At 38.1% G+C, this 144,179-nt stretch overlaps 8 protein-coding genes, 1 non-coding gene and 1 pseudogene across 9 annotated transcripts; 4 read left to right on the top strand and 6 right to left on the bottom strand.

Annotated features, from left to right (window-relative positions):
- Positions 1-11,336: 11,336 nt before the first annotated feature.
- LOC148297729 (uncharacterized) lies at positions 11,337-14,043 on the top strand. The gene is made up of 4 exons (XM_088247951.1): positions 11,337-11,353; positions 11,437-12,401; positions 12,750-12,755; positions 12,795-14,043. Exons 1-4 carry the CDS (start codon positions 11,337-11,339, stop codon positions 13,661-13,663), a joined length of 1,857 nt encoding a protein of 618 aa, XP_088104077.1. The 3' UTR covers positions 13,664-14,043.
- Positions 14,044-14,260: 217 nt separating this feature from the next.
- Positions 14,261-14,965, top strand: LOC110754203 (uncharacterized). Its single transcript, XM_021955244.1, has one exon. It carries the CDS (start codon positions 14,261-14,263, stop codon positions 14,963-14,965), a length of 705 nt encoding a protein of 234 aa, XP_021810936.1.
- Positions 14,966-21,353: 6,388 nt separating this feature from the next.
- LOC148297728 (uncharacterized) lies at positions 21,354-21,856 on the top strand. The gene is made up of 2 exons (XM_088247948.1): positions 21,354-21,655; positions 21,715-21,856. The coding sequence occupies exons 1-2, from the start codon at positions 21,354-21,356 to the stop codon at positions 21,854-21,856; spliced, it is 444 nt and encodes a 147-aa protein (XP_088104074.1).
- Positions 21,857-51,679: 29,823 nt separating this feature from the next.
- Positions 51,680-59,099, top strand: LOC110754200 (serine racemase-like; the record flags this gene model as incomplete). The annotated part of the gene is made up of 7 exons (XM_088247240.1): positions 51,680-51,701; positions 53,716-53,757; positions 55,526-55,742; positions 57,373-57,459; positions 57,546-57,776; positions 58,330-58,406; positions 58,535-59,099. Coding segments are annotated over 7 exons (840 nt in total), but the record flags the coding sequence as incomplete, so codon positions are not given.
- On the bottom strand, positions 54,248-54,352 carry LOC148297727 (small nucleolar RNA R71). Its single transcript, XR_015833259.1, has one exon. It is a non-coding gene; the product is annotated as a small nucleolar RNA R71 (small nucleolar RNA).
- An 8,334-nt stretch (positions 59,100-67,433) lies between the features above and the next one.
- LOC148297726 (uncharacterized) lies at positions 67,434-67,997 on the bottom strand. Its single transcript, XM_088247944.1, has one exon. The coding sequence runs from the start codon at positions 67,995-67,997 to the stop codon at positions 67,434-67,436; it is 564 nt and encodes a 187-aa protein (XP_088104070.1).
- A 9,180-nt stretch (positions 67,998-77,177) lies between these two features.
- On the bottom strand, positions 77,178-89,547 carry LOC110754204 (uncharacterized). Its single transcript, XM_088247939.1, has 9 exons — positions 89,416-89,547; positions 89,219-89,325; positions 86,196-87,129; positions 84,903-86,035; positions 84,080-84,144; positions 83,833-83,920; positions 83,635-83,722; positions 83,489-83,556; positions 77,178-77,229 (listed from the first exon to the last, which is right to left on the bottom strand). Exons 1-9 carry the CDS (start codon positions 89,545-89,547, stop codon positions 77,178-77,180), a joined length of 2,667 nt encoding a protein of 888 aa, XP_088104065.1.
- Positions 89,548-112,442: 22,895 nt separating this feature from the next.
- Positions 112,443-112,838, bottom strand: LOC110754205 (uncharacterized). The gene has a single exon (XM_021955246.2). The coding sequence runs from the start codon at positions 112,836-112,838 to the stop codon at positions 112,443-112,445; it is 396 nt and encodes a 131-aa protein (XP_021810938.2).
- A 5,753-nt stretch (positions 112,839-118,591) lies between these two features.
- LOC148297725 (secreted RxLR effector protein 161 pseudogene) lies at positions 118,592-119,320 on the bottom strand (annotated as a pseudogene).
- A 5,759-nt stretch (positions 119,321-125,079) lies between these two features.
- On the bottom strand, positions 125,080-128,967 carry LOC148297724 (uncharacterized). Its single transcript, XM_088247930.1, has 3 exons — positions 128,721-128,967; positions 125,261-125,847; positions 125,080-125,103 (listed from the first exon to the last, which is right to left on the bottom strand). The coding sequence occupies exons 1-3, from the start codon at positions 128,965-128,967 to the stop codon at positions 125,080-125,082; spliced, it is 858 nt and encodes a 285-aa protein (XP_088104056.1).
- Positions 128,968-144,179: the final 15,212 nt, after the last annotated feature.

Below are 144,179 nucleotides of genomic sequence, written 5' to 3'. Positions count from 1 at the left end.
CCTGAAGCAAATGATTTAAAATATGATGGCTTGTAATGATCATTGTGTGGATTAAAGTATTGTGGAAGAATATGGTATAATCGTCTCAATGAATATCTATTACAAAAAGGATATATAAATAATTTGGAAATGAGTTTACCATCATTGAAGTATATATATGAAGAATTTTGTTAGAACTCTTGAAGAGTTTACAAAGGCTTCTCCTGATTTGATAAAGGAATTTGAGATGGAAAATCTAAAAAGATTATGAAGTTAAGCATATCGCCAGAAGCGATCTTTTGAAGAATACATAGGAATAAATTCTGAGAGATGTAAAATGTCATACATTATATAAATTATTGAAAGAAAATCTCTAAGAAGTTAAGGAGCCTGAAGCTCAATGTCTATACTCAATTTTCATGAAATGAAAGTGATCTAATTGCCTCAGTGAGTACTTTGATTGAATTATGAGTTCAAGATGAAGTTCAATATCGTTGCAACGTATTCAGATTTTTAAAGAAGTTATCATAATATTTAGGTCTCTTGAAGAGCCTATGACATGCTAGCAAAGTATACAAAAATTTATATGAATAGCTTATTACATCAGGCAATTTTATACTCTTGTCCTCGTAACAGTAACATATGAGTTTGCTTATATTACTATGATATTATAGAATATGATGTTATTTTAAGAATTATTAATGTGAAAGGATTTGTGAAAATAGTCTAAATATTTTTGGTATTACTCTAACCTCAACAGGGATTCAAAGGAATGACACACATACATCCTCCAGTGATGATATTGAAGAAGTTTTTATACAAAGCATTACCAAAGCTTGCTTTGTCGGAGGAAAATGAGATATCAATATCATTTGTGTTGTCTCTTCAAATAATTCAAGTTTGTCATCATCAGGGGGAGTAATTCATTAGGGGGAGGATTCAACAATTTTCTACATATAAGACATATGTGCGCTGTACTCTTTTCCCTTGGACTAGGTTTTGTCCCACTGGGTTTTTCCTATCAAGGTTTTCATGAGGCAGCATAAGCACGTCCAACACCATATCAATGATCTAGAAGAATGTTGCACTCTTTTTCCCTTTGCTTAGGTTTTGTCCCACTGGGTTTTCCTAGTAAGGTTTTTGATGAGGCAACTATGTCAATTGTATGGTGGACATCCAAGGGGGAGTGTTGTAAATGCATGAGTTGGTGGATGACCACCATACCTCTTAGGATTCACCCTTTCTAATTCTATGTAACCTATACACTAAATACCATAATTATGGGCTTGTAACTTATGAGTTGTTAATGTCTTCTTACCATTGTAAGCCTATAAATAAGAGGTCTTATCAAGATGAGAAATACAAGTTGATTGAACAATTTCTATTGTCTTCCTCTACTTTCCAATTCTCTCTACAATTTTCCCTTAGTTATATAACACAAAGCAAACTATAATTCAAATTATTGGAAACAGACTCTGTTTTGTCAGTAATTAACCAGAATCAATCTCAAAAAACATGATTAGAATTATCAACGCAAAAAGGTATGAACGCCACCCCAACTTTCTCAAGCTTTCTCAATAACCAAACAGGTATCAACGCAAAAACCCAAATCCCATTTGAAACCAACCAGAATCAATCTCAAAAACATTAACAATCACAAAAACCCTAAAGCAGAAACCTAAACCCAAACTGTTACCAAAGCAGAAACCCAAATCCCATTCTAAATTTTAGAATCTGATACCAAAGCAGAACCAAATCCCATTCAAATTAACAATCACAAAAACCCTAAACAAAACATAACAATCACCAAAAATTTCAAAACAAATGTCCAATATTACCAGAGAGGGCTAAATTTTAGAATCTATAATTTCTGTATAGTTGAAATTTAATTCAATTGGGGCTAGAGTTGGGAATTTTACCAGAGGGGGTTTCGAGGGAGACCCGGAGAGAACGAGACCAGCACGCAGGTGCGAAGCTCAAGGGCCATAGTCTCCGGTGATGGCAAGAGAGAGAGACAGAGGGGCCGTCGTTTGGGGGAGGGATGAGAAGGGCCAGGGGAGAGGGTCTGAGGTGGCTGGATGTGGTGGTTATGGAAGGAGGGAGTATCGGGAGGGGGAGGGTTCGAAGGAGAGAGAGGAAGAGGCAGGGTCTGTAAGTCGCGTGTTTTTTTTAGAAAAATTTTGCGAACTTGCGCGACGACGAAAGTAAACCGTCGCGCAAGGTCAGATTGCGCGATGTAAAACCTCATTAACTTGCGCGATGACAAAAGTAAACCGTCGCTCAATGTCATATTGCGAGACGTAAAACCTCATTACCGTCGCGCAAGGTAATAATTTAGCCAAAATTTTGGCAAAATGCCGCCATAATTTTCGCCAACTTGCGCGACGTAATCTCTCTATTCGCGTCGTACAAACCCTAAACCCTCGAAAATTATAACATTGAGCGACGAAGGCTACCTTGCGCGACGAATTATTCATCTCGCAAGATCTTTGTGTGACGCAGGAGCCCTTGGCGTCGCACAAAGATATTTTTTATTTTAAGGAATAATTATAAAAATTACTGATGAATCATATTTAAAAATCTGCAAGTATTGTGAAATAATAGAAATAATTTATGATGAAATTTAGTTATAAAAAGGCAACAATATAAAACATGGAAAACCAAATGAATATTCCATAAATTTCATTTCTGAGTTGGACCCTTGTAAGTTAATGTTGTTTTGTGCTTTACCACTTGAACTTAGTCTATTTAGTTAAACCATGACATATTATGTAATTTCATATTTAAAGTAAAGATTATAAGATTAGATATGATTTTTTTTTTCTTTTATTTTGCTAGGGGAATGTTAAGGTTTGTTTCTCATTTTCATTTTTTGAAAATGTTCTCTAAAACCAATTTTCAAAAATATTTCCTTAGTTTCAAGAATTCGCTCAACCATCCTTACTGAGAAGTTCAATGTAGTCCTTAAGAGAGAAATAAAATCAAGGAGTGTAGCTGTAAAAAAATTTAAATTGAAGATCAAATTCAATCATTGTATTCATATAGGATCAAGGAGTGTAGCTGTAAAAAAATCATCAAAATCGGAGTTAAAATAACCGTTAAATCGTGATTTTTCATTTATAACCGTCGAAAAGTTTTGTCCCGTTACTAGATCTCTGAATGTTTGTTTTTTGCGATTTTTGGGGTATAGGATGTCGAAGTATAAACAAACAAGTTTGACGGTTGGATCGTTGAAACTATATATTCACTAACAATTAAGAAATACTAACACTTTATATAATATATAAATACTAACACTTTACACGACGAACCAGACATTGTGTCGCTCAATGGCTTCTTGTGCGACGAAACCATATTTGTCGCGCAAGATATCATCGACGAATTAAAACTTTATGCGACGAGAACAGAAGTCGTCGCGCAAGTATTTGGCGCCAAATGAAATAACCCACGTTTTTCTTGCGCGACGAGAATGTGCATTGTCGCGCAACTTGTTCTTTTGCGACAACGTATTTCGTCGCGCAAGTGTATGGATGAGGTTTTTTTAACTTTATTATTTTATTGTTTTTTTTAATGGATATTTCTTACATTTTTCTCCCTTTCTGTTGCACTTAGTCTATTTTGTTAAATCATGATATATTATGTAATTTTATTTAAACTAAAGATTATAAGATGACATATGAATTTTTTTTTCTTTTCTTTTCGCAAGGGAATGTTAAGGTTTGTTTCTCATTTTCATTTTTTGAAAATGTTCTCTAAAAACAATTTTCAAAAATATTACCAAAAAGGTCATGGCTTTAGGATTTAAATGAAGGTACATGGTATTGTAACAAGACACTTGTGACAAGCATGTCTAGTCAAATACAACATCTTGTCTTTTATTTTCCTCAGTTTCAAGAATTCTCTCAGTCATCCTTACTGAGAAGTTCAATGTAGTCCTTAAGAGAGCAATAAAATCAAGTAAGCCTATGCCTATTCATATTTTCACATTCTAATTTCCATTTATTCCTATGCCTTAATTTGAATTTTATTTTATAAATCATAAGCTTTTCAATGATTTTAGTTAAGCTCATTCATTTTTAAATCATGTTAAATCTTGAAAAGCTTATGATTTATAAAATAAAATTCAATTAAGGCATAGGAATAAATGGAAATTAGAATGTGAAAATATGAATAGGCATAGGCTTACTTGAAATTAGTTGACTGGATTTTATTGCTCTCTTAAGGACTACTGTAATAACCCAAACGTTAATTAATATTTAATTAATAATTTATTAGAGGAAAAGACAATTTTACCCATAGAATATTTTATTTGGTTTTAAGTTAACTTTTTGACCAGGAAGGAATTTAGGAATTCCGCTTATACCGTTGCGTAGGGTGCGACGAAACAAGTCTGTAGACACATAGTGGGTTCGAATCGGGGTTATAACGAAGGAAATACGAGCAAAATCCGTTGAGGGGCAAAATAGTAAATTGCCAAGTCAGATTTTTTATTATAAAGAACCTATCTCCCTTTCTTTCTCCTCACTCTCCCTTCTTCCTCGTGCGAAACCCCCTGCTCTTTTTCTCGTCCCGCAGGATCCGATCGGCGTCAACCTCCCAGCCTAGCCCTGCCCTTCTCCCCGCCAACCGCTGGCATGAACTGTCCGAAAAAGCCCAGTTTCGGGCCCCTTTTTTTGTCAATTTTCCACCGCCGGTTTCTCTCTCCTCCGGCCACCAATCTTAACGAGTGAGGTATGGATTTCTAGCAATTTTCCATGCTCTAGCTGATGGTTGGGTAGGATTTGAGAAATTTCTAGCCTAGGTGGGTTGATTTTCGAGTTAAAGTTCTGCCGATTTTGGGATCGCGTTTTCAGCCACTTTCGGCCACTTTTTGGCCCTAGTCCAAGAACAAAAGTGGTTCCAAATTAGGTGTTTTACCCCAGACTTTGGAGTTGTTGACCCAGGCCCTATCCAGGACTGGGCAATCCAGAGATCCTTCTCTGAGCTATGTAGATCAGGTTAAGAGGATAGGAGCCACCGATTTTGACGGTGATGGTGACCCAGCTGTAGCCGAGGAGTGGATAGTGAGGATGGAGTGGATTATGGAGGTGATGGCTATCCCATAGGATCGCAGAGTGACCTTGGCGACTTTCTTTCTGGCCAGGAATGCTAGACATTGGTGGGAGTCGTTCATGAGACAATATCAGGATCCGTCGACCATCACATGGCCGGTTTTCAGAGCAGAGTTTGATGTGCAGTTCTATCCATTCCCATCACATGGCTCCCGTAATATTTTATTAGTATAAACGTTGACTTTTTGATCGGGAAGGAATTTGGAAATTTCAATTCACACGTAGTGGGCTCGAATCCAAGTTGTATTGAGAAAGATACGATAAAAAATTTGTAGGGGCACAATTGTAATTTTTCAAAATCGATTTTTTAAAATCAGATTTTCTTTTCTTTTTTCTCTCTCTCTCTCTCTCTCTCTCTCTCTCTCTCTCTCTTTGTCTCTTTGTCTCTCCGGCGACAAGAACGTTCCCGTTCGAACCGGCTCGACCTCGCCATCAAGCCCCACCAGTTTTCCCGGTTGAAAAACTCGAATCCAGCAAGCGGTGACGACTGGTTTTTCTCAGGCTTCGCCATGGCGTTTCCGGCGAGCTTCTCCGTCGAACCAGGTGTGTTTTCAAACCCTCTATGCATGCTCTAACTATCTGTAGGGTGCTTAGCCTTCGATTTATACCCTAGGACACTTGATCTAAAACTCAGATTTTGGCCGACTTTTGAGTTGAAATTCCGGCCAGTTGTCGGCCGGTTCTTGGCCGGCTCGTGGGCGTTTTGAACTCCCCTCAATGTGCTGATTGGAATGGTTTAAGGATTGTGGCTTGATTCGATGGGTTTCCGGTGGATGGGAATTGATTAAGCCACCCACGCGCTACCGGCGCGTGGGTACTGTAGCAGTGTCGTTTTTCTGTTCCGTTGTGATCCTTGTGTTGTCTTGAACACGTACGTGTGCTCGGATTTCGATTCAGACGTCGTTTGAACCTCGAACGGATTTACACCTATTATGTGTTATCTAGGTTCGATATGTTCGGACTGTGGAATTGACTTCATTTCAATAAATGTTGATCTAGGCATTTCTAGGATCGTATAGGAATTCGCGGATCGTGAATCGGAGTCTCGGATACTCCGATTCAATGACTTAAAGTTTGCGTTTATGATATGGTGGGAGGACTAATGTGGTAAGGTTTTATTGAAATCCAACCACTGAAACTATGAATCAAGGTCTAAAATATCGATGGTATCAAAAATATCGGTAGTCTAATAACACAGAAATTTCGATGGAAATATCGGGATATTATCGATATCGATAATAATTGAATAAAAACCACGGAAATTGTAAAAAAAAACTTGGAAATTTTTATTGAAACTTTGGAGGATGTTTATTTAGTCAATTATCTATTAGTTTATCACAAAAAATTGGAAGGAAATGCATTGCATAATGGGTTTATGATAAGTCCATAAAATTACATATTTATGTACTCTTGATACTTAGTTTTTGTAGGAGAATTTGGTTTAAAAAGGACTTATTACTTTATTTTCTCAATTTTCAGCTTTCCAGAGCAAGTAATTTGTTTTCAACGGAAATACGACTTTTTGGTGGAGTTTTAGCACAAGACCAATTGGAGATGAAAACTAAGATCTTGAAGATGATTGTGGAATTTTTCTAGAATTTTCGGAGTAGCCAATGAGAGCAGTCTTTGAAGTTAAGTCAGCATAAGATGCAATCCCGTCAAAACTGTGCTGCTGTGGAAGAATGACCATTTGAAGACTTTCCTGATTTTTCCTCAAGGTGCGCGATATATGGATGGAAAGATAAGACAAAAATCTACAATTTACATATTTTTCCCGATTTTTCTTGGAGGAGGAACAACCCCAAACGTGCAAGCAAAGTAACTGACATGTTATCCCAGTCCAAGTAGGAAGAGGAGTCAAGTACTTACCCATTTTGGATTTATGTTTTAATTAGGTTTTTCTTTATTGTTGGGCTACTGTAAAAGCCCAGCTAGGGTAGGAATAGACGTGGGGTGTCCTATTTAAGCATGAGAAACAACTCCTTAGAGAGGACGGAAAAGACTAGGAGAAATTGGAGACGCCGGAAGAGTACCGCAATTGGCTAGGTTTTATTGTTTCTTCCTTATGTTTTTGTTTATGTCGAATTCTAAGATTATGTGTAACTAATTTCCTTTTGCTAGGGCATGATGTAGCCCTAGTATGATAATCAAGTTTTCTTATTTTACCTATCTATTGATTGCCGTTTGATGTTGGATTCTTAATCACTGTGCTTAATAACTTGGTTGATTATCTTGATGCTTGATCACCATCTAGACTTTTAATTGAGTAATCGGATGCAAATTAGAGTAAATACCATACTTAATTTGAGGCTTGCTTCATGTGATTAGGATTTGTAATTCGTCTAGGGTAAATACCATACTCCTAGGGTTTACATGCTTGTTCGAGGTTTTCATTGATCTTAATGAGTTTCTATGTGTTGATATTTGACCTAAATACCATAGGCGAATTGCATGTAGGAATATACGAGTTAGCCTAAATACCATAGGTAATTCATGAAAAAGGAAAACTAAGCGGCGACATCAAATGGTTAGTAAATAGGTAGGTGAGTAAGAGGCTAGATCGGATTACTAGTGGTGAATTCATTGTCCTAGTGCTTTTATCAATTTGAATTTCTCATCCTTGTGTTTCGTTACTTTCTACTTATTTTGTCTTTTAATTTCGTTGTTAATTAAATCATTCTTTCAAAAACCCATTTTGTGTTTACGTGAGTATGCTACGTGTTTAATTTCTTGTTTATATAATTAGAGTAGTTAAAGTATTTTGTGAAGGAAATTAAGTTAGACTAATTGGAAGTTGAACTCAATCCTCGTGGGAATGACCTCGTATTTGCCATGCTATATTATGATTGACCTTGTGCACTTGCGAGTATAATTTGTGTTTAGACTAATCTTTATAATCTCAATTTTTCAGGTTGTCTAAAATTCACAATAGTTTAACTGATTTAAGTTGATTATACAACGAGCTGACAAGCACTGTGAGTGTCGCAAATATGTAGTAATTAATGAAAGATAATTAAACACACCATGATCATTTATATATAATGATTTACTATAATATTTTACACTTTATACATAGCATGGTAAGGTACATTAGTTACTTAGTACCACATAGAGTTTCTATGAGGTTCAAAATTTTAACTATCTTCATCATCTCTATGTGCAGAGTAAGTGTATTGTGAGGAGTAATCATCAAAGGATAAATCCCCAAAATAGTTTTGCATGTAATTGTTAACATGCCACCCATATGGATCCGAGATTGGTTGACGTTGTGTTTGGGACTAAATTTTGCATGCCTAGCCCAAAACTGTTGGCCTACAAAGATAAACAATTTCAGGCTCCATATTTAAAGAGATTAATTATCAGCCAAAAATTAAAGAAGCCCATGCCATTTTTTTTATAGCCACACCTTGTGTTTGGGCCAAAACTCTGCACACCAGCCCAATTGAAAACTGGCCCAGAACAGAAAAGCAGAAGTATGGGCCTTATCTCCAGAAATCAGCCCAATTAACTTTAGAAGCCCATACTTCTTGTAAAGACAGGTGGCAGAGGTTTAAAAATACAAATTAAAGATTGCCATTTAATGGTAACTTAAGGCCAAGCAGGTCGAAAAACCTCTAAAAATTGGATTAGACCCAGCTTTTGAAAAGTTCTCATCACTTGACCTCAACCCCAAGAGCAAGTCAGCAGATCTTTCTTACTAAAAAAAAGGTTTTTTCAAAGAGCTAAACGTGACTTCCTGACTTTAAAAAGTCAAAATTCTCAACTAAGACAGAGGAAGTGATAGGGAGTTAATGAAGTCAGGTCTTACCGAAGAACTTCTCCATTTTTTGCCAAAGAAAGAAGATCAAATCCCCTCTCCATATGCAGAAAAGCTCTGCACCGAAGCAGGTTATATTTCCAAGAGATAAGCAGGCTACATGTTCAAGAGATAAGTAGGGAGTAAGGGAGTTGTTCATTAGGAAAAGCAAACTGACCATCATGGCAGACTGTGTTTTTCATAAGGAATAAACAGAGAACGAAGAAGAGTTGGTTTTCTTTCAGGAAGAGCTGGGAAAAGACCACCATAGGAACTGATTGTTGATGGCTTTTTCTCTGCCAGAATAGATAACTTCCCCCTTTTTTGTGGCATTTAAAATAAAAGATCTTATTTGTGAAAAATCTACCACCCATTATTGAAGGATTAGAAACCCCACTCCAGCATTGAAGGTGTTGATGGTCCAATCTAGCACAAACACACCCAGTCCAGTCCGGATCAGAAGCAGCTACCTAGGCAGAAATTGAAGTCTAACGCTCTTTTGTCTTTTCTGGAGTTGGTTTTTCTCTTTCTGAGCTTTGTAATAGGCAGTTTTGCCTAAATCGTTTACTTTCTTATCATTTATTCTGGCCAGAGCTACCAGTTTTTGTACTTTAAAAAATTGTGAAAGTCCTCACCAGCCTGAGGCAGGAAAAGAACTTACTTGGGAGATATTCCTTACCCAAATTCACAATCGCTTGTTCAGAATCAGTAACATGCTCATACACAAAAGAGAGTTGGCTTGTTGACCAGTCAATGGTTTTCAAGTCAATAGGGAACTTCACCCTACCTTCACAGTATCATATCAAAAACGGGTGAACAATTTGGCACGCCGGGTGGGACCACTTAGTACACATAATCCTAGAAAAATCTTCTAGTATATGAAAATTGGAAGTTCTAGCCAGAATCCACGCTTTGCCATGGAAAGAGATTAGGCAGCTCTCCAGGAAGGACTTTAGTCAGAAGAAAGTGATGCTAGGCACTCAGCCGATGGCAGTACTAGGAATGGACGTTCCAAGTTTGGTTCCAGAAGGTTAAATAAGATACAGAAGCCAGGATACTCTAAACAACATAACAGCCATGATGCAATGGCAAGTCAACAGTCAGTTCAGGAAGGATCGTGAGGCTGCAATCGCAAGAATTGCAAACCCAGATGTTGTGGTTCAACAACTAGAACTCTCTTTTGGACCCCCACCAGGGCTAGCATGGCCATACCAAGAGAATCCTCTCATCGCACAGATAGCTGGAATGCCAAGACATGGAGAAATCCAAGCTGGACAGAGGGGAGGAGCCTTTCCCGTCCAAGAACGAGAAGCTCCAGTTCTTCCAGAAGGCCTTGCACAAGTTCAGGCCCCCCCAGAACCAGGCCCGGCCCTGGGCAGGGGCAAACAGTGCGATCGCCCTGGGCCCAATATTCAGAGGGGCCCAATTTTTTTTTTTTTTAGTAAGTATTATATTAGATTATTATAACTATTAACTAATTTAATATTTTGAAAAGAAAAAAAAAGACCAACGATGGTCTGTTTCACTCTTCAAGAAGAAGAATATTTGGATCTATTCCATTCCACTGCTCAAGAAAAAGAACATTTGCATCTGTTCCATTCCACTGCTCAAGAAGAACATCTGTTCCACTCCTCAAGAAGAAGAACGTTGCATCTGTTCTACTCCTCCAGTTCGTCGCTTTTGCTGGTGCTTCTTATTCTTCTTCTTATTCTTCCTCTTCCTCTACAGAATTTTGAATCCCCTTCATTTCATCTCATCTAAGCCTCTCTCTCTCCTACAAGTTACAAAGTTGTGAATCCCCTTCATCTCATCTCATCTAAGCCTCTCTCCTACAAGTTACAAAGTTGTGAATCCCTAAATTAATTTTTCTGTTGGTAGATTGGGGAGATTCCAAAATCCAAAGTGTGGGCTTTTATCAATTGAAGGTAATTTTTTTATGATTTGATATATCAAATGAAAAGGGAAATATGATTTTTTTTTTTTGTTTGTTTGTAGATTTGTGAACTCATGAAATTACATATTCTCTTTGCAGGGATTCTTTTAAGCTCTAATTGATTGCAAATTTGTTTATGTGGAGAGCGATTTCTCAAAGGGGGTTTCTCAAATTCCAGGTTATGTTGTTTTTTATTTATTCTTTGAAGTATTAAAATTGCATTGGCTTTCCTTGTATTGTTTCTGTTTTCGGTGTAACAATGTTCCCTAAGAAACACCCATCTGGAAGTCAGAAAAGAAAAAAAAAAGACAGAGAGAAGAATTAACTCAATCTCAAAAGGGTGCTTTGGATAAATTTTTTCAAAACAAAACAAATAGTTCACTTGATAACTCAACTGAAGATTTAGTCAATGAATCTGAGCAGCAAAATCATGTTGAAGAAATTGTAGGAATTGATAATGATTTAGTCAATGAATCTGAACAACAAAATCATGTGGAAGAATTGGTAGGAACTGAGAATGATTTTAATGCACAGGTAGGTGACTTAGGTGAAGATCAACATGTTGAGAATGAAGATTTTGACAATCTTTGTAATAATGAAGACACTGAACCTGAGAGTGTAGAACCAAGTTTTCCTTTAAACATTTTTGATCCTCGAATTTGGGATAATCTAGATGAAAAAATGAGAGCTTTACTTGTGGAAAAAGGTCCTGCAAGAGATAATAATATCAAATATCCTAGGGATGAAAACTTCAGACATTTTTCCTCAACTTATTACATGAGAAAGTTACCAAATGGAGAGACTCATGATAGAAAATGGCTAGTATACTCAAAGGAATTGGATAAGGTATTTTGTTTTTGCTGTAAGTTGTTTAAGACAATGTGTTGTAGAAGCCAATTAGCAAACGAAGGACTTAGAGATTGGAAACATCTTAGTGAGAGGCTTAAACAACATGAAAACAGCATTGAACACATAACTAACATGAGTTCTTGGATTGAATTACATAACAGATTGAAAAAAAATGAAACAATTGATAAAGGCATACAAGAACAAATTAGGAGAGAGAAGGAACACTGGAAACATGTTTTGGTAAGAATAATTTCTGTTGTCAAATGTCTTGCTAAAAATAATATTGCATTCCGTGGAACAAAAGAGAGAGTTTATGATGAAAATAATGGTAATTTTTTAGGTATATTGGAAATGGTTGCAGAATTTGATCCAATAATGCGAGAACATTTTCGACGAATTCAAAATGATGAGATTCACTATCATTATCTAAGCCATAAGATTCAAAATGAGCTTATAGCTTTGCTGGCTTCAAAAGTCAGAAGTGCAATCATTGAGAAAATCAAACAAGCAAAATATTTTTCAGTGATACTTGATTGCACTCCTGATTCAAGTCACAAGGAACAAATGACTTTGATAATACGGTGTGTGGATGTGTTAAGGAGTCCAGTGAAAATAGAAGAGTACTTTTTAGAGTTTTTAATTGTGAAAGATACATCAGGGTTAGGACTTTTTAATGAATTGCAATCTGTCCTAGAGTCCCTTGGTCTTAAAATTGATGATGTTAGAGGACAGGGTTATGATAATGGCTCTAATATGAAAGGAAAACATCAAGGTGTACAAAGAAGATTACTTGAAATAAATCCTAGAGCTTTGTTCATGCCATGTGGTTGTCATTCTCTTAATTTAACACTATGTGATATGGCAAACTGTTGTGTGAAAGCGAAATCTTTTTTTGGGGTGGTTCAACGCATTTATTGTGTTTTTGCTAATTCTACAAAGCGTTGGAAGATTTTACAAGATCATGTAGATGGTTTAACTCTCAAAACATTGTCAACTACACGTTGGGAAAGTCGTGTAGAGAGTGTTAAAGCAATTAGATACCAAGCTGCTCAAATAAAAGAAGCTTTATTTAAAGTAGCAGAAACTAGTGAAGATGCTAAAGCAAAAAGTGAAGCTGAAAGTTTAGCAACACATGAACTGGAAAATTTTGAGTTTTTATTAGGCATGGTTATTTGGCATGATATTTTGTTGAAAATTAACTTAGTCAGCAAAAAGTTACAATCTAAAGATATGTGCATTGATGTTGCTTTAAAATATTTGGAGGGGCTCATTTCTTTTTTTGAGAATTATAGAGAAAATGGATTTGCATCTGCTATGATTGAAGCTAAAACTATTGCTTGTGATATGGGGATTGAACCCGAATTTCCTAAAAAACGTCAAAGTCATAGAAAGAAACAATTTGATGAGAATGCCAATGATGAGACAATACAATCAGTTGAAGAATCATTTAGAGTCAATTATTTCATATGTGTAGTGGATATGGCTCTTTCTTCATTAAGGAGTAGATTTGAACAAATGCAAACATATGATGGTATTTTTGGGTTCTTGTTTAATTCAAAGAAGTTAACTTCATTGGGTGATGAGGAATTGAAAAATTGTTGTCTGAAGCTTGAAACTACTTTAAGAAATGGTGAGTCTTCTGATGTTGATGCAAGTGATTTGTTTTCAGAGTTACAGGTGCTGCAATATCTTTTACCATCAGCAGTAAACACAACACTTGAAATTGTAGAGTTTGTAAAAGATATGGATTGTTTTCCAAATGTTTTGATTGCCTATAGAATACTATTGACTGTACCTGTGACTGTAGCATCTGCAGAAAGAAGCTTTTCTAAATTAAAATTATTGAAATCTTACTTGAGGTCTACCATGTCACAAGAAAGGCTAAATGGGCTAGCAATCTTATCCATTGAAAAGGAGATGTTAGAAAAGCTTGAATTTGAAAGCATCATTGAGGATTTTGCTTCTCAAAATGCAAGAAGAAAATCATTTACATAATACCTTTTCAGTTGTGATTTTGTTGTTTTTCACCTTATCTTGCAGGTGGTGATGTTGATATTTTGCTGGTTGCTGAGGATGCAAAGAGATTCAAGTAGGCTGCTGCACTTTGCTTTGGCTATTGAGAATGTAAAGACATTTTTGTTTTGCTGGTTGCTAAGGATGCAAAAGGGTTTCATATAGATTGATGTTATTTTGCTTAGGCTATTCAGCATGTAGAGAATTTTTTTCTTTTGGTTGGTTGCTTGTTGGTGGATGAAAAAGAACTTATTTTGCTGGATGAAAAAGAACTTATTGAATTGTTATAAGTATTTATCTTGTTTATACATTGTAGCCTTTTATTCTAAATTTTAATATATTGAAGTTTGAATCGATGGACAGATTAGATCTTGGTTGAAAAATAAGAGAGTTATCACTAAGTTTAAATATATATAGGGCCTAATTTTTACTTTTGCCCTGGGCCCTGAAAAATTCAGGACCGGCACTGCCCAGAACCAGCCAAAACCTCCACCTATCACACGACCAGTGGTCCCACGCGATCAACCCTTAGCACATCTGCCTGAGCAACCAGCTGTGTTGCCCTACAAACCTAGAAGGATGGACCCGAATCCATTCCCTCCACTAGCAAGAGGCAGGAGAGGCAGAGGGGGAATAAACCCTTTTGCCAACAATGATAGGAACAGGCCGGGGGCAAATTGGAGGAATCATCCAAATTTCGAAGAGGAGGAAGAGCATAGGGAGGAAGTTCTGCCCAGACCATACAAAGTGGAACAAAGGATTGAACACAACCAGCCAGAACAGGGGCGGAATCCGCATCCTGTCAACGCCTTGAATGACATGGGAGCACTACAGAGGATGATTAAGGAGATGATGGAACCTGAGGCCAGAAGAGGAGAAATGCCCACCTACAGAAAGCCATATCCAGCATATATTGATCAAATACCTCTATCCCCAGGCTTTAAGGTACCAAACTTCACCTTGTTCAATGGAAAGGACACCCATGCTTCATCAGTTGAGCATATAGGTAGATTCTCTGTCCAATGCATAGCCATAGAAGATAACCCTTTATTAAAACTAAGGCATTTTGGAAATTCTCTCTTTGGGCAAGCCTTCACCTGGTATACTAACTTACCAGCCAATTTTGTTCAAACTTGGGAACATATGGAAAATGTCTTCCATGACTACTACTTTAGAATTCAGCCAGAGGTCACCATCAGTGATCTAGCAGCCCTCAAACAAAGTAGGGATGAGCCCGCACAAGACTTCATAACCAGGTTCATGAAGCTTAAGATGAAATGCTAGATACCTATGGAAGAGAGACACTTCATTCAAATGGCTCAAACGGCCCTCAAGATCTCTCTAAGGAAGAGATTCGATGGGATGTTGTTTGGAGACCTAGCAGAACTAGCAGACAAAGCATCTAAATACGAGGAGCTGCTTAGGGAAGAACAACAGAAAAGGAACTCCTCCAAAGGCACATATTACAAGACCCCATCCTCTTCAGTGCATCTGGTTGAAGTGGAGTTAGAAGAAGGCACAGAGAGCTCAGAGGAAAGAGAAGTTGCAGCGGCGGAAATGGCAAAATTAAAACATCCTATCAGTTGCAAGGCTCTGACAAAGCCACCAGAGGATCAGAAGCCGCCGCCAATTACAGGAGGGTTTGTTCCAGACATACCAGCACAGAACAAAGTTTATTCCTTCGATTTAACCAAGGTTGATGCTCTGTTTGATGATAAGCTACTGCAAAAAGCAATAGAGACACCTCACAGGTTGCCCAAACCAAAGGAGCTCAAGGGCAGACAGTATTGCAGATGACACAACTCTTGGAACCACTCCACCAATAGTTGTGTTGTTTTCAGAGACGTCATACAAGAAGGGATAATAGCAGGAAGGTTAAAACTGGCTGAGAAACCTCCCTCAGTGACAACAGACCCTTTTCCCCAACCTCAAGTCAACATGGTCAACTTAAATTGGCCAGAACAGAAGAGAGGCAAACTAACAGCAGAAGTTGGCCCCAACATAGGCAGAAGAGTCACAAGAGAGGCAAATCAGAGACCAAAGGCAACCATTTTAGCTGGGGTAGTTCTGTGCAATAAGTGCAAATGCAAAAGTGAGTTGGAGGTAACTTTGGATGGGCAAAGCCAGCCCACACCTAGTGTTTTTGACAGGATTGGAACATCATACCAACAGGGCCCGGTTCTTGCCCCACCCAGAGACATAGCCAGGCAGAAGGCCTATTAAAGGCCTACCCAACGCATCGGAAAAATGACCGAGCAGCCAAAGAAGGAGATACCAGTTAAAATGCCTGGAAATGATATGCCTTTGGCAACTATCATAGAAGGTAGATGGTACTCTGTTGGAAAGAGCGGCAGGCCAACTTTGGAGCTAACCAGAACACAGAAGAGGAGAGTCCAGAGGCAATACTGCACCTTCCTCAAGAACAAGGATAACACACAGGTACTTCCAGAGGTCAGTTCTGCTAGAAAAGGGAAAAATCCAGAAGCAGATTCTCAGGCAGAACAGACAACATATCAACAAGAAGAGTTGACAAAGGCAGAATTTCCAGGCAAGCCTTCTATCCATCCAACCTCAACCTCAATCAATCAGTTGGAACCTTAACAATCACAAGGTCAATCTGGACCTATTCCAGTAGAAGGAAAAGAAGGTTGGATTGAAGAATATGAAGAGGAACAGTTGGATTACTAACCATCTGCAGACAACCAGACTGGACTCCTCGAAACAGGTGAGCAAGAAGAATGGACAGAAGAATATGGAGAAGAACAGATGGAGTACGATGGAGAACTAGATGAAGAAACTGAGGCTTTCGGTGCAGAATTAGAAAGCCTGTTACAAGGTGCAGAAGGACAAGATAACACTTTGGAAGGAGATGTACTCTCACAAGAAACTTTCGAGCGCAGTGTTCGTACCACTTTGCAAAACCCAAGGGAAGGTATCGTATAGTAGTAGCTCGGAAGTCCGAGTGTGGTATCCACAGAGAGCGGTGTAAAGAAAATAACAGAGATGAAAAAGAACAAGTGTGATTGAGAGGTAGATTTATGCAAGATTTGATTTAGAGAAAATTTAATTGAACCCATGAAATAGATTATCAAACATTCATCAATTAATTAAAAAGAAAACTACAAATTCCATTTGAACAAAAACTAAAAATTCACATTAAAGCAAGTTTGGATCAAACTAACAAAGATTACACACTCATATTAAAAGCTTGCTCCCTAGCCTTAGCTAGGGAGTTAGTTTCCCATAAAATAAAACTAAAACAAATTAAAACTAGAAGAATTGGAGGAAGGAGAGAGAGCTCAAGAGAAGATTGTGAGCTTGGTGTGTGTTTTGAAGCTTGAAGACTTCTGTATTTATAGGGCTAAGAGGGAGGAACATCATGATGAATTCCAACACCACCATTCCTATTTCAATACAATCCATAACTCCCACTTCATCTTGTCTATGTTGGTGAGGTTGCCATAATTCCATTGTTGAATTCTTTTCTATTCTTTTCCCTTTTCTTGTGGCTTTCATCCTCTTTTTAGATAATGTGCATTGAATTTGAGCTTCTTTGGAGTGGATGACACCTTACAAGCATGTGATTTCAATTTTCTTTTGTTTGCTTCCATCTCATACTTCTTTTGCTTTCTTCTTTTGGCATGGGTGTGGCACTTCATGCATTCTTTTCAATTCTTTTCTTCTTGTGCTAGTTGCACTTTTTTCTTCATCATCATTGCTTCATGGATATGTTGAAGTTCTTTAATTGGCCACTAGCATATTATCTTTGGGTGACACACTTCTTGGCATGCAAATTGAGTTGGTTTTCACAACACACAAACCTACATAGGAAGTCATTGATCAAAGTTAATAAAATGACATTATACCAATTTGACCAAGTAAAAATATACTTGCACAATATTATTTAATTACCCCTTATATTTGTTTTGAAATTAAATGTTAAGGGCAATAAATATGTGTTATTGTCTTATTATCATGTAGGTTGGCAGAAGTGGAAGAGGCACCAGAACAGCAAATATCTGCTGACAAAATAGGCAGAACTGCCATGAAATTGGCCACAGAACAGCTGTGCTTTTCCAAATGTACTAAGGAAATGGCCAATTATCTCAGACCTTTGTTCATAACTGCAAACTTTGGGCGTGTTCCTATCCCCAAAGTAATGATAGATGGGGGTGCAGCCATTAATCTTCTACCTCACAGATTGTTGGTTAAAATAGGCAGAACAGAGAAGGATCTAATTCCATGGAATACTAGACGTGGATGTCATAGTAGGAACCAAGAAGCTGAAGATTGCCTTTTTTGTGGTAGACACCGCTTCTACCACTTACAATGCACTGCTTGGCAGAGATTGGATCCACCAGAGTCTATGTGTTCCTTCCACTCTACACCAACAGTTGGCCCTCTGGCATGAAGGGGGTTTTATGGAAATAGTGGAGGCCGACCCATTGGCATTCCTGCCATCTGCATTATGCTTTGAGGCCAGGTACTATCATGATGACCTTGGTCCATTTACTTTCTTCGGAGTCAACCAGAACGGCCGCCCCCATGGTGTCACGGCCCAGAAACTCATTGAAGAAGGCTTGGCTGGTTCTTTATAGGACTGGAACAGGCCTTTCATCCTAAACCTCCAAAATTCTGATGTATAGTTCAAACCAGCAAGAAAGGGATTGAGCTGCAACAATTTGATTCATTACAAATAGATTGTTGGCATATTGGGAAGAAAGGAAGCTTTCCATATGTAGTCCAGCCATTAACATGGCAAAATTTATGCATGAGAGCATAGAAGAACATGAAGGAAATTTGCAAGAGGAAGAATTGGAATTTGCACCAGCAGCAATGGATGACTCTCTGCCAGAAGTAGAGGATCCTTTGCAAGAAATAAACTTGGGGACAGAGGAGAATCCCAGACCTACTTTCATTAGCATGTTGCTGGACGAATCGTTGAAGGATGAAATCATTGCACTTATGCATGATTTCAAAGACTGTTTCGCAATGGCATTATCATGAAATGCCTAGACTGGATAGAAGATTGGTGGAACACAACTTGCCAATAAAAGAAGGATACCTACCAGTCAAGCAGGCCAGAAGAAGAATGTCCATGGAGACAGAACTGAAAGTTAAAGAAGAAGTAGAGAGGCTGATTAAAGCAGGTTTTATCAGGCCATCCATTTATGCTGATTGGCTATCCAATATTGTACCAGTTCTTAAGAGGAAAACAGGGGCAGTCAGAATATGGCAAACATGCTTGTAGACAGAGCTGCTCACAATCAAATGCTATCATTCATGGATGGCAATGCAGGGTACAATCAAATAATGGTGGCAGAAGAAGACATCCACAAGGCAGCCTTCATGTGTCCAGGGCATATAGGTGCTTTTGAATACACTGTAATGCCTTTTGGCTTGAGAAATGCGGGAGCCACTTATCAAAGAGCAATGAATTCTGTTTTCCATGATGTGATAGGTTATTCTCTAGAGGTTTATATAGATGATGTGGTGATCAAGTCTCCAGAAAAAGGAGACCATGTATCCAATTTAAAGAAAGCATTTCTAAGAATGAGACAACACAAGTTGAAAATGAATCCCAAGAAATGCGTTTTTGGAGTTCAAGCTGGCAATTTCTTAGGTTTCCTGGTCCATCAAAGAGGAATAGAAATTGACAAGAACAAAGCAAAGTCTATCATGGAAGCTTTGCCACCTCGGAACAAGAAAGAATTACAAAGCGTCTTAAGAAAGATTAACTTTCTCAGAAGATTCATATCCAATTCTACAGGAAAAATTCAACCTTTCTCCTCCTTGTTAAGATTAAAGCAAGAACATACATTCAAATGGGAGGAAATCAAGCACTCCCTCTCAAATCCGCCAGTTCTGTCCCCACCAAAGAAAGGCAGACCACTCAAATTATATGTCTTTGCATAAGAAGTATCCATTGGGAGTCTTTTAGTTCAAGATAACAATGAAGGGAAGGAACATGCAGTCTACTACCTAAGCAGAACTCTGACAGAGGTAGAGAGGAAATATTCTGCGATTGAAAGGCTTTGTTTGGCTTTATACTTTACTGTTGTGAAGCTCAGACATTACATGCTACCCTTTACCATCTACATCGTTACGAAAACAGATCTAATCAAATACATGCTGATAAGACCAATGTTGAGAGGGAGAATTGGTAAATGGACTCTGGCCCTATCAGAATTTGCTTTCAGATATGTTCCTCAAAAGTCCATTAAGGGACAGGCTGTTGCAGATTTCTTGGCAGATCATCCAGGGGAAGAAATTGAGAATATGGATTCCATGGATATAGCCAATACAGACCTTCTAACCGGAGCTCACACTTGTCTTAATAATCCCATTTATTCAGTCCATCTCACCCCCTGGAAGCTATACTTTGACGGGTCTAAAACCGACTTAGCCTCTGGGGCAGGGATTGTTTTAGAAGATTCACTAGGAATCAAACATTGTTAATCATTCCAGCTACATTTCCAGTGCACCAATAACAAAGCAGAATACGAAGCTTTAATCATAGGACTCGAAATGCTAGTGGAACTAGGAATCTAATCTATCGAAATTCTGGGAGATTCCATGCATGTACTAAAACAAATTGCTGGAGAATATAAATGTTTGAGTACCTTTTTAGCTGTCTATCTAGTAGCAGCCAGAAATCTCTTGGCAGAATTCAGGGAAGCCACTTGGGAACATATTCCAAGAGAAGAAAACTTTGCAGCTAATGAGATGGCCTAGATAGCAACATGAGTGCAGATACCCGAAGATTGTGTATAGAGAATCATCAAGGTAGGAAAGAAAAGCCTACCATCTGTTCTAACCAGAGGAATGGAGATTGATGTCAATGCTGCCATAATGACGGAAGAAGATTGGAGATTGCCTATAATCAATTATCTGTAGTATCCAACCCTTCCTTCTGAAAAAAAGATTAGAATCATGGCCTTAAACTACCTCATGTGGAATGGAGATTTGGTCCAAAAAAAGCAAAGATGAGCTACTTTTGAGATGCTTAGGAAAGGAAGAATACATGAAGGTCATGGGAGAAGTCCATGAAGGAATTTGTGGAGCACATCAAGGTGGAAGAAAAATGTGTTGGTTGATTAGAAGGTATGGTTACTCCTGGCCTACCATGATGAAGGACTGCATTGAATATTCCAAAGGATGCGAGGCTTACGAAAGACATGGTCAAATCCAGCAGGCTCCCTCAATTCCCATGAATCCAGTCGTCAAGCCATGGCCATTCAGAGGATGGGCAATGGACCTTATTGGCAAAACCTATCCAACCAGTAGCAAACAACACTGTTTTATCATAGTGGCTACTGATTATTTCACCAAATGGGTGGTAGCCAAGTCAGTCAAATCCACCACATCTCAAGAGATCATTACCTTCATAGAAGAGCAGATTGTGCACAGGTTTGGCATACCAAAATCAATCACCACTAATAGAGGAACTTCCTTCACATCCAGAGAGATGCTAGATATGGCAGAAGGGCTCAAAATCAATTTTCTCCAATCCACTCCCTACTATGCCCAGGCAAATAGACAGGCAGAATCAAGCAACAAAATAATTATCAATATCATCAGGAAAATGCTTGAAGAAAATCCAAGATAGTGGCATGAAAAGTTGTCACACACCTTATGGGCTTACAAGACTTCAAAAAGAGAAGCAACTGGTATGACTCCATATGCTTTAACTTATGGACATGATGCAATTCTGCCCATGGAAATCGCTGTTCAGTCCATCAGAATTGCCCAGCAAAACAATTTGGTTGGGGAAGACTATTCACAGGCAATGCTGCTAGAATTAGAAGGGTTGGATACCAGTAGAATTGATACCCTCAACAAACTTTTAGCAGGGAAGAAGTCTGTGGCAAGGGCCTATAACAAGAGAGTTAGAAACAAGAGTTTTGAAGAAGGGGAAATCGTCTGGAAAGTAGTTCTTCCCCTTGGAACAGACGTGGCTGGTTATGGAAAATGGTCACCCACATGGGAAGTCCTTTCATAATTAAGCAAGTCCTTGGATTGGGGGCATACAGGTTACAAGACCAAGATGGGGACATCCACGCTGCACCAATCAATGGAAAATGGTTGAAGAAATTGTATCCAACTATGTGGGATTCACAGGTAGTACAAATAGATCCTGGGATTAAGGAAGAAAAGGATGAAACTGTTGATTGATGGATTTAACCAGTTCTTATATTTATCTCTTGCTTTAAATTTTGCTTTGTTTTTGTTCAATTAGAAGAAAAGTGAAAACACAGAGCTTCTAAAAAATAAATAAGATTTTCATTAAACATAGTCATTTACTATGACCAAGTTTTATTACAGACAGGATTGAGTTTACAGTCCTAATTTTCTAAGAGTCTCCTGCAATCCAGTCTTCTTAATAAAGATCACTTTCTGGAGAAGCACCCCCTGGTGGATAGAGGCCTCTGCAATCTCTAAAGCCAGCCTCGAAGCTGAAACCATGCTTTGCACAAGGAAGTTAGCTTTAGTCTTCACTCCCAGCCCAACACCAAGCTGTTGGATATTTGGCTCACATTTAGTATACAAGTGAAGGAGTGAGCGACCGGTCGCAAGGTTTGGGCGACCGGTCGTTTTTACACAGATTCGAAAACTGGAGAAATCGCAGGAAGCGATCGGTCGCAATGTATCCATAAGGTATCCGCGACCGGTCGCCAGTTTGCTGTGCTATCTGGTTTCCTATGCGTTTTCAAGTCCTCCTTTGTGTGCTACCACTTTCCACCGAATTGCAAGGATTTTATGGATCACTTCTGAGTGAATAGAAGGTGGCAATCAGCTGGAAAGTTTGGGAGAGCACTTTGGCTATTTGTTGACTTGTTTCAATGAGTTCTCACTCCTTGGTTCAAGAGAAAGATGGCTGCAAGCAGCCATTGTTTACTTGCTTTGTGGGTTGCCTAACTTGTTGTCTAAAGTTGGATAACTAAAGTAAGAACGTGCAGAACATAATGATGCCTTATCTTGGAGTCCAAAGGCTTGTGTATAAAAGGGAAGAGGAAGCAAGACAACAAAGTAGTGGTGTAGTGCATAAGTTGTGCAAAGTAGAGAGAGTGGTGAAGTAGCTGGAAACTAGAGAGTCCAGAAAATACCAAGGGGAGAGCAAGAGAGTTCTCTAAGTATATCAAGGTGTTGAGCAAGGGTGAGAGAGAAACAGATTGTGAGGGTAGTGTTCTAAGGGGGTTTTCTTTTGTAAACCAAAGTTGTAACCTATCTTCATTAGTGAAAGTTCTCAAGGGGATCACCAAAGAGGAAGTAGGCAAATTGCTGAACCTCTATAAACACTTGTGTCATTTGTGTTTGGTTAAATTTCTGTGTGTGTGTGTAAGACTCATCCATCATAGAGTTTGTCACATAGTCCATCAACAACAAGGTCTTAAGGGGAAGTGAGTTAGTATTAATTCACAACACAAGCTTGCTCTGCCTTTCCCTTAACCCAGCCAGTTGCTTCTGGAGTTCTTCAATATGTTTCTCTAGCTTATCAGCAATAGACTTGGTCTCCTTGTAATCAGCAACCAGCATATCCAGTTCTGCTTTCTGTTTTTGGTAGTCTGCCAGATTAACTTCATGAGTAGTCATACAGAACTCAGAAGCATGGAAGGAGGGCTTGAGATCTTCATAGAGGTTATGGAGATTAAGCACATCTCTTGCCAAACCTAAGCTGATCTCAAGAATAGGCCTGGGAGCCATGTTCTCCCTATGCAGCAGATCCAGGTCCTTCATCAACTGATCAACAGCCTCCTTGTTCTTATCCAAATCCAGCTCAGTTGACTACCAGACCTTCACCCTTTCCACTGCCTCATCCACTACTTTAGACTTGGCTTTCCTTGGAGTAGCTCCAAGTTTCTCCAATTGCTGTAGCTGAGCATCCAAGTCCATGGCTTCAAAGTCCATGGTAGATGAACTAGGAATAGAATGAATGGGCATTTGCAGGAAAGAACTTTAATTAGCTCCATGCAAGAACTAGAAAAAGAAAAAAGAACTGAAGCAGGATAGCACTTACGGCCACAATAGGAGGCTTGAGAGGACTGGTCACCACAGCTAAAGTCCCAGCAGTTTTGTCCTCCTCCACCTAGAAAGTCAAGAACCACCAATTAGAAAGATAGAGATAGACAGGACTATGGAAACCAGGCAAAATTGAGAAAGAATATAAGCTACCTCAGGTTTTGGGATAGCAGCAGAATATTCTGCCTCCACATCATCTAAAAGAGCCAACTCTGAAGTAGTAGGCTTTGTTCTTTGAGCTTCTTGCTGTTTTTTAGCTAGCTCAATGCTCTCTGCTATTACCTCAGCAAGAATTTCTTCCTGCAAAAGGACAGAATTCAAGTCAGAAAGATTAAAATAAATCAGTTCTACGGCAAAGGAAGCAAGGAGCCTTTCTACAAGGAATCTCACCTCTTCTTCTCCTTCTTTTGTTTTTTCTTTGTCTCCTTTAGAGACCTCCTCCTCCTGTTCTACGACTTCAAAAGCCTCTCGCAGCTCTTCATTAGTCTCTGTGGTTTCGGTGGGAACAGCTGCAGCCTCTTCCATCTCCTCATATTCCAGTACAGCTCTCTTTCTAAGCCTTTTCACTTTGGTTGGGGGAGGGGGAGAACTTTCAACTGCAAAAATACAAATGGAAGAAGTCAGAAATCAACTCAGAACTGATCAAAGAATGGTGACAGAGCTAAGATACCAGAATTCTACCCGGGGGATCAGGCTGGACAGCACTATCCTGACCTTGAGTGGCTTCCTTTCTTTTGTTCTTTCTGGCAGAAGGAGTTGCCTCAGCACTTGGTTTTGCCAGAGTCTCACAATCATCCTCGACATCAACAAAAGGGAGCTCTAGGTCTCTAGCAGCAATGACAGAAGTAACTACATAGAACAAGAAAGGGTTTGCAGATAATCCAGCAAGAAACAAGCCTAAGGGCAGAATTCAGAAACTTACCAATCACTTCTCCAGCCTGAACAACTTGTCCCCCAAGGTTTTTTTTTTGTCATAGAAGGATCTGATACAAACAGATAGAACATAGTTTTAAACATCAGCACCAGAGCAGAATAAGATAATCACTGACAGAATGGAATGAAAGGGGCAAAATTGAGAGTTTACCTTCAATCACTTGGACATTGATTTCTTTGATCGTCTGCACCCTAAATTTCTTGGCCTTTGCCCCTGCATGAACAGTCCAGGAATCCCAGCCAGCAAAGAGCACCTTTGTGGCAGAACTGGAATCTGGCATACCAGTGAACCTAGCCTTCCACCAAGCATCAAAATCCGCAGAACTGTAGGAATTGGGCTCCCAGGATGGATAGAGGGCATCTGCACTGTTGTTTATCTTGTTTACTGCACATCTGCAATCCTTGTGCAAGTCCACATCATCTGCATCTTTCCAAGAGGTACCTCGTGTTAGAAATGTGCCCTAAGAGCCAATACATTTGATGTAATCTCCTTAGAATACATTTCGTATATGATATATAAAGGGCAAACTTATTTTGTTATCTTTTACATCGTGTAAAGAAACAAATGTCCAGGGTATGCTAAATAAGAGATAAAGTAATCTAAAGAAGATTAGATTCATGAGACCTTTAATCTCTAACGGTAGTATCCCAAAATGTTCCTAATCATAGGTTATCAAATGGACATTGATAAACCGTCAAGATTAGCACATATTATGTATGCTCAATTGGGAGGATGGTTAGTCTCAAACCATTTGTGTAGTTGACACTAATACAAGTATGTGGGTGCTCATTAGTGAATGAGTACACTGAACGCGATCAACCGTAGTTCTCGTATGGAGTATTTATCTATATGTCAAACGAGAACTCATAGTTGCAATAATGCAAATTAGTCCTTAGACCTGAGGCATCATGGTTGTCTTGTGATGCGTTATTGATCTTTGATAGCTCTTAAAGGCAAGCCGTAAAAGATTTGTCTTAAGTGTTGTTGGGATCTCTTAATTCATCATAGGGGCATGTGAATGTACAATAAGGAATCTCTACTTTCGATAAAGAAGGAGAATGTTTCAAGATGTGATTCAGTAAATCTTTGGCCAAAGTATTTTGAGCTTGATTTAGAAAGTTGTTCTTAATCACGTTCTTTTGAATCACATGAGGTTATAAATCATATTAGGGGTTTGACATAATCAATCCGTACCCTAATAATATGATTTGAAACATTGTATAAGAGAAGGACCGTATTGCATTGCAATTCCAACTGAATAGGTTCTTCATCTATTCTGGTTAGCTTGGGTAGCCTTGATATATTGCTAGATGTCACTCTTGGCTTGTGGAAGTCCTAGGATTGATTGTGATCGATCCAAATAAAGGAAGAATTAAAAAGGGGTTTTAATTCCAGTTGGTTAGAAAGAGTTCTAATATTTTCCCACTGCCTTGCTAATTAGAACCTAATGGATCGCACACCTTAAATGGTTAACTTTGAGTAATACAAATGAGAATGAGGAAATCAATTTGATTGATTTGATGTGGATGATTTACTACGTGTAAAAACGTATTTGGGCTAAGTAATAGTTAACGGAAAGCCCAAATGGTTGGGTATCAAGCCCAAGGGCTTAAGACACCTAAATTATGGTTTAAGTGTCATAAGGCCCAATTTTGGAAGCCCAATGGGGTTTGGCCGAAAATGCTTAAGTGAATGTGTATGGGAATTGTTTCCATAAGCTCATTAACACAAAAAACACAATCCAACATCAACCAAATGGGTTTGGGAGATCAAAGAGAGATAAAAGAGAGTTTTCAAGAGTGAAACACTTTCATCTTTCAAAGTGGTTTAGATTGAAACCAATCTTGAGAATCTTGCACTAGCATCCAAGTATTCTCAAGATACTTATTCTCATCTCAAGGTTCCATTGGTGTGGAGACTTAGAGGCCATATACTTTTGTGGCTCACATGGAGGAGAAAGATCAAGGAGCAAAGATCAAAGATCAAAGAGGAGATCAACAAAGAGGAGATCATCAAGAGAAGACCAAACACAAATTGGTTCATATAATTGCTTCAAGGGTAATTAGATCTTATCCTTTCTCTTGAATTTTCATTTATGAAAAACATATCAATGTTCATGGCTTAAGATACTTGGAAGAAAGTTTTGTTTTTGAATTTAAACAACCACCTTTGACTTCCGCTGCGATTAATTTGATTAAATGCATGTTTAATATTCAAATGAACTTTGGAAAAATATTTTGAAATTCCTACAATTGGTATCAGAGCCATAGGTCATGAACTTGATATGTTTTTGGGTTTAGAGATGCATATATGGGTTGTGAATTCATTTAAAAGTATAATAGTTATACTTGATTTATTTTGATATGATTGAATAAAAATCAAATGGAGTGAAAGGGGTTGTTTGGGATTTTGAATTTCCGGATTTGTGTTTTGATGATTGATGCTCTCTTTGTGTTCATATATGTATATGAATATTAGAGCATAGTTGCATTAAAACTCACATGATTTTAACTTCATGAAATATATGATATTAAGAGCATGAGATAGTTAAAATGGAATATGATTTTTTCCGGAAATAGCATGAACATTCATATTAGTTCATATGCATGTTCTTGGTGTTCTTGATGTTCTTGTTATGGGATCCTTTTGATCCATAAGTTAGGTGGCTAATTTTGATGATTGTGTTTAGTGGAATTTTCCACCAAAATAGGTCAAAAGATGATGATGGTGTTTTATTATTAAATTAAAAGTTTTTCAAAATGTTTCCACTCAATAAACATTTACCCACCACACTAAAATTAATAAGATTACTTTGGTGAGTGTGTGGGGACTATCTAGATGTAAATGTTGGTGATTTGATATAAAATGCAAAAGTTGATCAAATTATTCCTATCACTAATTATTTATCTACCACACTAAAATTAATTTTGATTACTTTGGTGAGTGTGGTTGGCCTACCTAGTCACATTCATGATTATTCACTTGTTGGAAAAATCATGATCACCACTTTGTATTTTACAAATGCATGCTTTAACCCCACACCCTAGTGGATCAACTTTGGATCCATTATTAATTGTTGAATAGTTTTAGACCTAGTTGCAATATATGATAAATGTAACTATGCCTAAAAGGTTTCCACAATTACATTTACTATTGTAGTAAAATGTTTTCACTCCATGGTAAATTTATTTTATTTGAATATGGTTACCACTTGAATTAAACCCATATATATGTATGCAACCCAAGAGCATGTTTTTACATTGCTAGTTTAATTGTTTAAAGCGTTTAAATAATTAAAGGATGGTTATGGACTTAGACCAAACAATTGAGCTATGTGATTGGCCGCTTATTGGATATGTATTCGATTTTGATTGGCTATGTAATAATGAAATGGCTTTCATGCCTAATTTATTTTTATGCGCGCGTAATTAAAATGAATCACCATCCAAGACCATGATCCAACATGGTGGCTCGTGTTGGATCAACAAGAAAGTCCATAATCATCCTACAAGCCCAATGCAATTGGAATGTTCGGTAATGATGATAATTAATCAATTAGTAGTATCATGTATTTCCACTATTTCAAGCAAATGGTTTCTAAAACATTTAGTGGGAGTATTATGTGCTACTAATATATTGCACTGGGAACCATTTAATGAGATTAGATAGGTAATTTTAACAGGATTAAAATTGGATTAAAATGAGACCAATTTAACTACCCTCAAAGCAATATTAAGTTGATAAGCGAAATGGCACTTTGAATGCTATTTTGTGGCCTTCCACCGTGGTAGTCTCTTATTGGGTGGCACATTTACACCTTGTTGTACCTCAGTGAGGCAACATCCAGTACTTGTAACCATCCAAGGGAAGCCTATTACACATACTTGATGTAGTGCGGATAGATAACGAGTGTGGCCAACAAACTGTTAGGTTGAGGTCATACTTGAAACCCTATACCCACAAGCATGGTGGGAATAACTTAACTAAGACGAACGAAACCAACAAACTGTTAGGTTGAGGTCTAGTTCTCTAGAGGCCATAGTGATGGGTATTCACATTAATGATGTGATTGGATAAGAGTATCCTCTCATTAGTATCATAGCAATCCAACAAACTGTTAGGTTGAGGAAAACTATGTGAAAGTGAGACTCCCATCCCCACTAAGAGTTTCAACGGAAACTCTCGGATTTCAGGAGGGATATGAAATTTGCCAAAAATAGTGGGAGCTACCATCATGACTTAAAGACCCTAAGTCCTTGGTAGAAGATTAATCTAAATTAAAATCTATTTACGTTTTTGCAGAATTTCAAATTAACCATCACAAACCCAATCTCGAAGATACTTGACTCAAACGTCCAAGATGACACGAACTATCCGGTTTGATGCACAAACACCAACTTGTCCTATAATTGGATGAGATTAGTTGTGTATAAGAAAAACCCCACCACATACCCCTCTTGGTCCATATGCCATTGAGGAGGAGACAAAGGCTTATAAGAAGCATGTGTCAGATGACAACCGAGGTAAAAGTTGCATGTTGGCATCCATGAAAAGGTGAAGCTACTCCTAGCTTATATTACCATATGTGAACTTGTTATGACAAGAATGGTAAGTGGGTTCCCGGTTAATCAACATGATCTCAATGTAATATCGTTACATAAGATATTGGAAAATATGGATTTTTCTTTGATGTTGAAGTTCAACAAGATTCTTTCTTTCATCTCTATCATTAGTTAATCCCAATATGTTATGAACTATAATATGGGAAAGATGAATGATACCCTATATGAGCTACTCAATATAGCTATAGTAGCTTAAATGAATATCTCGAAAGATAAAGGGTTAAAGAGGATAGTTGCAAATTTTAGAAGGGTTCTTCTTTTTCCAAATCCAAACAAAAGGTAAGGATAAAGGAAATAAGAAGAAAGATTTTCTAAAAACCCAAGGAAGAAAGAATACAAAAAAAAAAAGACAAGTAACTGAAAGGTGCTTGTTTTCACTGTGGCAAGGATGGACATTGGAAGAGGAATTGCAAGAGATGTCTTGCAAGCCTCAAGAGAAAAACCTTCAGAAGGTCATTCTCTTGTTCTAAAATTAGTAATTACAGTTAAAGCTTCTAAACTGAATAGTTGATTCAGGAGCTAGTCAACATATATGCAATTGTGTGCATGGACTAGTGGGAGTAGAAGACTTGGAAAATGAGAAATGGTGCTAACCGTGGGAAATAGCACTAATGTAGTTGCCAATGCAATAGGCACCTAACATCTCAAACTACCATCCGAAGAGGACCTGAATTTGAAATAATTGGTATTTCATTTCTGGATGTGTAAAGAACTTAATATCCGTCTCTATATTTTAAGAGATGGATTTGATGTTTTGTTTGACAAAATGCTTTGTTCTATTTCACATATCAATCAAATCGTTGCTTATGCAATTTTGATTGATGGTCTCTTTTCATTTTAGAAATGAATGGTAGCATTAACTGTATATGGATAAAGATGCAACTAGACCTGAGAGGCCTAGAGATGTGGATACTGCAACTAAATTGTGACACCTTAAACTTGGAGGCATTAGCCAAGATCGAATTCACCGGATGGCAAAAGATGGAACCTTTTGGATCATTTGATCATGTTCCTATGCCTACTTGTGAATCTTGTCTACATGGCAAAATGACCAAGTCTCCTTTCACTGGTAAAGGAGAAAGAGTTACAAAACTGTTGGAATTTATCTACTTAGATGTTTGTGGACCTTTGTCTACAAACACAGAGGGCGGTTATTCGTACTTCATTACCTTTATCGATGATTATTCACGGTTCGGGTATTTATACTTAATGAAGCATAAATCTGAATTTTGAAAAAGTTTCAGGAATTCAGAAATGAAGTTGAAAACCAAATAGGCAAGAGTATTAAAATCCTTAGATTCGATCGAGGATGTGAATACTTAAGCATAGAGTTTCTTGATTACCTTAAGGAACGTGGCATCTTATCACGATGGACTCCACCAGGAATTCCAAAACATAATGGAGTTTCTAAAATGAGTTCTATGAGCTGTACTAATTTACCTATATCCTTTTAGGGATATGCACTTGAAACTGCAATTCATTTGCTAAATAGAGTGCCTTCCAAATCCATTCCACAAACTCCATTTGAAATGTGATTTGGGAAGAAACCAAGTCTTGATTAGATCAAGATTTGGGGTTGTCCAGCATATGTAAAGGCAAGATGTGGATAAACTAAATGCAAGGTTAGTGAAGTGTAGATTTATAGGGTATCTCAAGGAAACTATGTGATATTACTTCTATCACATCAACAAGCAAAAGTTGTTTGTCGCAAGGTCAGCTACCTTCCTAAAAGGAGAATACACTCTTGATGGGAAAAGGGGGACATGAGATAGAACTCAAGGAATTGTCCAATGAGCTAGAAATCAACACTGAACTAAGTGCAATCCCAGATCCACAAACCTGTTGTAACACAGACTCCACGTAGTTCAAGAAGGGTTAACTGAATGCCTAAAAGGTATTGTGGTTTCCTTCACGACAACTAAGGAGAGTTAAATCTCCTAAGTGATTGTAAGGATATCGAAGGACCTTACGAACTACAATGAGGCAATGTCAGACATTGACTCATAGAAATGGCTTGGAGCCATGAAATCCGAAATGGATTCTACGTATACCAACAAAGTCTGGACTTTAGTGATCCTCCTCCTGGTATTGTACCAATAGGGAATAAATGGATCTTTAAGAGGAAGATAAGCTCAGATGGGATAGTAGAAACCTACAAAGCAAGGCTAGTAGCAAAGTGCTACAAGCAAAGAGAAGGGATTGACTATGAAGAAACCTTCTCTCCTGTCACTACGACAAAGTCTATTCGGATTTGGCTTGCAATAGCTGCATACCATGATTATGGGATTTGTCAAAATGGATGTGAATGAGGCTTTTCTGAATGGCCACCTTCAGGAAGAACTATATATAGATTGACCTGAAGGCTTCATTTCTAAAGTTGATAAGCATAAGGTATGCAAGCTACATAGATCCATTTATGGGTTGATGCAAGGTTCTTGGAGTTGAAACATCCTATTTGATGAAGTTGTCAAATCGTTTGACTTCATACAAAACATGGATGACCAATGAGTGTACAAAAAGGTCAGTGGGAGTTTGGTAGTATTCCTAATAATGTATGTATATGATATACTACTTGTCGGAAACGATATAGGAATGATATCTTCAGTGAAGCTGTGACTCATTAAATCATTCTTAACGAAAGATTTTAAAGAAGCATCTTACATACTTGAGATAAAGATTTATCTTGATAGATCTAAGAGAATGATTGGATTATCTCAATCCTTGTATGCTGATAAGATGCTAAGGAGATTTCATATGGAACAGTCTAAGAAAAGTTTACTTCCAGTACGACATGGACTTCACTTTTCTAAGAGCATGTGTCCAAAAAATCATTATGAGATACAACAGTTGAGTAAAATCTCTTATGCATATGCAATAGGGATTCTCATATATGTCATATCATGTACAAGACATGATATTGGTTATACGAGTATAACTAGAAGATATAAATCAAGCCCATGATTGGATCAATTGGGAGCAGTCAAGTATGTTCTTAAATACTTAAGAAGGACTAAGGACATGTTCCTCATCTGGGAGGAACATCAGAGTAGCAAGTGGAAGCATTTATTGTTTTATGATTGAAAATCCACCTAAGGGTACGTTTTCATTTTGAATGGACATGTAGTTAGTTGGAGAACAACTGAAGTTAATTACATTGTCGCTTTCGAAGCTACAATAAAATCTATTTGGATAAAAGGTTCATTACCGAACTAAATGTGGTTCTAACCATAATTTCACAAGTACCTTTACTGTGTGATGACAATGGGGCGATAGCTCAAGCCAAGGAACCCAGGTCTCATCAGAGATCCAAACACATAGAAAAATGTTACCATTAGATGGGGCATCTGCAAACAACGTAACAGATCCACGCACTATGCCTATGTCACAGTCACAACTGGATAGACATACAGAGATAATGGGTATGAGATACATGGCTATGTGGCTCTAGTGCAAGTGGGAGATTGTTAGAAATGTGCCCTAAGAGCCAATACATTTGATGTAATCTCCTTAGAATACATTTCGTATATGATATATAAAGGGCAAACTTATTTTGTTATCTTTTACATCGTGTAAAGAAACAAATGTCCAGGGTATGCTAAATAAGAGATAAAGTAATCTAAAGAAGATTAGATTCATGAGACCTTTAATCTCTAACGGTAGTATCCCAAAATGTTCCTAATCATAGGTTATCAAATGGACATTGATAAACCGTCAAGATTAGCACATATTATGTATGCTCAATTGGGAGGATGGTTAGTCTCAAACCATTTGTGTAGTTGACACTAATACAAGTATGTGGGTGCTCATTAGTGAATGAGTACACTGAACGCGATCAACCGTAGTTCTCGTATGGAGTATTTATCTATATGTCAAACGAGAACTCATAGTTGCAATAATGCAAATTAGTCCTTAGACCTGAGGCATCATGGTTGTCTTGTGATGCGTTATTGATCTTTGATAGCTCTTAAAGGCAAGCCGTAAAAGATTTGTCTTAAGTGTTGTTGGGATCTCTTAATTCATCATAGGGGCATGTGAATGTACAATAAGGAATCTCTACTTTCGATAAAGAAGGAGAATGTTTCAAGATGTGATTCAGTAAATCTTTGGCCAAAGTATTTTGAGCTTGATTTAGAAAGTTGTTCTTAATCACGTTCTTTTGAATCACATGAGGTTATAAATCATATTAGGGGTTTGACATAATCAATCCGTACCCTAATAATATGATTTGAAACATTGTATAAGAGAAGGACCGTATTGCATTGCAATTCCAACTGAATAGGTTCTTCATCTATTCTGGTTAGCTTGGGTAGCCTTGATATATTGCTAGATGTCACTCTTGGCTTGTGGAAGTCCTAGGATTGATTGTGATCGATCCAAATAAAGGAAGAATTAAAAAGGGGTTTTAATTCCAGTTGGTTAGAAAGAGTTCTAATATTTTCCCACTGCCTTGCTAATTAGAACCTAATGGATCGCACACCTTAAATGGTTAACTTTGAGTAATACAAATGAGAATGAGGAAATCAATTTGATTGATTTGATGTGGATGATTTACTACGTGTAAAAACGTATTTGGGCTAAGTAATAGTTAACGGAAAGCCCAAATGGTTGGGTATCAAGCCCAAGGGCTTAAGACACCTAAATTATGGTTTAAGTGTCATAAGGCCCAATTTTGGAAGCCCAATGGGGTTTGGCCGAAAATGCTTAAGTGAATGTGTATGGGAATTGTTTCCATAAGCTCATTAACACAAAAAACACAATCCAACATCAACCAAATGGGTTTGGGAGATCAAAGAGAGATAAAAGAGAGTTTTCAAGAGTGAAACACTTTCATCTTTCAAAGTGGTTTAGATTGAAACCAATCTTGAGAATCTTGCACTAGCATCCAAGTATTCTCAAGATACTTATTCTCATCTCAAGGTTCCATTGGTGTGGAGACTTAGAGGCCATATACTTTTGTGGCTCACATGGAGGAGAAAGATCAAGGAGCAAAGATCAAAGATCAAAGAGGAGATCAACAAAGAGGAGATCATCAAGAGAAGACCAAACACAAATTGGTTCATATAATTGCTTCAAGGGTAATTAGATCTTATCCTTTCTCTTGAATTTTCATTTATGAAAAACATATCAATGTTCATGGCTTAAGATACTTGGAAGAAAGTTTTGTTTTTGAATTTAAACAACCACCTTTGACTTCCGCTGCGATTAATTTGATTAAATGCATGTTTAATATTCAAATGAACTTTGGAAAAATATTTTGAAATTCCTACACCTCGATTGCAGCTTCTATAGGACTTCAACGGAATAAGGTGGGGACAGCTAAGCTTCCTAGCACAGAAGTTGGGGTGATAAACCTCTCCGCCTAGATGACAATTATGAGGCTTACCACCTCCAAAAGGCAGGTCTTGGAACAGCATTACACTCAGGAACTTCTTCCTGAAGTCAGTTCTGGCCTCTTCATCCTCAGGCTCCTTCTCAAACAATCTGTACCATGGCTGGAACCAAGGATACGTTCTTCTAAGTACCACCTGCCACTGAGCAGCAGACCTCTTAGTACAATTCCTAAAAAACATCATATACTCTTCAATGGAGCGCTTGGGCACTTCTGCAGACATCAAAGGAAGCGCCATGACTTGGTCTTCATGTTTGGGCCAAAATTCTGCATGCCCAAGCCCAACACTATTGACAGATCAAATTCAGGCTCCAAGCAGCTTGGGCTTGATGTTAAAACTGAAGAGCAGCCCAAATCCGAGAAGGTCCAGACCTATTCCTCAAAGACTAAGCGAGCCCAGCCCAAAGTCTATTTGCCCCATGATATTTGAGCTTTGAAAGTTAAAGAAAAGGATCAGCCCAAAATTAATGCCCAAGTCAAGTTTAAAAGGATGCCAAAAAAATTCATATTAAAAAGAAATGTCAAATGTACATAACCGACGTTGCATCCTTTTACAATGTCGTGAAATAACACATAACGTCATCCTAGATTATATTAGACGTTGAAAAGAAAACACCAACATGGTTATAGGTCACCACGTCAGTTTGTTATTTATAACTGACGTGGATTAAATATACAACATCTTTTATAAAGTAGTTATCGTTGTGGTTTATCTATACAACGTCAAACATTATACTCTAATCGACGTTGTTTGTTTTTAAGATGTCGAAATGTCTGTACAAACAGACATATTATATCTGTATATAAACCGTCGTGTTTCTTCATTTTACATGGTGTTTTTATGAATTGATGTCGATGTTTTATTTCCCGCTATAGAAAGACGGCGATTGTTTATACATGTGGGACGCGTAAATGTGAATGAGACGTCGATTTTTGGAAAGTAGATTTATTTTTCATGATTTACTCTCGTTGTAATTCATTTTAAGACATAAATATCCTAAACCAAAAAAAGTTAAATTTTTTTTTTAATTTTCTTTGATGATTGCTCAATTGATGAAAAAAATTTATTTACATTGTTATTAAATTAAAATATACCTAAACATTGTTATAATAAATTACATCACTTATCATTCGGTAATTGTTTGTTTACAAATTCTGCCCATTCCAACCTGACTTTGCCAATATCATTTTGTGTATACTCTACTAGTACTTTTTCCTTTTCAAACTACAAAATAAACGAAAAACCCAATGTGTTACAAGGATAAAAGCGACGAATTTTAAAGAAAAAGTCGTTGTAGTATAATAAAGAAATTATATCTTAAATTTTTTCCTTTACCTTCTTCTCAAATGCTAGGGCTAGATCATGAATTATATCTCTCATGAAACGCATCACGTAATAGCCACACTCTACACTTGTTGGTTGTTGAGGAGTGCCTTGTAGATTTTTCCATATGGTTCCTGCTTTACGTGAGTGTTTGCCTACATGAGAGTTATACGCTCTGATTGAACTGATTCAAAAAAACAAAAAGTGTTAATGACAAAACGAAAAATCTAAATAAAAAAACATTAACCGTCGTGGTAAATCAGTGAAGACGACAGGGATTTACAAAAAGTGACGTAGTAGTTTATTTCATACGGCGGTATGAAACTACCGTGGTTATGTAACATTCTAACGTCGGTAACGAGGAAAAACGTCGTATAACCAAAAGTTGTTTGTAAATGAAAGTTGAATAGAAAAAATTAAAACGTTCTTAAATGAAAAACACAAACAACGTGGTATTTCAATTAAGAAGACGGCTTAGAGAAAATACTGACGTAGTAAATTTTTCAAACGTTGGTAATAAATTACCGCTGTTGTATTTTCATTATAACGTCGGTATTAAAAAAACAGTCGTATAATTCAAATGCCACTACTACAAAAAAACGAAATAGACGACGGGAATCCACCGTCGTGTATCATGTTTTACAACTAACGGGAAATAACCGACGTGGTTAATATATTACACGTCATAAAAAAAAAAACTAAAACCGACGTCTATTTCATACATAAAAGCATAAAAAGACAACTTTCGACTATATTAGACGACGGTTTTAGTAAAACACAGACGTTTAAATAATGTTAAATGTAAAAAACAACTACAAACCCGACGTAAATATTTTTATCAACGTCTCTAATTAAAACAAAACCGACGTGTAAAACGTAGAAACCGTCGTGGTTAATAAATACTACGTTCACTAAATAAAAAAACTGACGTCTAAAACATATAACATGGTAAATTAGACATCACTTTTGTCAAAAAAAGTGACGTCTTAAATATTTAACATGGCATATATTTATTTGGACTGACGTAAAAAAAAAATAACCACGACCCTTTAGGTCACAACAGACGTTGAAAATTATTTTGATGGCTTGAACACATAAACAAACGATGTGTATTTAATATTACACGTCGGTTAATTAAAACACCTGTCATGTTTAATCCATTTACTATGGCCTAGGAGTCACATTTTAGGACGTTGTTAGTATTTTACAACGTCGGTGGTTGTAGACTTTGACGTGGTTGACATTTTAAAAGTCTCTTTTGTGAGCCACTTAGACGTGTGTAATCTCTGAGACGTCATTGCTTTTATTTTAACCGTCGTTAATAAGTAACGAAACGCCTTGAGTTATGGATTTGACGTCGGTTATTGTAAAATAAAGGTCGTGGTTATACTTTACTATGTCCCAAGAATTCAATTATTCGACGTTGTTATATCCTTACTACGTCGGTTATTTATTTATTCCATGACGTGGCTAGTCTTTGTTAAGTCTCTTTTATAACCTTTTTTGACGTGTGTATTCTCCGAGAAGTTAATTGTTTAATTATAACTGACGTGCAACAATGTTTTTATGACATTAATCATCAATTGATTATATCCGTAAATTCGTCAGTTTGAGCTCTGCCGTCGTGTTATACTTTATTGTTCGTCGTTGATTATTTTATTTACCGTCGTTGTTTTAAATATTTTTTAACCGTTTTGAAATGAATTTTAATTAACCGACGTGTTTTCTTTTTCAAATGGCGGTTTTTATTTCATTTTTGCGTTGTCTTTCCACGTCGGTTGTGAAACCCCGAAGTTGGTTGTTTTGTAGACGTCTCTTTTTGCGATTTTTGTAACTTGACCGTCGTATTTTCAGCTTTAACCGATTATTTTTAATTTTTGATTTGTCGTGCCCAAAGCCTGGAGAATGAAAATGTGATCGGAATTAAAATGATATACAGAGCTATAAATTAATGTCATACAATTAACTGCATAACTAATGTCATACATTATAACAATCAATCAATCCATATATCTTCACACCCATCTTTAATATTCTCACTCCCAAACTCACCCACTAGGTCATCAAATGTGTCAACATTTGGTATCCCTCTAGTAAATGGCTCACACTCAATTCTAATATCACCTAGCACATCATCACCAATAACATCATTATATTCTCTATTAGGCATTGATGACACTACCGACCAACCACGATGCATTGGGTCGTCAACATAAAATACTTGTTTGACTTGAGAAGCCATAACAAATTGGTCATTCCTATGTCCAATTTTACTCAGATCTACAAGGGTAAATCCAAGTTCGTCGACTACAAGGCCCGAAGTGTTATCTATCCAATCACACCTCAAGACTGGGATTCTAAACTTTTGGTAGTCAAGATCCCAAATTTCTTGAATAACCCCATAAAAACCCATATTGGAGACAATAGGGTTTTTATCCTTGGCACTAGCAACTTGCATAGTATGTGCGAGTAAATAAACTCCACTATTTTGGACAGTTCGCACATCATCTTGTGCCTTGGTGTTAAATTTGACACCATTAATAAGATAGCTCCTATATGATGGCACTGCCATGCTTGGACCAGCTACTAACCACCTCAAATTTTCTGATATGCCATTATTGTCTTCCCCATTAAATTCACTTTGAACCTGCAAATTAAACATATATCTTAATTCAATCTAACATATATATAGAAAGAAAGAAAATTAAAATAAGTTCAATATGTCATTCAATAACATATATACCTTAAAGCGTAGCCATTGAATGAAAGTGCTATTGTGCTTATCTTGTAGCCACTTTGTTCTCTTTCTAAATTTTGGATAAGTGGTCTTGATGTGGATCATATGTTCCCTACAATTGACACGAAAAAAACACGCATTACGGTCCCTTGTATATAAGATAAACATAAGGAGTAATAATATTTAAAATGGCTACATATGAAAAATTAAACTCATACGTACTCGATATAAGGTAGGACTTCCTCCATATTCTCCAAGACATATAGATGTGCCTGGTTCAACAAGCCCATATCAACTAAGCTGACTGTGCAACCTGATAATGGCTTTGAAACTCCCATATTCTGGCTTGAAGGCACTCCAACTGTACTAACATTAGATAAATGCTCGGTACAAAACTCTACAGCTTCTTCAACTATATACCGCTAAGCAATGCAACCTTCGGGACGAGTACGATTCTGAACATACCCCTTTAGCACTTTCATATATCTTTCAAACGGATACATGCATCTAAAATATACTGGCCCACATAGACGAACTTCTCTGACAAGATGTACTACTAGATGAACCATGATATCAAAGAATGAAGGGGGAAAGTACTTCTCAAGCAAACACAAAGTAACTACTACATCTTCTTCCAACTTATCTAGCTTGGAAACATCTACCGTCTTTGCACATATAGCATTGAAGAAGAAGCACAATCGAGTTAATTCATACCTTGCAGGCTTCTCCAAAACAAAACGAATTGCCACAGGGAGCAATTGTTGCATCAAGGTATGACAATCATGAGATTTAAGGCCAAGAAGTCTTGAATCTTTTAAAGAGACAAGATTTTTTATATTTGAATAATAACCTTTAGGAACCTTCATACCATAAAAAGAATTGCAAACCGCTCTCTTCTCTGCTCTTGACAAATTCCAAGGCCCTGGAGGCAAGTGAGTACATCTTTCTCCATACTCGGGTTGCAAATCAATTTTTATCCCCATGTTCAATAAGTCTAACCGAGCAGCAATCCCATCTTTATTTTTTCCAGGGATCTCTAGCAATGTACCAATGATACTGTCGCAAACATTCTTCTCAATGTGCATAACATCTAGGGCATGCCTCACAGGGAGGTATTTCCAATACTCGAGATCAAAGAATTTTGATTTCTTCTTCCAACAAACTCTGTCACCATCATTCTCACCAACACTTCCCCCATTTTTCGAGCCCCATATGTAATTAATATCTTCAACCATATGCAGCACTTCTTCTCCGGTTAATGGCTCGGGAGGCATGCCATATTCAAGTTTCCCATTAAAAGCTGCACGTTGCCTCCTATATGGATGATTGATTGGTAACCACTTTCTATGCCCAATGTAACAAATTTTGTGGCCATTTGTCAACCTGTGACTAGGTGTATCATCGCCGCATATTGGACAAGCTTTATATCCTTTAATGACACAACCAGATAAGTTTCCATAGGCAGGAAAATCATTAATTGTCCACAGTAATACACCTCTGAGTGTAAAGTATTCTCCTATGTGGGCATCATACACTCCTCTAATCCCATCCCACAGAGATTTCAAATCATCAATCAAAGGCTCTAAGTAGACGTCTATATCATTTCCGGGCTGTTTAGGACCGGAAATCAGTAAGGTCAACATCATGAACTTCCGCTTCATGCATAGCCATGGTGGGAGATTATATGTAACTAACATAACTGGCCAACAACTATATCTGCTACTTAAAGAACTATGGGGATTGAATCCATCAGATGAGAGAGCCAATCTCAAGTTTCTTGGCTCATTACCAAAGTCGGGCCATTTTTCATCAATAAGTTTCCAAGACGGGGAATCCGCTGGATGAGACATATAACCGTCAACTGATTTTCTTGCAGCATGCCAAGTCAAACTCTTAGCTGTCTTATGTGATGGAAACATCCTTTTAAACCTTGGAATTGGAGGAAAATACCACACCACCTTCGCTGCCACACCCTCTTTCAAGAACCCATCTTTGGTTTCCTTCCACCTTAAGATACCACAAGTAGGACAATTAGTTGCATCCTCATACTCCTTCCGATACAAAATGCAGTCATTGGGACATGCGTGGATTTTCTCATAACTCATCCCTAAGGCAGACAAAGTCTTTTTTGCCTCGTACATAGAGGAAGGTAGTGTATTTCCTTCTGGAAGAAATTCTCCTTGAAGTATCAATAATTCTGTAAAGCAAACATCACTCATCCCATGTTTTGCTTTCAAATTATATAACTTCACCAAAGCTGACAACTTCGTGTACTTACTGCAACTAGGGTACAAGGGTTCATCGCCATCCCCAATCACATTGGCAAACTCATAAGGATCAGATCCAATATTGGCAAAATCATTATCATCCATCCCTAATTCTTCAGAAACATAACTGAACCTACTTTGCTCATCTTCTTCCACATTTCTACTAGCATTGGTAGTCCATTCCCAAGGTTCTCCGTGCCATGTCCAAATCTTATAGCTTTGGTCAATTCCATTAAAGTATAAGTGTTCCCTTATAATTCCAACCCCAAACAATCGAATATTCCCATTTAACACATGGACAACAAATCTCAGTTGTATTTCCAAGATTTTCTGATGCAAAATTCAAAAATCCTTCCACCCCTAACTCATATTCCTTCGATCTTCTATCCGCATGCATCCATGACTTATCCATCTCACACTCTATAAAATTCATATATATATATATATATATATATATATATTAAAGTGGAAAAACCAGCAATGAAACACTACCTCATTCAAATAGCAGAGACCAAAATGAAAATTAAATATAAAACATGGACAAGACGACGGTTTGAACAAAATAATCGTCGTTTAATATAAATTCAGACGACGGCATCTATAGTCACCGTCGTCATTAAGATACCCAAACCCAGAAATTTGTACGAGGTTCTGGTAGCCTAAAGACGAAGTTTAATGGAGAAATAGTCGTCTTTAGGCTACCAGTTGCGGCTTAAAACTCAGACGACGGGAGTAAATGAACAACCGACGTATAATAAACATTTGGACGACGGTTTGATCCGTGAACCGTTGTCATAGTTAAAAATAAATAAAAAAGCTTAAATCTCCCATCCCCATTCCTTTTCCAAGAACCCATGGCCAAACAAACATAAAAGAACTCAAACAGAGAGCAATTATTACAAGAATGCAAATACCAAAACATAAAAGAACCCTAATATAGCTACCAATTAAGAACCCATAGCTACCAACGAAAACATTTATGGATTTAAAAGAGATTAGGGTTAAAGGGACTAGGGTTGTACTTACATGGATATTGAGAGAGAGCTGCGAGAATATAACAACTGCTTGAGAGAGAGCTTGGAGAATCTACGTACCCAATGCTTTGAGAGAGATCTTGGAGAATCTACGTACCCAATGCTTTGAGAGAGAGCTGAGAGAATATAACAAAAGCTTGAGAGAGAGCTGAGAGAATTACGGTTAAAGGGACTAGAGTTGTACTTACATGGATATTGAGAGAGAGCTGGGAGAACATAACAACTGCTTGAGAGAGAGCGAAAACTTTCAGACAAATTTATGTTGAACATAACAACTTTCAGACAAACTTTGTCTCTAAATTTGTTTGAATTTTGTTATCATTTGAACTTTGAAAACTAAAATTACATTTTTCAGGCCATAACGAGCAAGATATTGTCTCAATCAGTGGATAGAATTTGCCGGTATATTTTTCGGATTTTGCTTTGAATATATTATTAATATTAGTAATTAAATACAATAAAAAAATATTTCTAAAATTATATTTTTTAAAGCTTTAGGATAGAGACAATATTTCAATGCTTGGTAGTTTTCAGTTTAATTTTTGGATTTAGTTTTGAATTTAATATGGAATTAAATAAAATATAAAATTCATTAAAAATTAAATGAAAAATGACCTATCCGACATTGTATCCTTTTACAACGACGTTAAACATCACAAACTGACGTCATAAAATTATTAGACGTCGAAACGAATAGAAAACGACGTCTTTTTTTGGATAACCGACGTGGATTATCGTATTACCACGTCATTTTAGTGTATATGACCGACGTTGTTTATCTATACAAAGGCGGATGTTTAAGAATATCCGCCTTTGTATATTATTAAGACGTCAATAAGGTTATACTAACCGACGTAGTATATAAGTACAAAATTCATTTATACAAGATGAATTAATTATAAACCATCGTTTTTATGACTATTACATGTCGTTTTTAAGAATTACATGTCGTTTTTAAGAATTGCCGTCGATGTTATATTTCCAGTTACAGCAAGACGACCATTGTGTACACGTATGAGACGTGTAAATTAGAATCAGACGTCGGTGTTTGGGAACTAAACAAGTTTTAAAACAAAATTTAATTTTTTTGATGTTTGTTCGCTTGATTACAACAAAATATTTATGTACATTTTAAATAAACTAAAATAAACCTAAACATTGTTCATAAATATTTATGCACATCAATTATCCTTCGGTAATAAGTTGTTCACGAATTCTGCCCATTCATGCCTAACTTCGTCAATATCCTCTTGTTTATACTGAACTTTATCTTTTTTCTTCTCAAACCGCAAAATAAACCAAACAACCGTCGTGTTATAAAAATACAAACGACGGTTTTAAACAAAAATCTGACGTAGTAAAATAAAGAAAGTATATCTAAAATTTTGCGTTTAACCTTCTTCTCGAAATTTAGGTCTGGATCATGAATTATATCTCTCATGAATTGCATCACGTAATAGCCACACTCTACACTTGTTGGTTGTTCAGGAGTGCCGTGTAGATTTTTCCAAATGGCCTGCTGTTTAAGTGAATTTTTGTTTATGTGAATGTTAAACATTTTAATTGACCTGTTACAAGAAAACAAAGGGTGTTAATGACAAAACAAAAAAATTTAAATACAAATAGTAACCGTTGTGGTAAATCAGTCAAAACGACGGAGTTTTAAAAAAAAAGACATGATATTTTGTTTCAAACGGCGGTAAAAACTTACTGTGGTTGTGTAACATTATAACGTCGATAAGGGTAAAACGTCGTATAACAAAAAATTGAGCAAAAAAAATTAAAACGTTCTTAAATAAAACCCAAACGATGTGGTAGTTAAATTAAAACGACGTTTTTAAGAAAATACTGACGTAATAAATTATTTAACACGTCGGTAATAACTTACCGTCGTTATATGTTCATTATAACGTCGGTATTATTAAAAACCGTCGTATATTTAAATACTTTAAAGGAAAAAAAATCTTAGATCAGAAGAAATCAACTTACGTATTCACTATATTTTTCATGTCGTCGTCAACCATGCATTTTGGCAGTGAATTCATGTAATAGACAGTCTCCGTTGTTGGTCTCACAATTACCATCACCCAATGACCCCTGCACATAATGATTCATATAGGTTAAATAGTACTACAAAGAAAAATATTACAAGCTTAGGAAAATACTTTAAATGGTACTAACCCTGGATTATAAGGGACCAAGAAAAATTGATTCCCATCTGCTGTTTTCAGGCGGTTTAACAGGTTTTTTATTCGGTCTGATATTGATCCAGATTGAGAGCTAACTAGCCCAGGGTCCACGAGACCAACAAGGTTTACCATATTTGCCATTTTTAAATAGTCAAATAGGAACCTAAATATAAGAAAGTCAATTAAATGAGATTTTAATTTAAAAGAAAGGGAAATGTAAAACAAAATGGGATTTCTAGAATTACCTCATGTATACAGATATTACTGTGGTTCCAATCTCAACCATGGAACCAAACTGCAAAATATCTTTAGGTAAAAGGAAGGTATCATGCTCAAAGCCAAACACTTCCTTGGGCATGTGAACTGTCACAGCCTCCTTAGTAGGCAACAACTTGGTCTGGACATGTTGGCATAAGGCTAACAGAGGAGGTGGCATGTCTATCATTGAGAGATCCTGTTACAAGAAATAAATAAAGAAATATAAGTTAGTTTGTGTGTGAACTAAAATAAACGACTCTAACTAAACCCAAAAAACAGACGTGGTATATAATATAAACGACGGTTTCTAGTAAATACTGACGGAGGAAAGGTTATACACGTCGGTAAATACATAACCGTCGTTGTGTGGAATTTATAACGTCGCTATACTATAGAAAGGTCGTCTAATTAAAATGCAGTTAATGAAATCATGAAATAGACGACGGTTTATAAAAGACTTAGATGACGGCAGAAAACACAGTCGTTATTTTTAATGTCCAATAATTTGCAAAACAAGTAAAAGCGTCGTGGTATTTAACTAAACACGACGCGTCTTGTAAGAAAAAGACGTATATACCGTCGTTATTTTAAATTTTAACATCGGATATTAAAAGGAGCGACGTCTATTTAAAACTTAAAAGGCAGAAATAGAAAATAGCAGAGATTTTACCGTGTCCTCTTTCTGTTTTCCAGCAGTATCAGCTTCAGGCTTTGGACCTTCTAATTCCAAAGCTAGGGGTCTGATACCAGTGGCCCCAGAGCAGCTTGCCTTATCAGACATTGGATTTTTTGGGCTTTGATCTTGAGGGGGTAAAGTAATTGGAGTAATTGGTGAAATTGGGGTTTTGAGCATCTGGCTGGGATCAAAATTAGGAACTAGTTGACGGAAATATGCCAACATAGCCTCCCTCTCTGCTCTGACTGCTTCCATTATAGTTTCCCTTGACATTGCCTCAATCCTCAAGGTCTCTTCTCTGACTGCCTCCCTCACACTTTCCTTCAATTTGTCACCAAATTTCACTCTCTGCTGTTTCGGCAAATTGAAGAACTGAGTTGGGGAAACGCCAGCACCAACTCCTCTAACTCTCCCACCATGCTCGGGGGTTCCCAAAGCAAGAGTCAAGACATCATTGGTCCCGGAGACAGTCAGAGTGCCTTCGGAGACTTGCTTTTGTAAATCATCCTAAAAGAGAGAAAGAGAGATTGTTAGAAACTGAGCAGGGTGTAAAACAGATAAATAAACCAACGTTGTAATTATAAACAACGACGGTTTTCTTAAATTACTGACGTAGTATTAATTTAACACGTATGTATTTAAATACCGTCGTTGTTTATAATTTACAACGTCGTGAGATAAAAACCCGTCGTATATTCAAAATAAAACAGATTAAAACATAAATCAAAGACCGTCGTAGTATTTGAAGTAAGACGACGGACTATTGAACAAACAGACGTAGAACTTAATTTCATACGGCTGCACAAAATTACCGTCGTTGTATAAACATTCTAATGTCTAAATAAGATAAAACCGTCATAAATTTTAATGAAGAAGTGAAAAAACTCGATTGAAATATGCATTCTTTTCCAGAAATTGTGCACCACAAATTTCAGTGAAATAGACAGAGAAAGGGAGAGTGTGTGCATGAGTAAACTTAAAACAAAAATACAGTTCATAGAGGAATTTAATCCGTCGTATTAATTCTATCTAGACATCTACTTTATTCAAAAACCGACGTCCTATTCATTTTTAAACGTCAGTAAATTAAGCCCGTCATGGTGTTTATTTTATAACGTCGCTTATTTAAACGTACAACGTCTATACCAAAATAAAACACTCTGTTTTTCAAATTTAGAACAGAGTTAGTGAGACTTATGATTATTTTTGCCTTCTCTGCAACCTTTGGATCAGGGATGTTTCCTGTTTTATCTTCTCTTGCCTTCTTCCATAGAACAGCTCGATCGATTTCTTCAACATCGGGCATGGTTTCTATCAAATGGTCCTCCAAGCCAACATACCCTTTTCTAGACAACCTATGGTTGTACTCCAATTTCTCCCTCCTCTGTTTCTGCTCAGCATGCTTAGCCTCAAAAGGCATCCCATTGCGATTTCTCTATTAACTTATAAAGCGCAGGGGTTTCTCTTAACTTCTCCTTGTCATGTGCGAATGGAAGGATATACTGCCTAGTTATGTTATACTTGAAATCCTTCCATTTTTTGGCGGCAGACGACAAGACCATGTTCTTGTACCTATCCCCAATAACATAGGACATTTGAACAGCTTTCCAAATCTGCTCCCTCACGTCCTTGGGTATTTGAGTCCATTTCTTGTCCACAAGAGGGACTCTGGTGCGTGCCAAAACACCAATGTAAGACTGCATCTCAACAGCAGCCTTGCCATGTGGTCTACCCTTTTTATTGAACTCAACCACAGGCTAAACCTGTTGCAGTTTGCATTCGGTAGAATTTAACGGCCGTTGTGGTGTGTCCATTCTATCATCGAAAACAAGACAGAACTGTCGTCTTTTGGCGTCGTGAGAGTATCGACTTATGAATTTAATCAAAACCAGTGAAAGATTTCCTCAATTTGACAGAATCTTGTTTCCAGACAACGACGGCATTCAAATGAAATGTAAAAAAAGGGAAGAGAGTGAGACAAAACCTTTGGCGTGCAAAGAAAGTTTCCTTCAGACGAAGACGAAGACGAAGATGGTGATTTGGAAATGAAGACGAAGATTCAGACGATGATGCTGCTTTTGGGAAATGAGAGGGAAACTACGATATTTTATCGGTGAGAGAAAACCGTAGAATATTAGGTCAGGTGACGAAAAGTTTATATATTTTCCCAGAGTTCAATACAACGACGTTTTTATTACAAAACCGCCATATTATTTAGTTATAACGACGGTAAATAATTCATAACTGACGTGGTTATCACAACTGCCGAACGACTTTTGGAATTCCGAAGTGGTTATGACGGCGCTTTTTTATCTAAACTGACATTGTACTTCGAAATTCAACGACTATGTATTTTAATAAACCGACGTGGTTCCTTTGGGGTTCTGAAAACGACGTCGTTCTCTTTTTAATACGCGCCAAATGACTTTTGGATTTCCGATTTAGTTATGACGGCGCTTGTTTATCTAAACTGACGTTGATTATTCAAATATGACGTCGCTATGTATATTAGAACCGACGTGGATATTTACGATAATTTGTTTAAATATGATTTTTTCACGCGTTTATTAACTCTCAGTTTTCAATTAGGGTTCCAACTTCTTCTTGCCCTTTGCTCTGTCTCATCAAATTCTAAAAGAGTGTCTTTCTGAAAGCAAATGGGTTTTGCAGAATGATTCCTCACAAGACAAGTATGGGTTTACAGAATGATTCCTCACAAGACCAAGCATGGGTTTGCAGCCGCACTTGCCCGTTTGAAGGCATACGAGGGTGTTCCTGATGCTCCTTATGATAAGATAAAGAGGATGGTCATTCCTGATGCTCTAAAGTGAGCTTTTCACACTTTGTTGATTTTGATTTTATGAAATTATTAGATATTCGACGTTGATTATTCAAATATGACGTCGCTATGTATATTAGAACCGACGTGGATATTTACGATAATTTGTTTAAATATGATTTTTTCACGCGTTTTTTAACTCTCAGTTTTCAATTAGGGTTCCAACTTCTTCTTGCCCTTTGCTCTGTCTGACAGGGCCCGATCCAAATTCCACTTTGGAATCCGAACCGAACCCTATGCGTGTCCGACACCTGGCGGGTGCCGGGCACAAATGACCAAAAAAATACCCTTCTAAACCAAATCCAAAGAATTTCAGGCTCGACTTCTACCGAAAATTCGGCGGAATCTCCCCTATAAAATGACATTTCCCCAAAAACTTCCACCTGTTAAACTAGCATATACGAATATAACCCAACTGCCAGCATGTATCAAATTATATCGAAAATCAAGCATCATATTATTCTGGCCGCAAGCCTCAATAAATCAAATAAATCATTCCGCTAATAAAATTCATCTCAGCTCTCAGGATATCAATAATACATTAACAACAACACGTGGCTGCACCTTGTAACAAAAGGCTGCCTTCATACCCTTACTGAGGGATCAAGCCACACGTAGCTCTTCTATTTCATTTCAGCTTTCTGTTCCAAGCTTACTGGCATTACTCACATGGCAATAACTATATTCAAATGAAGGAATAAAAGCATTTAGATTCAAGTATCATACTTGGAAAGTCATAACTATTAATTACTCGTGACACCATTGGTGACACGTCCTGCCTTGTAATCCTCGCTGGACTCAGGAGACATCTAGTCAACCTGATCCGCAATCCTCGCTCCCTCGGTCCGGTTATCTCTAAAACTCGAGGAGGGGGGGGGGTGGGGGGCAAAGTATGCTAGAAAATACTTGAACTATTTAATACCATGACCAATAATAAAAAGATCAAGGCAAACAACTTAAATAAAATAAAATAAGATAAACTAAAGCAAAATGGATTAAAATAAAATAAACAAGCTCCGAATGCCCTGGTATCGAACTCATGTAAGGTTCATAAATAATTAATTATATATATATATATATATATCCGTCTTTCTCTTGTGACATAAATATATTGATTAAGAAAATGATAGTAACTGTATAAAGTTCCTCACTTTTACTTTAAAAGCGTTACAAAGCTTAAATTCTCTCCACCTAGGCGTACCCCCATTTCTGATCCGTCAATTCCATCCTCGCAGGCCTCAGGAACACAAAGTTAACTAGGCCGCGTTCCTCGCAGGCCTCGGAGACACCAAGTCAACCCGAGCCGCATTCCTCGCAAGCCTCAAGGGACCATAAGTCAGCCTGAGCCGCGTCCCTCGCAGGCCTCGGAGACACCAAGTCAATCCAAGCCGCGCTCCTCGCAGGTCTCAGGTTTCAGGCGTCCCCGAACTCGTGGGGCGTTATCTATGAATAACAACTGTTTCAAAGCAACTTGGGGGGGGGGGGGGGGGGGGGGGGTTACTCCTGTGGTGGGTTTGAAAACAAAATCATATCTGAAACTTATCTTGAGATTCCTCTTATTTCACAAACTATTTAGATATTTAGCTAATTTATTAATTATGGCAAAATCCCATTAACAAACCATTCCGAAACTAAAATAATAATATTTAAAAGTAATGGATAACTAAATGAGTAAATAATTGAATAAATAAATAACTAAACATATGATTCAATACCCACTGCCAGAAAATCTCAAAATTTGGGGCCAAGCATCCTACCCTAGGTTCAGACCATCAATTGGAGCCACTTTTGTTCTTGGACCATGGCCAAAAACTAACCGGAACTAGCCGGAACAAAGCCGAAACCGTCGGCCAAAATGGGTAATTTGAACTATCTGAAAAACCTTATTATCGATCTACAATACCTACATAGACAGATAGAGCATGATGAGGGGATGAATTTACATACCTCACTCGATGGAATTGGCCGTTGGAATCGCCGGAAAATGCAAGAACATTGCCGGAAAACCGAACCCTTTTCTAAGCTTCGAATCGAGCTCACCGCCAACGAATCAAATCGGGTTTTTGGTGGGTTTTATAGAGGAGGACGAGGGGAACATTTTTCATGAAGGTGGCACGGCCAACCGGTGCACAACGGGGGCGTATGACGGCTTGGAAGTCGAACAGTCACTGCTGCTACAGTGACTGTCGATCTGCCAAGGAAGAAGGAGCTGGAAAAAAATGAGGGGGGAAGATGGAGAAAAATAATAAAATTTGGCACGGTACTGTAGCGGTACTGTAGTTACAGTAACAACTTAAAAAATTCCTTCTATGTCCTTTTTGTTTCTAGACCTTTCATCCTTCGTTACAACTCGGAATTGAGCGTGCCGTGTGTCTACGAACTCGTTTTGACGAGCCCGACGCAATGGTCCAAACAAATTTTCCAAATTCTTTTCCGGTCAAAAAGTCAACTTTAATCATAATAAAATATTTCAGGGCAAAATTGTCTTTTTACCAGAATAAATTAATAATTAAAAATTAATTAAGGACCGGGTTGTTACACTGTCTCATCAAATTCTAAAAAATTGTCTTTCTGAAAGCAAATGGGTTTGCAGAATGATTCCTCACAAGACCAAGCATGGGTTTGCAGTCGCACTTGCCCGTTTGAAGGCATACGAGGGTGTTCCTGATGCTCCTTATGATAAAATAAAGAGGATGGTCATTCCTGATGCTCTAAAGTGAGCTTTTCACACTTTGTTGATTTTGATTTTTTGAAATTATTAGATATTCATCTGTGGCTGTGCAAGAGCTTGAGAACAAGAGGAAGGAGAGGGCCCAACTTGCATATGAGAGGAAGAAACAGTTGAACAAGCTGAGGGTGAAGGCAGAAAAGAAACCACGATGTATTTGCCTAATTTGTGTACATATATTGTGTAAATATTGATCAATATTTAACACGAAGAGATTTGCCTTTTAAGATGAAAATGTTGTTGAGGATTGAGAATTAAATTTTGTTTTGTGTTAAGAAAGATGTTACCAAAATAAAAGAAAAATTAATTAATTTTAAAAAGCTATAAAAATAAGACGGCGGTTTATAGAGAAGGCAGACGTATAAATTGAAAAAATACGACGGTAATTTGAACTTAGGACGTGGTAAATAAACATGACAGTAGTGTTGTAGGTACCGTCGTAGTACACTCCAAAATAATAAGTCGATAAATTAATCTCTCGCGTCATGGTATATTATTTAACACGTCTTTTTTTTTGTAATATACCGACGTGGATTACATTACATTATACGACGTGGATTCCATAAAATTATACGACGTGGATTCCATTAAAGAATAACCGACGTGGTTTTTTACAATTACACGGCGGTATGTCTATAAGGACCGCCGTGAGTTTAAAAGATTTATTTTATAAATTTGACTCTTTCTTTCAGTTTCAGTTTTCATTTAGGGTTCCAAGTTCTTCTGATCTCTCTGGAGGCTCGTCTTCCTCTCTCACATACACACATACATCATCACTCTCTCTCACATCTCAAAGACAATAATTTGGATGTTAATGATGTATGCGTTTTGGTGTATCTCAAAGACACCAAGACGCACACATCATTAACTTTCAAAACATTGTCTTTCTCAAAGTTTGCAGTAGTCAGTTCAGTTCTGGTTTCTTTTTGGATTTTGTGTATTTAAAATATTGTCTTTCTCACTTTGGTGGTTCGATTATGATCAGGATCCAAAGATCTCAAAGGTAAGATATCATACCTCTTGGGATCTCATTTTAATTTTCGAAGGCTACCAAAATTAAAAAATAATTAAATCTTAAAAAGAAATAAAAATTAAGACGGTGGTTTACGGAGAGGCACCGTCGTAGTATACAGACGTGGATTCCATTATATTATACGACGCGCACTAAGAACAGTTGGTCGTGTTTAGTTAGGAGTTAACACCGCAGGTTTTTTGGTGAACTGTCGTCTATATGTTCTACGTCGGTGGATTCATACCTGCTGTCGTTGTTTTTTTGGTCAGATTTTAACTCTGAAGAAAACCTTTTTTAAAAAACGACGCTTTTTTATTTGTGTGTGTCGTCTTTTAAAAATATTCAACAGTAAGGCACTTATCCACGACCGTTTTTTTTTTTACCGTCGTCGTTTTAAATACAACGACGGTTTTATGTTCTGCCGTCGTCTTTTTCGCTTTTTGTAGTAGTGTGCACTGATGGACATATTTTATATTATATATTTAGCCCCATTCTTAGTATATTTTGGTTGATATTTTGGAAGAATTTTGATACTTTGAATTATATTTCCACTATAGGACTTTCGACTTCCTCTGGAGCAAAACATAATCAAATAGGACTTTCGACTTCCTCTGGAGTAATTCCAATTGGAGGACGTTCGTGAGTCACTTAGCTTGATCGTGTCAAAATTTCAGATTTTTCTACCAAGCGGTTATTCTCTGGCAATAAAATAAAGGAGCAGTGCGCGGTGCTGGAATAGTGACGATTTGGGCTTTTATTGTGTTTTGGAGCCCAAATTGACCTCGGATGGGTTCGTGGTTTTCTGGAGAAGTGTTCAGAACGTTTTTATCTTTAAAACGAGCTGTCTTGGGCCAGATTTGGAGGAGATTTGAGGCCAAAACGTGGTTGGGCAGATTGGGGGCAGATTCTCCTAATTCAATTTGGACTTTATATCCTAGTATTATTTTATTTTAACCTAGTTTCCTTGTGGGGATTGGGCAGCTGGGTTTTAGCCTAAAACTTTTAGGAGATATTTAAGTTATTTTTCACAGCAAATTTAGGACTTCTCTTTTGGCTTTTGAATGCGACTTTTGCTAGGATTTTTGAAGAACTTCTACTTCAAGGTGTTTTTATTCTTATCCATTCGAATGATATTTTCTTTGATTTTAATTATGAACATGCGTAACTAACTTTCTTTTGCTAGGGTGAGGCCACGAGCCTTAGCAAGAATATGTAGTCTCTGTCCAATTTGCTTATGATTATATGCATGCAGGTTTTCGAATTATTCATCACTGGGTTAAACTATCTAAGTGTCTTGATGCTTGATCACCATTAGGATGTTTAGAAAAGTAATTTGATGCAATTTTGGTCGGAGGTCGGTCCCTGAAATTGACGAAGGCTTCTTTTGATTAATATGTGCAATTTCACTTAGGATGAATACCACGTCTTAAGGGTTGCATGGTTTGTCAAAAGGTTTCACAGAACTTAATGAGTTATGTATGTTTAGATTTGATATGAATACCACAAACGGATTGCATGTGTGATATATGCTCTATGTTGGGGGTCCAAGTAGGCATATATTAGGAATACCTAACCTTTGAAATATGCATGTATAGGTCATAAGTTATTGGGAAAACTATATAGAATTGTTAAGGTGACGGCGGATCCCTAGTGCTTTCTTAATTTGATTTCTAAAAACACAACTGTTTCCCTTACTCTTAGCTTTAATTTTGCATATTGCCTTATTTTTATTAGTTAAATTCGTTTTAATTTAAGGTCTTCAAATCAAACATCTCAATTTTCTCTTTTACAATAATTAATAATCCCTGCGGAGAACGACCTTGTGAGAATCATTTATACTGCAACAACCTTGTCATTCTTGCAAGTTTTATAGGAGTTTTAACCCTGTTTGCGCAGGTACTAAACTTCCTATCAAGAAATTGGCGCCGTTGCCGGGGATTATTTAAAATAATTCGTTCTAATCAGATTATGCATAATTATTGCTGTACATACATACAAAAAAAAGAAATAAATAATTTTCGGTTTTATTTTATTTTTACAGATCACAGTAGGGCAGTGCAGATTATGATCTGTGCATGGTCAGCACATGTTCAGCATATCAGAAATTGTTTCCGTTTGATCCAGAACCTGAGCAATCTTTAAGGAGGAGACGCAGAGAGCAAAATTTGCTGTGGGTTCCTTCACTGCAAGGGACTTTTCTGCAGTCTTTATATTCTGAGGACCTGCACAGTAAAGAAACAATGGCTTTTGTTATTCCAGCAGCTGGTGATCCTTTGGGTAATTCTTTAACAGCTCATGCCACTAACATACCAGGTTGCATTACATATCCAGAAGTGGAGGAAGGGTCTACATTCGAAATCAAGCACCACATGGTGAAAGGATTCTCAGCTGGATCTATTAAGCTTTGTTTATTTCCTTACACATTGAAAGATCAAGCAAGGAGATGGCTCCTCACACTTCCATCTGGAAGCATTAGCACTTGGAACCAACTCAGTGAAAAATTCTTAAACAAGTATTATCCAGCTTCAAAGACTCTTGACATGAGAACTCAAATTTTATCTTTTGCCCAAAAACCAAATGAAGAGTTTCATGAGGCGTGGGAACGGTTTAAAGAGTTGAATAGAAAATGTCCACATTCTGGTATTAACAGTATTGATCAAGTGCATATGTTTTTTAGAGGGTTAAATATGACAACAAAAACTCTTGTCAACGCTTCATGTGGAGGTTCGTACAAGGATAAAAATGCACAAGAGGCTTGTTTATTATTTGAAAAAATGGCAGCAGATACACATCAATGGGCAGTTGAGCAGCCACAATCTAGGTCCGTTTTTGAGCTATCTAATGGTTCTCCATATATGTCGGCACAAATTGAAAAAATGGAGAAAAAGCTTGAAAGATTTGATGCAAAATTTGACATGTTATTACAAAGAATTCCATGTTCACAGGTTGCTGTATAGCAGCCCTTACCAGTTGCCTGCAGCATTTGCAATGTGACAACCCATGATTTGGGCTTTTATTGTGTTTTGGAGCCCAAATTGACCTCAGATGGGTTCGTGGCCTTCTGGAGAAGTGTTCAGAACGTTTTTATCTTTAAAACGAGTTGGCTTGGGCCGGATTTGGAGGAGATTTGAGGCCAAAACGTGGCTGGGCATATTCGGGGCTGAAAATTCTGTGGTGCATCGGCTGTACCGGTACAGCCAGTTATCCAAGGGCCAGTATTGCATTTTAAAAATAAAGGGCTGAGATTAAATGACCTGAAGACTTGTTGAGCCCTTTGTTATTAAATATCACGTGACATACACGTGACTCAGAAAACAAGTAAAAAGCTTCAACGAACGCGCAGAAGCCCTCGCGTGCACTGGAGCTACTTATCTCTGCGATTGATCTCTCTCTCTTGAAAATCCAATCCTCATCTATGTCCCAAATCAGAATCTGGGCGTCTCACTTCTGCCGACGCCGAGATGCAACAGTCATCGGACATCGCCGATTCCGGAATCACCATCCACGCAAGGTTTACCTGCTTAGTTGTCTTCTTTTTCCATCGGTTCAATTTAGAAGATTACTCAGTTTTTGTCTTTGAAGAATCATGATCAAGAAGCTTGGAAACAATTGGGTTTTGGGGTTGATACATCTGGCAGATCACCACATGCTCTCCATTCAGGAATTAATGGATTATGGGTGTGATTCATTTTAGCTCATTGCATTTTCTTCAAAATTTAAACCTTTTCTGATTCATTTATTAGAACTTTTGTTCTTTAAATTCTTAGATTGTTGAAGGTGTTGCTAAAATTTCAGTGTGATTGTTTCTTACCCAGTTAAAAAAAAAAATCAAGTTTTTGTTATTGGTGGTATAAAGATGGATGCAGAGAGTCAAATGAGGGAGGTAAAATATGCTGCTGATATTTCCTCTATAAGGGAAGCAGAAGCACACATCAAGCCATTCATACACCAAACTCCTGTCTTGTCCTCTGAATCTTTGAATGCTCTTGCAGGAAGGCAGCTGTTTTTCAAATGTGAATGTTTTCAAAAGGGGTGAGTGTTTATTTCTGTTGAGGCCCAAAAAATCCACGGTTCGGACCAAATAAATTCTCGGCCCAATGCAATACCTTACCGAGGAGAAGCCCGATTAGGGCATGCGAAAGTTCGTCATACGCGCTTGCACACATGCCACGCCAAGCAAATAAGCAACACGTCACGCTACAAGCTTAAGTGGGCCCAAGCCACTCAAATGCCCGGGGCTTGCTTGAGTGGGTTGTGGTATGGATGGTAACAAGTTATCATGGGGCCCATCGATGGGCCAAGAAATGGAAGTCTCGGGTCGCTTGGGGGCCTCGAGACTCAAGCCCATTTTCTTAGGCCCAAACATGGGTAAGCACAAGAAAGGAGATGGACCATTGCCTCAACCAAAATAGCCCATTAATCCAATAAACTAGTCAAAAAATAAGCCCATTGACCCAATTAGAATAAACTAGCCAAAAAATAAGCCCATTAACCCAATTAGAACAAACTAGCCAAAATAAAGCCCAACACTTGACAAAGCTATCCCATCCATTGGATAGATCTTGTGGTTGTCCCAAAAGCCAACATAATTAGGATGAAACCAGCTCAAGCCTTGGCACTCAGTTTGAAGGCAAAACCACCAACGAACGTTGGAAAGCTACACGTGAGTGGCTGCTGGGAACAAGTTCCAAATGCAAGAATTCAAGAAACCAACGGATCTTGGCACGCAGGGGAGGACACCATCTCTTAAACCAGCAGGCACATCTACTTCCTTTCCTTCCTCAGGTTTGGCCATGGAAAGGGGAAGAAAGATGAGAAAGAAGATGGGTGAAAAAGGGGAGCTCCTCTCTGAGGCAGCTGCTGGAAGAGACTTGGAGCACCCAAAATCTCTGATTTTGTGGGATAGGGCAGAGCTGGCTTTGCCACCATGAGATAAGTCAAGAAGGAAGAGAAGAAAGGAAGAGAAAAACTTAGCTAAGTTGGGAAGAAACCGTTAGGGTTTCTTGGAGAAGAGCAAACCCCAGCAACTATAAATAGGGCCTCTTCTACCCAGCCAAAACAACAATAGACAGCCTTCAGAGAGCAAGCTTTCTCTCTTGAAAACCCACCACCTTCAGAGAGCAAGCTTTCTCTCTTGCAAACCCAGCAAATTTTCGTGCTTTGCTAGCCCATTTCCCCCATCTCCCCTGCTTTGGCAAAATTGCTACAGCTCTGACAGAGTCACTGTCGAGCTGCCGGAAGCTACGAAAACCACCTAAAACTCTCTTCCTTAGAACCTCTCCTGTCTTCCATTAGAACCTCTGACCTCCATAGGAACCCACAAGCTTTCTCTTTCCAAAAGTGCTAAACCCATGATAACTTTGCTCTCATGCCACATGCCCCTCATGCTAAGCCCAAAAGTTCATCTGTGAATGTGAAGAAATTATCTGTAACTTTCTGTTGTTTTTGTTGGAGAAGATAACCAAAATACTTCCTAAGGCTTTGCTGCCCTTTCGAAGCATTTTGGGGCTTAATTTTCGAACTCAAACAAAGGGGACAACTTCATCAGTCCAGCCCACTCGCTGCCGGAAGGAAAAAGCCCCTACAACTTCTTTCCTAGATTGGTTTGGAATTCATTTAGTTTTCCTCAACCAATAAGACTTATTATTATGTGGCTATGCAGTGGTGCTTTCAAATTCAGAGGCGCTTGCAATGCTGTATTTTCACTTGATGATGATCAGGCTGTTAAAGGGGTTGTAACACACAGCAGGTTTGCTTTCGGCTCATTTGTCTTTCATGGGTATTTCCTTTGATTAGTTTGTGGGATTACCACCTGATATTGTCCTCCAAATTCAGTGGTAACCATGCTGCAGCATTGTCTTCGGCTGCAAAACTACGCGGAATCCCTGCATATATAGTTATACCAAAAAATGCTCTGAAGTGCAAAGTTGAGAATGTCATTCGTTACGGTGGTCAGCTTATCTGGAGTGAGCCCACAATGCAATCAAGGGAAAGTACTGCAGCCAAGGTGTTGCAAGAAACTGGGGCAGTTCTTCTACATCCTTACAACGATAGGCGCATAATAAGGTACACATGCAACTTTCATTTGTTTTAACTGCATATGTTTGGAATTTTGGCCCTTGATGAGGGAAGAGTAGAAATCTTTTGCATAAAGATGACCTTGTTTTGTATCAATATTATTGAAACTTAGGATGTACCTTCAGAGTCTACTGTGTTGATACAAAATAAGACAACATAAAAAGGTTGCTTTACAGTGAGGGTGTTCGTGTGTTTACCTAGAGAATGACCAAACCAAAATCATATTATGAATTGTAAACTGTTGATCAATATGTGTGTCATGGTTACCATATTTTCTTGAAAATACAATCATAGATGCTGCCTTGAATTTTATGGTGATATATAATATCACCCTGGCTACTCCTTGATTAGTATTACCTAGCCTAATTCATAATACTTAAACAATTCAGATGCATTAACGAAACTTCTTCCTTGTAGGTGAATGCATTAGATACTATTTTACAATATCATAGTTCCTATTAAAGTAATGTGAGGACAGTACCATTCATTAGCATACCTAATGGAGTTAGGGCCTTTATGGCATGTTTAAATGTTCTTGCAGTGGACAGGGTACCATATCATTGGAGTTTCTGGAGCAACAAGTTCCACAGTTAGACACTATTATAGTTCCCATAAGAGGTTGGTTCAGTTACATTTAATCATCATTTTAAAAATTAGTTCACTATTGTTCCTTCACATTTTTGTTGTTGACTTCTGAGCTTTGTTTTCTGGCGTTAATATATGTGTGTTTGTGGGTGGGTGTGTAGGAGGTGGCTTGATATCAGGTGTGGCTTTGGCTACCAAGGCCATCAACCCTGCAATTCGAGTTTTAGCTGCTGAGCCTGAGGGAGCCAACGATGCAGCTCAATCCAAAGCAGCTGGGAGGATAATAACATTGTCTGAGACCAACACTGTAGCATGGTGGGGGTGAGTTTCTCATGAGTTGCTTCATTGGAGGGTTGATGACAGAGCTTCACCAGGACTTGTACTTGCTTCGTTTTGTTTCTATTGAAGAAGCCTCTACGCCAACTCTAAAATTGCTCAAGGCTATGGTGATACAGGACTTTATCAAGAATTGTTCAGTTGTCATTTTCCTTGATTCTGGTAGTTCACGAAATTTCATTGATTTGGCACTATTCAAGTGGTTAGGGTCCAGGATTATGATTGTGTCCACACTGTTTTTACTCTTCTGTTGGGGAATTGCATTCTTGATTTTGACCTTGGCTACCTTCTGGGCATACGTGACCAAAGTGGTGGATTTGAAGTTGATAATGGGCATACTGGAAAAGAAGAAAATTTCTACAAGGTTTATGGCCAAGAGCTTGAGTCATTGAGAGCTTTACTTCTTTCTCCCAGGGCTCATAGATGCTACAAAATTGCATATTGTAAAATGAGAATTGCACATAGATGCTACAAAATTGCGTACAGGTATATGCATATGCATATTATAAACTGAGAATTGCACACATGTGCTCTTTATCGCCAATATCTCCCCTTCCGTTTAATTACCTCACATTTCATCCAATCTGTCATTAAATATGAGCGCAAATTGGTCATTTCATACATTAAACATAATTGAATTATGTAAAATAAAATAATATGAAAGGAATACAAAAGGGCTATATGTTCACGCAAACGCAAAGATTGCGTTCATTGAGTAAAGTTACCCGTTCTCTGGAAAAGTAGACCCAACTAACTTACTTTTTCAAACAAACAAGCTATTTGTTCATGCGAATGCAGCGGTTCTGTTTGTTGAGCAAAGTTGCCCGTTCAAACAAACGGGCTTCGTGTGTACGCTCCGAAGAGTTTGCCAACAGTCAGGCAGCGTTTGCATTGCAGACATGCAATTGCATGATGGTGATGCATGCAAGAGTGACTGTGCGCAAACGAAAATAAGAAAAATGGATTTTTGTGTTTTTAAGCTATGTGGAGTTTGCTCACAGGCGGGTAGCGTTTGCATAACACAAATGAAATTGCACTACAATGGTGCAATGCAAGAGTGACTGTGCGCAAACCGAAAAATGAGCCCAGCAGGGGTTGCGTTCGTTGAGTAAAGTTATATGTTCCCCAGAAAAATCAACCCAACCAATTTACTTTTTCAAACAAACGGGTTGGTTGTTCAAGCGAACGCAAGCGATACGTTCGTTTAGTAAAGTTACATGTTCCCCAGAAAAATCATCCCAACCAATTTATTTTTTCAAACAAACGGGCAGCTTGTTCAAGCGAACGCAAGGGGTGTGTTCGTTTAGTAAAATTGTCGTTGTAACATCCCAGTCTGATGTGGGCCCAGTATCCATGCCCCTTCAAGTGACATGTATGAAATTTCGAGGACGAAATTTTATAAGAGGGGTAGATTGTAACATCCCGGTCTAAAAAAGTAATAAAATAATTAAAGTAAGAGAGAATAAAGTTAAATGAGGAAATAAATTGAAATAAACAATAAAATAAAATGATTTGAATTAATTAAGGTTTAAAAAAAAAATTTTAAAATATTAATTAATACTAAAGGGCAAAAAGGTCATTTTAAGTTCAGGAAAGAATTTGGGGAAAAGTCCAATTTTCAGGGGAGACTATGCCGAAATTTCGGTAGAAAGTCTCGATTCTTAGTAAGTGGGCCCGACATCGGTAAGATGTCGAAAATTTTCACCGAATTCGTCCTGGGTTCCGAGGAATTCGGGGCGGGTACTGTCAGTCGTTCCCCGGAAAAATATTCTCATTCAACTTACTTTTTCAAACAAACGGGCTCTTTTTTCAAGCGAACACAAGGAGTGCGTTTATTGAGTAAAGTTGCTCGTTCCTGGAAAAATGGACCCAACCAACTTACTTTTTCAAACAAATGGGCTATTTGTTCAAGCGAACGTAAGGGGTGCGTTCGTTCAGTAAAGTTGCTCGTTTACCCGAAAAATGGACCAAACTAACTTACTTTTTCAAACAAACGGGTTATTTTTTCACACTAACGCAGGAGTTGCGTTCGTTGTGTAAAGTTGCCCGTTCCCCGGATAAATGGACCCAACAAACTTACGTTTTCAAACAAACAGGCTATTTGTTCAAGCGAATGCAAGGGGTGCGTTCATTGAGTAAAGTTGCTCGTTCATGGAAAAATAGACCCAACCAACTTACTTTTTCAAACAAACGGGCTATTTGTTCAAGTGAGTGTAAGGGGTGCATTCGTTCAGTAAAGTTACCTATTTACCCGAAAAATGGGCCAAACTAACTTACTTTTTCAAACAAACGGGCTATTTTTTCACACTAACGCAGGAGTTGCGTTCGTTGTGTAAAGTTGCCCATTCCCCGGCTAAATGGACCCAACAAACTTACGTTTTCAAACAAACGGGCTATTTGTTCAAGCGAATGCAACGGGTGCGTTCATTGAGTAAAGTTACTCGTTCCTGGAAAAATGGACTCAACCAACTTACTTTTTCAAACAAACGGGCTATGTGTTCAAGCGAACGCAAGGGGTGCGTTCGTTCAGTAAAGTTACCTGTTTACCCGAAAAATGGACCAAACTAACTTAATTTTCCAAACAAACGGGCTATTGTTTTACACTAACGCAGGGGTGCGTTCGTTCAGTAAAGTTACCTATTTACCCGAAAAATGGACCAAACTAACTTTGTTTTTCAAACAAACGGGATATGTTTTCATGCTAACATAGGGGTTGGGTTCGTTGTGTAAAGTTGCCTGTTCCGCAGGTAAATAGACCCAACAAACTTACTTTTTCAAACAAACGTACTATTTGTTCAAGCGAATGCAAAGGGTGCTTTCATTGAGTAAAGTTTCATGTTCCCGGAAAAATGGACCAATCCAACTTACTTTTTCAAACAAACGAGCTATATGTTCACGCAAATGCAAAGATTGCGTTCGTTGAGTGAAGTTGCCCGTTCTCTGGAAAAATAGACCCAACTAACTTACTTTTCAAGCAAATAGGCTATTTGTTCACTCGAACACAGGGATTGTGTTTGTTGAGTAAAGTTGTTCGTTCCATGGAAACATGGGCCCGACTAACTTACTTTTTCAAACAAATGGGATATTTTTTCACGCAAGCACAAGGGTTGCGTTTGTTAAGTAAAGTTGCTCGTTCCCCGAAAAAATAGTCCTAACTAACTTAATTTTTCAAACAAACGGGCTATTTGTTCACGCGAACATAAGAGGTTGCATTCGTTGAGTAAAGTTCTCCGTTCCCCTGAAAAATGGACCCCGCTAACTTACTTTTTCAAACAAACGGGCTATTTGTTCAAGCGAACACAAGGAATGTGTTCGTTAAGTAAAGTTTCGCAGTTCCCTGAGAAATTGGACCAAGGAAAATACTTTATCAAACAAACGCACTATTTTTTCTCTCGAACGCAAGGGTTGTGTTCGTTGAGTATGTTGCGTTCATTTGATAAGTTAGTTTGTACTTCAAGTAAAATAAACGACTTTAACTAAACCAACCAAACCGACATGGTTTATAGTATAAACGATGGCTTCTAGAACATACTGACGGAATAAAGGTTATAGACGACGGTAAATACATAACTGTCGTTGTGTAGATGTTCTAACATCGCTACACTACAGAATGTCGTCTAATTAAATTGCAGTGAATGCTTTAATGAAATAGACGACGGTTTATAAAAGAATGAGATGACGGCAAGAAAAGACCGCCGTTATTTTCAAGGTAATAAAATTCAAAACAAGTAAAAGCGTCGTGGTATTTCACTCACAATGACAGTTCTTGGAAGAAATAGACGTATCATTGTTTCCAGACGTCTGTAAAGATATACCGTGTTGTTTTAAAATTTTGATGTCGGATATTTAAAAGAGCTACATCTATTTAAAATTTAAAAACAGAAAAAGAAAGTATCATAGATTTTACCATTTCAGCTTGCTATTTTTCAGCAGTATCAGCATCAAGCTTTGGATTTTCTTCCTCCAAAACTAGGGGTCTCACATTGGGCTTTGGTCTTGAGGCAGTAAAGGAATTGGTGTTTTGAGCATGTTGGGATCAAAATTGGGAATTAGTTGACGGAATTGTGCCAACATAATTTCCCTCTCTGCTCTGACTCCCTCCATAACAGTTTCCTTTGTCCTAGCCTCCATCCTCAATGACTCTGCTCTGACTGCCTCCACAACACTTTCCTTCAATTTGTCAACAAATTTTACTCTCTGCTGTCTCGGCAAATTGAAGAATTGAGTTGGGGAAACCCCAGCTCCAACACCTCTGACTCTCCCACCATGCTCAGGGGTTCCCAAAGCCAAGGTCAAAATATCGTTGCTCCCAGAGACAATCAGAGTGTCCTCGGAGAATTGTTTTTTTAAATCATTCTAAGAGAGAGAGAGGGAGAGAGAGAGAGAGAGAGAGAGAGAGAGAGAGATAGAGAGAGAGAGAGAGAGAGAATGTTAGTGATTGAATAGACTGAAAAACAGATAAAATATAAACCGCCGTGGTAATTCGATTCAGACCCCGGTTTCCTAAAAACCGTCTTGGTATTTCACGTCTGACGACGATGCAGAAACAAACGACATCTAAATGAATATGAAGAAAATTAGACAAAAAATCAAAACCTATACCGTCGTGGTATTTCAATGAAGACGACGGGCTCTATAACAAACCGACATAGTACATAACTTCAAACGGCGATTTCTCTATGAAGTTATAAAGCTGAGGGGGTTCTTTTAACTTCTCCTTCTCATTTGCGAATGGAAGGATAAACTGCCTAGTTAAGGTAGACTTGAAATCCTTCCATTTTTTGGCGGCAGACGACAGCACCATTTTCTTGGACCCTTCCCCAACAACATAAGCCATTTGAATAGCTTCCCAAATCTGCTCCTTCAGGTCCTTGGGCAATTGAGTCCATTTCTTGTCCACAAGAGGGATTCTGGTGCGTGCCAAAACACCAATGTAAGATTGCATCTCACTAGCAGCCTTGCCATGTGGTCTGCCCCTTTTATTGTACTCAACCATTGGCTTAATCTTCTGGATTTTCCTCTTCCCAACACGGCTCATTGTGTCGCAGAGCTTGGGTCTTTCTCGAACGTTGATAATAACACAATAACACATATTTATTGCGCTTAGCATTTAATTTCAAAACAAATATAAGGGGTAATTAAATAATATTGTGCAATTATATTTTTACTTGGTCAAATTGGTTTAATGTCATTTTATTAACTTTGATCAATGACTTCCTATGTAGGTTTGTGTGTTGTGAAAACCAACTCAATTTGCATGCCAAGAAGTGTGCCACCCAAATATAATATGCTAGTGGCCAATTAAAAAACTTCAACATATCCATGAAGCAATGATGATGAAGAAAGAAGTGCAACTAGCATAAGAAGAAAAGAATTGAAAAGAAATGCATGAAGTGCCACATCCATGCCAAAAGAAGAAAGGAAAAGAAGTATGGGATGGAAGAAAACAAGAAAAAATTGAATTCACATGCTTTGTAAGGTGTCATCCACTCCAAAGAGGCTCAAATTCAATTTACATTATTTAAAAAGATGATGAAAGCCACAAGAAAAGGGAGAAGAATAGAAAAGAATTCAACAATGGAATTATGGCAACCTCACCAACATAGACAGGATGAAGTGGGAGTTATGGTTTGTATTGAAATAGGAATGGTGGTGTTGTAATTCATCATGATGTTCCTTCCTCTTAGCCCTATAAATAGAGAAGTCTTGAAGCTTCAAAAGGGACACCAAGCTCACAATCTTCTCTTGAGCTCTCTCTCCTTCCTCCAATTCTTCTAGTTCTGAATTTCTGTTTTAGTTTTATTTTATGGGAAACTAACTCCCTAGCTAAGGCTAGGGAGAAAGCTTTTAATATGAGTGTGTAATCTTTGTTAGTTTGATCTAAACTTGCTTTAATGTGATTTTGTAGTTTTTGTTCAAATGGAATTTGTAGTTTTCTTTTTAATTAATTGATGAATGTTTGATAATCTATTTCATGGGTTCAATCATGTTTTTCCCATTGTATAGTAAAAACTTTCATGCTTTTAAAAGAGAAGAGAATTACTAAGATTAATAGAATTTCGACGAAGATTATTTTTTGATAGTTTGTTGCCAATGGTACAAGTTATGGTTAGAATACTTCTAAAGGAAATTAAAAAGAGCTTTAATTATTTTGAACAACTGCTATGGAAAATATTTTGTGGATCAAATTAATAAGAGTTACATGCTTATGTTAAAAGTGGAACCCCAATGCCTTAGTGTTTTAATCAATTAAATTTTCTGTAAATCAAATCTTGCATAAATCTACCTCTCAATCACACTTGTTCTTTTTCATCTCTGATATTTTCTTTACACCGCTCTCTGTGGATACGACATTTGGACTTCCGAGCTACACTACTATACGATACCTTCCCTTGGGTTTTCCAAAGTGGTACGAACAGATGTTGAAGTAAATCTCATCTTCTTTGCGGGATTGCTTTGAACAGATTTGACTTCACTCATTTGAGCTTTTGAAATTGCAAGCTCCTTACTTTGAGCTTTTGAAACTTGAGCTTCCTTGCTTTGACCTTTTGATACTTGAGCCTCCTTGCTTTGAGATTTCGAAACCATTTTTGGAGAGAGATGAAAACTGCAAGTAGAACAATGACGGTTAAGTAAAAAAAAAAGACGTAATATCAAAGTTCAGACGTTGGAAAAAAAAATTACCAATCGTGAATATCTATAAAAACCTGGATGTGCAAATACGTCATGGTAAGATACTTAAAACGACGCAAATAATATAAAACCGTCGTCTTATTATGAGTTGATATATAAAAACCTGCCCAAATTTCCCTCTCCCACGATCATTTCAAAATTCGACGACGGTTTTATCTTAGTAACGTCGTAGTTATTCTCACACCACGTTGGTTACTAAGTACAATCGTGCAATTAAAATAAAATGAATTTAATTACCGTCGTGGTGTGTGTATAAAAACTTCAAATACAAGACAAAACCGTCGTCCTCACACGACCTGAGAGTGAGGGAATACTGAGTTTTGGAGACAAAGACGATGCAGATGAAGAGAATCAGACAAGTAGCTTTTGGGAAATGAGAGGAAACTGAAAAAAAAAAAAAAAATTCGGTTCGAACTCACCGACGTGGATAATTTTAATCCACGTGGTACAAGGACTTAATATGACGCTAACTAAAAAAATTTTGTCGTGTTCACTATTAAACGTCGTATTTATATAAAGACCGCCGTGGTTTTTGAATATATTTTTTTATAAATTTTTGGCTTTTCACTCTTTCTTTCAGTTTCAGTTCCAATTTCTTTTGGCCCTGTGCTCTCTCTCACCTTTCTAGTGGACACTTTAGCTTCTTATCCATGTGAAATTTGAACGGTACCGCTCTATCAGATTACTCATAATACATTTCAAATTTCAAATGATAAGAAGCTAAAGTCTCCACTAGAAACCATTTGAAGGGGAATTTGGGGCCTTCAAATTCAACGACTCCTTCCGACGTCACTTTGGTGGTTCGATTATGATCAGGATCCAAAGATCTAACTGGTAAGATTTCATACATCTTGGGATCTCATTTTAATTTCCCTATGTCCATGGTTTTCTATATAAACCGTCGTAGGCTACCAAAATAAAACAAAAAAACAAATCTTAAAAAGGAATAAAAATTAAGGCGGCGGTTTACAGAGAAGGCAAACGTATAAATCGAATCAATACGACGGTAATTGTAACTTCAAGACGTGGTAAACAATTATTATACGTTGCTAATTAAACAAACCGACGTGGTTATTAAGAAATAGACGTCGGCAAATTACGATGTGGGAATCTTATTTTAATGTCCCTATAACTAAAAAACCGAAGTGGTTTTGTACAATTAGACAACGGTATTTATATAAGGACCATCGTGGTTTTTGAAGATTTGTTGTATAAATTTGACGCTTTCTTTCAGTTTCAGTTTTCATTTAGAGTTCCAATTGCTTCTGGAGGCTCGTCTTTCTCTCTCACAAACACACATACATCATCGCTCTCTCTCACAAACACACATACATCATCACTCTCTCTCACCTCTTTGGGGGCAATAATTTGGATGTTAACGATGAATGTGTTTTGGTGTATCTCAAAGACACCAAAATGCACATATCGTTAACTTTCAAAACATTGTCTTTCTCAAAGTTTGCCGTCATCAGTTCAGTTCTGGTTTCGTTATGGATTATGATCAGGATCCAAAGATCTCAATGGTAAGATTTCATACCTCTTGGGAGTAAATAGGTGGGAGTTAACAAGGTGGTTGTTTTGTTAAATCGTCGTCTGTACTTTCTACGTCGGTGGCTTCATAACTGCTGTCGTTGTTTTTGGATCATAATTTAACTCTGAAGAAAACCTTTTTAATAAGACGACGCTTTTGTATTTGTGTCTGTCATTTTTAAAAAATATTCAAGCGGACCACCATTTTTTAGCTGTTTAAGTTACTTATCCACGACGATTTTTTTTTACTGTCGTCTTTATAAACACAACAATGGTATTTTGTTCTACCATCATTTTTTTTTGGTCATCTTTTTCACTTTTTGTAGTAGTGGAAACATCAAGATGAGTTGCATCCATTGGTTCTAACTCTGTTGGATCAGCATCCATCCAGCGGCATACACGCGCCCAATGCCCATTTGTACCACACCTATGACATGCTTCCTCAATCACCCTGTCAGCTAAAGGTTGGGAGCCATTTGCCTTGTCTTGTTTGTTCCACTTCTAGTGGTTATGGGATGCTTGGGTATTTCTTGGACCTGAGCGGTTGCTATTACTGTTTTGGTCTTGACCATTACGGGTACCCCTACCACGACCACGTCCTCGACGACAGTCGCCATGTGATGAGGTAACATATGCCTCATGAGATGGTGCCAAGGCAGCATTCACTTCATGGAGTGGTGTAGATCTAATTGGACGGGACTGATGGTTCTGCATCAGAAGCTCATTATTCTGTTCAGCTAGAAGTAGACAAGATACGAGGTCTGAATACTTGTGAAAACCTCGCTCTCGATATTGTTGTTGCAAAACCACTTTGGAGGCATGAAATGTGGTGAAAGTTTTCTCCAATAGGTCTGCATCAGTTATATTCTCTCCACAATCATGGATGTGGGGTTTGAGAAAAATCTTGGCTTTTACTCGATCCACAGAGGATGCCTCATTGCCTTCCTCAATGGTTTCCCCTAGGTTCATAGCCTCAAGATGAACCTCAGCATCATTGATCCATGAAAGGTAGTTCTTTCCAGAGATGTCAAGTGCAACAAATTCGAGCTTTGCCAAGTTCGACATTTTCTATATAAAAGAAAATGGAATATGTTAGAGCTCAAGAAAAATTGTTGATATAGTAAAACATAAATATAATCACCAAAACTTCTGGTTTGGGATGTTTAGACAATTAGAATTGAGGAACTTCATGCCTTCAATTATTTTGAATCACAGAAACTTAGGTTCTGATTCGATAAAAGAACTTCAGGTTCTTATCTATTATGAGGATCGAGGAACTTCAGGCCCTGATCTCTTATTAAAACTTAGGTTAATGATATATGCGTTTTGGTGTCTTTGAGATACACCAAAATGCACATGTCATTAACATCCAAATTATTGCCCCCAGAGAGGTCAGAGAGAGCGATGTATGTGTGTTTGTGAGAGAGAAAGACGAGCCTCCAAAAGAAGCTGGAACCCTAAATGTAAACTGAAACTGAAAGAAAGTTCCAATTTATACAATAAATCTTCAAAAACCACGACGGTCCTTATATAAATACAGCCGTCTAATTGTACAAACCAACGGCGTTTATTTATTCAATAACCATGTCAGTTTTTGGTTATAGGGACGTTAAAATAAGATTCCAACGTCGTAATTTGCCGATGTCTATTTCTTATCCGTCATATAATATTTAGTCATAACCACGTCGGTTTGTTCAATTACCGTCGTATTTATTCGATTTATACGTTTGCCTTCTCTGTAAACCGTCGTCTTAATTTTTATTGCTATTTAAGATTATTTTTTTTTACGCTCCAACACTTTGCTAGTATCTTTCTTAATATCTTCTTAAGAGAAAAGAAAAATCAATAAAGGAAAATCATCAAACATACAGGACTGTGAACACTACCACTTAACACTTATTTTTATTGCTTCCAAGAAAAATCACGACGGTTTATATAGAAAACCGTCGTCACATGAAAATTAAAATGAGATCCCAAGAGGTATATGAAATCTCACTAGTGAGATCTTTGGATCCTAATCATACCAAAGTGACGTCGGAAGGGGTCCTTGAAATGGTTTATATGGACACTTTAGCTTCTATCCATTTGAAATCTGAAATGTATGGACACTTCAGATTTCAAATGGCTAAGAAGCTAAAGTGTCCACATTTGTCTTTCAGATACACAAATGGCGAACACACATCATATTACAAGTAGCGACGTGAGACAGAGCCAAGGGCAAGAAGAAGTTGGAACCCTAATTGAAAACTGAGAGTTAAAAAACTCGTGAAAAAATCGTATTTATACAAATTATCTTAAATATCCACGTCGGTTCTATTACAAGTAGCGACGTCAAATTCAACTACTAGACGTCGGCGCGTAACAATTGCAGACGTATAAATATAAATACCCACGTCATTTCCGTAAACTATGGCCAACGACTTTTAAAATCAACAATGTCGGTTATGCATAAGTGGTAACGTGTAATACCACTTTTGTAAAAGTAAACTTTTGTCTTGTATTGCCCAGAGAACGACGTCGTTGACTTTCGAAATGGAATGGCCGTTGACTTTCGAAATACAACGATGGTTTAGATAAACAAGCGCCGTCAAAACCACGTTGGAATTCCAAAAGTTGTTTGGCTTTAGTAATAACCATAGGGTTCCTACTTATTGTCCATCGTTATAACTACATACTAGGGCGGTTTTTAATAAAACCGTCGTTGTATTGAACTCTGGGAAAATATATAAAATTTTTCGTCACCTGACCTAAAGTTCTACGTTCTCTCTCACCGATAAAATATCTCAGTTTCCCTCTCATTTCCCAAAGGCAGCTTCGTAAGCATCATCGTCTGAATCTCGTCATCGTCATCGTCTTCGTCTCCAAATCACCAAAGTTACGTCGGAAGGAAACTTTCTTTTCACCCCAAAGGTTTTTTCTCAATCTTTTTTTTTTTTCACTTTCATTTGAAGAGGGTTTTGAAAGAACGAGTCTGGAAACAAGACTCCGTCAAAATGAGGAAATCTTTTACTGGTTTGATTAAATTCATTAGTCCATTACTCTGACGACGCCTGAAGACGACAGTTCTCTCTTGTTTGCGACGTTAGAATCGACATACCACGACAGTCGTTAAATCCGACCGAATGCAAACTGCACGACGGTGGTTAATAACAGTCATGATGTGACAATTAATACGTCGAAAACAAGATAAAACCGTCGTCTCATGGGAGAAAGAACTGGCGTTTTTCTTGTATCACATCTCAGTAAGACGACGGTTGTCTTTCGTGTTTGACATTGTAATGTATAAACCATTTCGATGCTTAGGCTTAATAACCGACATGGTGTATCAACATTTACGTCATGAACGAGATAAAACCGCCGTCCTATTTCCATACATGGTCTGAGACAACTGTTTAATAAGACGTCGCTGTTTTCGTGTTACCATCGTGGTTTTGTTTTTAGGACGACGGTGTTATTTTACAACCGTCGTCCTAAATTAAATATCACGGCCGTATTTTTTCCGACATCTTTTTTTTATTATTACGTCGTTCTGTTTAAATAACCGTCGTTGTTTTTCTTGTTGATTAATTAAAAATGGTTTCGAAATCTCAAAACAAGGAAGCTCAAGTGTCAGAGGCTCAAAGGGATGAAGCCAAATCAGTTTCAAAGGCTCAAATGGATGAAGGCAAATCAGTTCAAAGCAAACCCTCGAAGAGGATGAGATTTTCTTCAACCTCCGAGAAAGACCCCAGCACAACCACATTTGTTGAGGAGCCAAAATCGACCCGCGGTATCAACACAATGAGCCATGTTGTGAAGAGGAAAATTCAGAAGATTAAGCTTGTGGTTGAGTTCAATAAAAGGGGCAGACCACATGGCAAGGCTGCTGTTGAGATGCAGTCTTACATTGGTGTTTTGGCAAGCACCAGAGTCCCTCTTGTGGACAAGAAATGGATTCAATTGCCCAAGGACCTGAAGGAGCATATTTGGGAAGCTGTTCAAATGGCTTATGTTATTGGGGAAGGGTGTAAGAAGATGGTGCTGTCGTCTGCCGCCAAAAAATGGAAGGATTTCAAGTATACCTTAACTAGGCAGTTTTTACTTCCATTCGCAAATGACAAGGAGAAGTTAAAAGAACCCTCTTAGCTTTATAAGTTCATAGAGAAATCGCAATGGGGTGCCTTTGTAGCTTCAAGGTTATCCCCAGATTTTGAGGATGTGCATTCTGGGCAGAAACAAAGGAGGGAGAAATGCGAGTACAACCATAGGTTGTCTCGAAAAGGGTATGTGGGTTTGGAGGATGAATTAGAAGAAACCATGCCCGGTGAAGAAATCGATCGATCTGCTATGGAAGAAGGCAAGAGGAGATAAAACGGGAAACATCCCTGATCCAAAGGTTGCAGAGAAGGCAGTTTTATTTTGGTATAGACGTCGCATGTTAAAATAACCGACGTTAAAATTTAAACACCACGACGGTTTCTATTTACCGCAGTTTCAAATACAATAGCACGTCGGTTTTTGCATGAATTAGACGTCTACATAGAATTAATACGAAGGCTTAAATTCTGGAGACGACAATCTTGTTTTAAGTTTACTCACGCACACACTCTCCCTCTCTCTGTCTATTTCACTGAAATTTGTGGTGCACAATTTCTGGAAAAGAATGCATATTTCAATTGAGTTTTTTCACTTCTTCATTAAAATTTATGACGGTTTTATCTCATTTAGACGTTAGAATGCGCATACAATGATGGTAATTTTATGCCGCCGTTTGAAATTATGTACTACGTCCGTTTTTTCAACAGTCCGTCGTCTTAATTGAAATACTACGACGGTGTTTGATTTATGTTCTATTAATCTATTATAGCTTTTGAATATACAATGGGTTTTTTCTACCGACGTTATAATGTATAAACAACGATGGTATTTTACTACCGACGTGTGAAATCAATACTACGTCAGTTATGTAAGAACACCGTCATTGTCAATGATATATTACGTCGGTTTATTTATCTGTTTTACACTCTGTTCAATGTCTAACATTCTCTCTCTCTTTCTCTCTTTTAGGATGATTTGCAAAAACAAGTCTCCGAGGGCACTCTGACTGTCTCCAGGAGCAATGATATTTTGACTCTAGCTTTGGGAACCCCCGAGCATGGTGGGAGAGTCAGAGGAGTTTGAGCTGGCGTTTCCCCAACTCAATTCTTCAATTTGCCGAGATAGCAGGGACTAAAATTTGCTGACAAATTGAAGGAAAGTCTTATGAAGGCAGTCAGAGAAGAGACCTTGAGGATTGAGGCTAGGTCAAGGGAAAGTGTTTTGGAAGCAGTCATAGCAGATAGGGAAATTATGTTGGCACAATTCCGTCAACTAGTTCCAAATTTTGATCCCAACATGCTCAAAACCCCAATTACTCCAATTCCTTTACCGCCTCAAGAACAAAGCCCAGAAAATCCAATGTATGACAAGGCAAGCTACTCGGGGGCGACTAATATCAGACCCCAAGTTTTGGGGGAAGAAGATCCAAAGCCTGATGCTGATACTGCTGAAAAACAGCAAGATAAAATGGTTAAATCTCTGATATTTTCTATTTCTGCCTTTTAAATTTTAAATAGACGTCGCTCTTTTAAATATCCAACATTAAAATTTCAAACAATGATGGTATATCTTTACCGACGTTAGAAAACAATAATACGTCTGTTTCTTCCAAAAACCGTCGTTGTGAGTGAAATACCACGACGCTTTTACTTGTTTTGGAAAATATGGTAAACCTTATTGGCCTCGTCGGCCCGGGGCTAGTCAGCGTTCAATCTGGATCTCTATCTTACCGAACAAAACAACTGTCAGACCGCCCGAAAAAAGTAGATGGGGATCAATTTTTCTTGGTCCCTTATAATCCAGGGTTAGTCCCCTTAACTATTTAACGTATTTTCCTTGTAATATTTTTCTTTGTAGTACTATTTAACCTATATGGATCATTATGTGTTGGAGTCATTGGGTGTTGGTAATTGTGAGACCATTCAAGGAGACTGCCTATTACATGAATTCACTGCCAAACCTCTCCGTTGACGACGACATGAGAAGTATAGTGAATACGTAAGTTGATTTATTCCAATCTAAGATTTTTTTTTCCTTTACCGCATTTGAAGTATACGACGGGTTTTTATAATACCGAATTTATAATGACAATACAACGACGGTAATTTATTACTGACGTTTTAAATGATTTATTATGTCAGTATTGTCTTGAAAACGTCGTCTTAATTGAACTACCACGTCGTTTGGGTTTTATTTAAGGGAGTTTTAATTTTTTCTGTTCAATTTTTTGTTATACGACGTTTTTCCTTTTACCGACATTATAATATTACACAACAACAGTAGTTTCATACCGCTGTTTGAAACACAATACCACGTCATTTAAAAAAAAAAATGTCGTCTTCACTGATTTACCACGACAGTTACTATTTTTATTTAGATTTTCGTTTTGTCATTAACACTCTTTGTTTTCTTGTAACAGGTCAATGAAAATGTTTAACTCTCATGTAAACAAATCTTCATAATGTAAAACAGCCATTTGGAAAAATCTACAAGGCACTCCTGAACAACCAACAAGTGTAGAGTGTGGCAATTTCGTGATCCACACCTAGCTTTTGAGAAGAAGGTAAAAGGCAAAATTTAAGATATAATTTCTTTATTTTACTACGTCAACCTTTTCTTTAAAACCGTCGTTTGTATCTTTATAACACGTCTGTTTTTTCCGTTTATTTTGCAGTTTGAAAAGAAAAAAGATCGAGTTCAGTATACACAAGAACATATTGACGAAGTTAGGCATGAATGGGCAGAATTCGTTAACAAGCAATTACAGAATGATAATTGATGTACATAAATATTTATTAACAATGTTTAGGTTTATTTTAGTTTATTAAAAATGTACATAAATATTTTTGTTGTAATCAATCGAACAACCATCAAAAAAATTAAATTTTTTTTGAAATTTTTTTATTTCCCAAAAAATTCATGAAAACTTAATTTAATTCATAAAAACTTAATTTAATTCCCAAAAAACGACGTCTCATTCTAATTTACACGTCTCATATGTGTATACAATGGTCGTCTTATTATAATTGGAAATATAACATCGACGGCAATTCTTAAAAACAACATGTAACAGGAATAAACATGACGGTTTATATTTACTTCATCTTGTACGGATAAATTTTGTACCGATATACTACGTTTGTTAGTACAACCATATCGACGTCTTAATGATATACAAAGGCAGTTATCTTACAAAATTTGACGTTGTATAGTCAAACAACGGCGGTGATCCAAAACAAGATGACGTGGTAACCTAATAACCCACGGCGATGATCCAAGACAAGATGACGTGGTAACCTAATCATCCACGTCGGCGATTTAAAACAAGAGGACGTGGGAACTTGATTATCCACGTCGGTGAGTGAAAACAAGATGACGAGGTAACTTAATAATGTCGTTTTGTGTTATTCTCGACGTCTAAAACAATATAGGACGTCGTTTTGTGTTGTTTAACGTCGTTGTAAAGGGATCCAACGTCGGTTATGTCATTTGGCATTTCATTTTAATATGACTTTTATATTTTATTTAATTCCTAATATTCATAATAAATTCAAAACTAATTTCAAAAAATAAACTGACAACTACCATGCACTCATTGAAATATTGTCTCTCCCCTAAAGCTTTAAAAAATGTAATTTTACAAATATTTTTTTATTGTATTTAATTACTAATATTACTAATATTAATAATATATTTATAAAAAATCTGAAAAAATATACCGACAAATTCTATGCACTCATTGAGACAATATCTTGCCCGTAAAGGCCTGAAAAATGTAATTTTAGTTTTCAAAGTTCAAGTGATAATAAAAGTCAAAAAAATTTAGAGAGCACGATACTCCTTATACTTTACATAACATAACCCTAAGGTTTATGTGATCCATTGGTGCCCATAAATTCAAAATGATGAAATCCAGATTTTAGCCTACTATTATAGAAGACATTGTTGTAAGGAGTCCGTAGCAATTTTAGGTTCATTTTTCTCATACTTGTGTATTTTTTTATAATTATTGTAAAATTTAGGGTTTAGAGTTTATTGAAACGATGCCGGTTTTCTCTCGCTGTTTTTGGTCAACTACGTGCGTTCGAATCCCAGGAAACCCAAACCCCCACTACTACAAAAATTGAAATAGACGACGGGAATCCATTGTCTTGTAGCATGTTTTAAAACCGACGTGAAATCGACCGCCATCTTTTAATATGTAAAATAACGACAGAAAATAACCGACATCGTTAAGATATTACACGTCATAAAACAATTAAAACCGACGTCTAATTCATACAAAAATAGCTTAAAAAGACAACTTCGACTATATTAGACGACGGTTTTAGTAAAACACAGACGTTTAAAGAATGTTAAATGTCAAGAACAACTACAAAACCGACATAAAAACTATTATCCACGTCTCTAATTGAAAGAATACCGACGTGTAAAACGTAGAAACCGTCGTGGTTAACATATACTACGTTCACTAAATAAAAAAATTGACGTCTAAAACATATAACATGGCAAATTTAACATACAAAAGTACACTTTTGGACAAGGTTAGACGTCGCTTTTGTTTAAAAAAGTGACGTTTGAAAAGTTTAACATGGCACATATTTACTTGGACAAACGTAACAAACAAATAACCATGACCCTTCAGGTCACCACATACGTTGAAAATGATTTTGACGGCTTGAACAGAGAAATAAACGACGTGGATTTAATCTTGCACGTCGGTTAATGTAAAATATCTGTCATGTTTAATCCAATTACTATGGCCTAAGAGTCCCATTTTGCGACGTGGTTAATTATTTACAACGTCGGTTTTTATAGGCCTTAACGTGGTTGGCATTTTAAAAGTCTCTTTTGTGAGCCACTTGGACGTGTGTAATGTCTGAGACGTCAGTGCTTTTGGCCTAACCGTCATTAAGAAGTTATGGATTTGACGATGGTTATTGTAAAATACAGGTCGTGGTTAAGGACTTTACTATGTCCTAAGAATCCAATTCTTCGACAGTGTTATACAACTTACTACGTCGGTGGTTTGTTTATTCCATGACGTGATTAGTCTTTGATAAGTCCCTTTTATAACCTTTTTTGACGTGTCAACTGTTTTATTATAACTGACGTGCAACATTGTTTTTATGACGGTAATTATCAATTGATGGAAGTAGTGTTATCCTTAAATTCGTAGGTTTGAGCTCTATTCCGTCGTCTTATTCTTTAGTGTACGTCGTGAATTATTTTCTTTACCGTCGTTGTTGGTAAGATTTATTAACCGTGTTTAAATGAATTTTAATTAACCGACGTCTTTTCTTTTTCAAATGGCGGTTTTTATTTCATTTTTGCATTGGCGTTCCACGTCGTTTGTGAAAACCTGACGTTGGTTATTTTTTAGACTTCTCTTTTTGCGATTTTTTAACTTGACCGTCGTATTTTCAACTTTAACCCATTATTTTAAATTTTTGATTTGTCGAGCCCAAAGCCTGCAGAATGAAAATGTGATCGGAATTAAAATGATATACAGAGCTATCAATTAATGTCACACAATTAACTGCATAACTAATGTCATCCATTACAAGAATCAATCAACCCATATATCTTCACACCCATCTCTAATATTCTCACTCCCAAACTCACCCACTAGGTCATCAAATGTGTCAACATTTGGTATCCCTCTAGTAAATGACTTACACTCAATTCTAATATCACTTAGCACATTATCACCAATAACATCATTATATTCTCTATTAGGCATTGATAACACTACCGACCAACCACGATGCATTGGGTCGTCAACATAAAATACTTGTTTGACTTGAGAAGCCATAAAAAATTGGTCATTCTTATGTCCAATTTTACTCAGATCTACAAGGATAAATCCAAGTTCGTCGACTACAAGGCCCGAAGTGTTATCTATCCAATCACACATCAAGACTGGGATTCTAAACTTTTGGTAGTCAAGGTCCCAAATTTCTTGAATAACCCCATAAAAACCCATATTGGAGACAATATGGTTTTTATCCTTGGCACTAGCAACTTGCATAGTATGTGCAAGTAAATAAACTCCACTATTTTGGACAGTTCGCACATCATCTTGTGCATTGGTGTTAAATTTGACATCATTAATAAGATAGCTCCTATATGATGGCACTGCCATGCTTGGACAAGCTGCTAGCCACCTCAAATTTTCCGATATGCCATTATTCTCTTTCCCATTAAGTTCACTTTGAACCTGCAAATTAAACATATATCATAATTCAATCTAACATATAGAAAAAAAGAAAATTCAAAGTTCAATATGTCATTCAATAACATATATACCTTAAAGCGTAGCCATTGAATGAAAGTGCTATTGTGCTTATCTTGTAGCCACTTTGTTCTCTTTCTAAATTTTGGATAAGTGGTCTTGATGTGGATCATATGTTCCCTACAATTGACACGAAAAAATCAAACATTACGGTCCCTTGTATATAAGATAAACATAAAGAGTAATAATATTTAAAATGGCTACATATGAAAAATTAAACTCATATGTACTCGATATAAGGTAGGACTTCCTCCATGTTCTCCAAGACATATAGATGTGCCTGGTTCAACAAGTCCAGATCAACTAAGCTCACTGTGCAACCTGATAATGGCTTTGAAACACTCATCTTCTGGCTTGAAGGCACTCCAACTATACTAACATCAGATAAATTCTCGGTACAAAACTCTACAGTTTCTTCAGCTATATACCGCTCAGCAATGCAACCTTCGAGACGAGTACGATTCTGAACATACCCCTTTAGCACTTTCATATATCTTTCAAACGGATACATCCATCTAAAATATACTGGCCCACATAGACGAACTTCTCTGACAAGATGTACCACTAGATGAACCATGATATCAAAGAATGAAGGGGGAAAGTACTTCTCAAGCAAACACAAAGTAACTACTACATCTTCTTCCAACTTATCTAGCTTGGAAACATCTACCGTCTTTGCACATATAGCATTGAAGAAGAAGCACAATCGAGTTATTGCATACCTTGCAGGCTTCTCCAAAACAGAACGAATTGCCACAGGGAGCAATCATGAGATTTAAGGCCAAGAAGTCTTGAATCTTTTAAAGATACAAGATTTTTTATATTTGAAGAATAACCTTCAGGGACTTTCATACCATAGAAAGAATTGCAAGCGAGTACGTCTTTCTCCATACTCGGGTTGCAAATCAGTTTTGACCCAATGAGTCTAACCGAGCAGCAATCCCATCTTTATTTTTTCTAGGAATCTCTAGCAATGTACCAATGATACCATCGCAAACATTCTTCTCAATGTGCATAACATCTAGGGCATGCCTCACAGGGAGGTATTTCCAATACTCGAGATTAAAGAATTTTGATTTCTTCTTCCAACAAACTCTGTCACCATCATTCTCACCAACACTTCCCCCATTTTTTGAGCCCCGTATGTAATTAACATCTTCAACCATATGCAGCACTTCTTCTCCGGTTAATGGCTCAGGAGGCATGTCATATTCAGGTTTTCCATTAAAAGCTGCACGTTGCCTCCTATATGGATGATTGATTGGTAACCATTTTCTATGTCCAATGTAATAAATTTTGTGGCCATTTTTCAACCTGTGACTAGGTGTATCATCGCCGCATATTGGACAAGCTTTATATCATTTAACGACATAACCAGATAAGTTTCCATAGGCAGGAAAATCATTAATTGTCCACAGTAATACACCTCTGAGTGTAAAGTGTTCTCCTATGTGTGCATCATACACTCCTCTAATCCCATCCCACAGAGATTTGAAATCATCAATCAAAGGCTCTAAGTAGACGTCTATATCATTTTCGGGCTGTTTAGGACCCGAAATCAATAAGGTCAACGTCATGAACTTCCGCTTCATGCATAGCCATGGTGGGAGATTATATGTAATTAAGATAACTGGCCAACAACTGTATCTGCTACTTAAAGAACTGTGGGGATTGAATCCATCAGATGAGATAGCCAATCTCAAGTTTCTTGGCTCATTACCAAAGTTGGGCCATTTATCATCAACAAGTTTCCAAGACGGGGAATCCGCTAGATGAGACATATGACCGTCAACTGATTTTCTTACAGCATGCCAAGTCAAACTCTTAGCTGTCTTATGTGATTGAAACATCCTTTTAAACCTTGGAATTGGAGGAAAATACCACACCACCTTCGCTGCCACACCCTCTTTCAAGAACTCATCTTTGGTTTCCTTCCACCTTGAGATACCACAAGTAGGACAATTAGTTGAATCCTCATACTCCTTCCTATACAAAATGCAGTCATTGGGACATGCGTGGATTTTCTCATAACTCATCCCTAGAGCAGACAAAGTCTTTTTTGCCTCGTACATAGAAGAAGGTAGTGTATTTCCTTCTAGAAGCAATTCTCCTTGAAGTATCAATAATTCTGTAAAACAAACATCACTCATCCCATGTTTTGCTTTCAAATTATATAACTTCACCAAAGCCGACAACTTCGTGTACTTACTGCAACCAGGGTATAAGGGTTCATCGCCATCCCCAATCATATTGGCAAACTCATAAGGATCAGATCCAATATTGGCAAAATCATTATCATCCATCCCTAATTCTTTAGAAACATAACTGAACCTACTTTGCTCATCTTCTTCCACATTTGTACTAGCATTGGTAGTCCATTCCCAAGGTTCTCCATGCCATGTCCAAATCGTATAGCTTTGGTCAATTCCATTAAAGTATAAGTGTTCCCTTATAATTCCAACCCCAAACAATCGAATATTCCCACATTTAACATATGGACAACGAATATGAGTTGTATTTCCAAGATTTTCTACAGCAAAATTCAAAATTTATTCCACCCCTAACTCATCCATGACTTATCCATCTCACACACTATAAAATCATATATACATATATATATATATATATATATTAAAGTGGAAACACTAGCCATGAAAGACTACCTCATTCAAATAGCAGAGAACAAATTGAAAATAAAAAATAAAACAAGAACAAGACGACGGTTTTTACAACATAATCGTCGTTTAATACAAATTCAGACGACGACATCTATAGTTACCGTTGTCATTAAGATACCGAAACCCAAAAATTTGTATTGGTTTTTGAAGAACAAAGTACGGGGTTCTGGTAGACTAAAGACGACGGTTAATGGAGAAACAGTCGTTTTTAGGCTACCAATTGTGGATTAAAACTCAGACGACGGGAGTAAATGAACAACCGACGTATAATAAACATTTGGACGACGGTTTGATCCATCAACCGTCGTCGTGGTTTAAGAAAAAAAAAACAGCTTAAATCTCCCATCCCCAATCCTTTTCCAAGAACCCATGGTCAAACAAACATAAAAGAACCCAAACAGATAGTAATTATTACAAGAATGCAAACACTAAAACATAAAATAACCCAAATAGAACGAAAACACTTATGGATTTAAGAAGCCGTGCAATATCATTAAATAAAGATATTAGGGTTTGCACTTACATGGATTCAAGAAGCCGTGCAATAACCAATGCTTCAGAGAGAGTTGAGAGAATATAACAAAAGCTTGAGAGAGAGCTGAGAGAATATTCCCAATGCTTTGAGAGAGAGCGAAAACTTTAAGACAAATTTATGTTGAAGAGAGAGAACGAACCATTATAGGGTTAAAGGGAAATTCTGAAAATTTTAGATCGCGGTCGAAAATTTTAAAGTACCGCGTTTTTCAACGACGACGGTAAATACTTAGATATGGACGTTTAATACTAACTGACGACGGCGGTTTCCATTGGAAACCGCCGTTGTAAACAGAACATAAGTCACCCCTTAATAACCGACGTCGTAAATATGAAATAATTAGTCGGGGTTTGGGTTTCCTGGGATTCAAACGCGCGTAGTTGACCAAAAACAGAGGGAGAAAACCGGCGTCGTTTCAATAAACCCTAAACCCTAAATTTTACAATAATTATAAAAAAAATACACAAGTATGAGAAAAATGAACCGAAAATTACTACGGACTCCTTACAACAATGCCTTCTATAATAGTAGGCTAAAATATGGATTTCATCATTTTGAATTTATGGGCACCAATGGATGACATAAACTTTAGGGTTATGTTATGTAAAGTATAAGGAGTACCGTGCTTTGTCTTTAAATTTGTTTGAATTTTATTATCATTTGAACTTTGAAAACTAAAATTACATTTTTCAGGCCTTAACGGCAAGATACTGTCTCAATGAGTGCATAGAATTTGTCGGTATATTTTTTGGATTTTGTTTTGAATATATTATTAATATTAGTAATTAAATACAATAAAAAAAATATTTGTAAAATTATATTTTTTAAAGATTTAGGGGAGAGACAATATTTCAATGAGTGCTTGGTAGTTGTCAGTTTAATTTTTGGAATTAGTTTTGAATTTAATATGGAATTAAATAAAATATAAAAGTCATTTAAAATTAAATTCCAAATGACCTAACCGACGTTGTATCCTTTTACAACGACGTTAAACAACACAAAATGACGTCATATATTGTTTTAGACGTCGAAACTAACACAAAACGACGTTATTAAGTTACCACATCGTCTTGTTTTACTCCCCGATGTGGATAATTATGTTCCCACGTCAACTTGTTTTAAATAACTGACGTGGATGATATTGTTACCACGTTATGTTTTTCGGATCACCGACGTGGGTTATTGAATTACCACGTCATCTTGTTTTCGATAAATGGCGTTCTTTAGATATGCGCCGTCAAATTGTTTATCATAACCGCCTTTGTCTATTATTAGGACGTTGATATTGTCATACTAACAAACGTAGAATATTAGTACAAATTTATCCATTCAAGATGAAGTAAATAGAAACCGTTGTTTTTATTACTGTTACATGTCGGTTCTAGTAATTGCCGTCGATGTTATATTTCTTGTTATATCTTGTTTTAAATAACTGACGTGGATGATAATGTTACCACGTCAAGTTTTTTTGGGTCACCGACGTGGGTTATTGTATTACCACGTCCTCTTGTTTTGGATCACCGACGTTGTTTATTTATACGACATCCAATTTTTTTTCATTACCGCCTTTGTATATTATTAAGACGTCGGTATGGTTGTACAAACAGACGTAGTATATCAGTACAAATTTATCCATACAAGATGAAGTAAATAGAAACCGTCGTGTTTATTAATGTTACATGTCGTTTTTAGTAATTGCCGTCGATGTTATATTTCTTGTTATATCTTTTTTTAAATAACTGACGTGGATGATAATATTACCTCGTCAATTTTTTTGGATCACTGACGTGGGTTATTGTATTACCACGTCATGTTGTTTTGTATCACCGACGTTGTTTACTTATACGACGTCAAATTTTTTTTTATTACCGCCTTTTTATATTATTAAGACGTCGATATGGTTGTACTAACAGACGTACACTACAAAAAAAAGAGGTCATTACCGACCAACATTTTCCGAGGGCCCCGAAATTCTCTCAGTAAAAGTGTTTTTTCCGACCAAAAAATGTTGTCCGTTGGAAATATGTCACGGGCCTGAAATTTATTTCCGACAAAGGAAATACCCTCGGAAAAAGTCTCTGTTGTCGTAGGAAATGTAATTTATTTGGCGGGAAGACTTGGCGCCAGCTTTATTAACGACCAAAAGTATGTTTGACGGAAATAGGATGATTATTTCCGAGGGGTTTCTCATTCCGTCAGAACTGTTTGACTATTTCTGAGGGGTTTCTTATTTTGTCGGAATTGCTTGACTATTTCTGAGGGATTCTCCTTTCGTCTGAATTGTTTGACTATTTTCGAGGAGAAATATGTCCTCTAGGAAAACGTTTGAATGTCAATTTCCCATTATAATAAGTAAAAACAATTTGATTGATAATAACTAAAAATAGCCAATTCAAAAAAAAAATATAGACAATCACAATTACATGACAACTCATCCCAGAGTTGTAAGTTGCATCACATCGCTTCTTCAATCAATTTCATTGTCATCAACATCATTTTGGATGGCATACATGCTTTGACTTTGAGTCTCTGCTTCTTGGTATGGGTCATTCTCATCACTAGTCATCTCATAAGCGTTTCTTGGATTTGTTTCCACTACAAAACTCCAAATTTTATTTTTAACCTCCTTCACATAAAAAAAACTTGGGCTGCTTGGCTTGCTAGTACGAATGGCTCTTGAGTATTTAGCTTGCGTGTTGTATAAACAGTGATTATTCCATAACGATCTATCTTGTAACCTGTTCCTTTTCGTGTTGTGTCATACCAATCACAATTGAACAATACAACTCTATTTCCTTCTGTGTATCGGAGCTCAACAATATCTACTAAGGTTCCATACCAAGGCACATCGTCAATCTGATTCGCCCCCTTAACCATAACTCCACTATTTTGTGTTTTTTTATTCTCATCACGCTACAATGTATGAAATCTAAAACCACGAATATAATAACCAGGATAATAAGTTACTCACCTTTCAGGACCTCGAGCCAAAGAAAGCATTTGCTTACTAACTTTACCATCGTTGTATAGTTCTGTGACCTGCATAGAAAGGAAAAAATATTTTTAAATAAACATCTATGACAGTCAATAGTTTTTCCAATACAATATTATCCATACCCTTTTAGAAATCCAGTTTGAAAATTGAAGCCTATGTGACTCCTCCACATTATCAACACTAGAATGGATTAGAATGTTCTTATGTTCTCTGCATACATAACAAATAATTATATTCAAATTAATACAGTGACATATTAGATCTAAATAAATAGTAACATAGTAAATACACAAAGAATTATAGTGTTGAAGATTTCTTACTGGACAAATGGCAAAGCTTCATCACAATTTTGTAGGACATAATGAGTGGCAGCCTTATGAAGTTCGATGCTCATCTCTCTAAGTACACCTTTCCCAAAAGCTCAACCAGGTGGTGAGAAAATAGATAATGGAGATGTATCATATGACAGTTGACCTCCATCGTCGTTTCTATCTCTTTTATTAAACTTAGTTTCAACTCGATGCAAATAGCGAGAGCAAAATATTAAACACTCATCTCCCAAGATACCTTCGGCAATAGACCCTTCTGGATGAGCCTTATTACGAACATAAGTGTTTAGCTTATGCAAATACCTAATTACATCATAAATACCGAAATTAGAGAATCATACATCAGCAATTAAACAAACTGTGAATAAAATTAATATCTAAACATTGAGATTATGTAAGACCAGTGTCTTGGGGAAACAAGAACGGTGAGCAATCCCACATCGCTCGGGGAGGGAAAGGTGAAGTGCTTTAAATGTGTGGGCACTTCTCTTCTTAGCACAAGGCCTTTTGGGAGCTCATTGGCTTCGAATTCATAGGAACTCCGAAGTTAAGCGAATTGGGGGCCAGAGCAATCCCAAGATGGGTGACCCACTGGGAAGTTGCTCATGAGCTCCCAAAAATTAAACCGTGAGGGCAAAGAGGGGGGCCCAAAGCGGACAATATCGTGCTAGGGGAGTCGAGTCGTGACAGAATGATATCAGAGCTGGACCCCGACCGGAAGTGTGCCAGCGAGGACGCTGGGCCCCAAGGGGGGTGGATTGTAAGACCCGTGTCTTGGGGAAACAAGAACGGTGAGCAATCCCACATCGCTCGGGGAGGGAAAGGTGAAGTGCTTTAAATGTGTGGGCACTTCTCTTCCTAGCACGAGGCCTTTTGGGAGCTCATTGGCTTCGGAGTCATAGGAACTCCGAAGTTAAGCGAGTTGGGGGCCAGAGCAATCCCAAGATGGGTGACCCACTGGGAAGTTGCTCGTGAGCTTCCAGAAACAAAACCGTGAGGGCAGAGAGGGGGGCCCAAAGCGGACAATATCGTGCTTGGGGAGTCGGGTCGTGACAGATTACCTTTCCACAGGATACATCCACCTGAATTGTACTGGACCGGCCACGTTTGCCTCCCATACCAAGTGGCAAGTTAGGTGAATCATGATGTCAAAAAAGGCAGGAGGGAATATTTTTTCCAACTTGCATAGAGTTATGACAATTTGATTGTCAAGAAAATTCAAGTCATCTTCTCTTAAAACTTTAGCACACAATTCCTTGAAAAAGTACGATAATTCAATTAAAGGCTCACTTACATATTTGGTTAATAAATCTCGCACCACAAATGGAAGTAATCTCTCTAAGAACACATGACAATCATGAGTTTTCATACCAGAAATATTACGTTCTGAAGCATTAACACATCGAGATAAATTTCCAGAGTACCCATCTAGAACTTTTAACTCCATTAACCATTGACATAAAGCTTTGTTATCATCATTTGACAATGTATAATCACCTGGGATAAAATAGAGCTTACCATTATCTCCTTCTTCTGGATGATACCTCTGTCTTATACCCATTTCTTGAAGATCAAGATGAGCATTTAAAGAATCTTTTGTTTTACCATCAATGCTCATCATTGTGCCAATCACATTCTCAAATACATTTTTCTCAATGTGCATGACATCTAAATTGTGACGCACCAAAAGTGTTTTCCAGTAAGGCAATTGGAAAAATATCGAATGTTTTTTCCAATTATGATCTTTTCCAAACCAAAGTATTGTATGCTTTTTCCCATCCTTGCCATGTGTTATTTCTCTTAATTCACTAAGTTCATTTATCACATCATCACCAGATGGTCTCTTGGGTGCAAGTCTTGTTTCCCTTGTATTATCAAATTGGCTTCGTTGATTACGCCATACGTGGTCAGACGGTAAAAATCGTCTATGACCCAAATAACATGTTTTAGACCCATGAGATAACCAACGATGCGAAGTATCAGATGCACAATATGGGCATGCCAATTTGCCAGACGTACTCCAACCTGACATGTATGCATAAGCTGGATAATCATTGATAGTCCAAAGAATTGCAGCTCTCATCTGAAAATTCTGCTTTGCATATATATCATACGTTTCAACACCAATTTCCCACAATGTTCGCAACTCGTCTATCAACGGCCTCATGTATACATCAATGTCATGGCATGGACCCTTGGGTCCAGGAATAAGTAAAGTCATGAAAACATAAGGCTCTTTTCATGCACATCCACGAAGGAAGATTATATGGGTACATGAGAACTGGCCAAATACTATAGTGCAAATTCATGTTCCCAAAAGGGTTAAATCCATCTGTTGCCAAACCAAGTCTTACATTTCGAGGTTCCATACCAAATGACTCATGAATTTGATTAAACGATTTCCAAGCCTCAGAATCTCCCGGATGCCTCAACACTCCATCTTTTACACGATCCTTAAAATGCCACCTCATATCTACAGCTGTCTTGGATGACATGAATAATCTTTGAAGTCTTGGTGTGAGTGGAAAATATCTAAGCACCTTCCATGGAACCCTTTTACCTTTCTTTTTGCTACCCTTTCCTTGTTTCTTCCATCTCGAAAGCTTACATGTAGGACATTGCATTGCATTTGCATGCTCCTTATAATAAATGATGCAATCATTATTGCATGCATCTATTTTATCATAATGAAGACCTAAATCTGAAATAATTTTCTTTGCACCGTTGGTGGTTGTAGGTAACTTCTCACAAAAAGGAAATGCATTTTTCAACAATGTTAGCAACATACCAAATGCTTTAATGCTCATAGTACCGATACCCTTGATATGCATTAGGTTCACAACAAAAGACAAATTAGAATACGACTCACAACCAGCATACAATGGTTGTTCTGCCTCTTCTAACAATTTGTAAAACTTGTGTGCATCTCCATTTGGATCTTGTGGACAACCTGCTTCTATTAAACCATGCATATCATCGTCTTGCTCCATACTGGCCACATCATGTCCATCATTGTCACTATCACTTTCATCACTATCCTCATCCTCACCCTCGCCGTGCAAATTCCATGTAGTATAAGTCAGTTTAATTCCGTTATAAAGAAGATGCTTGTGTACCTCATACCTCAGATGTCTATATCTATTACTGCATTTAGAGCAAGGACAAAATATCTTAGAATCATCCGGCTTAACATGGTTGTATGCATAATTAAGAAAACTTTCAACTCCTGCAAAATAATCTTCTGAAGACCTCCCAGATTGCATCCAAGATTTATCAACATGCATTTCTCTACATAAATAAGTTCCAATTAATATTAATAGAACAAATGACCAAAAATTCAAATATTAAAACTATATCAAAGACATCAAAATGAAAGCCACATTTATTATTGTATCACTGTACTAGGGAACTGGCATGTAAAAAAACACGGAGGCATGTAATTCTCTAAAACATCACCCAAAAGTCTCAGCAGCAGAGAGGGAGCATAAAGGCCTTTCTGTGCCCACAAGTCTTAACTTTTTTCTCTAACAATTACATGTATAAGATATATTATAGTGTACTACAAGAACATATATGCATATACCATATTACCAAAGTAATAAAAATTGTCAAAGCACTTGGCCCATATAGGCAGGCTATATACCCTTGATATGCATATACCGTATACCAAATTCTTACTTAGTCACAGAAGTGCCAAAATAGAATAGTTCTGTTGTAAATTGAAGAAGAAGCCACAGGAATGCTCTGCCCTGCAAGTCAAAAAGTAAGAAGAAAATAAGTCTAAACCCAAATATATATTTCCGACGTAACTTGCCCATCGGAAATATTTTGTTATACTCTTTTCCGACGAGATATTATATATTTTCCACAAACTCTTTTGGTCAATAATGATAATTGCGACGAAATCTAGCCCTCACAAATAATATATCATTGTCGAAAAAAGTATTTCTGACGACACTTATTGGTTGAAAATATGAATTCGTAAAAATAAAAAATCTCGATAAAAGAACTATTTCTGACAATCATATAAGTAATTACGACCACATGTACGGTCGGAAATAAATATGTAGGGTCGTTTTAAAAATCCATTTTCGATAGAAATTTAAGCAATAGCTACGAAGCATGGGCGTCGGAAATGATGTATTTGCAACCAGCCCTTTAGCGACGACTTCCAACGAACTTTTGCTATCGAAAAAGTGTATTTCCGACGGCAAAAGGCTTTTAGCAACGACAAAATGCCCTCGCAAAAGGGATTCTGTTTTGTAGTGGTAGTATATCAGTACAAATTTATCCATACAAGATGAAATAAATAGAAACCGTCGTGTTTATTACTGTTACATGTCGTTTTTAATAATTGCCGTCGATGTTATATTTCTAGTTATAGTAAGACGACCATTGTATACACATATGCGACGTGTAAATTAGAAAGAGACGTCGTTTTTTGGGAATTAAATTAAGTTTTCATGAATATTTTGGGAACTAAAAAAATTTCACAAAAAAATTAATTTTTTTTATGGTTGTTCGATTGATTACAACAAAAATATTTATGTACATTTTTAATAAACTAAAATAAACCTTAACATTGTTAATAAATATTATGTACATCAATTATCATTCTGTAATAGCTTGTTCACGAATTCTGCCCATTCATGCCAAACTTCATCAATATCCTCTTGTTTATACTGAACTTTATCATTTTTATTTCCAAACTGCAAAATAAACCAAAAAACTGACGTGTTATAAAGATACAAACGACGGTTTTAAAGAAAAAGTTGACGTAGTAAAATAAAGAAATTATATCTTAAATTTTTCCTTTTACCTTCTTCTCGAAATCTAGGTCTTGATCATAAATTATATCTCTCATGAATCTCATCACGAAATAGCCACACTCTACACTTGTTGGTTGTACAGGAGTTCCACGTAGATTTTTCCAAATGGCTCCTTTACGTGCTGAATATTTGTTTATATGAATGTTAAACATTTTAATTGACTTGTTAGAAGAAAACAAAGAGAGTTACTCACAAAACCAAAAATCTAAAATAACATAGTAACTGTCGTGGTAAATCAGTCAAGACGACAAATTTTTAATATAAAAGACGTGGTATTGTAACATTATAACGTCGGTAACATTTCAAACGTCGTATAACAAAAAATTGAACAAAAAAAATTAAAACGTCCTTAAATAAAACCCAAACGACGTGGTTGTTAAGTTAACACGACGTTTTTAAGACAATACTGACGTAAAAAATTGTTTAAAACGTCGGTAAAAAATCACCGTCTTTGTATTTTTATTATAACGTCGGTATTATAAAAACCCGTCGTATACTTCAAATGCAGTAAAGCCCAAAAAATCTTATATCAGAATAAATGAACTTACGTATTCACTATACTTTTCATGTCCTCATCAACGGCGCGGTTTGGCAGTGAATTCTTGTAATAGGCAGTCTCCTTCAATGGTCTCACAATGACCAACACCCAATGAACCTTACACATAATGATCCATATAGGTTAAATAGTACTACAAAGAAAAATAATTTAAATAGTTAAGGGGACTAACCCTGGATTATAAGGGACCAAGAAAAATTGATTCCCATCTGCTGTTTTCAGGCGGTTTGCCAGGTTTTTTGTTTGGTCTGATAGAGATCCAGATTGAGAGCTGACTAGCCCAGGGTCCATGAGGCCAATAAGGTTTACCTTGTTTGCCATTTTTAAATAGTCAAATAGGTACCTAAATATATGAAATTCAATTAAATGAGATTTTAATTTAAAAGAAAGGGAAATGTAAAACAAAATGGGATTTCTAGAATTACCTCTTGTATATTGATATCACTGTGGTTCCAATCTCAACCATGGAACCAAACTGCAAAACATCTTCAGCGAAGAGGAAGGTATCATGCTCAAAGCCAAACACTTCCTTGGGCATGTGAATTGTCAGAGTCTCGTTAGCAGACAACAACTTGGCCTGGACAAGTTGGCATAAGGCTAACAGAGGAGGTGGCATGTCTAGCTTTGAGAGATCCTGTTACAAGAAATAAATAAAGAAATATAAGTTAGTTTGTGTGTGAACTAAAATAAACGACTCTAACTAAACCAAAAAAACAGACGTGGTATATAATATAAACGACGGTTTCTAGTACATACTGACGGAGGAAAGGTTATAGACGTCGGTAAATACATAACCGTCGTTGTGTAAATGTTATAACGTCGCTACACTAAAGAAAGGTCGTCTAATTAAAATGCAGTTAATGCTTTCATGAAATAGACGATGGTTTATAAAAGAATTAGACGACAGCAAAAAAGACAGTCGTTATTTTCAATGCCCAATAAATTGCAAAACAAGTAAAAGCATCGTGGTATTTAACTCAAAACGATGGTTCTTCGAAGAAACAGACGTATTATTGTTTTCCAACGTCGGTAAATATATACCGTCGTTGTTTCAAATGTTAACGTCGGATATTTAAAAGAGCGACGTCTATTTAAAATTTAAAAGGCAGAAAAAGAAAATATCAGAGATTTTACCGTGTCATTTTCTATTTTCCAACAGTATCAGCATCAGGCTTTGGATCTTCTACCCCCAAATCTAGGGGTCTGATATTAGTGGCCCCAGAGCAGCTTGCCTTATCAGACATTGGATTTTTTGGGCTTTGACCTTGAGGGGGTAAAGGAATTGGACTAATTGGGGTTTTGAGCATGTTGGGATCAAAATTAGGAACTAGTTGACGGAATTGTGCCAACATAACCTCCCTCTCTGCTCTGATTGCTTCCATTATACTTTCCCTTGACCTCGCCTCAATCCTCAAGGTCTCTTCTCTGACTGCCTCCATTAGACTTTCCTTCAATTTGTCAGCAAATTTTACTCTCTGCTGTCTCGGCAAATTGAATAATTGAGTTGGGGAAACGGAGCACCAACTCCTCTGACTCTCCCACCATGCTCGGGGGTTCCCAAAGCAAGAGTCAAGATATCATTGCTCCCAGATACAGTCAGAGTGCCTTCGGAGACTTACTTTTGCAAATCATCCTAAAAGAGAGAAAGGGAGATTGTTAGACATTGAGCAGAGTGTAAAACAGATAAATAAACCGACGTAATATATCATTTACAACGACGGTTTTCCTAAATAACTGACGTAGTAATCATTTCACACGTCGGTAGTTAAATATCGTCGTTGTTTATAATTTACAACGTCGGGAGATAAAACCCGTCGTATATTCAAAAGCAACAGATTAATAAAACATAAATCAAAGATTGTCATAGTATTTCAATTAAGACGACGGACAGTTAAACAAACAGACGTAGGACTTAATTTCATACGGCGGCATAAAATTACCGTTGTTGTATAAGCATTCAAACGTCTAGATGAGATAAAACCGTCGTAAATTTTAATGAAGAAGAGAAAAAACTCAATTGAAATATGCGTTCTTTTCCAGAAATTGTGCACCACAAATTTCAGTGAAATAGACAGAGAGAGGGAGAGTGTGTGCGTGAGTAAACTTAAAACAAAACGGCCGTCTCCAGAATTTAAGCTGTCGTATTAATTCTACCTAGACGTCTGATTTATGCAAAAACCGACGTGCTATTCTTGTTTAAACGACGGTAAATAAAAACCGTTGAGGTGTTTATTTTATAACGTCGGTTATTTAATCGTGCGACGTCTATACCAAAATAAAACACGCTGTTTTTCAAATTTAGAACAGAGTTAGTGAGACTTACGATTAATTTTGCCTTCTCTGCAACCTTTGGATCAGGGATGTTTCTCGTTTTATCTTCTCTTGCCTTCTTCCATAGAAGAGCTCGATCGATTTCTTCACCGGGCATGTTTTCTTCTAATTCATCCTCCAAACCTACATACCCTTTTCGAGACAACCTATGGTTGTACTCAAATTTCTCCCTCCTCTGTTTCTGTCCAGAATGCATAGCCTCAAAATCTGGGGATAACCTTGAAGCTACAAAGGCATCCCATTGCAACTTCTCTATGAACTTATAAAGCTCAGGGGGTTCTTTTAACTTCTCCTTGTCATGTGCGAATGGAAGGATATACTGCCTAGTTACGTTATACTTGAAATCCTTCCATTTTTTGGCTGCAGACGACAGGACCATCTTCTTGCACCCTTCCCCAACAACAAAATCCATTTGAACAGCTTTCCAAAGCTGCTCCTTCAAGTCCTTGGGCAATTGAGTCCATTTCTTGTCCACAAGAGGGACTCTGGTGCGTGCCAAAACACCAATGTAAGACTGCATCTCAATAGCAGCCTTGCCATGTGGTCTGCCCCTTTTATTGAACTCAACCACAGGCTTAATCTTCTGAATTTTCCTCTTCACAACACGGCTCATTGTGTTGATACCGTGGGTGGATTTTGGTTCCTCCACAAATGTGGTTGTGCTGGGGTCTTTATCGGAAGTTGAAGAAAATCTCATCCTCTTCGAGGATTTGCTTTGAACTGATTTGCTTTCATCCATTTCAGCCTTTGAAACTGATTTGGCTTCATCCCTTTGAGCCTTTGAAACTTATTTTGATTTGGCTTCATCCCTTTGAAACTTTGAAACTGATTTGGCTTCATCCCTTTGAGCCTCTGACACTTGAGCTTCCTTGTTTTGAGATTTCGAAACCATTTTTAATTAATTTGCAAGAAAAACAAGGTCGGTTATTTAAAACGAACGATGTAATAATAAAGAAATGACATCCGAAAAAATACAGCCGTGATGTTTAATTTAGGACGACGGTTGTAAAACAACACCGTCGTCGTAAATACAAAACCACGACGATAACACGAAAACAGCGACGTCCTATTAAACAGTCTCTCAGACCATGTATGGAAATAAGACGACGGTTTTATCTAGTTCATGACGTAAATGTGTATACATCACGTCGGTTATTAAGCCTAAGAACCGACGTGGTTTAAAAATTACAACGTCAAACACAAAAGACAACTGTCGTCTTACTGAGATGTGATACAGGAAAAACAACAGTTCTTCCTCCTGTTAGACGACGGTTTTATCTTGTTTCCGACGTATTAATTGTCACACCATTACGGTTATTAACCACCGTCGTGCAGTTTGCATTAGGTCGGATTTAATGACCGTCATGGCGTGTCAATTCAAACGTCGCAAACAAGATAGAACTGTCGTCTTTTGACGTCGTGAGAGTGATGGACTAATGAATTTAATCAAACCAGTGAAAGATTTCCTCATTTTGACGGAATCTTGTTTCCAGACTCATTCTTTCAAATGAAAGATAAAAAATGGAAAGAGATTGAGAAAAAACCTTTGGCGTGCAAAGAAAGTTTCCTTCCGACGTAAGAAAATGATGATTTGGAGACGAAGACGATGACGATGACGAGATTCAGACGATGATGCTTACGAAGCTGCTTTTGGGAAATGAGAGGGAAACTGAGATATTTTATCGGTGAGAGAGAACGTAGAACATTAGGTCAAGTGACGAAAAGTTTATATATCTTCCCATAGTTCAATACAACAACGGTTTTATTAAAAACCACCCTAGTATTTTGTTATCACGACGGAAAATAAGTAGGAACCGATGTGATTATCACTAAAGCCAAACGACTTTTGGAATTCCGACGTGGTTATGACGGCGCTTGTTTATCTAAACTAACGTTGTCCTTCGAAATTCAACGACTATTTATTTTAAGAAACCGACGTGGTTACTTTGGGGTTCTAAAAACGACATCGTTCTCTTGTTAATACACGACAAAAGTTTACTTTGCAGAAGTGGAATTACATGTTACCCCTTATGCATAACAGACGTTGTTGATTTTAAAAGTCGTTCGCCTTAGTTTACGGGATGATGTGGTTAATTATATTTATACGTCTTCAATTGTTAAAAAATGACGTCGATTAGTTAAATATGACGTCGCTACTTGTAATAGAACCGATGTGGATATTTAAGATAATTTGTTTAAATATGATTTTTTTCACGAGTTTTTAAACTCTCAGTTTTTAATTAGGGTTTCAACTTCTTCTTTCCCAAAGCAGGAAAAAGAACATTTCAGATTTCAATTAGGGTATCTGAAAGACAAATGTGGACACTTTAGCTTCTTATCTATTTGAAATCCAAAGTGTCCATACATTTCATATTTCAAATGGATAGAAGCGAAAGTGTCCTATAAATCTGAAGTGTCCATACCTTCTGACGTCACTTTGGTAAGATCAGGATCCAGAGATCTCACTGGTGAGATTTCATACCTCTTGCGAGCTAATTTTAATTTTCATGTTCGCAATCCTTAATCTCAGTTTCCTTATTTCCTTGTTTAATTTAGATTTTTCTTTTCTCTCTAACAGAGAAGGCAGACGTATAAAAAAAAATTAGCAAAGTGTTGGAGCGAAAAAAAAAAAAATTACAAAGCAATAAAAATTAAGATGTCGATTTATGAAGAAGGCAGACGTATAAGTTGAATAAATACGACGGTAATTGAACAAACCAACGTGATTATTGACCAAAAAACCGACGTGGTTATTGTTTTTGGAAATTATCTGATTCCTGTACACAAGTACTGTTTGTTGGGCAAGCTTTCATCTGATTCTTGTACTTACAAATTGTCACTAATGAATTTATCTGTGGCTGTGCAGGAGCTTGAGAACAAGAGGAAGGAGAGGGCCCAGCTTACATATGAGAGGAAGAAACAGTTGTACAAGCTGAGGGTGAAGGCAGAAAATGTTGCCGAGGAGAAACACAACCACGATGCATTGGGTCTTCAGCTAGTATTTGCCTTTTAAATATTGCTCCTATTAAATATTGATCAGTAGGGATTTGCCTTTTAAGAAGAAAATGTTGTTGAGGATTGACTTGAGAATTAAATTTTGTTTTGTGTTAAGATACTTGGTTGTTCCTTGTGATGGTTTTAAGTATTTTGCCAGTAGTTATTTCTGATAGATATTAAGAAACATATTACCAAAATAAATAAATTAATTAATTTTAAAAAGTAATAAAAATAAGACGGTGGTTTACAGAGACGGCAGATGTATAAATAGAAAAAATACGACGGTAATTTGAACTTAGGACGTGGTAAATAAATACGATAGTAGTGTTGTAGGTACCGTCGTAGTACACTCCAAAATAATAAGTCAATAAATTAATCTCTCGCGTCATGGTACATTGATTTAACGTGTCGTTGTTTTGTAATATACTGACGTGGATTCCATTCTATTATACGATGCGGACTAAGAATAGTTGGTCGTGTTTAGGGTTTAGGAGTTAACACGGCAGGTTTTTTGGTGAACTGTTGTCTTTATTTTCTACGTCGGTGGATTCATACCTGCTGTCGTTGTCATTTGGTCATATTTTAACTCTGAAGAAAACCATTTTAATAAGACAACGCTTTTTTATTTGTGTGCGTCGTTTAAAAAAAATATTCAACAGTACCTCCATTTTTTAGTTGTTTAAGTAACTTATCCACGACGGTTTTTTGTTACCGTCGTCTTTTTAAACACAACGACGGTTTTTTGTTCTACCGTTGTCTTTTTCTGGTCGTCTTTTTCACTTTTTGTAGTAGTGCCCGTCTAACTATTTAATATTTACGACGTCGGTTTATTAAGGGGTGACATAAACATAATTTACTACGTCGTTTCGTTTATTTGTCAACGTATGTTTTGTTTACAACGTCGGTTTTGTATGTAAACTGCCGTCGTAAGTGGGTATTAAACGTCGATAGCTAAGTATTTACCGTCATCGTTGAAAAACGCGGTACTTTGAAATTTTTGACTGCGATCTAAAATTTTCAGAATTTCCCTTTAACCCTAAAATAGCTCGTTCTCTCTCTTCAACATAAATTTGTCTTAAAGTTTTCTCTCTCAAAGCATTGGGTATATTCTCAGAGCTCTCTCTCAAGCATTTGTTATATTCTCTCAGCTCTCTCTCAAGCATTTGTTATATTATCCATGTAAGTGCAAACCCTAATCTCTTTATTTAATGATATTGCATGGCTTCTTAAATCCATAAATGTTTTTGTTCGTAACTATATTTGGGTTCTTTTATCTTTTGGTGTTTGCATTCTTGTAATAATTACTCTCTGTTTGGGTTCTTTTATATTTGTTTGGCCATGGGTTCTTGAAAAAGGAATGGGGATGGAAGATTTAGACTGTGGTTTTTTTTAAGCCACGACGACGGTTGATGGATCAAACCGTCGTCTAAATTTTTATTATACGTCGGTTGTTCATTTACTCCCGTCGTCTGAATTTTAATTCGCAACTGGTAACCTAAAGACGACTGTTTCTCCATTATCCATCGTCTTTAGGGTACCATAACCAAGTACTTTGTTCTTCAAAAAGCAATACAAATTTCTGGGTTTGGGTAGCTTAATGACGACGGTAACTAGAGATGCCATCGTCTGAATTTATATTACACGACGATTATGTTGTAAAAACCGTCGTCTTATTCTTGTTTTATTTTTTATTTTCAATTTGTTCTCTGCTATTTGAATATAGTAGTGTTTCATTGCTGGTCTTTTCCCTTTATTTTATATATATATATATATATATATATATATGATTTTATAATGTGTGAGTGTCTGCCGCGCAAATCTCACGGCCTGGAGTTCCGGGCCGAGGGGATGTGCGTTGACACGCGGTTTCCTGCTTTTGGGTGCGGTGCAGTTGTGCGCAGGCGTGCCAGCACGGTCTACCGTGCGTCGAGTTGGTTGATGGGGATAGAATGGTTAAGTGGTGCGCCTGTTTGAACTCGTCTTCTAATCAAACGATTGTAGCCGAGAAAGGAACTAGTCTCGGCTGTTAGGTTCACGGCCTGAACTACAAGGCCGTTGGGTGGTGCTATTTGGTGGGTTTTGGGCAGTGCTCCGGCGCGCTGCTCAGGGAGCGACAGTCGTATGATATCTGGGGTGAGTGAGCGAATAACAGGGATGGTGCTCCGGCGCCTTGAAAATCAAGGGTCGTATGATATATTGATGAATGAATTCTCCTTACAAACTATCACTACTCCTAGGAAAGCAAGTAAAATATTGAAAGTGCATTACAGGAAAATATAAGTTGCACCTTGTTGAAATGCTGCGTTTCAGTTTTAGGAGCAAGTACCAGGGCCGAGAAAGGGGGCTCCTTCGGCCAGCTCATGGCCGTGATTTATTAGGCACAAACATTGCCTCCACATCCGTGGATTCTTCGGCCTCGGCATGGGTAGGGGCCGAGTGGATTCCAAGGGATGGACCCTTTGCATTCCTCCTGAAGTGATTGACAACTGGGGCATTAAATGCGCAGGCCAGTCAGCGCATTTAATGCCTCAAGCACGTCGTGTAGGCCATCATTGCCCAGGGCGTCGCTTCGTTTTGTCAGAGGAAACGATGGCCTCTGGGCTTTTGACACGTCATTGCGCCTGTTGAGCGTGCTGACAGAACGTTACGTCTCTCGAGAGAGACACGCCTTTTTGTTTCGAATTCAAGCGCCAATATAAAAACCCAGACCTCCTCGCTTTCTCCTTACGCTTTCAGAATTCTCAGACGCCTGTTGTGTGGATTTCGCTGCACCAAAATGGATTAAGCTGCATCCTCAACTTGTGATACTCGCAAATGCACGAACCGTTGGTAGTTTAGCGTATGTAAGTGCGAGGTCGATTCCACAGGGATTGGTGATTGAATGATCCAATTTAGTTTCCCTACACAAAACAGAAATGAAAAAGAAAGGAAATAAATAAAACAAGGAAGAAAGAAATAACTAACTCAAGCAGATAAGTTCCCAAGTGCAATTAGATTAATGGATTGATTCTAGCTAAAGTATGATTAAGCCATGGTGTGTGGTCATAACCTTGTGTTCCTAATTCCCTAATTTGATCATTTGTTGTCTAACCTAAAATTAAGCATTAGGAACCCATTAAGCATAGAAGAACATTTTAAACAACCAAGTATGTATCTAATCCCTGTTGTCGAATGTCCATACATACTCTTCCTATTCATAGTTCAATTCGAATTAAAGCATGGTGTCTACTCTTAATTCAAACCAAGATAGCTAACATGCAAGCCTAAATGGTGATCAATCATTCAAACTAGCATATTAACTTATAAGCATAATGAATAAGAACAAAAACCATAATTGAAACTTGGAAACTAATCAAACTTGAAACTAAAGAAAAGAATTTACATAACAATGAAAATTAAGTAGAACTTGGAAAAACTTAAGGAGAATTTCAGCACAAAGATCTCATTATAACAATTGAAAACTAGAAAGAGAAACTAAGAGAATTTGAGGGAGAGAAGGGAAGGGAGCTCTAGAGAAGTGTTTGAGAGCTCCCCCCCTTGGGGTGTGTTTACAAGCTTGGGAAACCTCACTATATATAGGCCTAAGGAAGCTGAAAATCTGAATTAAGTATGGCTAATGCATACAACACTTGTTTTATAAAATCTGAAATGGTTGATGCACTTCACTAATGCATACAACACTTGCATTATAAAATCTGAAATGGTTGATGCACTTCACTAATAAATCCCACCAGCAGCCCTAGCTCATCTTCTTGTCACCATGACCAAGCTTCCAACCAGAAATAATAGCTCATCCTGAGGTCAGCATGACCAGCAACTTCAAGGGCTTATGAATTGGGCTTCCCTTAAGCAAATTAAGACTTTAAGCACTCAAACGTGAAGTTCAGAATGTCTTCTTTCCAGCCATATATCATTTGGGCCAATCCAAGGTTGGAGGAGGAAGTTAAGGCCAAAACAAATTGCTAACTCATTTTGCGCGCTGATAAAATCCATCCTGAGCATGGCTCTGTGTTTGCTAGGTAACAGACTCCACAATTATCCAATGGGGCTGAATTTCGAATATGTTATAGTATACACCCATTGGAACAACTTTCATGAAGAATGTGGCCTCATCCGAGCTATGTAGGTTGCTGAAACAAAGCTTGCAATATGACCTACGAAACTGGGCTGGCAGGGGACTGTAGCCAAAATTGAGTTTGTCTTTAAGCTCTTCATCCATTCATCCAAATTAGGCCCTAACATGCATGGATTGCATCATTTACTATCCAAAGCCCTCATTATTACCTAAAGCTCAATGAACTGAAAGATAAACACAAAAAGGATTAAAAGCACAAGTTTAACTCAAAAACATAACCAAATCATAAGCTAGAAGGGTACAAACTGATATACAATTATGAACCGATCAAATACCCCCAAACCTAGATTTTGCTAGTCCTCGAGCAAAACAACACAAAACAAAGTTAAAAACAAAACAAGAAGTTAACTAGACCACTTTCGTAGGTAACTCGATTGCATTGAGCGAATGCAACAAGCCTTTAAACCTCTAGGCATCCCTAGTAGGAGGAGTTGTGTCTCCTGAGGGTTTAACAGTTACGATACCCACAAACGTTTTTCTAACTCTACAAAACAAAATGGTTAGAAAACTTATTAGATTTGTTAGTTCTTAAGCAAAACCAAAACCAAAAACAAACATAAAAATAAAAACAAAACACAAAACACAAAAAACACAAAAAAACAAAATCAAAATAAAAACTCAAAACAATCTTTCCGAACATTTTGTGAAGAGAAATGACTCATACACATGACTTAAACGTTTTGACAATAAAAGCTCAATTTTAGACATTATTCACAAAGCGGCAAAGTTCAAAACATAATATGCTCAAAGTGTAGTAGTGTGATAGCCAAATGCAACAAATTCCCCAATCTTAGTTTCCACACAATTTCAAAAATCATACCAAGCACAAATGCAACTTCAAATCTCACCAAAGTTGTCCTCTCACAAATGAATCACTCGGAAGAGGGCTACAATGCAATACTCAGTTATAAACATGAGGTTAGAGTTAAACCATAAGGACTTAACTCGAAATAAAAAGATGAAGGACTTGCATTAATATGATCTCAAGAAGGATGCCAAACACTTAAAAGTAGAAAAATGAATGCAATTCAACCACATGACATTTAAGATCAATTTAGGTCTTTAGCATAGGTTGTAATGGGGCCAAGGGTGTAAGGTGAGTAAGAAATGAAGGGTATGGATAAAACAAAGTCCAAGAAACTCGAAATATAAGAGCATAAAACAATTGTTTACAAGACTTCGAATAATCACGATTAGATTTTTTTTTCTTTTACAAGATCAAAACTCCTTATACCTTCATTTACATTGATTCAAACTCCTTTCCAAACACCAAATTATTTTGAAGGCCCAAAAATGAATTTTCAAACAACCGCCACTTAATCACAACTTTCTCTTTTCTTTCACCAATTGTGTGATTTTTTTTATTTTTTTATTTTATGTAATATCCCTTCCCAAACTTAGCTTGAAAAACACATCCGAATTAGAGCTCATGAATTCCTTAGAAAGGTAAATATTTGTTTTTCGGGCTAAGGCGAGGAAATATAATTGTTAAAATGAAAGAAAAGGTTTACATGTAGGCTCAAAATGGTAAACAATGGAAAATCATGCTTAAGCATGCATAAGGTTAGCTTGAAAGGCACAAACGATCCAAAGAAGGCCTTAATATCACTTCTTTAAATGTCATGAAATCAAATTGCATAAGAATGAATGACTTTTAAGTGTTCAACCAAATCAATGAATAATGAGATCAAACAACAACTTTGATGACAAGAAAATAAGAGTATGTGTATAACACTCATGAAATGAAGCACAAGGCTCAAAAGCTCACATTATATGGTTATATAAGTCTAATTTATGCTTGATACAATTCTTTGGGTCATGCAAATCCTTTAATTGGAAAATTATGAAACAAATGGCAAGTGCAAAGAAGGTTTCGAACATATCATGCTAGAACGATGCCAAATTAATCAATTAATTAATTTTTTTTTTTTTTACAATAAAAATTTACAAGGAAAAAAATAATAATAAATAAAATTCAATTTTCATTTAAGTCATGCAAACATTTATCACAATCTCATCAAATGTGTTCGGAAAGTGAATAAAATCAAAATCAAAATCAAAATCAAAATTAAAGCAAGACTTAACAAAATAAAATAAAAATAAAAATAAAAACAAGCAAATAAAAAAATTAAATTAAATTAAATTAAGGAAAAACCAATTTTACATGCTAAACTCCAATACCCCCAAACCTAGAAATGAACATTGTCCTCAATGTTTAAAAATTAGGAACAAGCAATGTCATAACAAGAAATGAAAGGTACTAAAGTAAATATAAAAAATAAAAAAAAACACAAATAAAATAAAATAATTACAAAAATAAAAATTACAAAACAAACAAACAAATAAACAAAAAAGAAAAAAAATGAAACAGTAAAACACTCGAAACAGAAAGCCCTAAACAGACAAAACAGTAAGCCCTAAACAGACAGTCTTACGCAAACCAAAACCCAAACAATTGAAAGCCCAACCCAAAAGAAAGTTAACCCACCTTAAAACCTAACAACGGTGAAAACCTAACCCACAATGAAATCTGAAGCCCACACGTTTGTTATTAATTTATTTTATTTATTTATTTATTTAATTTAATGAAACGTGAATTGGGAGTGCGAAGGCGGGTATTTACGAAACAGAAAAAGTGTGGTCCTTGATGCCTTGGTTCCTGGGAAGTCACGGGGAAAATAGGTGAGGGACGTGTCGGCGTGCAGAGGCCGCTTTCACATCCCCCAAGCTAGAATTATTAGACTCGTAGGAAGGCGCGATGACTTTTTCACTTGAAGGTGGTGAAAGGTGAAAATGCAATTAAGGGGGTTGGGAAACGGGTGCGGCGACATATAGAGATAAGCCGTAAGGGCCGCACAGAACTCAGAACCCCAATGGCTAGGGTTAGCAAAAACTAAGTCTATAAAAGGTAAAAAAAAGAAAGGGTAAAAAACACAAACTCAGAAACACACAAAAGAGAAAAGAAAGAAAGAAGATAAGAAGTGAGAAATCAAATGGCCTCTTCCTACCCCTTTTCGTTGGATCTCAACCTAGCTCCACCGACTCAGACACGAGGCCAAGAAGCGGCACCAGTATGGATGCCCTACTTTGCTTCCGCACGGGGGCCTGTGACAGTAACTGACTCAATACTCCTGGACAACGATGTTGCCATTGGAGTGGCTAGAAATTTAGTGACTCCTAAAGATATACGTGTTCTGGGGACAAGGGATGACAACCGGGTCGTGAGCGATGCCCTAGCACTGAGCGTGCAGAGTACGGCAACAGTCGCAAGTTTGGGTCATCGCCTACTTGCGAAGTCCCATGAGGTAGAGGTGCTGAAAGGTCAGTTGGCGGCGGAGCGAAGTATGGTTGAGGAGTGTCAGACTGCTATAAAAAGCTTGAAAAGGGAGAGGTCAAGGATAGTGGAGGTGAATCGACACCAGCTAGAAGTATTGCGGGACGAGAATAAAAACCTATCAAAAATGGTAGAGTTGTACTCTCGCGACATGCGAAAACAGCTGGAGGACCTAGACCGACCGGGTAAACGCAAACAAGCAGATCGCGAGAGTAGTTACGCTCAAGCTAAGATTGCGATCTTTGGGAGCTCAAGTGATGAGCCCCAAGAAGCTGTGCGTGAAGCCCCGGAAGAGGACAGCCAGAGGGCCAAACTCAAAGCTCCAATGGTCGAGACACCGAGCACTGTGAAGAAATGACTTCTACTGCATTATTGATGTTTTTATTTTATTTTATTTTATTTTTTTGGTTGTTTTTGTCTTTATTTTGTTTTGGAAATAAAAGAGTAAATTTGCAGAAGGAAAAAGAAAACGGAAAAGAAAGCACACTTTCCAAACTTAAATCAAACGAAGACGACAAACGGAAATGGAAGCACAGTTCCCTAACTAAAATAAAATAAAGATGATAGCCGAAAGGGAAAGGCAAAAACACAAAGCTCTAGAAAATGAAAGTAACGGGCAAAACAATAAAACACCAGAAAACACGGAAAAAAGAAAAGTAAAGTGAAAGTAAAGGTGCTCCCCCTTGAAGCGATTAGGTCGAGCATGCCCGGGAAATCCGAAATGGTGTTGGCACCTTCATCAGCATATGTCTATTTAAAGCACGCCTCTACAAGCGGATGATACCCAGCATTTCTTCCTGCAAACTCAAGGAAAAACATCAAAAAATCCAGAAACAAAAAAAATGGCATCCTCATGCACTCACCTTGATGATCTCGACCTTGAGCTGTCCCTTGCACCTCCGAATGCCCAGATAAGGGCTCCTCCAAACTATGTCTTCCCAAACTCCACATATCATCACGGTACGGCCTCAAACTTTGCTGAGGCAATACCGAACTTTTCTGAGGCACTGCCGAACAGAGCAGTGCTGCTAGGAGGCATGATTAGCAGCAAGCTCACTCCGACAGATCATCTGCATGTGGCACAGAGGTCTGACAAGGCAGCGGTAGAGGAGTCCCACAATTTAACTGTGCTCCACGCGGTCTCCGCTACCAATTTGGGCATGCGCCTACTAGCGAGGACAAGGGAGTGTGCCGCGATGAGCGAGGAAATAGCTTCCTTGAAGGCTATGGTGGCGGACTTGCAGAAGCGGCTCTACTGTGCCAATCAGCACGTGGAAGCACTGCAAAGAAAAAATGAGGACCATGTGGAGCTGCTGCAGATTCTACAAGTGCGAGAAAATAGAGGCAAGCCATGATGATGAAGAAGATGAAGAATATTTCTTTTTTTTGTTTTGTTTTGTTTTTTTTTTATTGTTTTTTTTTAATTTTGTTTTTGTTGTTTTGTTGTTTTTTTTTTTTTTTTTTAATATGCAATGTTTGAAATAAAAATGTGTTTTAACACTCAGAAATAAACTAACCAACCAAACCACGTAAATAAAAACATAAACTAACTTAACGAAACAAAAACAAAAACAAATCAAAAACAAAGACTCAACAGAAAAGAAAACAAAGAAAATAAAAATAAACTTAATTTAAAAACACACGAATATACAAGCAACTCACAGATGACCAGTTAAGGGCCTCAGAAAACACAGCCAGGGGATCCGGGAAGGTTGGAGGGGTCACAATGGTCCCGCTTAAAACCCAAACTTCTTAGACACCGAAGGTGTCGCCTATAGAACTCCTAGACACTGTATTGACGGAAGTGCTCACTGGAGTTACCATAAGTCAGCTCATATGAAAAATCTTTTTAAAATTTTTAAGATAAGAAACAAAAACAAATTAAGATAAAATGGAACAACAAACCATAAACGAAAATGAACTAAGTACTCTCAAAAAATTCAAACAAACAACATAAATTGTTGTACTAAAAGAAACAAACCAATAAACCAAAGAAAAACACAAACAGCACTTTCTATCACCCGTTTATCACCATTTGGACAGATTCGTTTATCTGTTTTTCAGCTTCGACCTGTGTTCAGTTTTTAGGCTATAACTTTCCAACCGTAAGTCCAAATTTCACGTTCTTTATATGGTTGGATTCAGCACAGAAAAGGTAAAAACAATGACGTAAATAAACATAATTCAAAGAAGAGAAAGGATTGAAATGCTCCCCCTTGAAGCGATTAGGTCGAATGTGATGCACTTGGAGGTCGCGACTTCTCCCATTGCTCCACACTTCCCATTCTTGTGATTGAGATTGCCATCTCTCTCCATTTTTATTAAGCTATCATAAATTGCTAAAACAAACACACAAACTTGAAATGGAATTAAAAGAATTAGGAAATAAAAACTAAAATGAAAAGGAAAATTAACACACATCCAATTCCATGCTTCAAAGCAACAAGCACCAATGGGTTGTGTAAGCTGGGACTTAAACCCAGTTCTCTTGCTTGTTGGGCAATTGTCCTTTTCTGTTGGACTACAAACACAACTGGTCCATTAACGTCATTAACTTTAAAACAAGAAATTGTCTAGAAAAACATGAAAATGAAAAATAAAAATAAAACAAGTAGGGAAAAGAAATAGAACCAAACTATGTTGCCAATCCCCGGCAACGGCGCCAAAAACTTGTTGTGTGGATTTCGCTGCACCAAAATGGATTAAGCTGCATCCTCAACTTGTGATACTCGCAAGTGCACGAACCGTTGGTAGTTTAGCGTATGTAAGTGCGAGGTCGATTCCACAGGGATTGGTGATTGAATGATCCAATTTAGTTTCCCTACACAAAACAGAAATGAAAAAGAAAGGAAATAAATAAAACAAGGAAGAAAGAAATAACTAACTCAAGCAGATAAGTTCCCAAGTGCAATTAGATTAATGGATTGATTCTAGCTAAAGTATGATTAAGCCATGGTGTGTGGTCATAACCTTGTGTTCCTAATTCCCTAATTTGATCATTTGTTGTCTAACCTAAAATTAAGCATTAGGAACCCATTAAGCATAGAAGAACATTTTAAACAACCAAGTATGTATCTAATCCCTGTTGTCGAATGTCCATACATACTCTTCCTATTCATAGTTCAATTCGAATTAAAGCATGGTGTCTACTCTTAATTCAAACCAAGATAGCTAACATGCAAGCCTAAATGGTGATCAATCATTCAAACTAGCATATTAACTTATAAGCATAATGAATAAGAACAAAAACCATAATTGAAACTTGGAAACTAATCAAACTTGAAACTAAAGAAAAGAATTTACATAACAATGAAAATTAAGTAGAACTTGGAAAAACTTAAGGAGAATTTCAGCACAAAGATCTCATTATAACAATTGAAAACTAGAAAGAGAAACTAAGAGAATTTGAGGGAGAGAAGGGAAGGGAGCTCTAGAGAAGTGTTTGAGAGCTCCCCCCCTTGGGGTGTGTTTACAAGCTTGGGAAACCTCACTATATATAGGCCTAAGGAAGCTGAAAATCTGAATTAAGTATGGCTAATGCATACAACACTTGTTTTATAAAATCTGAAATGGTTGATGCACTTCACTAATGCATACAACACTTGCATTATAAAATCTGAAATGGTTGATGCACTTCACTAATAAATCCCACCAGCAGCCCTAGCTCATCTTCTTGTCACCATGACCAAGCTTCCAACCAGAAATAATAGCTCATCCTGAGGTCAGCATGACCAGCAACTTCAAGGGCTTATGAATTGGGCTTCCCTTAAGCAAATTAAGACTTTAAGCACTCAAACTTGAAGTTCAGAATGTCGTCTTTCCAGCCATATATCATTTGGGCCAATCCAAGGTTGGAGGAGGAAGTTAAGGCCAAAACAAATTGCTAACTCATTTTGCGCGCTGATAAAATCCATCCTGAGCATGGCTCTGTGTTTGCTAGGTAACAGACTCCACAATTATCCAATGGGGCTGAATTTCGAATATGTTATAGTATACACCCATTGGAACAACTTTCATGAAGAATGTGGCCTCATCCGAGCTATGTAGGTTGCTGAAACAAAGCTTGCAATATGACCTACGAAACTGGGCTGGCAGGGGACTGTAGCCAAAATTGAGTTTGTCTTTAAGCTCTTCATCCATTCATCCAAATTAGGCCCTAACATGCATGGATTGCATCATTTACTATCCAAAGCCCTCATTATTACCTAAAGCTCAATGAACTGAAAGATAAACACAAAAAGGATTAAAAGCACAAGTTTAACTCAAAAACATAACCAAATCATAAGCTAGAAGGGTACAAACTGATATACAATTATGAACCGATCAACGCCCAAGCTTTGTCAAAAACCCTTCTCTCAAACCTTCAAACCCACCAAACTCTCGAACCTCCAAGTTTACCAGAGAATCCTCCCTGAGCTCGCGACTTTCCAGAACCTACAGACCTTCCCCCTTTTTCAGGACTTTCCTGCAATGTTCTTCGCATTCATCACCTTTTTTTTCTTTGCATTTCCCCCTTAAACACTTATCTTAAACCTGCTCTAATGGCCTCCAGTACCTCCACGTCTGTCGAAGTTCAGTCCCAAGCCTTCCATACTGAATTCGAGGCTATTTGCCCAGACATCCAGGGCTCGGTCCTCCCTGACATCATCGCGCCCTGGGCTAATGACGATGGTGCCCCTACTGATTCTTGCATTCTCGGCCCCTCCATTGATGGCGGAATGCCAGAGAGGCTTGTGGCCCATTTAAAGAACAATCTGGTGGATCTCTCGACCTTTGACGGGGAGGACTTCCAGGATTGGAACGTCCTCAGGCTGCAGCAACAATGGCCAACCGTGACCCCAGATTGGGAAAAATGGCTGCCGAGGATGGAGCACTTCTTCGGCCAACAATGGAAGGATCAAGGCATCTACCACTTGATCAAATTGTTCGATCGGCCGCCCGTCATGGATCGGTCGCTCTTGGCCGCGGCTTTGTGTTTTTGGTCGTCAGCCACCAACACTATGAATTTTCGATTCGGCATGATGACGTCGACCGTGCTCGACATGGCCGCCCTGTTCGACCTTTCTCCTCTCGGCGTGGAAGTGAACGCCGCACTCGCTGCTCCTGAGGCGGAAGGGAGTTTTAAGGCCACGTGGCCTACTCTTGCGAGGGTCGCCGGGAACAAGGCGAAGAACATGCTCAACTACTCCAGCTTCTACATCAATTTTGGAGTGGAGGACAGCGCCGAAGACGACGCCATCGCCCCCCTCGGCGAGGTTGAGCATGCTGCATTCTTGCTGTACTGGTTGTGCAAGTTTGTATTCTGCACCCAGGCAAACAAGGTTACCCTGGAGTTCGCCCATGTGGCCGATTATCTTGCTCAGGGCGGAAGGTTAGCACTCGGCCCCTTCCTGCTCGGCCACATCTACCGCACGCTTCACGACATCGTCACCGATGGGATGAAGCCGAAGCACGGTGGTCCGCTGTAGGCTTTCAAGTTCTGGCTGCAAGCCTACTTCCCAGAGCTGAGGGCGGTGGCCGAGATCAACGACGCCGAGCCGCTAGCCAACGCATTTGCCCAAGCCCCCAGGAAGCATAACACATCGGCCCTCTGTTACAAATTTTTCTATGGCCTGGCTGAGAGGATTGGTACGCAGTTTCGAGTCTGCCTTGCTCGGCCGTTCCCCCTGTTCCTAACTCACGATCTCTCCGTCATTCCTGATGTTGAGACGGAGAATGATCTGAAGGAGATCTGGGGCTCCTTCCTGGTTTCGCGCGACCTTCACTGCGGCCTGTCCAAGACCGGGGCCGAGGTCTATCTGCCAAACTTCGTGGCGCGGCTGTTCGGCCTAATCCAGACGGCCCCACTCCCTCCTCTGTCAACCAACCGGCTCTCGTCATGGAGGGCCGATGTCTCTCAGCAGCACGGCGTGGCTGGCATAACCTTCCAGCTTCAACAGGGGATGACCTCCCTGACTCTGACGACGAGGGCGGCGAGGAGGCCATTGAAGAGGCCGCTGAGGAGGCAACCGAAGAGGCCGCCGAAGAGCCTGCTGCGGACGTGGCTGGTGAGCCCCTGCCGTCCGCCCCTCGTCGCCCAAGCGGCATCTCCTTTCGCTTGGTAAGAGTCCGTTTTCAATATACTTGGCTTTATCGTTCTCTCTTTTGAATTGCACTATACTTCTGACCAAATTTTTGTCTCTAGCCTCCCCAATCGTCGTTGCCGCTGGCCGTGGTTGCCGCGACCATGCCTCCTACGCCGTTGTCCCATGACTCAACGGTCGTGGCCGAGCCGATGGTAACTGGAGCCACGGTCGTGAGTGTGCCGAGTCTCCTTCGGACTACTTCGGCGGTCATGACCGATCTTTCGCTCGCCGTGAGTATTCAGTCATCTCTTTTTGCTATCTCCTTATATCCTAGCTAGTCGTTTCTTACCCAACCTCTCTCTCATGCCCAGGAAGCCACCTCCTCTGATGATCTCGAGGAGTTATACGCCAGCCTCCACAAGGAAGGGGGGAGCTCGGCCTCGGCTCCTTTGGACGAGGATTCTAAGACCGTCGTTGAACGGCTCCGAGAGTTCCTTCTCCTTGGGGTTCAACAAATGACCGCTGCCGGAGCGATTATGGAGTTCAGGTCCTGCTTGGATACGGCCATGGCGCTCGGTCTGCTCGACTCGTCTCAGCTGGATGAACTGCAAGCCCGCCTAGCTGAAGGCGAGGAAATGATCGGCCGGTTTGCTGAAGCCGTCACGAGGATGTCCGAAGGGAGCTCGCTTGAGCAGGATCTGGAGGTGATCAAAGAACAAGTTCAACCTGCAATGGCCCGATTGAAAGAAAATGACCACGTTGTCCAACGAGAGAACGAAGAGCTTGCGCAGGTTGAGGCCCAGATTGCCGAACTCCAGGCCCGCCAAGATCTCATACTCCAGCGCCGAGACGGCACGGTCGCAACTGGGAACGAGCTAAAATCTTCGGCCAAGCGAATCCTCAAGCCCGCGACCGAGACGAAGAAGGCCCTGGCCGAGCGGAAGCTGATCCGAGCGAGGTGGCAGGCGGACATTGATGGCGGGGACATCGCTTGGAGAAGGATCACCTGCCTGATCTGGGGGATGTTTAGTGAAGGGGTCTAGGCAGGCGATGGGCGGTTGTTTTAACTATTTCTCCCCTTTCCTTTCTCTTTTTGGGATGTAATAAGTAACCACAAACATACATTATTCTTTTTGCACATATTTATTTTATTTTTCTTTGTTTATGACCAAAGACAGATATATGTATATGTTATTTCGGCCGTGACTGGCCGTTCTGTTTTTGTAAGTAATGCCCCTTTTAACTAAATGTAAGGCAAGGGCCTTCTTTTCTGAAAAACGAAATGTATTCTTTCCTTTTCTATATGACGGCCGGGCCTTTCGTTTTAGCTCGTCCGCCTACCTTCCTCTTTTCTTCTTCTTGACTTTCTTGTCGTAGGTCCTCGGCGCCATTTTCTTTTGAACTTGTGCAGAGTTGTAAACGTCAAGTCTTGACTCTTTCGGATTTTCTGAACTCCTGGGCGTTATCCGCGAGTAATCCTTCTTCCTCCGGCCACGTTGCCCAAAAACTTGAAGGAAACGAACCTTCCGCTTTAACAGTTGATTAGTGTCATAGCCGTCGGCCAAGATATAAGGAGATGTGCCCACGGCCGAGTTTTTTGAGGCGCGGCGTGCCCAAAAAACTTTAGGGAATGAATTGCACCAATCGCTAAGTTCCTTTGATAGGCGCGGCCTTGGATAACCTGGTGCCCCCAGCTCCCCTTGTGTTAAAACGTCTTTCAAGACAGGCTGGATGCCTTTCAACTGAAACCCTTGACACGGCCTGCTTCGCTGCGCATTGCTTCGCGGCCACTCCTGCTGGGTTACTTGAGCACAAAGCTCGGTCGCTACGACCGAACCGGGGGATTTCAAAGGGACGCTTGGGTGCGGCCATCGAGGTATGGCCGCCTGGTTCTGCTGAACCGTATCATAATGGAAATCTTGGCGCGTCTGCGTCGTCGCCGGAATGGCCGAACCGTGTATTTGTTCTGATTGCATTGTCGTGGTGACGCCTCGGTTACATCGCTCTGGCCGGGCTGTGCGTGGTCGGCCAAAGTATGGGTTGGGCCGAGGTGCTTGACTGTAGACAACGCGGTGCTACCCCGCCCTAATGCTTTGGCTAAGGCGTGTAGTGGGCTGCATGCTGTTTTTGCAGGATGGGTGGGTCCAGGATTCGCCCATGTGGGCTGGGACTGCCCCCAGCCGTTTGTCGGTGGCAACGACTGCTGGCCGAAGCCTGACGCTTGGGTGCGGTCAGAGGTGCCGAGGCTGCTGCTGTCGCCGTGAGGCTCAATTCTTTCGCGCTCTTGGCTTCTCTGTCCAGCCCTAGGAGGTGTCGCGGGCGATGTTACCGGCACCCTTTCCTAGAAGAGCGTTCGCAGTTCTGAGGAGAACCTGTCCATTGCGGCCATGAAGGATGTTTCTATCCTGTAGGCCTGCTTGGACATTAGCTCTTCCACTACTGCCTGTTCCTGCAGGGACTCGGCCGTACGATCCGTCGTTACTGGAATGCTGGCCGAGATCCCGACCGTATGTTCGGTCTCGGTGATAGTGACTGGTGAAGTGGACTCAGGAGTCTCAGAAGTCATTTCGACCGCTTTGTTTTTTAGCTTTGCCTGTGCCCTAGTTTCCACCATAAGTTCTTGACAAGTGTCCCATTGGGCGTGCCAAAAGTGTCTGCTGCGCAAATCTCACGACCTGGAGTTCCGGGCCGAGGGGATGTGCGTTGACACGCGGTTTCCTGCTTTTGGGTGTGGTGCGGTTGTGCGCGGGCGTGCCAGCACGGTCTACCATGCGTCGAGTTGGTTGATGGGGATAGAATGGTTGAGTGGTGCGCCTGTTTGAACTCGTCTTCTAATCAAACGACGGTCGTATGATATCTGGGGTGAGTGAGGGAATAACAGGGATGGTGCTCCGGCGCTTTGAAAATCAAGGGTCGTATGATATGTTGATGAATGAATTCTCCTTACAAACTATCACTACTCCTAGGAAAGCAAGTAAAATATTGAAAGTGCATTACAGGAAAATATAAGTTGCTCCGTGGGAGGCTTTTGTTTGGTGTTTGAACCCGTTGAACGTAGCCCGAGCCTTGTATTTATAGGGAGAGTTCCTGGATGAGTAATCGATGCTGAATTTACACATAGTGGAGTCTGATTAGCGCAAGTGGGTGTCCAATCGAAATTTGGGATCGTGAAGCATGGTGGTGTGACCCCATAAATCCTGGTGAATCTCGGCCACCGCCCTAATCGTGGTTTCTGCGCAGCTAGCTGTGGAGACGCATTTATTGCTCTGATAGCTGGTGACCTAATCTCTCAAGCTGCAAGAATTCTTGTGAGAATGTCTACGTCTAATCACTCTGTCTTCTGTCGCCAAAACCTGACTTCAGTCACTTCCCACCTTCCCTCATGCATTAAATGCTTATTTGTGGCCAGTGGGTTTGCTGCATTAAACAGGCACTACTTCATTAAATGAAACATGGGTCCCTGCTATCACATGATGATCTGACTTTCATATTTCTGGCTGCGATCTTGCTCGGCCTCGGCCTCGGCCTGCACTCAAGGCCGAGATGATCATGCCTTGGCATTTTTCTTTTGTCTTCAGGAAGGCAAAGCACCTTGTTGAAACGTTGCGTTTCAGTTTTACGAGCAAGTACCAGGGCCGAGAAAGGGGGCTCCTTTGAACAGCTCATGGCCGTGATTTATTAGGCACAAACAGTGAGATGGATAAGTCATGGATGCATGCGGAATGAAGATCGAAGGCATATGAGTTAGGGGTGGAAGGATTTTTGAATTTTGCTGTAGAAAATCTTGGAAATACAACTCATATTCGTTGTCCATATGTTAAATGTGGGAATATTCGATTGTTTGGGGCTGGAATTATAAGGGAACACTTATACTTTAATGGAATTGACCAAAGCTATAAGATTTGGACATGGCACGGAGAACCTTGGGAATGGACTACCAATGCTAGTAGAAATGTGGAAGAAGATAAACAAAGTAGGTTTAGTTATGTTTATGAAGAATTAGGGATGGATGATAATGATTTTGCCAATATTGGATCTAATCCTTATGTGTAACAACCCGGTCCTAAATTAATAATTAAATAATAAAATATTCAAGTAAAAGACAATTTTACCCCGAGGATATTTTAATGAGGTTAAAGTTGACTTTTTGTTCGGGAAAGAATTTGGAGATTTGGGTGGTACCGTTGCATAGAGCTCGACGACACGAGTTCGTAGACATGCGGCACGCCCAATTCCGAGTTGTAACGAAGGAGAAAAGGTTAGAAACGGAAAGGACATAGTGGGAATTTTTAAACTTTGTCAGTGTAGCTACAGTACCACTACATGCGGCACGCCCAATCATCTTCAGTACATGCTAATGGACCGGTGCTCCCTTGACCATCTTGGTCTTCACAAGCTCACAGACAGCACTGAATCGTCTGTTACGCGTACCCTCACCATACAGCTCTTGTAGGTGAACGATCATATCAATTGCACAATCCATGTGCTCATGTTGCTTCTGAAGCTCAGAGTTCATGGAAGCAAGGATGTAACATTTAGCTTGTGTGTCATCTTGTATGTGCTTAACATATTGAGCATTTTCCTCCTCAGTGACATCATCACCAGGAGGTTGATGAGGGAACGGCTTATCAAGCACGTATGCAATTTTCTCACAGATCAAGATGATCTTGAGATTTTGGAACCATTCCGGGAAATTGTGCCCCTCAAGGCAATGTTTGTCAAGAATTTTGGCGAGCGCGGTTCCAGACATATCTACATAACATACGGAAATTTAAATTAGATTGCTTTTATAAAGCCAATGATTCGGGTCTTTTAAATCAAATGGCACCCCCCACTATTTTTGGCAAATTCCATATCCCTCAAATGGAATCCGAGAGTTTAGTTTCAACTCTTAGTGGGGATGGGAGGCTCACCACCATCAAGCTTGCCAAATCATAATAGAATATTGGTTTGCTTGAATGGTGAAGAGAGAGTACTCTTACCCATTCACATCATGATGTGATTACCCATCACTTTGGCCTCTAGCAAATGTGCACCCCCAAATGTTATCGTGAGGTACCATTGTACTAGTTAAGTCATGCCCACCATTCCTGTGAGTGTAGGGGTTCAAGCAACACCTCATCATAATAGAATATTGGCATTACTCGTTGCCTACATTCACAACATCAAATGTTTTGAAATGAGCCCTTTCAAAATAAACACATACTTTGTGTTCCGCATATTAGGGTGAAGCACGGTGTATTGGTTATAATTGATGAGGGTCCACAATGGTGGAAGGCCACGAAAAGATATTCAAAATACCTCTCCGTTTATCAACTTAATATTATTATTGGTTGAGGGAGTTTTAGGTCTCATCATACAACATTCATTTCAATCTCATTAAAATAAAATTTGGTCCTATCATAACTATTGGTCCAATTTGTTAGTAGCATATGGTACTCCCACTATTTGTTTTAGAAATCAAGGAGTATCTATCACTACTAATGAAAATTTTGCATTCCTGAATTTTGGACATATAGTTATCTTAGGCCCTTAGGATAATTATCGACTTTTAATATTTGATCCAACATGAGCCAAATGTTGGATCTTGGTCTAGGGAGGGTGATTCATTTTAGTTACGCGTTTAACTAATTAAACATGCAATCCTAATCGGGCTTGAGGCCCATCTAACTTGAGCCTTGGACTTCGTCTCCTTCTTTCTTCTTCTCCTTTAGCTTACATCATATGAAAAGCAAAGGCATGCAAGCGTTTTAACAATTACATAAGAAAAGAAAAAAAAAGGAGAGACATGCAAGCCTCTTTAACAATTACATAAGAAAAGAAAAAAGAGAGACATGCAAGCCTCTTTAACAAAAGAATTAAACCTTATTAAATACAAGCCCAATAAAAGAATAAATCACATCCCATGGTTCAATCAAATTGATAGTCAGCTAATCACATAGTTCGATTTCAATTTGGGTCTTAGTCCGTAATCATCCTTTCAACTACTTCAATCAAATTAAAATAATTGAACTTTAGAATGCAACTTAAACATTTTGGGTTTTTAGTATATGGGCCTAGTTCAAAACGTGGGGTTAAGTATGCAATTAATTAAAGACTCAAGGACCAAACCGCAAAGTAAAGTAATTACATAGAAGTCCAAAACAAATAATATAATTGCGTGAGGAATCCAAGAGGATTCCAGTGTGGGGCCGGGCATGTGAAGTGTGTGTGTGTATGTGACATGCATGAGAGTGTTGGTTTGTCCCATAAATGGATCAAACATGCCTTATCAAGTTTCAAGGAAACATTTCTAAGACCAAAAGTGTGGTCTCCCATGCAAACAAGTTCCTAGGCAAGGGAATAATCCTTCAACCAAGGAAACAATCCCAAAGACCAATGGCACACTAGGCATGCCTATGTCTTGATATTCTAATTTTCTAAAAACTAGAGGAGCATGCTTTTGACTAAGGGAACAAGGGGACATGGAATCTTGGATAACCAAGGTCAATGTCCTCATTCAAATCAAGACCAACACAATTTCGAAATTGAATCCCACCAAAATGGATCAAAAACTAGAACACATGCATTCATCTTATGAACTCACAAGAACATTCATATGAACTCAAGAAAACACAAAACACAAAAATCATATTTTTAAGTGTCAAATTTTGTGGAGATGAAAGTGGCTATCAACATAGAAATTTTACAATGCTCAAGCTAGCATTGAAACATCACAAAAACCCCCAAAATCCAATATCGCCGAAACCCCCTTTTAACCCATGTGTTCAAACTTTAATGCCTTCTCTTAAAACATCTATAACACTTAAAGATGCAAGACTTTTCAAAATGAAACAATCAAGGCATCACAACACATAACATTTATGCCACAAAGAGCTTTTACCCATATTCATAAACAAAAGCCCAAAATGGTACAACTTATCACTTGACCTTGGCTCTGATACCACTTGAAGGAAACCTTTAGAAAATCATGAGTTTCATTTGAACATCAACATAGATAAATAAAATCATGGCAACGAAAGCTTAAGCATGCATCTATGAGTTCAAAAACAACAACTTTTCCCATGAATCTTTTAAGCCAAGTGATAGTTGTACTACTTTCCTAGAACATACTTCTAGTAAGATTGGAAGGAGGAGTTACCCTTGGTGTGTGCTTTCAACCTGATGATCGAATTCCACCAAAGTTGTTGAAGCTTGAATGGCTCCTTCAAAATCTCCACCTTGTTGTTGAAGCTTGAATAACTCCTTCAAAACTTCAACTTAGGAGGTTCTCCAAAAGTCACCAAAATAGGTAACCTCTAAGTCTCTTCACCAACTAGAGCTTGAGAAGAATATGATGAGCTTAGTGAGAGGATGATGCTAGTGATTCCTCACTAAGATGGTATGAAAGTGTAGAGAGAGTTTTTGGAAGACTAGAGCTTTCTTTCTCTCTCTTGTTTTTCACTAATGACCCCTTAGGCTTCAAAAAGATGATAGTCATCTTTTTCTTGAGTCAACAAGTTGACTCTAGCAACCAAAAGCCCATATGAACGTCCATCCCTTGAAATTGGGCCTCTTGGGCTCAATTTAATTTATGTTGTCATACAACCCAATCTCCATGTCCAAAAGGATAAAGCCCAATGAGCCCGGAATTCAAAATTCCCGTTTGAAGCCTATTCCGACATCACGTGTCGTTTAAATTAAATCCATAATTAATTTTTCCTTAACCAATTAACAAAGCTTAATTGATCTCTTCAATTCATCATCTCCATAACGGTTTCTCAAATAACTCAAGTTTAACGGTGTGCGATCCATTAGGTTCTAATTAGCAAGGTCAAGGGCAATTTGAACTCTTCGTAATTGATTGTGAATTAAAACCCCTTTTTAATTCTCCCTATTAGTTAGGATCATTAGTCCTTAGGGCTTCCGCCATCCATGAGTGACACCTAGCAGCATGTCATGGATATCCAAGCTAAGTAGAATAAGCAGAGAACCTATTCAGTTGGAATTACAATGCAATACGGTCCTTCCCTATTACAATGCTTTTAATCTCATTACTAGGGCATGGTGCATGTCAAAACCCCTAATGAGATTGTCACGTCTTATATGATTTGTATTAGTGTAACAAGAACATCCTTCTAAGTCATGCCGAATACTCTGATCAGAGATTTGCTTAATCATATCTTCCGAGCATTCTCCTTCTTTACTGAAGGATAGAGATTCCATGTTGTACACTCACATGTCCCCTTGAGTTAATCGTGAATCCCAACAATGCTTGTAACACATCCGTGATTAGGATATGTCTTTATAGCATCATCAAAGATCCACAACCTTCCCACAAGACAACCATGGTGCCTCAGGTCTAAGGACTAATTTGCATTATTGCAACTTGGAGTTTCTTGTTTGACATATAAGTACAATTTCCATACAAGAAACTCTCGTTTGATCGCATTCAGTGAACTCATTCTCCATTGAGCACTGTTAAGCTCATAATTTCATACATATACATGCCCTATTTACTTACTTCTTTTGCTTAGTTTCCTAGACTTCTAAGTTATTTGCCTTCCTTTGTGTGTTTTGTAGGCAAATAGAGCAAGAGAGCATAATTCATGCAATTCAAGCATGTTAAGGCCTAATTTGGATGAAGGGAAGAAGAGCTTAAAGACAAACTCAATTTTGGCTACAGCCCCCTGCCAGTCCAGTTTCGTAGGTCATATTGCAAGCTTTGTTTCAGCAACCTACATAGCTCGAATGAGGCCACATTCTTCATGAAAGTTGTTCCAATTGGTGTGTACTATAACATATCCAAAATTCAGCCCCATTGGATAAATCTGGAGTCCGTTACCTAGCAAACACAGAACCATGCTCAGGATGGATCTTATCAGCGCGGAAAATGAGTTAGCAATTTGTTTCGGCCTTAACTTCCTCCTCCGACCTTGGATTGGCCCAAATGATATATGGCTGGAAAGACGACATTCTGAACTTCAAGTTTGAGTGCTTAAAGTCTTAATTTGCTTAAGGGAAGCCCAAGTTGTAAGCCCTTGAAGTTGCTGGTCATGCTGACCTCAGCATGTGCTGGTTGGATGCTTGGTCATGGTGAGCTAGGTATGAGCTATCATTTCTGGTTGGAAGCTTGGTCATGGTGACATGAAGATGAGCTAGGGCTGCTGGTGGGATCTATTGGTGAAGTGCATCAACCAATTCAAGATTTTCTAATACAAGTGCATCACCCAATTTAGATTTTCTAATACAAGTGCATCAACCATTTCAGATTTTATAAAACAAGTGTTGTATGCATTAGCCATATTGAATTCAGATTTTCACTTCCCCTAGGCCTATAAATAGGGAGGTTCTCTAAGCTTGTAAACACACCCCAAGGGGGGGAGCTCTCAAACACTTCTCTAGAGCTCCCTTCCCTTCTCTCCCTCAAATTCTCTTAGTTTTGCTTTCTAGTTCTCAATTCTAGCTTTCTTTAATGTTTTCTTAGTTGTAATTTATTTTTCTTTGTTATGTAAATTCTTTTCTTAAGTTTTCAAGTTGAATTAGTTTCCAAGTTTCAAATATGGTTTTTGTTCTTATTCATTATGCTTATAAGTTAATATGCTAGTTTGAATGATTGATCACCATTTAGGCTTGCATGTTAGCTATCTTGGTTTGAATTAAGAGTATACACCATGCTTTAATTCGAATTGAACTATGAATAGGAAGAGTATGTATGGACATTCGACAACAGGGATTAGATACATACTTGGTTGTTTAAAATGTTCTTCTATGCTTAATGGGTTCCTAATGCTTAGTTTTAGGTTAGACAACAAATGATCAAATTAGGGAATTAGGAACACAAGGTTATGACCACACACCATGGCTTAATCATACTTTAGCTAGAATCAATCCATTAATCTAAATTGAACTTGGGAACTTATTTGCTTGAGTTACTTATTTCTTTCTTCCTTGTTTTATGTTCTTTGTTTTTGTTTCTATTTTGTGTAGGGAAACTAAATTGGATCATTCAATCACCAATCCTCGTGGGATCGACCTCGCACTTACATACGCTATACTACCGAACGGCTCGTGCACTTGCTAGTATCACAAGTTGAGGATGCAGTTTAATCCATTTTGGTGCAGCTGGTATCTACGCAACAAGCACCTACATACTTGTCTTAGTGTCTCCACACGAATGACTTGAGACCAGTCATCCTCCCAATTGAGAAGACATAGCATGTACCGGTCTTTCCGGATTGTCAGTGCCCATTTGACAATCCTATGACTAGGAACATTTAGGGCATGAAGATAGTAGAGGAAAGGTCTCCTGAATCTAACTTCCTTAGATTACTTTCTCTCTATCTCACATCCCTTGGACTTATTGTTTAAGCACGTGTAACTGTTAATGAGACATTTACTAATAAACAATAAACTTGCCCTTTAAGAGGATTAAACATAAGTCTAATACATGAAATATCCTTAAAAGATTACATCATATGATTGGCTTTTAGGGCATATTTCCAACAATCTTCCACTTGCACTCTAAAGCCAATCAGCCATGTATCTGATACCCATCTTCTCAAGATGTCGATCCAATTGTAGCTGAGTCATAGGCTTAGTTAGTGGATCTGCTACGTTATCTGCCGAAGCTACCTTGAGGATGCTGACTTCTCCGAGAGATATATATTCTCGAATTTTATGAAAGCGCTTCTCAATGTGTTTGGAATTGTGATGAGACCTTGGTTCCTTTGCTTGAGCTATTGCCCCATTATTGTCGCAGTACAAGGGTACTGGTAATGCTATGGTTGGAACCACTCCGAGATCGGAGATGAACTTTCTCATCCAAACAGCTTCTTTGGCGGCTTTAGACGCTCCTATATATTCTGCTTCAGAAGTGGAATTGGCTGTAGTACTTTGCTTATAGCTCCTCCAACTGACCGCTCCGCCATTCAGAGTGAAGACATATCCAGAGGTGGATTTTCTGTCATCAACTTCAGACTGGAAATCTGAATCGGTGTAAGCTTCCATCTGCAACTCTGATGTTCCTCCATAAACTAGGAACATGTCCCTTGTTCTTCTTAAGTATTTTAGGACACACTTGACAGCTGCCCAGTGTTCTGAACCTGGATTTGATTGATATTGACTTGTTATGCTTACTGCATAACTAATATCAGGCCTCGAGCACAACATAGCGTACATGAGACTCCCAATTGCTGATGCATAAGGGATTCTACTCATGCGCTGTATCTCTTCGGGAGTTTTAGGGCACATGGCCTTAGAAAGGTGAATTCCATGTCTTACAGGAAGAAAACCTTTCTTGGAATCTTCCATATTGAATCTTCCTAGCACCTTATCTATATACAAGGATTGGGACAATCCAATAAGTTTTCTAGATCTGTCACGATAAATCTTAATTCCAAGTATATAGGATGCTTCTCCCAAATCTTTCATAAAGAAGGTTTTGGACAGCCACATTTTCACAGAGGAGAGCATTCCAATGTCGTTTCCAAATAGCAGTATGTCATCCACATACAAGACTAGGAATACGACTGCACTCCCACTAACCTTTTTGTAAACACATGGTTCATCACCATTCTGTGAGAAATCAAACGATTTGATTGCTTCGTCAAAATGAAGGTTCCAACTCCTAGAAGCTTGCTTTAGTCCATAAATGGACCTTTGTAGCTTGCATACTTTATGAGACTCAATTTTAGACACAAACCCTTCAAGTTGATCCATATAAAGTTCTTCCTGAAGGTGACCATTCAAAAAGGCCGTTTTGACGTCCATTTCCCAAATCCCATAATCGTAATGTGCTGCTATTGCAAGCAAAATTTGAATGGACTTTATCATGGCTACATGCGAGAAGGTTTCTTCATAGTCTATCACTTCTCTTTGCTTGTAGCCCTTAGTGTAGGAATTTCAAAACATTTTTCCAAAGTTCATTTGAATATTAAACATGCATTTAATCAAATTAATCGCAGCGGAAGTCTAAGGTGGTTGTTTAAATTCAAAACCAAAACTTCTTCCAAGTATCTTAAGTCATAAACATTGATATGTTTTTCATAAATGAAAATTCAAGAGAAATGATAAGATCTAATTACCCTTGAAGCAATTATATGAACCAATTTGTGTTTGGTCTTCTCTTGATGATTTCCTCTTTGTTGATCTTCTCTTTGATCTTTGATCTTTGCTCCTTGATCTTTCTCCTCCATGTGAGCCACAAAAGTATATGGCCTCTAAGTCTCCACACCAATGGAACCTTGAGATGAGAAGAAGTATCTTGAGAATACTTGGATGCTAGTGCAAGATTCTCAAGATTGGTTTCAATCTAAACCACTATGAAAGATGAAAGTGTTTCACTCTTGAAAACTCTCTTTTTTCTCTCTTTGATCTCCCAAACCCATTTGGTTGATGTTGGATTGTGTTTGTGTGTAAAATGAGCTTATGGAAACAATTCCCATACACATTCACTTAAGCAATTTCGGCCAAATCCCATTGGGCTTCCAAAATTGGGCCTTATGACACTTAAACCATAATATTTAGTTGTCTTAAGCCCTTAGGCTTGATACCCAACCATTTGGGCTTCCCGTTAACTATTACCGAGGCCCAAATACTTTTTTACATGTAGTAAATCATCCACATCAAATCAATCAAATTGATTTCCTCATTCTCATTTGTATTACTCAAAGTTAACCATTTAAGGTGTGCGATCCATTAGGTTCTAATTAGCAAGGCAGTGGGAAAATATTAGAACTCTTTCTAACCAACTGGAATTAAAACCCCTTTTTAATTCTTCCTTTATTTGGATCGATCACAATCAATCCTAGGACTTCCACAAGCCAAGAGTGACATCTAGCAATATATCAAGGCTACCCAAGCTAACCAGAATAGATGAAGAACCTATTCAGTTGGAATTGCAATGCAATACGGTCCATCTCTTATACAATGTTTCAAATCATATTATTAGGGTGCGGATTGTTTATGTCAAACCCCTAATATGATTTAGGGGGTTTCACTAAAACACCCAAAATGTGGGCTGAAATTATAAAAAAACCCAACACCCAAAACACTTTATAAACACACCCAAAACCCATCATTACACACACTCAAAACCCATTTATAAACACACCCAAAAAATATACAATTGTTGATTTTGGGGTTGATTTTGGGTGTGTTTCTATGTTTAAATAGTGTGTGGGTTTTTTTATAAATACATGTCTAGGATTGGGTTTATTTATAATAATCTATATGATTTATAACCTCATGTGATTCAAAAGAACATGATTAAGAACAACTTTCTAAATCAAGCTCAAAATACTTGGCCAAAGATTTACTGAATCACATCTTGAAACATTCTCCTTCTTTATCGAAAGTAGAGATTCCTTATTGTACATTCACATGCCCCTATGACGAATTAAGAGATCCCAACAACACTTAAGACAAATCTTTTACGGCTTGCCTTTAAGAGCTATCAAAGATCAATAACGCATCACAGGACAACCATGATGTCTCAGGTCTAAGGACTAATTTGCATTATTGCAACTATGAGTTCTCATTTGACATGTAGATAAATACTCCATATGAGAACTACGGTTGATCGCGTTCAATGTACTCATTCACTAATGAGCACCCACATACTTGTATTAGTGTCAACTACACAAATGGTTTGAGACTAACCATCCTCCCAATTGAGCATACATAATGTGTGCTAATCTTGACGGTTTATCAATGCCCATTTGATAACCTATGATTAGGAATATTTTGGGATGCTACAGTTAGAGATTAAAGGTCTCCCAAATCTAATCTTCTTTAGATTACTTTATCTCTTATTTAGCATACCCTGGACATTTGTTTCTTTAGACGATGTAAAAGATAACAAATAAGTTTGCCCTTTATATATCATATACGAAATGTATTCTAAGGAGATTACATCAAATGTACTGGCTCTTAGGGCACATTTCTAACACTTAGCTACTAATCTAGCTTTGTAGGTTTCCACTTTACCGTCCGAGCCTATCTTCCTCTTGAAGATCCATTTATTTCCAATAGGTACAATGCCTTGTGACAAATCGACTAGAGTCCAGACTTGGTTGGTATACATAGAATCCATCTCGGATTTCATGGCTCTTCCTGCCATTTCTTTGAGTCAATGTCAGACATAGCCTCAGTATAGTTAGAGGGATCATCCTTTTCTTCGTTGTCACCAAGGAGATGTAACCCACCAATGATGTCATGAAGCAACCCATACCTTTGGGGTGGTTGGATCACCCTACTAGATCTACGTGGAGCTTGTGTTACTTGAGGTTCAGGAATTGAATTGTCAGATTGTTGAGTGGTGATTTGTGGCTCACTAGACATTTCTTTGACTTCTATCTCTGTTCCGCTTGACCCATCTAGAGAAAATTCTCTATCAAGAAATTTGGCGGACCTTGCGACAAACACCTTTTGTTTGTTGGGTTGATAGAAGTAGTATCCAAGGGTTTCCTTAGGATACCCAACAAATCTACACTTAACAAACCTAGCTTCAAGCTTATCTGCATCAGGTCTTTTGACATATGCAGGACAACCCCAAATCTTAACATGATTAAGACTTGGCTTTCTGCCAAACCACAATTCATATGGGATCTTCGAGATAGACTTGGAAGGCACTCGATTTAGCAAGTAAATTGCAGTGAGGAGTGCATATCCCCAAAAGGATATAGGTAAATCAGTGTAACTCATCATGGAACGAACCATGTCCATCAAGGTTCAATTTCTTCGTTCAGAAACTCCATTGAGTTGTGGAGTCCCCGGTGGAGTCCATTGTGAAATGATGCCATGTTCCTTGAGATAATCAAGAAACTCTGTACTCAAGCATTCACCTCTTCGATATTATCTTAGAATCTTTATACTCTTTCCTGTTTGCTTCTCAACCTCATTCTTGAATTCCTTAAACTTTTCAAAGGATTCGGACTTATGCTTTATGAGATAAACATAGCCCAACCGAGAGTGATCGTCGGTGAATGTTATAAAATATGAGAAGCCTCCTCTTGATGATGTGGACATAGGCCCATGTTAAGCTCATAATTTCATACATATACATGCCCTATTTACTTACTTCTGTTGCTTAGTTTCCTAGATTTCTATGTTATTTGCCTCCCTTTGTGTGTTTTGTAGGCCAAAGGAGCATGAGAGCATAATTCATGCAATTCAAGCATGTTAAGGCCTAATTTGGATGAAGGGAAGAAGAGCTTAAAGACAAACTCATTTTTGGCTACAGCCCCCTGCCAGTCCAGTTCCGTAGGTCATATTGCAAGCTTTGTTTCAACAACCTACATAGCTCGAATGAGGCCACATTCTTCATGAAAGTTGTTCCAATTGGTGTGTACTATAACATATCCAAAGGTCAGCCCCATTGGATAAATCTGGAGTACGTTACCTAGCAAACACAGAACCATGCTCAGGATGGATCTTATCAGCGCGGAAAATGAGTTAGCAATTTGTTTTGGCCTTAACTTCCTCCTCCGACCTTGGATTGGCCCAAATGATATATGGTTGGAAAGAAGACATTCTGAACTTCAAGTTTGAGTGCTTAAAGTCTTAATTTGCTTAAGGGAAGCCCAATTCGTAAGCCCTTGAAGTTGCTGGTCATGCTGACCTCAGGATGAGCTATTGTTTCTGGTTGGAAGCTTGGTCATGGTGAGCTAGGTATGAGCTATCATTTCTGGTTGGAAGCTTGGTCATGGTGACATGAAGATGAGCTAGGGCTGCTGGTGGGATCTATTGGTGAAGTGCATCAACCAATTCAAGATTTTCTAATACAAGTGCATCACCCAATTTAGATTTTCTAATACAAGTGCATCAACCATTTCAGATTTTATAAAACAAGTGTTGTATGCATTAGCCATATTGAATTCAGATTTTCACTTCCCCTAGGCCTATAAATAGGGAAGTTCTCTAAGCTTGTAAACACACCCCAAGGGGGGGAGCTCTCAAACACTTCTCTAGAGCTCCCTTCCCTTCTCTCCCTCAAATTCTCTTAGTTTCATTTTCTAGTTTTCAATTGTAGTAATGAAATATTTGTGCTGAAATTCTCCTTAAGTTTTTCCAAGTTCTACTTAATTTTCATTGTTATGTAAATTCTTTTCTTTAGTTTCAAGTTTGATTAGTTTCCAAGTTTCAATTATTATTTTTGTTCTTATTCATTATGCTTATAAGTTAATATGCTAGTTTGAATGATTGATCACCATTTAGGCTTGCATGTTAGCTATCTTGGTTTGAATTAAGAGTATACACCATGCTTTAATTCGAATTGAACTATGAATAGGAAGAGTATGTATGGACATTCGACAACAGGGATTAGATACATGCTTGGTTGTTTAAATTGTTCTTCTATGCTTAATGGGTTCCTAATGCTTAATTTTAGGTTAGACAACAAATGATCAAATTAGGGAATTAGGAACACAAGGTTATGACCACACACCATGGCTTAATCATACATTAGCTAGAATCAATCCATTAATCTAATTGAACTTGGGAACTTATCTACTTGAGTTAGTTATTTTCTTTCTTCCTTGTTTTATTTATTTCCTTTCTTTTTCATTTATGTTTTGTGTAGGGAAAATGAATTGGATCATTCAATCACCAATCCTCGTGGGATCGACCTCGCACTTACATATGCTATACTACCAAACGGCTCGTGCACTTGCGAGTATCACAAGTTGAGGATGCAGCTGAATCCATTTTGGTGCAGCTGTATCTACGCAACAGCCCACATACATCAGAGTGGATCAACCCCAACAGTTCAGTGACTCTTTCCCCTTTGCCAGAGAAAGGAGACCTAGACATCTTACCCTTTAGACAACACTCACAAGTTGGCATTGGTTCTGAACCCAACGGTCCAAGATATCCATCTTTGGCCATCTTGTGAATTTTGTCTTGGTTGATATGCCCAAGTTTTAAATGCCACATTTTTGTAGGATTGGTATCATCTTTTGGCCTTTTAGGCCTCGATGCATCATTACCTTCTAAACAGTTAACACTACCATTCAATTGTAAATGAAAGAGGCCATCTATGATATGAGCATAACAAATTACACATCCATTCAAATATAAAGAACAACTTAGTTTGTCAAACATAACTGAGTACCCATCTCTTAAAAGCATAGAGATGGAGATTAAGTTCTTAATACAAGCAGGAAAATAAAGACAATCTTTTAATTCCAAAACCTCTCCTGATGGTGGTTTGAGAAGGTAGGTGCCAACAGCTTTAGAAGATATTCTTGTGCCGTTTCCAATACGTAGCACCATCTCTCCCTTCTTCAATCTTCTACTTCCCACCAGCCCCTGCAAGGAATTGCAAACATGTTGGCTAGCGCCTGAATCAAATATCCAAGTAGAAGAACTAACTGTTAGAATTGATTCAAGAACAAGAATAGTACCTCCTGGAGGTTTGTTGTTGTTCAGGCTTGCATGAAATTTCTTGCAGTTCCTCTTCCAGTGCCCATTTTCATTGCAGTAAAAGCATATTCCTTTGGGCTCCTTTGCCTTCTTTTTGGTGATTTTACCCTCGGGTTTGACTACAGTAGTCTTCTTCTCCTTTCCCTTGCCCTTGCCTTTGCCTTTGGTTTTAGGCTTAGGTTTAGTAGACGAAGAAGAGCTTTTCTCGAAGGCAGCCACAATCCCACTCCCACTTTCCTTTTTGAAAGTCTTTTCAACTATGACCAGCATGTGCAACAACTCAGCAAGAGTTTGGTCCATTTTTCCCATGTTGTAGTTCATTACAAACTGGGAGAATTGGTATGAGAGGGATGCAATGTAACAACCCAAACCTTAATTAATATTTAATTAATAATTTAATGGAGGAAAAGACCATAATGCCCTTAGAATATTTTATTAGGTTTTAAGTTGACTTTTTGACCGGGAAAGAATTTGGGAAATCCACTCATACCGTTGCATAGAGCGCAACGAAACGAGTCCGTAGACACGTTGTGAACTCGAATCGGACTTGTAACGAGGAAATTACGAGGAAATTAAGAAAAAGGGCAAAATAATAATTTTGGGAAAAATCAGATTTTAAAATCAGATTCTCCCTCTCTCTCCTCACTCTCTCTTCTTCCTCGCGCACACCCCGTCCCCTGTTTTTCTTTTTGCTCCAGCCAACACCCCAAACCCCCATAACCACCGGCGCTGACCACCCCAGCCCACCGGACCAGACCCAACACGCCAGCCGGACCTTGCCGTCGCACCCCCGACCTGCGCCGCCTCCGTCGACAGCTCCAGCCACTGGAAACAGCTCGGATTTGGCTGGTTTTTCTCCGAATTTCAAACCTCTCGTTCTCCCTCCTCCGGCCACCAAATCGGATGAATTAGGTATGGTTTTTCGACTGATTTTCATGCTCTAGCTGTTGGTTGGGTAGGTTTGCAGAGATTTTGAAGTTTGACAGGTTGATTTACGAGTTGACTTATTGCCGGTTTTGCGTCGCCGTTTTCAGTCACTTCCGGCCACTTTTTGGCCATAGTCCAAGAACAAAAGTGGTTCCAAATAGGGTATATTACTTAGTATAGGAGTTTGGGCCGACGTTGTGGAGAAAACCCAGTCACCGGAAATTGTTAGGCACACCCACGCGCTGCCAGTGCGTGGGCGGCGCATGGACCAGGTAACAGGAGCCACTCTTGGTACTAGATTGATCCTCGTGTCCTCACGAGCGCATAGGATTTCGCGGATCTCAATTTGGATAACGTTTAAACCCTGAACGGATCTCGCATAGTGTGCATTTTCCAGATTCAATACGTTCAAACCGTTGGATCAAAGCCAAACTCGAGTATGTTGATCTAGGTATTTTAAGGATCGTGTAGGATTTGACGGATTATAAATCGAAGTCCAGGATGCTCTGAAAAAGCCAACCCTAGGTCTAGGTTTACGGAAAATCGTTTGTCAATCTGATCGTGCGATCGTGAGCAATCTGACCGTCCGATCGAGACCAAACTTTCAGGACTTGTGTCCTAGGCCTTTTGGAACCTCTAGGAACGATCGGATCAGAATTCTGAGGTCGTGGACCCCACGGGGTCCCGAGTTGACTTTTTGGGACTTTATCGCTTTTGAGTCCCTAGGTACTTTTAAATCGTGCCCTTTGAGAGAAAAGCTTGTGTGAGCATAAGAATGACCTTTAAAGTGATGCACGCACTTTTAGGAGCCGGGGTCAGGGTTTTTAATTTAATATTATATTACTGAGCAGAGTTTTTAATAAAATATTGTGATGGTTATACAGGCACCCGGGCACCAGGTGACCCGCAGGAGAGACCTTCAAAGGGTCCAACTAGCTCAGAGTATCTGTGAGTGGACCTTTTTGTTTTCATAAATGAATTTATGCAATTTAATATTATTACTTGATCTTGAATAAGTTTATTCATTGATCAGAGTTTTAATAGCTTGATTTATCGCTTTTATATGTTTTATGTTTTATTTTTATATTTTACATGCTGCCGAGTTGAGAGTGCCTAGAGATTTTGGCATACTAGAGTTTTGGATAGTTAACAAATAAAAGGGCAGCAGAGTTCAGAGTCAAATAAGAATTTATTTTATTTCTCGTTAAATTATTTCTGAAACTATATTTTTCTTAGAAACCACCATAGGTACCCAAGATTGATTAAGGTTGCCATCGGTAAATATGTTGCCTTCGGATTTAAATGGTTGCCTTCGGTCATGATGATGTCTACGGACATCCAGTTGCCTTCGGTTATAATGGTGTCGACGGACACCCTGTTGCCTTCGGTTAGGTCAACATGCTTGACACTGCCCCACAAGTTGCGGGGACGCCCAGACCGTGAGGTGCGAAATTGCGGATCAGGTTGACCTAGTGTCCCCTGAATCCTGCGAGATTGCGGTTTGGGTTGACCTTGCGTCACCGAAGTCTGAGAGAATGTGTCACTTCGGCGGCACGAGAATGGAATTGACGGATTATAGAGGAATTGACGGAAACATAAGGAATTGACGGAACTAAGGAATTGACGGATTATATGGAATTGACAAAACAATAAATGGGTACACCTAGGTGGTAGATTAAAAGTTGATTTCAATGCTTTCAATGATTTAATGTTTGATCAAGTATGTGATTGATTATATATATATATAGATATGAATACAGTGATTCCAGTACGCGTATTTATATAAGAAATGAGTTAGTTTTATAACAGTTTTTACAGTGGGGTTAGTATGTATATATGCTATTTTTCTAAAGCTTTGTTTCTGGTCCACTCACCCTTTAAATGTTTTGCGCCCCCAGGCAGTAAGCGTGCACTGTGAGCCACCATCGGGCCGAGTCCATCTTCCGCCACATCCCTTGACAGCGTAGGGTCTTGTATAATTATTTTATACTTGTAATCTTTTTTGTGTAGAGCTCTGATATTGCCCTAGAACACTTGTCTAACTGTTAGTATGTAAATTTTTGTATGCTGGCAGTTGGTGTATATTCTTATATGCATGTTTGACAGGTGTAATCTTGGGATTGGTCTAATCGCAGGGGAGACTCTGCTGAAATTTTTCGGCAAAAGTCAAACCCCAATTTTAAGTGAAGCTTGACTAGAAGGGCAATTAGTTCATTTGTGGCCGGCACTTGCCAGGTGTCGGACACGCACAGGGTTCGGCTCAGATTTCAAAGTGGAATTTGGGTCGGGTCCTGTCATGCAAGGATAAAGTCTTGGGCCAATTCCCCATCCAGTGGAGTTCCTAAGTTCTCCAACTGCTCGATGAGTCCAATCATCCTCAGTACATGCTGATGGACCGGTGCTCCCTTGACCATCTTGGTCTTCACAAGCTCACAGACAGCACTGAATCGTCTGTTACGCGTACCCTCACCATACAGCTCTTGTAGGTGAGCGATCATATCAATTGCACAATCCATGTGTTCATGTTGCTTCTGAAGCTCAGAGTTCATGGAAGCAAGGATGTAACATTTAGCTTGTGTGTCATCTTGTATGTGCTTAACATATTGAGCATGTTCCTCCTCAGTGACATCATCACCAGGAGGTTGATGAGGGAACGGCTTATCAAGCACGTATGCAATTTTCTCACAGATCAAAATGATCTTGAGATTTCGGAACCATTCCGGGAAATTGTGCCCCTCAAGGCAATGTTTGTTAAGAATTTTGGCGAGCGCGGTTCCAGACATATCTACATAACATACGGAAATTTAAATTAGATTGCTTTTATAAACCCAATGATTCGGGTCTTTTAAATCAAATGGCACCTCCCACTATTTTTGGCAAATTCCATATCCCTCAAATGGAATCCGAGAGTTTAGTTTCAACTCTTAGTGGGGATGGGAGGCTCAACCACCATCAAGCTTGCCAAATCATAATAGAATATTGGTTTGCTTGAATGGTGAAAAGAGAGTACTCTTATCCATTCACATCATGATGTGATTACCCATCACTTTGGCCTCTAGCAAATGTGCACCCCCAAATGTTATCGTGAGGTACCATTGTACTAGTTAAGTCATGCCCACCATTCCGGTGAGTGTAGGGGTTCAAGCAACACTTCATCATAATAGAATATTGGCATTACTCGTTGCCTACATTCACAACATCAAATGTTTTGAAATGAGCCCTTTCAAAATAAACACATACTTTGTGTTCCTCATATTAGGGTGAAGCACGGTGTATTGGTTATAATTGATGAGGGTCCACAATGGTGGAAGGCCACGAAAATATATTCAAAATACCTCTCCGTTTATCAACTTAATATTATTATTGGTTGAGGGAGTTTTAGGTCTCATCATACAACATTCATTTCAATCTCATTAAAATAAAATTTGGTCCAATCATAACTATTGGTCCAATTTGTTAGTAGCATATGGTACTCCCACTATTTGTTTTAGAAATCAAGGAGTATCTATCACTACTAATGAAAATTTTGCATTCTTGAATTTTGGACATATAGTTATCTTAGGCCCTTAGGATGATTATCGACTTTTAATATTTGATCCAACATGAGCCAAATGTTGGATCTTGGTCTAGGGAGGGTGATTTATTTTAGTTACGCGTTTAACTAATTAAACATGCAATCCTAATCGGGCTTGAGGCCCATCTAACTTGAGCCTTGGACTTCATCTCCTTCTTTCTTCTTCTCCTTTAGCTTACATAATATGAAAAGCAAAGGCATGCAAGCCTTTTAACAATTACATAAGAAAAGAAAAAAAAAGGAGAGACATGCAAGCCTCTTTAACAATTACATAAGAAAAGAAAAAAGAGAGACATGCAAGCCTCTTTAACAAAAGAATTAAACCATATTAAATACAAGCCCAATAAACGAATAAATCACATCCCATGGTTCAATCAAATTGATAGTCAGCCAATCACATAGTTCGATTTCAATTTGGGTCTTAGTCCATAATCATCCTTTCAACTACTTCAATCAAATTAAAATAATTGAACTTTAGAATGCAACTTAAACATTTTGGGTTTTTAGTATATGGGCCTAGTTCAAAACGTGGGGTTAAGTATGCAATTAATTAAAGACTCAAGGACCAAACCGCAAAGTAAAGTAATTGCATAGAAGTCCAAAACAAATAATATAATTGCATGAGGAATCCAAGAGGATTCCAAGGTGGGGCCGCCCATGTGAAGTGTCTGTGTGTATGTGACATGCATGAGAGTGTTGGTTTGTCCCATAAATGGATCAAACATGCCTTATCAAGTTTCAAGGAAACATTTCTAAGACCAAGAGTGTGGTCTCCCATGCAAACAAGTTCCTAGGAAAGGGAATAATCCTAAGGCCAAGAGAGTGGTCTTCCATGCAAACAAGTTCCTAGGCAAGGGAATAATCCTAAGACCAAGAGAGTGGTCTTCCATGCAAACAAGTTCCTAGGCAAGGGAATAATCCTTCAACCAAGGAAACAATCCCAAAGACCAATGGCACACTAGGCATGCCTATGTCTTGATATTCTAATTTTCTAAAAACTAGAGGAGCATGCTTTTGACTAAGGGAACAAGGGGACATGGAATCTTGGATAACCAAGGTCAATGTCCTCATTCAAATCAAGACCAACACAATTTCGAAATTGAATCCCACTAAAATGGATCAAAAACTAGAACACATGCATTCATCTTATGAACTCACAAGAACATTCATATGAACTCAAGAACACACATAACACAAAAATCATACTTTTAAGTGTCAAATTTCGTGGAGATGAAAGTGGCTATCAACATAGAAATTTTACAATGCTCAAGCTAGCATTGAAACATCACAAAAACCCCCGAAATCCAATATGGCCGAAACCCCCTTTTAACCCATGTGTTCAAACTTTAATGCCTTCTCTTAAAACATCTATAACACTTAAAGATGCAAGACTTTTCAAAATGAAACAATCAAGGCATCACAACACATAACATTTATGCCACAAAGAACTTTTACCCATATTCATAAACAAAAACCCAAAATGGTACAACTTATCACTTGACCTTGGCTCTGATACCACTTGAAGGAAACCTTTAGAAAATCATGAGTTTCATTTGAACATCAACATAGATAAATAAAATCATGGCAACGGAAGCTTAAGCATGCATCTATGAGTTCAAAAACAACAGCTTTTCCCATGAATCTTTTAAGCCAAGTGATAGTTGTACTACTTTCCTAGAACATACTTCTAGTAAGATTGGAAGGAGGAGTTACCCTTGGTGCGTGCTTTCAACCTGATGATCGAATTCCACCAAAGTTGTTGATGCTTGAATGGCTCCTTCAAAATCTCCACCTTGTTGTTGAAGCTTGAATGACTCCTTCAAAACTTCAACTTAGGAGGTTCTCCAAAAGTCACCAAAATAGGTAACCTCTAAGTCTCTTCACCAACTAGAGCTTGAGAAGAATATGATGAGCTTAGTGAGAGGATGATGCTAGCTAGTGATCCCTCACTAAGATGGTATGAAAGGGTAGAGAGAGTTTTTGGAAGACTAGAGCTTTCTTTCTCTCTCTTGTTTTTCACTAATGACCCCTTAGGCTTCAAAAAGATGATAGTCATCTTTTTCTTGAGTCAACAAGTTGACTCTAGCAACCAAAAGCCCATATGAACGTCCATCCCTTGAAATTGGGCATCTTGGGCTCAATTTAATTTATGTTGTCATACAACCCAATCTCCATGTCCAAAAGGATAAAGCCCAATGAGTCCGGAATTCAAAATTCCTGTTTGAAGCCTATTCCGACATCACGTGTCGTTTAAATTAAATCCATAATTAATTTTGCCTTAACCAATTAACAAAGCTTAATTGATCTCTTCAATTCATCATCTCCATAACGGTTTCTCAAATAACTCAAGTTTAACGGTGTGCGATCCATTAGGTTCTAATTAGCAAGGTCGAGGGCAATTTGAACTCTTCGTAATTGATTGTGAATTAAAACCCCTTTTTAATTCTCCCTATTAGTTAGGATCATTAGTCCTTAGGGCTTCCGCCATCCATGAGTGACACCTAGCAGCATGTCATGGATATCCAAGCTAAGTAGAATAAGCAGAGAACCTATTCAGTTGGAATTACAATGCAATACGGTCCTTCCCTATTACAATGCTTTTAATCTCCTTACTAGGGCATGGTGCATGTCAAAACCCCTAATGAGATTGTCACGTCTTATATGATTTGTATTAGTGTGACAAGAACATCCTTCTAAGTCATACCGAATACTCTGATCAGAGATTTGCTTAATCATATCTTCCGAGCATTCTCCTTCTTTACTGAAGGATAGAGATTCCATGTTGTACACTCACATGTCCCCATGAGTTAATCGTGAATCCCAACAATGCTTGTAACACATTCGTGATTAGGATATGTCTTTATAGCATCATCAAAGATCCACAACCTTCCCACAAGACAACCATGGTGCATCAGGTCTAAGGACTAATTTGCATTATTGCAACTTGGAGTTTCTTGTTTAACATATAAGTAAAATTTCCATACAAGAAACTCTCGTTTGATCGCGTTCAGTGAACTCATTCTCTATTGAGCACCTACATACTTGTCTTAGTGTCTCCACACGAATGACTTGATACCAGTCATCCTCCCAATTGAGAAGACATAGCATGTACCGGTCTTTCCGGATTGTCAGTGCCCATTTGACAATCCTATGACTAGGAACATTTAGGGCATGAAGATAATAGAGGAAAGGTCTCCTGAATCTAGCTTCCTTAGATTATTTTCTCTCTATCTCACATCCCTTGGACTTATTGTTTAAGCACGTGTAACTGTTAATGAGACATTTACTAATAAACAATAAACTTGCCCTTTAAGAGGATTAAACATAAGTCTAATACATGAAATATCCTTAAAAGATTACATCATATGATTGGCTTTTAGAAACCATTATTACACAAGGACAGTTCCAGATCCAGTACATGGTTTCATGCATACTTCGATCCGATCCAACTTTCAGTATAGCTAAAATAACATTAAGAGAGACAAAATATGAAGTGCAATCAGAGTAAAAGAAAATCGTTTAAAAGTTTAAAATAGTCGTCACTACTACATAAATTGAAATAGACGACGGGAATCCACCGTCGTGTAGCATGTTTTCAAACCGACGTGAAATTGACCGCCATCTTTTAATACATAAAATAATGACGGCAAATAACTGACGTCGTTAAGACATTCCACGTCATAAAACAAATAAAACCAACGTCTAATTCATACATAAATAGCTTAAAAAGAAAACTTCGACTATATTAGACAACGGTTTTAGTAAAACACAGACGTTTAAAGAATGTTAAATGTCAAGAACAACCAAAAAGCCAACGTAAAAAAGGTTATCCACGTCTCTACTTGAAAGAATACCGACGTGTAAAAGGTAGAAACCGTCGCGGTTAACATATACTGCGTTCACTAAATAATAAAATTGACGTCTAAAACATATAACATGGCAAATTTAACATATAAAAATACACTTTTGGACAAGGTTAGACATCACTTTCGTTAAAAAAACTGACGTTTGAAAAATTTAACCTGGCACGTCGGTTATTGTAAAATACAGGTCGTGGTTAAGAACTTTACTATGTCCAAAGAATCCAATTATTTGACGTTGTTATATAACTGACTACGTTGGTGGTTTGTTTATTCCCTGACGTGATTGGTCTTTGATAAGTCCCTTTTATAACCCCCTTTGACCTGTGTATTCTCTAAGACGTCAATTATTTTATTATAACTTACGTGCAACATTGTTTTTACGACGGTAATTATCAATCGGTGGAAGTAGTGTTATCCTTAAATTCATCGGTTTGAGCTCTATTCCGTCGTGTTATTCTTAAGTCTACGTCATGAATCATTTTCATTACCGTCGTTGTTGGTAATATTTATTAGCCGTGTTTAAATTAATTTTAATTAACCGACGTGTTTTCTTTTTCAAATGGCGGTTTTTATTTAATTTTTGCATTGGTGTTCCACGTGGAGTGTAAAAACCCGACGTTGGTTATATTTTAGACGTCTCTTTTTGCGATTTTTGTAATTTGACCGTCATATTTTCAACTTTAACCCAGTATTTTTAATTTTTGATTTGTCGTGCCCAAAGCCTGTAGAATGAAAATGTGATCGGAATTAAAATGATATACAGAGCTATTAATTAATGTCATACAATTAATTGCATAACTAATGTCATACATTACAACAATCAATCAATCCATATATCTTCACACCCATCTCTAATATTCTCACTCCCAAACTCACCCACTAGGTCATCAAATGGGCCAACATTCGGTATCCCTCTAGTAAATGGCTCACACTCAATTCTAATATCACCTAGCACGTCATCACCAATAACATCATTATATTCTCTATTAGGCATTGATAACTATACCGACCAACCACGATGCATTGGGTCATCAACATAAAATACTTGTTTGACTTGAGAAGCCATAACAAATTGGTCATTCATATGTCCAATTTTACTCAGATCTACAAGGGTAAATCCAAGTTCGTTGACTACAAGGCCCGAAGTGTTATCTATCCAATCACACCTCAAGACTGGGATTCTAAACTTTTTGTAGTTAAGATCCCAAATTTCTTGAATAACCCCATAAAAACCCATATTGGAGACAATAGGGCTTTTATCCTTGGCACTAGCAACTTGCATAGTATGTGCAAGTAAATAAACTCCACTATTTTGGACAGTTCGAACATCATCTTGTGCCTTGGTGTTAAATTTAACACCATTAATAAGATAGCTCCTATATGATGGCACTGCCATGCTTGGACCAGTTGCTAGCCACCTCAAATTTTCTGATACACCATTATTGTCTTCCCCATTAAGTTCACTTTGAACCTGCAAATTAAACATATATCTTAATTCAATCTAACATATAGAAAGAAAGAAAATTAAAAGTTCAATATGTCATTCAATAACATATATACCTTAAAGCGTAGCCATTGAATGAAAGTGCTATTGTGCTTATCTTATAGCCACTTTGTTCTCTTTCTAAATTTTGGATAAGTGGTCTTGATGTGGATCATATGTTCCCTACAATTGACACGAAAAAATCAAGCATTACGGTCCCTTGTATATAAGATAAACATAAGGAGTAATAATATTTAAAATGGCTACATATGAAAAATTAAACTCATACGTACTCAATATAAGGTAGGACTTCCTCCGTATTCTCCAAGACATATAGATGTGCCTGGTTCAACAAGTCCAGATCAACTAAGCTCACTGTGCAACCTGATATTGGTTTTGAAACTCCCATCTTCTGGCTTGAAGGCACTCCAACTGTACTAACATCAGATAAATGCTCGGTACAAAACTCTATAGCTTCTTCAACTATATACCGCTCAGCAATGCAACCTTCAGGACGAGTACGATTCTGAACATACCCCTTTAGCACTTTCATATATCTTTCAAACGGATACATCCATCTAAAATATACTGGCCCACATAGACGAACTTCTTTGACAAGATGTACAACTAGATGAACCATGATATCAAAGAATGAAGGGAGAAAGTACTTCTAAAGCAAACACAAAGTAACTACTACATCTTCTTCCAACTTATCTAGCTTGGAAACATCTACCGTCTTTGCACATATAGCATTGAAGAAGAAGCACAATCGAGTTATTGCATACCTTGCAGGCTTCTCCAAAACAGAACGAATTGCCACAGGGAGCAATTGTTGCATCAATGTATGACAATCATGAGATTTAAGGCCAAGAAGTCTTGAATCTTTTAAAGATACAAGATTTTTTATATTTGAAGAATAACCTTCAGGGACTTTCATACCATAGAAAGAATTGCAAACCACTCTCTTCTCTGCTCTTGACAAATTCCAAGGCCCTGGAAATTGTGCACCATAAATTTCAGTGAAATAGACAGAGAGAGGAGAGTGTGTGCGTGAGTAAACTTAAAAGAAGATGGCCATCTCCAGAATTTAAGCCTTCGTATTAATTCTATCTAGACGTCTAATTCATGCAAAAACCGACGTGCTATTGTATTTGAAACGGTGGTAATAGAAACCGTCGTGGTGTTTAAATTATAACGTCGGTTACTTAAACATGCGACGTCTATACCAAAATAAAACACTATGTTTTTCAAATTTAGAACAGAGTTAGTGAGACTGACGATTAATTTTGCCTTCTCTGCAACCTTTGGATCAGGGATGTTTCCCGTTTTATCTTCTCTTGCCTTCTTCCATAGCAGAGATTGATCGCTTTCTTCACCGAGCATGGTTTCTTCTAATTCATCCTCCAAACCCACATACCCTTTTCGAGACAACCTATGGTTGTACTCGTATTTCTCCCTCCTCTGTTTCTGCCCAGAATGCACAGCCTCATAATCTGGGGATAACCTTGAAGCTACAAAGGCATCCCATTGAGATTTCTCTATGAACTTATAAGGGTGAGGGGGTTCGTTTAACTTCTCCTTGTCATTTGCGAATGGAATGATAAACTGCCTAGTTAAGGTATACTTGAAATCCTTCCATTTTTTGGCGGCAGACGACAACACCATCTTCTTACACCCTTCCCCTCTAATATACGCCAATTGAACAGCTTCCCAAATCTGCTCCTTCAGGTCCTTGGGCAATTGAGTCCATTTCTTGTCCACAACAGGTACTCTGGTGCGTGCCAAAACACCAATGTAAGACTGCATCTCAACAGCAACATTTCCATGTGGTCTGCTCCTTTTATTGAGCTCAACCACAGGCTTAATCTTCTGAATTTTCCTCTTCACAACACGGCTCATTGTGTTGATATCGCAGGTCGATTTTGGCTCCTCAACAAATGTGGTTGTGCTGGGGTCTTTCTCGGAGGTTGAAGAAAATCTCATCCTCTTCGAGGGTTTGCTTTGAACTGATTTGCCTTCATCCATTTGAGCCTTTGAAACTGATTTGGCTTCATCCCTTTGAGCCTCTGACACTTGAGCTTCCTTGTTTTGAGATTTCGAAACCATTTTAATTAATCTGCAAGAAAAACAACGACGGTTATTTAAACAGAAAGACGTGAGAATAATAAAAAGACGTCGGAAAAAATACGGCCGTGATATTTAATTTAGGACGACGGTTGTAAAACAACACCGTCGTCGTAAAAACAAAACCACGATGGTAACACGAAAACAGTAACGTCTTATTAAATAGTTCTCTGAGACCATGTATGGAAATAGGACGACGGTTTTATCTCGTTCATGACATAAATATTGATACACCACGCCGGTTATTAAGCCTAAGCACCGACAAGGTTTATACATTACAACGTCAAACACGAAAGACAACCGTCGTCTTACTGAGATGTGATACAGTAAAAACGCCAGTTCTTTCTCCCATGAGATGACGGTTTTATCTTGTTTCCGACATATTAATTGTCACACCATGACGGTTATTAACCACCGTCGTGCAGTTTGCATTAAGTTAGATTTTACGACCGTCGTGGTGTGTTGATTATAACGTCGCAAACAAGAGAGAACTGTCGTCTTCAGGCGTCGTGAGAGTAATGGACTAATGAATTTAATCAAACCAGTGAAAGATTTCCTCATTTTGACGGAATCTTGTTTCTAGACTCATTCTTTGAAATGAAAGAGAAAAAAAGGAAAAGAGATTGAGAAAAAACCTTTGGCGTGTGAAGAAAGTTTCCTTCCGATGTAACTTTGGTGATTTGGAGACGAAGACGATGACGATGACGAGATTCAGACGATGATGCTTACGAAACTGCTTTTGGTAAATGATAGGGAAACTGAGATATTTTATCCGTGAGAGAGAATGTAGAACTTTAGGTCATGTGATGAAAAAGTTTATATATTTTCCGAGAGTTCAATACAACGACGGTTTTATTAAAAACTGCCCTAGTATATTGTTATAACAACGGGCAATAAGTAGGAACCGACGTGGTTATTACTAAAGCCAAACGACTTTTGGAATTCTAACGTGGTTATGACGGCGCTTGTTTATCTAAACCGACGTTGTCCTTCGAAAGTCAACGGCCATTCCTTTTAGGAAACCAACGTGGTTACTTTGGCTTTCCGAAAACGACGTCGTTCTCTTGGTAATACACGACAAAAGTTTACTTTTGCAGAAGTGGTATTACACATTACCCCTTATGCATAACTGACATTGTTGATTTTAAAAGTCGTTGGCCTTAGTTTACGGAGATGACGTGGTTATTTATATTTATACTCTCCAATTGTTACCCACTGACGTCTATTAGTTGAATTTGACGTCGCTACGTGTAATAGAACCGACGAGGATATTTAAGATAATTTTTTTAAATATGATTTTTTTCACGAGTTTTTTAACTCTCAGTTTTCAATTAGGGTTCCAACTTCTTCTTGCCCTTGGCTCTATCTCACACCGCTACTTGTAATATGATGTGTGTTTGCTATTTGTGTATCTGAAAGACAAATGTGGACACTTTAGCTTCTTATCCATTTGAAATCTGAAGTGTCCATACATTTCAGATTTCAAATGGATAGAAGCCAAAGTGTCCATATAAATATGTAGTGTCCATACCTTCCGACATCACTTTGGTAAGATCAGGATCCAGAGATCTCACTAGTGAGATTTCATACCTCTTGGGGGCTCATTTTAATTTTCATGTGACGATGGTTTTCTATATAAACCGTTGTGATTTTCCTTGGAAGCAATAAAAATAAGAGTAGTGGTAGTGTTCTTAGTTCTGTATGTTTGATGATTTTCATTTTGCAAAACCAAGCCCGTAATCTCAGTTTCCTTTATTCGTATTTCCTTATTTCCTTGTTTAGTTGTTTAATTTTGATCTAATTGATTTTTCTTTTCTCTCTAACAGAGAAGGCAGACGTATAAAAAAAAAATTAGCAAAGTGTTTTAGTGTAAAAAAAAATTAATCTTAAAAAGCAATAAAAATTAAGACGGCGGTTTACAGAGAAGGTAGACATATAAATCAAATAAATACGACGGTAATTGAACAAACCGACGTGGTTATGACTAAATATTATACGACGTATAAGAAATAAACGTCGGCAACTTACTACGTGGGAATCTTATTTTAACGTCCCTACAACTAAAAAACCGACGTGGTTATTGAATAAATAACTGTCGTTGGTTTGTACAATTAGACGGCAGTATTTATATAAGGCCCGCCGTCGTTTTTGAAGATTTATTGTATAAATTGGAACTTTGTTTCAGTTTCAGTTTACATTTAGGGTTCCAGCTTCTTTTGGAGGCTTGTCTTCTCTCTCTCACAAACACACATACATCGCTCTCTCTGACCTCTCTGAGGACAATAATTTGGATGTTAATGATGTGTGCGTTTTGGTGTATCTCAAAGACACCAAAACGCATATATCATTAACATTCAAAACATTGTCTTTCTCAAAGTTTGCCATCGTCAGTTCAGTTCTGGTTTCGTTTTGGATTTTGTGTATTTAAAATATTGTCTTTCTCACTTTGGTAAGAAAGTATGGGCCCTTTAAAGGTTCGATTATGATCAGGATCCAAAGATCTCAATGGTAAGATTTCATTCATCTTGGGATCTCATTTTAATTTTAATGTGACGAAGGTTTCTATATAAACCGTCGTGATTTTTCTCAGTTCTTGTCATTTTGTTGATCTACCACTACTACAAAAAACAAAATAGACGACGGGAATCCACCGTCGTGTATCATGTTTTACAACCGACGAGAAATCGACCGCCGTCTTTTAACACATGAAATAACGACGGCAAATAACAGACGTGGTTAATATATTACACGTCATTAAAAAAACTAAAACCGACGTCGATTTGATACATAAAAGCATAAAAAGAGAACTTTCGACTATAATAGACGACGGTTTTAGTAAAACACAGATGTTTAAATAATGTTAAATGTCAAAAACAACTACAAAACCGACGTAAATATTTTTATCAACGTCTCTAAATCAAACACAACTGACGTGTAAAACTTAGAAACCGTCATGGTTAACAAATACTACGTTCACTAAATAAAAAAACTGACGTCTAAAACATATAACATGACATATATTTACTTTAACTGACGTAAAAACAATAATAACCACGACCCTTTAGGTCACCACAAACGTTGAAAATTATTTTGACGGCTTGAACACAAAAAAAAACGACGGGGATTTAACATTACACGTCGGTTAATTAAAATACCTGTCATGTTTAATCCATTTACTATGGCCTAGGAGTCACATTTTAGGACGTTGTTAGTATTTTACAACGTCGGTGGTTGTAGACTTTGACGTGGTTGGCATTTTAAAAGTCTCTTTTGTGAGCCACTTAGACGTGTGTAATCTCTGAGACGTCATTGCTTTTAGCTTAACCGTCGTTAATAAGTAACGAAAAGCCTTGAGGTATGGATTTGACTTCGGTTATTATAAAATGTAGGTCGTGGTTATACTTTACTATGTCCCAAGAATTCAATTATTCGACGTTGTTATGTCCTTACTACGTCGGTTATTTATTTATTCCATGACGTGGCTAGTCTTTGTTAAGTCTCTTTTATAACCTTTTTTGACATGTGTATTCTCCGAGACGTCAATTGTTTAATTATAACTGACGTGCAACAATGTTTTTACGACGTTAATCATCAATTGATTATATCCGTAAATTCGTCGGTTTGAACTCTGCCGTCGTGTTATACTTTATTGTTCGTCGTTGATTATTTTATTTACCGTCGTTGTTTGAAATATTTATTAACCGTTTTGAAATGAATTTTAATTAACCGACGTGTTTTCTTTTTCAAATGGCGGTTTTTATTTCATTTTTGCGTTGTCATTCCACGTCGGTTGTTAAAACCCGACGTTGGTTGTTTTGTAGACGTCTCTTTTTGCGATTTTTGTAACTTGACTGTCGTATTTTCCGCTTTAACCGATTATTTTTAATTTTTGATTTGTCGTGCCCAAAGCCTGCAGAATGAAAATGTGATCGGAATTAAAATGATATACAGAGCTATGAATTAATGTCATACAATTAACTGCATAACTAATGTCATACATTACAACAATCAATCAATCCATATATCTTCACACCCATCTCTAATATTCTCACTCCCAAACTCTCCCACTAGGTCATTAAATGTGTCAACATTTGGTATCCCTCTAGAAAATGGCTCACACTCAATTCTAATATCACCTAGCACATCATCACCAATAACATCATTATATTCTCTATTAGGCATTGATAACACTACTGACCAACCACGATGCATTGGGTCGTCAACGTAAAATACTTGTTTGACTTGAGAAGCCATAACAAATTGGTCATTCCTATGTCCAATTTTACTAAGATCTACAAGGGTAAATCCAAGTTCGTCGACTACAAGGCCCGAAGTGTTATCTATCCAATCACACCTCAAGACTGGGATTCTAAACTTTTGGTAGTCAAGATCCCAAATTTCTTGAATAACCCCATAAAAACCCATATTGGAGACAATAGGGTTTTTATCCTTGGCACTAGCAACTTGCATAGTATGTGCAAGTAAATAAACTCCACTATTTTGGACAGTTCACACATCATCTTGTGCCTTGGTGTTAAATTTGACACCATTAATAAGATAGCTCCTATATGATGGCACTGCCATGCTTGGACCAGCTGCTAACCACCTCAAATTTTCTGATATGCCATTATAGTCTTCCCCATTAAATTCACTTTGAACCTGCAAATTAAACATATATCTTAATTCAATCTAACATATATATAGAAGAAAAGTAAAATAAGTTCAATATGTCATTCAATAACATATATACCTTAAAGCGTAGCCATTGAATGAAAGTGCTATTGTGCTTATCTTGTAGCCACTTTGTTTTCTTTCTAAATTTCAGATAAGTGGCCTTGATGTGGATCATATGTTCCCTACAATTGACACGAAAAAAACACGCATTACGGTCCCTTGTATATAAGATAAACATAAGGAGTAATAATATTTAAAATGGCTACATATGAAAAATTAAACTCATATGTACTCGATATAAGGTAGGACTTCCTCCGTATTCTCCAAGACATATAGATGTGCCTGGTTCAACAAGTCCATATCAACTAAGCTCACTGTGCACCCTGATAATGGCTTTGAAACTCCCATATTCTGGCTTGAAGGCACTCCAACTGTACTAACATCAGATAAATGCTCGGTACAAAACTCTACAGCTTCTTCAGCTATATACCGCTCAGCAATGCAACCTTCGGGACGAGTACGATTCTGAACATACCCCTTTAGCACTTTCATATATCTTTCAAACGGATACATCCATCTAAAATATACTGGCCCACATAGACGAACTTCTCTAACAAGATGTACTACTAGATGAACCATGATATCAAAGAAAGAAGGGGGAAAGTACTTCTCAAGCAAACACAAAGTAACTACTACATCTTCTTCCAACTTATCTAGCTTGGAAACATCTACCGTCTTTGCACATATAGCATTGAAGAAGAAGCACAATCGAGTTATTGCATACCTTGCAGGCTTCTCCAAAACAGAACGAATTGCCACAGGGAGCAATTGTTGCATCAAGGTATGACAATCATGAGATTTAAGGCCAATAAGTCTTGAATCTTTTAAAGATACAAGATTTTTTATATTTGAAGAATAACCTTCAGGAACCTTCATACCATAAAAAGAATTGCAAACCGCTCTCTTCTCTGCTCTTGAAAAATTCCAAGGCCCTGAAGGCAAGCGAGTACGTCTTTCTCCATACTCGGGTTGCAAATCAATTTTTACCCCCATGTTCAATAAGTCTAACCGAGCAGCAATCCGATCTTTATTTTTTCCAGGGATCTCTAGCAATGTACCAATGATACTATCGCAAACATTCTTCTCAATGTGCATAACATCTAGGGCATGCCTCACAGGGAGGTATTTCCAATACTCGAGATCAAAGAATTTTGATTTCTTCTTCCAACAAACTCTGTCACCATTATTCTCACCAACACTTCCCCCATTTTTCGAGCCCCATATGTAATTAATATCTTCAACCATATGCAGCACTTCTTCTCCTATTAATGGCTCGGGAGGCATGCCATATTCAGGTTTCCCATTAAAAGCTGCACGTTACCTCCTATATGGATGATTGATTGGTAACCACTTTCTATGCCCAATGTAACAAATTTTGTGGCCATTTTTCAACCTGTGACTAGGTGTATCATCGCCGCATATTGGACAAGCTTTATATCCTTTAACAACACAACCAGATAAGTTTCCATAAGCGGGAAAATCATTAATTGTCCACAGTAATGCAGCTCTGAGTGTAAAGTACTCTCCTATGTGGGCATCATACACTCCTCTAATCCCATCCCACAGAGATTTCAAATCGTCAATCAAAGGCTCTAAGTAGACGTCTATATCATTTCCGGGCTGTTTAGGACTGGAAATCAGTATAGTCAACATCATGAACTTCCGCTTCATGCATAGCCATGGTGGGAGATTATATGTAACTAACATAACTGGCCAACAACTGTATCTGCTACTTAAAGAACTATGGGGATTGAATCCATCAGATGAGAGAGCCAATCTCAAGTTTCTTGGCTCATTACAAAAGTCGGGCCATTTTTCATCAACAAGTTTCCAATACGGGGAATCCGCTGGATGAGACATATAACCGTCAACTGATTTTCTTGCAGCATGCCAAGTCAAACTCTTAGCTGTCTTATGTTATTGAAACATCCTTTTAAATCTTGCAATTGGAGGAAAATACCACACCACCTTCGCTGCCACACC

This window comes from Prunus avium, chromosome 1 (genome assembly GCF_965620075.1).
Source record: "Prunus avium chromosome 1, drPruAviu1.hap1.1, whole genome shotgun sequence".
Classification (NCBI taxonomy): Eukaryota; Viridiplantae; Streptophyta; class Magnoliopsida; order Rosales; family Rosaceae; genus Prunus; species Prunus avium.
This window is presented reverse-complemented; position numbering and strand designations above follow the sequence as displayed.

What these genes read in the sequence shown, in the direction of transcription:
- LOC110754203 (XM_021955244.1), top strand. Translation starts at nt 14,261, where the DNA reads ATGGACCCGAATCCATTCCCTCCACTAGCAAGAGGCAGGAGAGGCAGA.
- LOC148297728 (XM_088247948.1), top strand. Translation starts at nt 21,354, where the DNA reads ATGACTCCATATGCTTTAACTTATGGACATGATGCAATTCTGCCCATG. An exon ending in GTGGCTGGTTATGGAAAATG is followed by an intron (nt 21,656 to 21,714) that starts GTCACCCACATG and finishes GGGGGCATACAG; the next exon opens with GTTACAAGACCAAGATGGGG.
- LOC148297726 (XM_088247944.1), bottom strand. Translation starts at nt 67,997, where the DNA reads ATGTCGAACTTGGCAAAGCTCGAATTTGTTGCACTTGACATCTCTGGA.
- LOC110754204 (XM_088247939.1), bottom strand. Translation starts at nt 89,547, where the DNA reads ATGGCAAACAAGGTAAACCTTATTGGCCTCATGGACCCTGGGCTAGTC. An exon ending in ATGAAAAGTATAGTGAATAC is followed by an intron (nt 87,130 to 89,218) that starts GTAAGTTCATTT and finishes TTATTTATGTAG; the next exon opens with AGAAATGCATGTTGATAAAT. An exon ending in CAAACTGGATTTCTAAAAGG is followed by an intron (nt 83,557 to 83,634) that starts GTATGGATAATA and finishes CTTTCTATGCAG; the next exon opens with GTCACAGAACTATACAACGA.
- LOC110754205 (XM_021955246.2), bottom strand. Translation starts at nt 112,838, where the DNA reads ATGTCTGGAACCGCGCTCGCCAAAATTCTTGACAAACATTGCCTTGAG.
- LOC148297724 (XM_088247930.1), bottom strand. Translation starts at nt 128,967, where the DNA reads ATGAACTCTGAGCTTCAGAAGCAACATGAACACATGGATTGTGCAATT. An exon ending in ATTGGCCCAAGACTTTATCC is followed by an intron (nt 125,848 to 128,720) that starts TTGCATGACAGG and finishes TGGGTTGTTACA; the next exon opens with TTGCATCCCTCTCATACCAA. An exon ending in TCAAACCACCATCAGGAGAG is followed by an intron (nt 125,104 to 125,260) that starts GTTTTGGAATTA and finishes CTCATATCATAG; the next exon opens with ATGGCCTCTTTCATTTACAA.